Source organism: Rhineura floridana, chromosome 2 (assembly GCF_030035675.1).
Source record: "Rhineura floridana isolate rRhiFlo1 chromosome 2, rRhiFlo1.hap2, whole genome shotgun sequence".
NCBI lineage: Eukaryota > Metazoa > Chordata > Lepidosauria > Squamata > Rhineuridae > Rhineura > Rhineura floridana.
This window is the reverse complement of record NC_084481.1, coordinates 210139348-210283526: the sequence shown is the minus strand read 5'-3', so window position 1 is coordinate 210283526 and position 144179 is coordinate 210139348. Positions and strand designations below refer to the sequence as shown.

General features: G+C 42.9%; 1 protein-coding gene across 7 annotated transcripts; it reads right to left on the bottom strand.

Moving 5' to 3' along the window:
* Positions 1-53836: 53836 nt before the first annotated feature.
* Positions 53837-137094, bottom strand: TUNAR (TCL1 upstream neural differentiation-associated RNA). Of its 7 annotated transcripts, XR_009761012.1 has the most exons (4): positions 136794-137094; positions 119709-120000; positions 56535-56608; positions 54712-54736 (listed from the first exon to the last, which is right to left on the bottom strand). XR_009761012.1 is itself a non-coding variant. In XM_061613266.1 (3 exons), the coding sequence occupies exon 3, from the start codon at positions 54695-54697 to the stop codon at positions 54551-54553; it is 147 nt and encodes a 48-aa protein (XP_061469250.1). In that variant the 5' UTR covers positions 54698-54736; positions 56535-56608; positions 96858-96908; the 3' UTR covers positions 53837-54550. The 7 variants fall into 7 exon arrangements, 5 of the variants coding, with proteins under 5 accessions (XP_061469250.1, XP_061469248.1, XP_061469249.1 ...); XM_061613266.1 differs by lacking the exons at positions 119709-120000; positions 136794-137094 and adding an exon at positions 96858-96908 and having other exon boundaries at positions 53837-54736; XM_061613264.1 differs by lacking the exons at positions 119709-120000; positions 136794-137094 and adding an exon at positions 65242-65556 and having other exon boundaries at positions 53837-54736.
* Between the last annotated feature and the right edge of the window lie 7085 nt (positions 137095-144179).

Below are 144179 nucleotides of genomic sequence, written 5' to 3'. Positions count from 1 at the left end.
AAAACAAAATAAAATAAGTCCTCATGAAAATTCATTAGCATTTTAGTGTGAATTTCTCCCAACATACACATTTTTGTATGCAATTTTGCCTAATGCAATGCATTTTATGTTATTTTCACCAATGAATACATGTTTATATACACTTTGCCCTAGTATATACATTTTTGTACACATTACTTGGCTGAAGAACGTCACTGCAAAAATCTGGAGAAATGTGAATATCGAACTATGGCTGTATTTTGGTTTGCATATTGTTTTGGAAAGTGTGAATTAAGGAGGTTCATTTTTAAATGCAAACTGAATCAGATGTCTTCTCCCTTCCTGCTTGAGACTCATGCTTTTCTTGGGCTTGTAGAAGCTCATCCCTGTAGAGCAGTGGTTCCCAACCTGCGGGCCGTGATCCCCGGGGGGGGCACAAAGTAATCCAGAGGGGGCCACAAACAGTAAAGCAATACTTTTTAAAAAAATTCTTCAGTCCCTGGATGCCATCTGCTTCTCACTGCTGCTGCAGACAACACCGCCCCCTTGCTACAAACGAGAGGGGAAGACATTTGCTGAAGCGCCAGAGGGTCTTTCAGGCATGCTGAGGGCAGGCATCTGCCTATACAACATGTGGCAGACATCAAAGGAGGCTGAGGGTGGAGCTACCAGGAAGAAGAGGGGATTACTATTGCTGACCCACGTCTCCTCACACTTCCACCCCTGATGACGCCCTTGCTCAGAACGAGAGGAGAGGGCTTTTTGTGAAGCAAAAAGAAGCACGGCCACAAGGAAAAGCTGCTTTCCCCCTTCCTTCATGGCAGCTGTACTGCCTGCCTTTCTTGGCTCCTGCTTTGCTGCCACCTCTTTTAAAAATTATTATTTGTGAGGCTGCCCAGATCTCGCCTTCAGCCCGGACGGTACCAAAGACAGGAAGCTCAGGACTTGCTTGCTCCCCATCTCTGAGGCTAAGTGTGTGTGCCAGCATTCCCCTTTTCTTCCACCTACACTCCAGCCCTGCAAACTCACTCTCCAAGATGTTGCGGCAGTTGAGGGCTTTCCCACTCCCACGTGCCCAAAATGCATGCACACCTACAGATACTTGCAGGAGGGGCAGGTGTGTCTGTGTGTGCGTGTGCACTCATCTGTCTTCCGCTGCACTTTCATTCCCCAAGTGCACGCTAACCAAGTCATCAGCTGTGATGATCACCCCAAGGTCTAAAAGCACTAACCCCCTCAATCTATCCACCCTTTTTGACTTGCCCACCACTGCCACATTGCTGCTTCTTACTATGTTTTTTAAATAAAGCTCAGCAGGTTAGCTGAAGCTGGGGTCCACACACTGCAGCTGAAATGTATTTATTTATTTATTTTGTTGCATTTATACGCCACCTTTCCTCCAAGTTCCCCCCCTTCCCATTTTATCCTTACACGAACACTGAGAAAGGTCAGGCTGAGAGACTCTGTTGGGTCCAAGGTCACATAGTGGGCTTCATGGTTAGGTGGGGATTTGAACCTGGATCTTAGTCCAACACTGTCACCCACTGGTGCTGGGAGACAGGACTGTACATCTTCAGACTGTGTGTGTGGAAAATACCAATTTGATTGGACCTTTGCATTAAGAAAAGAAAGCAACACCTCCCTGTCTGCAGTGAGCAGATATTTGGAGATGTGATTTTGTCACGCACCATGTTTTCAATTAACAGAGACTAACTATAGCACAGTGGGGAGGAGGGCCTTGCTGGGAGTCCAGAGTCTGTGAGTTCAAATCCCCGCTCATGTCTCCTGGGTGTCAAGGGCCAGCTAAAGATCACCCCCACAGTGAGTGGCTAAGGGGTTACGTGCCCTGCCACCTGGGCAGTCGTGGCCAAGCTGCATAGTCCCCAGGAGCCCGTTGCCCCCCAGCTGGCAGTTGCGGACAAGGAAGGGGCTGGCTTGTGCAGCTGTGGCAAGCTGAGCAGGCCCTAGCCAGCTGGGGAGGACTAGCCTCAGAGGGAGGCAATGGTAAACCCCCGCTGAATACCGCTTACCATGAAATCCCTATTCATAGGGTAGCCATAAGTCAGGATCGAGTTGAAGGCAGTCCATTTCCATTTTCAAAATTACAATTAGCATGAGGGGGTGTCACAAATTTTTTTGAGCTTGCAAAGTCCCATACTCATGAAGGTTGGGAACCACTGCTGTAGAGCTTACCTCTTTCCTTGCTTTCCGTGATCTCAAATTATCAGATGCCTCAGCAGGTATTTACATTTTTCAAAAATGAGCACCTCAAATGCAAAGTGTCTAGATTCATCCTCACACAGCACAGCTTGTGCTGCTACTTGGCTGATGCCCTTCTGTGATGTGAAAAATGCTAAACTATGGAGCAGTGTATGGTGGGATTCAGAAATGTATTCACACACTTCTCAACTCATTCAGACTCTTTGTGCAGATGTGCCCTGAAACAGCTTCCATCTCCCTTTCAGAATACCCGTAGATGAAAGTTGCTGGCTTTAGGTGATTTGCCTAATTCTGTTTCCCTCAACATTCATGGGGGAAAAAAATGCTTCTAACCCCTATGATCTATCAGAGCAAGATGTGCCAAAGCACAAAAAGCATATGAATGAACAATCATGCCCTGCTGTGTCCAGGGGTGTAGTCATCCAGGGGCTTGGGGGGGGTCGTCGCTTTACTTTTTTAGGAGCAGGGCCCCAGCAGAGTCCCTATATCTCCAGCATGGTATGAGCCAATCAGCATGAAAGGGGAGTGTGTTAGCCACTGAGAAGGGTATTCTAACATGCTTCTTTATGCTTTCCTACTGATTGGAACCAATCAGAGTGAAAGGGGGTGAGTCAGCCACTGAGAAGACTCTTCTTGGTAGCTAACACTCCCCTTTCATGCTTATTGGCTCCTAGGAGTGTCTGTTGTTGTCGGAAAAGGCATTAATAAGGATCTCATTCTCAACTCCACAGCAAAAAAAGAGGGAAGGGGGCATGGATATGACTAACATGAAGGGACCTTGCACTTCTGAATTTGCCACTGAGCTACTGGCTGTGTCTATGCCATGATGCTTGGATATTTGGGTTGGTTGGCAAAGTTTTAGCAGCTGCTGAATATTTGATCTTGCTGTTTGCAGAGGTCTGGTGTTGCAAATTAGCCAGTGACCACTGCCTTCTCCTAGATGTAGCTATTTGCTCTGCAGATCAGAGGAGCAGGCAGATAGCAATATACAAATAACTGAATGCTAGCAGAGTATCTGTCTTTATTCAGGCAGCTGACTGCAAGGAATCTTTGGGCTGGCCAGGAAAATTGAATTAGATTTGAGTACCCCATGCTGAGAGTGAAAAAAGGGGGTGCATCCAGGCCATTACTCACAGATATCAAGCTTTCAAAAAAGGATAAACTGGCAGATCACAACTTCTGCAAAGGAATTCAAAGAACTGTAGGGAGTTCCCATGGCAGATTCTTCTGCTATGTTGGGCTCCTTGAGATGACTTAATTATCGAACATTCATTCTGATTTGCTAGCACAAAGCTTACACAAAGTTTAGATTATATTCAGTCTTTACTGAGCATTGGTTCTGATTGTTAAAGTGCATTAGTTGCACCAGGCTGGCAGAGCACTTTAATCCACTTTAAACTGGGAAATCTAAATTTCCTGGTATGTGCTTGAATCCTTTTCAAAAAATACTGACAGTCTGGAGGTGTCCAAAGTTGCAAGTTGCAACCTGAGAGGCAAAGGAGGAACTACTGTATCAGATAAAGGAGGTAATGTTTGATTACATGGACTTGCAACTTCCATTTCTTGGTGCCTGTGATGGTTCCTGTCCCCTTCCCCATGGGACTAGCATTGATCAGTGCAAGAGTCAGCTTAAATGATATCTAGCTTGTTGGCATCTAGCATGGTAGAATTCTCAGAGTTACCCGGGAAGAGGGATTGATTGTTAAACCACTTTGAGCATTATAGCTCTGTGAGGGGAATAGGAGTATCCTAACAATTCTCAGCACCCTTAACAAACTGCAGTTCCAAGCTATGACTCTTTAAAGTAGTATAATTCTGCATTAAATGTATAGTACAAATGGGGCCGTTGTGTGTGTGTGAAGGTAGGACTGGAATCATCATGCAAACCCAGCAATGCTGGCTCCAAACCCCTGTGATTAAAGCTACCCCTTTTCCCCCAGGTTGCAACTATGTTGCTGGGGAACCATCCATGTGGAAGCTCCCCACGATTCATTTAATTTAATTTAATTTACACAAATTCATGGAGGATAAGGCTATCGATGGCTACTAACACTGATGGACATATTCTACCTTCACTGTCAAAGACAGTATGACTTTGAATACCAATTCACTAATAGGCAAAAAACCCTTGCAGTTTAAGAACATATCTATAGCCAACAGATATTTCTATCAAACTTTAAAAAGCAGGGAAATTGCGCAGTTAGAGTGAATGCACCAGGGGAGCAAGAGACCTGACCTCCTTTCTGAAATATTGCACTGCCCTATCCATTTGTCAAAATGCAAACACAATTTGGGTTGATCTTTCACAGTCCAATTCACTTCCCGTGTAGCTTGGAAGAATTTGGTAACATGTGCCTCTGAGCATATGGTGAGTGGCGGCAACACCTGCAATCAGCCCAAATAACAGAAACAAGACATGTGCAGTCCTGATCATGTTTTAGCAGGGAGGAAGCAACAATATTAAGGCAGTCGATATAGTTCAGATAGTCACTTTAAATATGTTTGATTTACTTTGCAATTTTAGTGAAGTTTCCTATAGGAAATCATTTTCTTTTTTTCTATTTCTGTGAATATGTGAAGTACAGCCACACTAAAAAAATCTCCAAAAACAATTGTGGAATAATGGCACTGACTTTTCTGCAGAATAGTTTCCAGTGGACATGAGGAGTGTCTCAATTTGCACAAGATAAAACAGTGGGAGGTGAAATATATTCTAGCAAATTTCTCGGTGTGCTCTATGTTTTTAGTTGACCATGCCCACCCTGCCTTAAGTGGAGTGGTTTAAGGATAGCAGGCTGAAAACATGCATCTTAGGCAGGCCAAGTTTGTTTTTTTCCAACAGCTAGGTTCATTAAGTAGTAACATATTGTAATCAGTCTAATTTTATATCAAAGTGCAGTTTCAGATTCAACTGTTAATTTACCCAAAATAGAAATAGAATATAACCTCCAGTTTGAAATACAAAACGCTGTCTTCATCATCACATGACAATGACCAATGAAAAGGCTTTGAAATTTAATAAAAACAAATTTGACACAGATTTCTAGGAGGAATAATGAAATAATGAGAGAAATATAATTTTCTAGGTTACATTATCTGTAGAAACAGTAGTAGCACAGGAAAGAAGCATAGTAAGAAGAACACCAACAAACGTACAGAAATGTAATTCTCCATCTTTGGAGATGCAATCCTGATCGCAGGTTTTGAAACAGAAATAGAATATAGCCTCCAGTTTGAAATACTAAAGGCTGTCTCCCCCATCATATGGCATTGGCCATTTAAAAGGCTTTGAAATTTAATAAAAATAAATTTGACACAGATTTCTAGGATGAATAATGAGAGAAATAAAATTTTCTAGGTTAGATTCTCTGTAGAAACAGTAGTAACAGGAAAGAAGCAAAGTAAGAAGAACACCAACAAACATAACAGAAATGTAATTCTCCATCTTTGGTTTATCAGCACTCACCATATGCTCAGAGGCATATGTTACCAAATTCTTTCAAGCTACACAGGAAGTGGATTGGACTGTGAAAGACCAACCAAAATTGTGTTTGCGTTTTGACAAATTTGTAGGGCAGTACAATATCTCAGAGAGGAGGTCAGGTTTCCTGCTCCCCTGGTGCATTCACTGTCGCTGCCCAGTTACCTACTTTTAAAAGTTTGATAGAAATATCTGTTGGCTATAGATACATTCTTAAACCGCAAGGTGTTTTTTTTTTTTTTACCTATTAGTGAATTTCTCTGCTTTTTAATCTGGGAAGTAAGAAATGGGATCCAGTGCAAATTGGCTGAGAATGGATTAATCATTTGCATGCTTATTGATTTCAGTGGTATTTACTGCTGTGCAATCATGCTGAGGATAGGTGAAACTGACCACAGGGGAGGAGGAGAAAGGGGAGGAGGACAGAGGGAGGGCTGGAGTGGGCAGGGGATGAGGAAGAAGAAGGGGAGGAGAGGAAGAAAGGAGGAGGATGGGAGAGGAGAATGTTAGGGGAGGGGAGGGGAGGTGGAGGGGGAAGGCAAGTATGATCATTTGCATGCTTTCTGAGTTCAGTGGGATTTACTGCTGTGCAATCATAGGATAGATGAAACTGAACACAGGGGAGGAGGCGAAGGGAGAGGGAGGGAGGAGGGGAATGGAAGGGCAGGTGGTGAGGGGGCAGGAGGGGGTAAGGAAGGGGGAGTGGAAGGGATAGGAGGGAAGAGGAAGGTAGGATAGGTTTGATCATTTGCATGCTTATTGAGTTCAATGAAATTTACTCCTGTGCAGTCATGCAGGAGATTGGGTGGGTGGGTACTGAGCAGAGGGAAAGCCCCTTTCCTTTCCAAAAGGAAAATATGGTTAACAGTATCATATGGAAAGAGGAATTGTATGAGTGTTGGGTCTCCTCCAACTATATTATTTTATGGGTTGTATTCAATATAGCACTAAAGCGAATGTTCCATCAGTGGAAGGATTTCTCTTTCCACAATGGAATGTTCTCCCCCACTCCCCCCCACGCACCCCCTAAGCCTGTTTTGAGGTTTTCTGCAACCCTCAGGAGCAGATTTGGGAATGGGGCAGGGCATGCATGGGGGAGGAGGGGGGAAGGTCCCCTTGCACAAGCACAAGTCCCTCCATTTGCGCTTTTAGTTGAGCACCTTTTCTTCTCTGAAGCTCACTGAGAATGACTAGGGAACATAACAGGCACCAGCTGCCAAAGAAGCACCACCACTCCTGCTGACAAGGGGATAGCTGTTCCCTCTCCCATGAAGCAGACAGTGGTAGAAAGGGGGGTTAATTGTTCTCCAGTTCAGTACCAGACTGCATAAGGCAGAAAATGCAAAATCGCCACGAAGGCGAACAATCCTTTTGCAGAAACGTTTGAGCAGGAGTGAAACAAGCCTGCGTTATATCACCTTTCGTGTTTGGGATTGTAGATTGGATAATGAGGAAATGCTCCAAAAAGTGAGCATTGAAAGAGCCCAGATAGATGCCAAATGCATAGGAGATGTTTATTTTTGCCAGGCACACTGCACAGCTGAGACAATTAAGCTTGCAGAAATTGCTTGTCCATTACGACTTGAAATCAATAGGAATAAGACTGGCGTGCTTGAGAATACAGGCATCTTATTAGAAAGTGAGAAATTGAAGGAGGAAAACAATTTCACCTACTTGGGAAAGCTCCATGTTAGCTGGTGGAGGTTTAACAAAAGAAGGCGTTATTAGAATGCAAAGGAGGTGGTGCGTGGAATCTGAATCTGAAGCTTTTCACAAGCTGTACAATATGTGGGAATTAAAGCTATTCAGTCTAGATCAAAGCTGAGAATTCTCAACTCTAGTATAACTCCCACTCTTGTAGATGAAAGTAGGAGGCTATCAAAGGAAATAAATGGGAGGTTTGAAAGCAAATTGTATACAAAAATGTTTTTGGTTAGTAAATAGAACGACCTCCAAAAATGTTGGCAATTATTTAAAGCCAAGGCTTTGTCCTTGGGGGAGGGGGAACTCTCTGAGGGAGAAGGCTGGCAGGTAATGGACTCTGTCATTGACTAAAACACAAATGTGGTGTAGTGAACATAAGAACATTAGAAGAGCCTGCTGGATCAGGCCAGTGGCCCATCTAGTCCAGCATCCTGTTCTCACAGTGGCCAACCAGGTGCCTGGGGGAAGCCCGCAAGCAGGCCCCAAGTGCAAGAACACTCTCCCCTCCTGAGGCTTCCGGCAACTGGTTTTCAGAAGCATGCTGCCTCTGACTAGGGTGGCAGAGAACAGCCATCATGGCTAGTAGCCATTGATAGCCCTGTCCTCCATGAATTTGTCTCACCTTCTTTTAAAGCCATCCAAGCTGGTGGCCATTACTGCATCTTGTGGGAGCAAATTCCATAGTTTAACTATGCGCTGAGTAAAGAAGTACTTCCTTCTGTCTATCCTGAATCTTTCAACATTCAGCTTCTTTGAATGTCCACGAGTTCTAGTATTATGAGAGAGGGAGAAAAACTTTTCTCTATCCACTTTCTCAATGCCATGCATAGTTTTATACACTTCTATCATGTCTCCTCTGACCCGCTTTTTCTCTAAACTAAAAAGCCCCAAATGCTGCAACCTTTCCTCGTAAGGGAGTCGCTCCATCCCCTTGATCATTCTGGTTGCCCTCTTCTGAACCTTTTCCAACTCTATAATATCCTTTTTGAGATGAGGCGACCAGAACTGTACACAGTATTCCAAATGCGGCCGCACCATAGATTTATACAACGGCATTATGATATCGGCTGTTTTATTTTCAATACCTTTCCTAATTATCGCTAGCATGGAATTTGCCTTTTTCACAGCTGCCGCACACTGGGTCAACATTTTCATTGTGCTGTCCACTACAACCCCGAGGTCTCTCTCCTGGTCGGTCACCGCCAGTGCAGACCCCATGAGCGTATATGTGAAATTAAGATTTTTTGCTCCAATATGCATAATTTTACACTTGTTTATGTTGAATTGCATTTGCCATTTTTCCGCCCATTCACTCAGTTTGGAGAGGTCTTTTTGGAGATCTTCACACTCCCTTTTTGTTTTAACAACCCTGAACAATTTAGTATCATCAGCAAACTTGGCCACTTCACTACTCACTCCTAAATCTAGGTCGTTAATGAACAAATTGAAAAGTACAGGTCCCAATACCGATTCTTGAGAGACTCCACTTCCTACAGCCCTCCACTGGGAGAACTGTCCATTTATTCCTACTCTCTGCTTTCTGCTTCTTAACCAATTCCTTATCCACAAGAGGACCTCTCCTCTTATTCCATGACTGCTAAGCTTCCTCAGAAGTCTTTGGTGAGGTACCTCGTCAAATGCTTTTTGAAAGTCTAAGTACACTATGTCCACTGGATCACCTCTATCTATATGCCTGTTGACACTCTCAAAGAATTCTAATAGATTCTGCTGGCTCTGCTTCAGCAAGGCTTGTTCTTCTATGTGCTTAATTAATCTAGCTTTAATAATACTTTCTACCAGTTTTCCAGGGACAGAAGTTAAGCTAACTGGCCTGTAATTTCCGGGATCCCCCCGGATCCCTTTTTGAAGATTGGCGTTACATTTGCCACTTTCCAGTCCTCAGGCATGGAGGAGGACCCAAGGGACAAGTTACATATTTTAGTTAGCAGATCAGCAATTTCACATTTGAGTTCTTTGAGAACTCTTGGGTGGATGCCATCCGGGCCTGGTAATTTGTCAGTTTTTATATTGTCCATTAAGCCTAGAACGTCCTCTCTCGTTACCACTATTTGTCCCAGTTCCTCAGAATCCCTTCCTGCAAATGTTAGTTCAGGTTCAGGGATCTGCCCTATATCTTCCACTGTGAAGACAGATGCAAAGAATTCATTTAGCTTCTCTGTAATCTCCTTATCGTTCTTTAGTACACCTTTGACTCCCTTATCATCCAAGGGTCCAATCGCCTCCCTAGATGGTCTCCTGCTTTGAATGTATTTATAGAATTTTTTGTTGTTGGTTTTTATGTTCTTAGCAATGTGCTCCTCAAATTCCTTTTTGCATCCCTTATTGTCTTCTTGCATTTCTTTTGCCAGAGTTTGTGTTCCTTTTTATTTTCTTCATTTGGACAAGACTTCCATTTTCTGAAGGGAAACTTTTTGCCTCTAAGAGCTTCCTTGACTTTGCTCATTAACCATGCTGGCATCTTCTTGGCCCTGGCGGTACCTTTTCTGATCTGCGGTATGCACTCCAGTTGAGCTTCTAATACAGTGTTTTTAAACAACTTCCAAGCATTTTTGAGTGACCCTCTGGACTTTGTTTTTCAGCTTTCCTTTTACCAATCCCCTCATTTTTGTGAAGTTTCCTCTTTTGAAGTCAAACGTGACCGTGTTGGATTTTCTTGGCAATTGGCCATTTACATGTATGTTTAATTTAATAGTACTATGGTCTCTGCTCCCAATCGGTTCAACAACACTTACATCTCGCACCAGGTCCCAGTCCCCACTGAGGATTAAGTTCAGGGTTGCCATTGCTCTGGTTGGTTCCATGACCAACTGGTCTAGGGCATAGTCATTTAGAATATCTAGAAATTTTGCTTCTTTGTCATGACTGGAACACATATGCGGCCAGTCTATGTCCGGGTAGTTGAAGTCACCCATTACTACCACATTTCCTAGTTTGGATTCTTTCTCAATTTCATATCTCATCTCAAGGTCTCCCTGAGCATTTTGATCAGGGGGACGGTAGATCATTCCCAGTATTAAATCCCTCCTGGGGCATGGTATCACCACCCACAACGATTCTGTGGAGGAGTCCGCCTCTTTTGGGGTTTCGAGCTTGCTGGATTCAATGCCTTCTTTCACGTATAGAGCGACTCCACCACCAATACGTCCTTCCCTGTCCTTCCGATATAGTTTATATCCAGGGATAACCGTATCCCACTGGTTTTCTCCATTCCACCAGGTCTCCGTTATGCTCACTATATCAATGCTCTTCTCTAAGACCAAGCACTCCAGTTCTCCCATCTTGGTTCGGAGGCTCCTAGCATTAGCGTACAGGCACTTGTAAGCAGTGTCTTTCTTCAAGTGTCTTTGGCACTTGTGGTTTGGCCTGTGGTAATTTTGCCCTTCTGAATTTATATCCTGTGCCCCTGCTCTCACAATGCCTACTTCTAGGCCTACCCCTTTTAAAATTTCATCATTTCTTTGGTCTTTATCCCAGGCGGGAGGTTTATTCCGAACAGGACCTTCCTCAGCTCCTGTCGGGTTTCCCCCCTCAGTCAGTTTAAAAGCTGCTCTGCCACCTTTTTAATTTTAAGTGCCAGCAGTCTGGTTCCATGCTGGTTCAAGTGGAGCCCCTCCCTTTTGTACAGGCCCGGCTTGTCCCAAAATGTCCCCCCAGTGCCTAACAAATCCAAACACCTCCTGCCGACACCATTGTCTCATTCACGCTTTGAGACTGCAAAGCTGTGCCTGTCCGGCTGGTCCTGCGCGTGGAACTGGTAGCATTTCAGAGAAAGCCACCTTGGAGGTCCTGGCTTTCAGCATCCTACCTAGCAACCTAAATTTTGCTTCCAGGACTTCACGGCTGCATTTACCCATGTCATTGGTGCCAACGTGCACCACGACCACTGACTTCTCCCCAGCACTATCTACCAAACTTTCTAAATGACAGGCGATATCTGCAACCTTCGCACCAGGCAGGCAAATCACCTTGCAGTCTGCACGCCCATCACACACCCCACTGTCTATGTTCCTAATGATCGAATCGCCCACTACAAGGATCCCTCCACCCCCCAGAGATATATCCTCGGCACGAGAGGATAGCTGCTCATCCCCCAAGGAATGGGCCCCTTCTAAGGGATCGTTTCCCTCTTCCTCAGCTGGATGCTCTCCTTCCCCAAGACCATCATTCTCCATGATAGCAGGAGAGCTATCATCCTTGGAGTGGAACACAGCTATAACGTCCCTGAAGGCCTCCTCACACACCTCTCTGCCTCTCTCAGCTTTTCCAGGTCCGCCACCTTGGCCTCAAGGAATTGAAGTCGTTCCCGGAGAGCCAGGAGCTCATTGCACCAAGAGCACACCCACAACTTCTGTCCAACAGGCAGATAGTCGTACATGCTGCAGGCAGTGCAAAACTCTGGAAAGCCCCCACACCCCTGCTGGCTTCTTACCTGCATAGTTTTGTTTAAGGTTTATTACATTAATGGGTTGGGAACTGCGGTTTAGTTGAGGTCAGGGAACAGACAGGTAGAGTGGGGGCCCCTGGCCTCCTCGCCCTGCTGCCGAACTCACTCTGCTGCTTAACTGGCCTTGACGCTTTGTCAGCTGGGGCCTTGACGCTTCGTCAGCTGGGGGCTCCCTCTAGCTCGTGGAGCGGGGGGGCTGTTTAAGGACTTTGACTAGTGGTACTAAGAAAGGTTAACTAGCTTTTACTCTATTTTTATTTTATTTGCTGACAACAACCACTTTTATCAGTGCAAGTTCCCCTGTAGCTTTAAGTGGTGCCTTGCACTCTGGCCTGGACAAACTAGCCTAGCTTTTGGCTGCTTTTAATCTAAGCAAGGGGGTGTGATTTCCGGGTGAGTCTTTTTTTGTTTTCCCACCTAGAACAGCCTGACCTTTCTTTAACCTAGGGAAACAGAGCTTGTGGTTGTGTTTAAGGAAGGCTAAAGCTGCCCTTCAAAGACTGAGCTGACTCTCTCCCTGTATGTATTGGTGGGGTTTCCTTTTTTCCCTTCTCTCCGACTGGAATTTAGCCTTGTTTACAGTGTCCCCTGAAGCTTTCCTGCTAGGGTGGTGTTAAAAACTAGCTTTCTATAGGCTTCCTACCCCTAGGATCTGTCTCTTAAGATATAGGTTCTTTCAGGATTTGGCTCCAAGCTCAGGGTGACCCTAGGCTGCCCTTATTACTTATTACTCTGAGCTGTTTTAATTCAATTAAATAATAAAATAAATGGGTGCTACTTACCCTCTTCTTGCTCTGCTGCTTAGCTCGCCTTGATGCTTTGTCAGCTGCGGCCTTGACGCTTTGTCAGCTGGGGGCTCCCTCTAGCTCGTGGAGCAGTGGTTAGAGTGTTGGACTGTGACCTGGAAGACCAGGGTTCAAATTCCCACTCAGACATGAATTTCACTGGGTGACCTTGAACCAGTCAGTCTCTCAGCCTAACCTACCTCACAGGCTTGTCATGGTGGAGTAACAATGCAACCCCCTCCCCAAGCCATGTACAAGGAAAGGCATCTTGGAGCAAACTAGGCCCCATCTGCACTATACATCAGCCCTGCAGCGGGGGGGGGGGAATGGGTGCACTACACCCCCTAGAGCTGTGCTGTGTCCTCCCCCTACAATTTTTTTGGGGGGGGAATTGTGTCCTGTTAATTTGTGACATGGTAGATAATGACAAGCTCCATTTAAAGAATGACAGTTTGTTTTAAGAGCAGGAGTAATTTAAGAATAGAACCCTCTGGAAAAATCAATGAATAAGGCAGGTTGAGTACACAACAAAAATCTCATCTAGAAGAGCCCCCCAAAGTCTACTCACTGAAGACTTTCCTTGTCTGAGGGTGGATTTTTCATGATCACAACCAACCCTTAATTACTTCAGTGATCCTGGAAAAAACAGCCTGTACAGTAACGTGACCCTTGAAGAGTTAAATATTATGGGCTAGAGTTAGACTGCACCTCTTAGTCTTCCCTTTGCTCTAATTTTCAGTTTCAGTTTCAGTTGTGTCCTGTACCCAAACAGCAATAAAGAAGCATGTTTGTTTGCCTGTAGTAAGAAGTGTTTATTCTGCAATTATTATGAGTAGAGCAGCTCATTGCTAAAGGTGAAATAAATAGATAATTTAAAGTGTCTGAAAAAATGGCTACCTTAGGTTACCCTTTATTGTTTTGAAGCTCTCACTATACTCACAACCATAGTGGTTATTTTTTTCCTTTTTCTTGAATACTTGATCACAAAGGATGAAAACATCCCTAGAGAAATAGAAATATTGCTGTGTACACTAGAGTTAGCTGGCTGGCAACTAATTACTGATTTTCCCAATATGTGCAGCTCAGCATGAGGCCTTTTCAGGGTTGGACAGAAAAACCAACCCAACAATTGCTTCCCACAATCAGTTTCCAATTGCTTAGTTAGTCCTTTGTGTAGCAGCCAGTTAAGAAGGTTTCCTTTGATTGTCCAACAGAAAGGAAAATGTAAAGGTCAGGAACAAGACTAGAAGGAGGGACTCTCAAGGAGAAATTAACAAACAAACCCTAAAGTATTTTCTCTCTGCCCTTCCCTAAACTTGTAGCATGGACAAGTCTGTTTTTCGGGTGGAATCTAAAACTGAGTTGTCTAATGCAGCATCAATGCCAACCTCAGGAGCTCACTATCATTACCAAGTTTGTTCTTTACCAAATACCCCACCTAGAAATGCGGCTGCCCCACCTAATAAGGAAGGTTGGCTACAGGACTGAGTATCATACCACTTTAAACAGTCACTATTTCCCCTCAAAAGATCCTGGGAACTGTAGTTTGCAAGTTGTTAGGAGACCCCTATTCCCCTCACCTACAATTCCCAGAGCTCCCTGGGAAGAGGGACTGATTACTAAACGAATCTCGGAACTGTAGCTCTGTGGAGGTAATAGAAGTTGCCTAACAACTCTCAGTACCCTTAACAGTTCCCAGGACTCTTTGGGGGAAGCCATGACTGTTTAAAGTGGTATGACAGTGCTTTAAATGTATAGTGCAGATGGGGTCTTAGTAACGATGGGCTCCTGAGTATTTGAGTCTGCAAATGAACTAGAGCCAGGACCAGCTGTACCATTAAGCAGAGCAAGCAGCTATCTCAGACAGCAGTTGCTAGTAGTGGATGGAGAGCAGTGGCAAGGTGTTGGATGCTAGGGTTGTGTCTGTCATGTAGCTGACTCTGCATGCCGTAAAGTAGCCTCTCACCCACGAGTGCAGTGGAGGATGCTGTCCCATTGCCAACACTGAAGTCCATTCAGCTTCTGTACACAGAGTAGATGGGGAAGGTGGGAGGGAGCCATCTTGTTCTTTGCCCCAGGAAGCAAAATTTCTTGGGCTGGTCCCATTCTGTGGGAGGGGGAGGGGGAGGGGAGGGGGAGGGAGAGGGGAGGAGCCGCTCAGAGTTGGGTGTAGACAGAGAAGTGGACGCAGTACAAGATGCAATAAGGGTCCCTATATATCAGTCACAAACAGCAATAAGACCCACAAATATGAAAATCCACTTGTACTGTACTCTAACACACATATAAAAAAGGGCAATGAACAGAAATACTATGGAACAACCAGTGATAGATCCATTTTGACCATTAAGTTTTTTTCAAATATCTCCCAATTAGTCCTAAGTTTTTGTGAAAGGTTCACGTTTTTGTGAAAGTTCTCTAAACAATCTTCTTTGGGGAATGTGCCCAGATGATTCATCTCGTGATTCAGTGGCTGATAATAAATCTTTTAGCTGAGCAATTTTCTTTTTGTTGGGAGGCTGTTGTCTACAAACACAATGTAATGTTATACAGCACATATTCTCCAAAATTCACTATTCCCAAGCGTTCCTTTTTGTTTCTACATATCAGGTGTTAGGCTGGACACCATGTGTGGCCATGATTCTAGACCTGAAGTCTACCTAGGCTTGATGTCACTCCATTGAATGCTCTGAGATCAAGAGACCACATAGGGTTCTGAGGACTCCTGGGACCAGAAGCAAGGATAGAACTTACATTTATTTATTTCAAGTATACGAGGTTTCATTAAAAAAAACCCCAATCATAAAGCTGCCCCCTATCAAAGCAGCATAAATCAAATAATACAGAATTTAAAAACAATAAAATAATAGATATATCATCCTGAAACAGCATACAATCCACAAAATTGGGTAGTACCAGAGCATAAAACCATCATTTAAAGAAAAATGATCAGTATAGTACTAGAATGTACAACTATGGCATGATTCTTTTTTTCGGGGAGGATATCGGTTCAGTTCACTTTAAAATGTATATTTGTATAAGCTCAAATTGTCTGACTATTTATAATAAGGAATGGTGAGTAAGAGTTTGAAGTTGATACTGACAGTGAAGAGAACTAATGAGAGGGGATTTGAGCTCCTAGTGACAGGAGATGATGATTTTAGCAGAGGCGTTTTTGGAATTGACAGGAGGGGTGACAGGCCATCAGGGAGTTGCAAGAGAGGGGTAGGCAGAGGGGAGATAATGAGGGCATAGATGAATGTTTGAATGTTTGATGCACGCTTGAAAGCTCAGGTGCTGCAAATGTTGAAGATGAAAGAATGGAAAGACCTGGCTACAGGTAGATATGCGGCGGCTGGAAGAAATGAGACCTTTTGAAGATAGCCCCTGAGGTTGCATATCAGGTGACAATCTGTCCAACAGTGATAGAAAAGTTGGAGACAGGAGAAGTTTGGGGGAAGAAAATGAGCACTTGCCTCTCCCGCCTGTTCCGTCTGAAACTTGTAAACCGCCCAGCGAGCTTCGGATGTGGGGCGGTATACAAATGCAATAAATAAATAAATAAACTGTGCGAGAAGGTTCAAGCAGAAATACCAGTAAAACAATTGCATGTTCCAAAACTATTTTGCAAATACAGGATATGATAGAAGGTCAGGGATTGAAAATAGAATTGCAGTTATTCCAAAGATTGCCTTTTTTTTTTTTTGCTTTGATACCTTTAGGTTTGTCTTTTATTGCCACATACAAAATGAACATAGGAAGACGCCTTATACTGAGTCAGACCCATGGGTCCATCTAGCTCAGTATTATCTACACAGACTGGCAGCTGCTGTCCAGGGTTTCAGACAGGAGACATTCCCAGCCCTTACTGGAGATGCCAGAGATCGAATCTGGGACCTTTCGCATGCAGGGCAGATGCTTCACCAATGAGATAAAGGCCTTCCCCAGGAATGCCACTACAAGCAGGCAAGAAAATTCTACCACCCCCTTGTAAAAGATTGTAACAACAATCTCTTACTTACCACATACTTCCCTTTTTATGATGTTTGATAGAGGTGTGTGATTGATTGATCGATTGATTGATTGAAGAATGAACGAATGAATGAAATCATACTCCTCCTTTCTGTTCCATACTGGGAGCTCCAGCATGGCTAACTACAAAATAACACTCCACCCCATGCATGCACACACATGCGCCCCCCCACACACACAATCAGTGCTATAAATGAGAAGAGAGAAAAAGGAAGTGCAGTGGGGAGTCTTTGGGGGGAGGGAATAAAATGAAGTGTTGTTTCCAATTAGGCTAGACTCAATTACATCCATTGAAGAGAAGTGGGATAGTTTTAGGTCTGTTAGTAAAGAAAACCCCACACCTCATCAAGCGCTGCTTACAATATGACAATGCACAATGAACAATTGAGCCACGGGGGGGGGGGAAGAACACCAAGAGCAGGAATAGCCAACATGGTGCCCTCTAGATGTTGCTGGATTACAGCTCCCATCATCCTTGACCATTCGCCATGCTGGCTGGAGTTGATGGGAGTCAGAGTCCAACAACAGCTGGCTCCCCTTGATGTACAGCCTAAGCCAGAACAATCATTCTAGGCAAATGCTCATTGGAAAATCAGGGTTAGTTCTGCCATCGGCACCTGGCACACTGAAGCATTTGCTGGGGCCTGTGCATCCTGGCAGGGCCCATGAGGATGCTGGTGCCTTGCCTGGATCCTCCAGAACTAGTGGATGAATCTGTCAATGCTGATTTTTCTCCGTTTCTCTTTTTTCCAGGTCAGTTCTCCACATTTCTGTAGCAATTTGTGTGTGTGTATTTTAACAAAAAAAAACTCATGAGGATTTATCAGCATTTTAGTGTGCCTATCTCCTAATAGACATATGCAGTTCTGATGTTTTTGCAAGCAATTTCCCCTAATATAATGTATTTCTGCATGTTATCTTCACTAAGGTTTGCATTTTATACACACATTCCCCTGATCTATGCATTTTTGTACACATTGGTTGAAGACTCATATCACAAAACTTGGAGAATTTTGAAGGATAATTGTGTTTCAGATCACATATTTGTTCCACAAGTGTGAATTAGGTCATTTTCCACAAAACAAAATCAAATGTCTTCCCCTCCCTACCCAACACCCGCCACCACTTGGACCCCCTTAGCAACAGCCACACTGCTACTGTTGCAGCCGTCAGCCTCCCCTTTGTATCTCTGAGCGACCATGAGCCAAGCCTGCAGTGACTTTGTAATGGGGAGGGAAAGCCTGAACTACAGCTCAGTTCTAATTGGCAACTGGCAGCCATCATATTTTATCTCTCACAATGTTGTATTGGAACCTGTGATTTTTAACTTGTTCATAAATCATCTAGAGCGGACGCAGTGAGCAGTGAGGTGGGCAAGTTTGCTGATGAAACTAAATTGTTCAGATTGGCCAGAACAAAAAGCAGTTGCAAAGAGCTCCAAAAAGGACCTCTCCAAACTGAGTGAACGGGTGATAAAATGGCAAATGGTCTACAGTGATACATGTCAGGGAAAAAAATGTTCACTTCTTCACATATACACTCATGGGATCTGAACTGGCAGTGACTAACCAGGAGTGAGATATTGGGGTTGTAATGTAGAGCTCGATGAAGATGTTGACTCAGTGTGCAGGAAGCAAATTCCATGCTAGGGATCATTAGGGAAAAAGCGGACAAGAGAAAAATAAACTCATTTGAAATGTGGTGCAGGAGGAGAGCTTTTCACATACCATGGACTGCGAAAAGGACAAATGATTAGGTGTTAGAACAAATTAAACCAGAACTGTCACTAGAAGCTAAAATGATGAAACTGAGGTTATCATATTGTGGACACATCATGAGAAGACATGATTCATTAGAAAAGACCATAATGCTGGGAAAAACAGAAGGGAGTAGAAAAAGAGGAAGGCCAAACAAGAGATGGATTGATTCCATAAAGGAAGCCACAGTCCTGAACTTACAAGATCTGAACAGGGTGGTTTATAACAGATGCTATTGGAGGTCATTGATTCATAGGGTCACCATAAGTCGCAGTCGACTTGGAGGCACATAACAACAACAACTGAAAATAAAACTGCCGATATCGCAGTGCTATTGTATAGATCTATGGTGCAGCCACATTTGGAGTACTGTGTACAGTTCTGGTTGCTTCACCTCAAAGAGGATATTGTAGAGGTGAAAAAGGTTCAAAAAAGGGCAACCAAGATGATCAAGGGGATGGAGTGACTCCCCTATGAAGAATGGGGACAATAGCTATGCTCTGAGTCCATAGTTGGATGCAGTATGCTGCTGAATACCAGTTCATCCACTGCATACCATGGGCATCTGGTTGGCCACTGTGAGAACAGGATGCTGCACTAGATGGGTCGCTGGCCTGATCCAGCAGGCTTTTCTTAATGTTCTTAAATATGGCAGCCACCAGGGGCCCATCACAGCCAGGCTTCTGGTCTGTTCCTGGCTTGTTTCTTCTGAATGGCACATGGTTTTACTTACACATATAGACAGGTTGAGCATAGGTTAACTCCAGCAGATGCCCTGAATTCCAGTGTTTCCCATCAGATTTTTAGGAAAATGGTTAGCACCATCAGATTTCTTTCAGAGAGCAACTCAGTTCTCTGTCCCTCTCTGTGACTCTTTCCATTTGCCATCAAAACTGCATTCTCAGTTTGTACAGATGCTGCTGGATGGCCTCATCCCCTGCAAAGAGGGGAATGGTAAGGGAAGAAAGACATACCGTCTTCCAAAAGGGATCTCTGGCCACTTACCCAGTTTCTTACTTATGCAAAGGCTAGTCATTCAGGCACGTCCATGCCAATCCTCCAAACAAAACAGAATCTGCCATGAGAAGGGAGAGCAGGAGAGGCCTTGAAGTTGCCCATCAACAGACAGCACTTATGAGAGCAGACTGAACAGGCAGGCACACAGGACACCCAGTCACACTCTTGTCCCCTACTCTGGTGAGATTTATTGTATTTCTGCTTCAATGACAATACTTATTTCCAAATTTGCATCTATACATAGAAATTAGCATTTGTCAATTTTATGCAAATTCACGCTCTCGTCCTCTTTTTGGTGATGTATGCAGCCACAATCTAGACAACATATCCCATCATCATCACCACATGTGCTGTGAGAAAACTAACTTAGAGCGGTACGACAATGGAACCAATTCCCTAGGGAGGTGATGGGCTCTCCAACACTGGAGGCTTTCAAGAGGCAGGTGGACAGCCACCTGTTGGTGTGCTTTAAGTTGGATTCCTGCATTGAGCAGGGGGTTGGACTCAATGGTCTTATAGGCCCCTTCCAACTCTTACGATTCTATGAAATATTGGCTTGTATCCAAAGACGCTTTTGCATGAGCAGGGCAGGGGAATGTTCATTCATGCAAAGCACTCTGCCTGTTTTCTCCAATCATGTCCTTGGAAAACAGAACCCATGGGCAGCCAGGAATACTGTCACTAGAGTGGGGTGCTGGAGAGAACTCGGATTAGTGTGGTGCACAAAATCCTGGAGGGCAAGAGTAGCAGATGGCTTGGGGAGAGGGAAGAGGCAGAGAACAAAGAAATACTGATTGAGGTTCAAGGTCTGGAGAGTAGGGCTGGCCAGACACAAGGCGGGATCACAGACAGACCAGTAAGAGTTATAAAAATCTATGGTGTGGCTGCATTTGGAATCCTGTGTACAATTCTGGTTGCCTCACCTCAAAAAAAATGTTGTAGAGCTGGAAAAGGTTCAGAAAAGGGCAACCAAAATAATCAAGAGGATGGAGCGATTCCCCTATGAGGAAAGGTTGCAACATTTGGGGCTTCTTAGTTTAGAGAAAAGGCGAGTCAGACTTGACATGATAGAAGTGTAAAAAATTATGCATGGCATGGAGAAAGTGGATAGAGAAAAGTTCTTCTCCCTCACAGATAATACTAGAACTCATAGACATTCAATGAAGCTGAATGCTGGATAGATTCAGGACAGACAAAAGAAAGTACTTCTTCATGCAGCACACAGCTAAACCATGGAGTTCACTCCCACAAGAGGCAGTGGTGGCCACCAACTTGGATGGCTTTAAAAGAGTATTAGATAAATTCATGGAGGATAAAACCATCAGTGGCTACTAGCCATGCTGGCCATGCTGTGTCTCCATAGTCAGAGGCAGTATGCTTCTGAATACCAGTTGCTAAAAACTAGAGGAGAGTGCTCATGTGCTCAGGTCCTGCTTACAGGTTCCTACAGGCATCTGGTTGGCCACTGTGAGAATGGGATGCTGGACTAGATGAGCCATTGACCTGATTCAGCAGGCTCTACTTATATTCTTATGAGAACAAACATCTTGTGCCAACAAAGTTCCAGTGCCAACTGTCTACCGCTCCCAGGCACCACCCGTTTGCTGTAGAATGGAGATCCTTCAATGTGCTTTGTTTATGTATTGTCATTTGATTTAGAGTCTTGTATGTCACTTTATGAAAGCAACCTCTTAAATATGAGTTTATGTTGTTTTAAAAGGAAATAAACAAATAAATAAAGGAGCAGCCTCCAGGTTACGTCCCATTTGCACTATACATTTAAAGCAGTATTATACTACTTTAAACAGTGGTGGCTTCTTCTGCAAGGGAAAGTCCTGTCTCAGTAACCTACTAGAATTCTTTGAGAGTGTCAACAAGCACATAGATAGAGGTGATCCAGTGGACATAGTGTACTTAGACTTTCAAAAAGCGTTGACAAGGTACCTCACCAAAGACTTCTGAGGAAGCTTAGCAGTCATGGAATAAGAGAGGTCCTCTTGTGGATAAGGAATTGGTTAAGAAGCAGAAAGCAGAGAGTAGGAATAAACGGACAGTTCTCCCAATGGAGGGCTGTAGAAAGTGGAGTCCCTCAAGGATGGGTATTGGGGCCTGTACTTTTCAACTTGTTCATTAACGACCTAGAATTAGGAGTGAGCAGTGAAGTGGCCAAGTTTGCTGACGACACTAAATTGTTCAGGGTTGTTAAAACAAAAAGGGATTGCGAAGAGCTCCAAAAAGACCTCTCCAAACTGAGTGAATGGGCGGAAAAATGGCAAATGCAATTCAATATAAACAAGTGTAACATTATGCATATTGGAGCCAAAATCTTAATTTCACATATATGCTCATGGGGTCTGAACTGGCGGTGACCGACCAGGAGAGAGACCTCGGGGTTGTAGTGGACAGCACAATGAAAATGTCGACCCAGTGTGCGGCAGCTGTGAAAAAGGCAAATTCCATGCTAGCGATAATTAGGAAAGGTATTGAAAATAAAACAGCTGATATCATAATGCCGTTGTATATATCTATGGTGCGGCTGCATTTGGAATACTGTGTACAGTTCTGATCACCTCATCTCAAAAAGGATATTATAGAGTTGGAAAAGGTTCAGAAGAGGGCAACCAGAATGATCAAGGGGATGGAGCAACTCCCTTACGAGGAAAGGTTGCAGCATTTGGGGCTTTTTAGTTTAGAGAAAAGGCGGGTCAGAGGAGACATGATAGAAGTGTATAAAATGATGCATGGCATTGAGAAAGTGGATAGAGAAAAGTTCTTCTCCCTCTCTCATAATACTAGAACTCATGGACATGCAAAGAAGCTGAATGATGGAAGATTCAGGACAGACAAAAGGAAGTACTTCTTTACTCAACGCATAGTTAAACTATGGAATTTGCTCCCACAAGATGCAGTAATGGCCACCAGCTTGGATGGCTTTAAAAGAAGATTAGACAAATTCATGGAGGACAGGGCTATCAATGGCTACTAGCCATGATGGCTGTGCTCTGCCACCCTAGTCAGAGGCAGCATGCTTCTGAAAACCAGTTGCCGGAAGCCTCAGGAGGGGAGAGTGTTCTTGCACTCGGGTCCTGCTTGCGGGCTTCCCCCAGGCACCTGGTTGGCCACTGTGAGAGCAGGATGCTGGACTAGATGGGCCACTGGCCTGATCCAGCAGGCTCTTCTTATGTCTTATGTGTTATGTCTTAAAAGAATCCTGGGAAGTGTAGTTTGTTAAGGGTGTTGAGAGTTGTTAGGAGACCCCTATTACCCTCACAGAGCTACAATTCTCAGAATGGTTTAACAATCAATCTTTGTTCTCAAGTGGCATGATACTACTTTAAGAATATAGTGCAGATGGCCTATGTATAGTGCAAATGCGAAGTGCTGGAACCAAGAACTCAATTGCCTCTGTTACTTTTCACTCAGTGCGATCTCTGTGCAGGTGGGTAGCCAATAGGGTGTGACACATCCCTGGCATGGGTGAGCTCACCCCTTGGGGAACATCAGACTCAAAGAAACTTTAGTAGGAAGAGTAAATAAGATTTTAATTGATTGCTCACATAATTGATGATTCAGTTATGATATGTATAACAATGTGATTGCCCATCTCTACTTCCATGAAGGACAGTGTCTAGTCCCTGTGCAACAGCTGCTCATTTACTGTACAGTAAACTGATAATATGAAAGGTCTTCTAGAAATTCAGTGCCAAAACATTTGCTCCAAGGCGGCAGAGGACTGAGCACAACCAATGAAGCAGATGGACTGCTAGTGGGCCGGCTGGGTGGCAATGGCACAGAGAAATTGCCAGGGATGGTGAAGATTAATTAACTGTACAACAGGGTGCCAAGTGCATTTGAAGCAAATAGGTCACCCTGTTTTATTCCTGATGTTGTTAACAGGCACAAAAGAACTATACCGCCAGTGAGTCAGTCATATGGTCTCCAGGAGGGAAACACCATTTGTAAAGTGTCATGCCTGAGAATTTTTCCTCTGCTGTTTTGTATTTGTGTATGCTGAAAGACAGTCGGGCAAAATAAAGCTCCAGTTTCTCACAACGCTCACCCAGAACTTTCTCAGCTGTGCCCAGAAGTACTAAGCTGAATGATGCACTTTGCCCATATGCACTTCTGTGGTTGTTCCATGCTCTCTCTCTCTCTCTCTCTCTCTCTCTCTCTCTCTCTCTCTTCAGACCTAGCCTAGATCTCATCTTCTATGTTTTTAGGGACCCATGGAGATGCTGGCACCTGTGTATTCTCTGACAAAGGAGAGCAACCACAGTCACTAGGTGTAACCTTCGGCTAGTCAGAATTGGGACACCCAACTGGGCTGCCCCTTGTGCTAAAGTGCCTTCTGCCTTGACCTAAGGCACAACTCCCACTTGCTTTCTTCTGTGTTTGTTTATTGTTATTTTTTGAGAGAAGAAAAAAGAGACAGAGAAGGGGAAAGATGGACAGACACTATTAAAAGATACAAGTCAATCTCAGATGGCACGTTGGTGAGTGGGTGGCAGCTGGAAGTCGCAGGGGATGGGCTGCAGGCTTCAGGGGTGCCCATAAATTCCCCTTCACTGAAATGTGTTGCTACCGTTTTCATAGTATGCAAAGGGCCACCAAAGAGCGGTGGCCATTTCTGTCTAGCCTAATTGCCTTACATAGGGCACACACACACACACACACATAGGATTAAATAAATTTGTACCCATTAACCTTCAAAATCCAACTCATGAGTGTATAGGTTTGCAGCATTAACCCCATAATTAGCACAAACTAGAAGAGCAGAGGTATGATCAGACTTTATTAATTTTCTGACTGTTTCAATAAAGTGAATTTAGTAGGCTTCAGCAGATTGGGAGAGGAGTATGGAGGTGGAGGGAGGGGACTTACGGACGTGGATATTGGTCTTTGGAACCTGCTGGTGTTAAAGCTCTGCATTCGGAGCTTTCAAACAGCATGAGAACTGAGTGTTCCAGAGCTTGGTAAATATCTCAGAATGGTATTGGCATAGTGGATTGAGTTTCATAATAGCATATAGATTACAGCCTTACTTTCTAGGCCAAGGAGAGATCATTGAGTTTTGCCAGTGATCTCAATGCCTTTCAGTGCTGTTCTGTGTACTCGGATATATATATATATAATATTATATAACACTTTAAATACTAAAGTATTTAGTACGTTATACTAAACACTTCATACATTATATATATATATATATATATATATATATATATATATATATATATATATATTACATAACGCTTACTTTAAATACTCAGTAAAGGATGGAATGCACACAGACTATCTTTCCAACAGTATCTTTAATAACATTGTGTAGCTGGAGAACTCTGAACAAATATTAACATAATCAACCAATGTCAACATGTCTGTCACATAAAAAGCACTGTGTTCATTTTTTAATTATGCAGGTGCTCCTCTTTCTTCAGGACATGGGAGCACAGTGGAATCCTGCTTCTGTAAAGGTTACCCTTTGATTTCGGGAAGATTTGCCCGTAGTGCAGTTCAAACTCATTCTGATGCCTCCGGTAGGAGTTCCTCTCCCCATTTCAGCTACTGTTGTCAGTGAGTAAAATACTGTCTTGCCATCTCTATGGAGCACTATAAAAATAACCTTTGAATAGCCTCCAGTAACTAGATTGTAATGGACTTTTGTGAGAATACTTATATATGCTAGTAGAACCATTTACATTTGATACCTCTGCAAGCCAATATTTTGCATGCATATCCAAGTTCAACAAGTAAGGTGAGAATTGGCCTCAAGAATGTACTAGTCTAGTAGTACAAACTATGTACAGTGGGGAAATTCAGTTCAGGTCTCATCTGAAGCTGAATTGATCAAATCTGCACTTTCCGAAACAATGTGAGAACCGAAGCACTTTCATCCTTTGAAATTTGCACTTATCTGAATTTTGCAACGCAGTTCACCAACCAAACCATGTTTACAAAAATACATATATTAGGGTGATTGTCCTTTTTAAAAACAACAACAGCAACAAAATTGTTGCAGAAATGTGAAGAACTGAATTTAAGACTGGAAAAATGAGAAATGGAGAAAACCGAAACAAACAGATCTTTCCATCCCTGGTGCAAACAAAGCTGTCCCACTAGCCCCTGAAGCTGGGATTTGTCTGATCCATCAGTCCAACAGCACTGTAGGACAACTCAGCACCATGGTCAGGCTTGAGCCATAGCCTGAGCCCAGCAGATCAGGGGTTCTTGGGGCCATGACTCCCCAGCAGGACTTCTGGAATCCAGCCCCATAGAATGCAGCCCCATGTCTAATACTCTTCTAAATCCATCCAAGTTGGTGGCCATCATCATGTCATGAGAGAGTGAATTCCACAGTGTAACTATGCGCTTTGTGGGAAAGTACTTTCTTTTGTCTGACCTGAATCTACCAGCATCCAGCTTCATTGGATGGCCTCAGGTTCTAGTGCTTCTTAATGTAGCCATGACTGCTATAGCCCAAGTGAGAGTTCAGCCTTAACTATCAAGGAGAGAACCTTTCTTTGGACAATGATAAGTAGGTGGATTGTTTTAAGTTGCCTTATGTATATACTTAGGGTTCAGTAGAAGCAAATCAAATGTCACCCAGTGGATTGCAGTCTCTGCCTGACTGGCATGTTGGGCATAGAGTATAATCCCTTAGTTAGATTTCCTCCGTGTGTTCTAATAAAAGTTTTAAATAAAGAGGTTGCCTCCCATTGGTGCTGCTGCTGCTTTGCTTTCTTCTAATGAAATATTTACTGTGCCATAATTGCAGTCCATCCCTCAGGCAGAGGGAAACTAGCAGGCACTCGACAAATATTCTACCATGCCTCAGCAGGGCATTTGGAAGGGGAGAAAAAGAAAATGGTTCTCATAAGATAACAATTGTTTGATAATGGCCTCTTTTGAGATGAGCTCTAGGGCTTTCTTCACTAACTGGATTAATTATCTTTGGAAGAAAGGCCTTAAATTACAGTTCACCACATCATAGCTTGCTAATTGTTTTCATGTTAGGAAGAATCTTCCACCACAAACCCATTGGAGGGCAAGTATTTGAAGGGAGTTACGTGGGTCAAATTGCCAGATTGCTTCCAAATTATGAAGCAGTTGCTAAAATCACTTTCCAAAGAACACTCAGGACACTATTTCTCCAATTGAAAAAAAAAAAAAAGCAAAAACGAACAAATGAATGGATAGGAAAGGCATTTGATATACCCAAATCACAGGTATTATAACTGAGGCTGAGTTTGCCTGATCAGGTTTTACAAAGAAACGCCATCACAAGGTTATGGGACTGTTTATTTATTTATAAGAATATCATCTGCTGATTAAAAATGTCATGGTGGTCTACAGTAAACCATTCAAACATTCTAAAGTTATAAAATAATAAATTACAGAACAAACAACCAATACTGAATCAAATTTCTAAAAAAAAAAAAACACTTGGCAAAACAAAAATATTTTCAGGAGGTGATGAAATATCAGAATTGTGGATGCCTGCTTGATTTCAGTAGGAACTGGTGCCACTATGCTAAAAGCCTTGGTTTGTGTAGAAACTAAACTAACATGTACTGCAATAACTGTGGGAGAGTCAGGAAGGCTTGTCCAGATGATCACAATGACCTGGCTAGTGGATAAGAGTCAAGATGGTGCTTCAGGTAACCTGGTCTGTCATTTAGGGCTTTCTTCACTGACTTGAATACCTTGAACTTAGTTCAGTAATATATTGGTAGCCAGTCCAGGGCTTTCAGCACCAGTGTAATATCTTGATGTGATGTTGATGTGGAGCCGTTTTGCTCTTTTGACTTATTTATATATTAATTTTTTACACTTACACCTCATGTTCCTTCTGAAGAGTTCAAGGCAGATTGCAAATGGTGCATGGAAATATAAAGTATACCCCTGTGCCATGGCGTAGAAGGTGAAAACAGATTACTTAAGCCCTGAGCATGTTGGAGGCAAGCAAGAGGGTGACTGCCCATCTCCAGTTGTGGCCGGAGCTGCTTCTTAGGCAGGGATGAAACAGAGAGGCTACACCTATTGAAATTCCCACTCCTACGCACACTGTTATCAGCCTGGTTGCACTCAAGTTTCTCTGACTGAGTCCTCTAAGGCAGAGGATGGCAATGTGACAACTATGAACTGAAGGGGCACTGATATCGTGGGCTCATCTTGCAGACATGCTTCTGAGGGTGGCTCTGTATGCAATTCACCTTCTGACTCAGAGTCCTCCATTTCATCTCCTACAGAAGAAGGGGAATCTGATCCCAGGGTTATCACACCCAGTTATGATCCAGGAACCTTGTCCTCCCGACCTTTAGACAGTGCCAAAGCCAGAACCCATCCATTCTGCCTGCAGAATAGGCTACATCATGTCCCAATAAGGGACACTTATCATTAGCAGCAACAGACTGTGTGGACATTCCCTGGAAAGGCCAGGCAGTGACCCAATAAGTACTGTACATCTACAGACCAGTTAATGATCAATGGATACAGTCTGAGCAGGCTTAATAACCTCCCAAGCAGGTGCAAGTGGACTAGTTTTGAATCACCTTGAGAACAGTGCAAGTGGCGCCGCACAGCCAGCAAGTGAAAGCACCTCCTTGGAGGGCAACCCTCGACTTGCTCAAGATGACAAGTAGCCTGGGGAAGAGGGGAAGCTATTATTTACCTTACTCTCAGGGGGGGGGAATGGAAGTTTTTCCAACACACTTCCTCTCTGGGGAAATTGGTGCAAAAGGAGATTTATTGGTTATGAAGCATAAGGCACACTGCAGGGCAAAGATAAAAAAGGAGAGGTAGAAATAATACACACAGGAAAGCAAATCTCATTGTCTGCATTTGCAGAGCTGTAATCAGAGCTTGGAAGATTACTTTTAAAAAGTAATAAATTACAGTTACAATTACTTGGCCCAAAAAAGTAGTAATTACCGTTACAATTACAATTGCTCTGAAAGTAACTGATTACTTTACTTTTTCTCAAAAGTAATCACTACAATTACATTTCAGTTACTTTTTTAAAAAAACTCCTACAAGGTGCTGGTCTTGGCTGCTGCACATCTAAGAAGCCTAAAACAATATTAAAAATAAACACACACACACAGGGGGTAGTAGAATAAAAAAAATTATCCATAAGATTAACATAATGGCATAACAGAATCTCACATCCCCCCAAGCAATGAAGATACCCCAACTCTTGAAATCAAATTTTACACTTGAAATGCTTTTATAATATGTTTCTGTTATGTCTCAAAAGAACAAGATGCTCAAAGAGCATGTCAGACAAGGAATGTCTTTTTACAGTCATTACGTTGCCACCAGTACTGAACAGGCGTTCTACTGCGGCGCTTGAAGGCATGCCTGTGTTGTGCTGCAAAAAACACCGCAGCACACGTGGAAAGCCATGGAGTGATGACACTTCCCTGCTGGAAGACCTCAGGTACCTCACCAGTTCCTCCTCAGCAGTGTCCGCTGCTGACTTCTTGCCCTGGGGCAGAAAGTTAAAGAAGTCATCTTCTAAGTCATCTCCTTCCTGGTCTTTATCTGAAGACTGATCACTGTCCTCATTAAGTACACCCATCTTTATTTCAGCTTTCAACAAGGCTTCCATTGTGTATCTAAGAAAGAGAGAGGATATGTTAACACATATATGTTAGGAAACCATCATCTGCTCTTCATTTCCTGATGGTTGTCATGTCCCCTGGTTCAGGGTCCAGCCTGAGCCTGTGGATGATGACATGGAAGGTAGGAAGGTGACCAAGTCACCACACTCATGGGGCAGCACAGCAGACCCTTAAGGATTACCTGCAGCAACCCAAGGTTGTGATGAGGAGCCCCAGGAAGAAAAGGCCCAGCCCCTGCCTACCACCTTAAGCCCTCTGATGCCTCCCTTGAGACAACATTTCCCTTGGAGTAATCCACCCAAAGGGCTTCCCTAATGTTCTTACTTGTTGGTATGGGTGGTGGCCTGACACGATTCCAGCCAATCTAGTTCGAAGCGAGGGTGTAGGCAGGCTGCCAGAAGAAGCCTCTTGTCCTCCCAGATAGCTGCAAACCGCTTTCTTAGGGCTTCGTGCACACCTCTCAGCAGCTGAAAACAGTATGTGTACCTCTCAGGTTTGTTTTCCAGTCCTTCTAACTTGCGGTCCAGATTGCAGAGCGTTGGTAGCAAATACCCCATGAACATGCCGTTCTCCCGTTGCAGGATATCTAGGGACTGGGCTAGTGGCTCCATAATCTCTGTGTATTCCTGTACCACTTCAATCTCAGCAGCTGTGATCCTGGACAAGGAGCAGCGGTCCATTATGGTGTGCATTTTTAGTGGCACAGTTGACAGGAGCTCATGTAGTTGCTTCAACGCATCAAAGGTGGAATTCCACCTGGTCTTATTCGGTACCTTCAGATACACACCACATTGTGCACGGATATACTCAGCAATCTGGGCTGACTGGTTCTGCTTGGACCACAACTTGCTGCACTTTCCCATCAAGGAACGAAACTGTTTCTTGAAAGGACCAAGAAGACTACTTTTGGAGGAGTCAGAAAGCATGGCCTCTATGTCTTGTGTTGCCACAAGGTTGAGGGTGTGGCGGTAAAACAAAATCCTCTCCTGAGTCTGCAGCTTCTTCCTCTGCCTCAGGTCCTGTGTCCAGGATCTCACAGATACGCACAAACTCCACCACAGCCTCCTCCTCCTCCTGGTTATCACCATCATCGTCACTGGTGCCTGCAGCTTCCACTGGTTCTTTGGCCATGAAAACTCTGAACGCTTTCACAAAGTTGGAGCCATTGTCTGTAGTAGTGCACATAACTTTGTTGTGGATCCTGTACTGCACATGTACATCATGCAGTGCTTTTGAAAGGACATTGTATGTATGGCGCCCCTTCAGACGCTTACAAGCCAAGGCCCCGACCTCACGTTTCAGGGTAGTTGGGTTGATCCAGTGGGCTGTTACCCCAAAGTAACTCTTCTTGCCATTGGTCCAACAATCTGCAGTGGTTGCTATATATGCCACAGCACCCATTCGGTTTGCAAGAGTTTCTCTCATGTGGCATGCTCTCTTCTCAATTCTGTCTCTCAGAGTCTTGGCACATATGATGGTGAGATCTTTGGGGAGTCCAATGCGAACCAGATTAATGAATGATGGTTTGTCCACAGTCTGAAGTGGTAATGTCTCCTCTACAATGAAATCAATGATTCTCCTGTCGTGATTGCTCTGGGTGACAGGCTCCCTGCCAGATCCCCACCTCTCAAGGGTTGTCTGCTGCTGCTTCAGCATGTTGGGAGGAGGGGTGTCATGCATTGGTTCAGGAAGGCCACGTCTCCTTGCCTTTATTGCTTCTTCAATTGCTCTCAGCTTCTCAGGGTGTGCCCTCTGAGGAAGAAGAACAAAGCATGAATCCAAGAAAAAATGGAAGAGGAACTTCACAATTTAAACATAAATAGACAATGGACACTCTTTGAGGACCAGCATGACAAAGGCTTACCTCAAAATGTTTCTTCACATTGGATGAGGAGGAAACAGCTGATCTCAGATTTTGGAAGGCAGTAATTGCATCGTACAACAACATTTTTCCCACTCTGGCTCACAAATGTACAAGCTTTCTCAAAGCCAAACCATGGTACTTGCTGTTCTGCAGATGTGGCTGTGGGCAACTGGCACTGCTTCATGCCCTCCTCCTCCTCATGCACAGGGCCTCCTTTCTGAACCTCACTTTCTAGTTTTGCCTCCTCAGGATCAACAAGCTGTGACTCAAGTGGCCGCACTAACTGACTGCTGCTCTCAGCAGCAAAACCTGCAACAGGCGTCTCTGTAATAAACAAGAGATAATGCTCCTATATGGGTGAACTTCAGCTGTGATGTGCCCCCATCTCTTCCCCATGCTGCAAGATGCCCCAGTCAGAGTGGAAGTAAGCAGGTCGATAGCACAATTAAAAGAGATCCTATTTGCATCATTTTTGCTCACTGAATAACCCTGCCTGGGCCAGTCTAACCTACTATCTCGCAGCCTTGTTGTGAGAACAAAATGAGACTAGGGTTCAAATCCCCACATAGCCATGAAGCTCACTGGGTGACCTTGGGCCAGTCACTGCCTCTCAGCCTCATGAAAACCCTATTCATAGGGTCACCATAAGTTGGAATCAACTTGAAGGCGGTACATATATTTTTTATTTTGAATATGATGATTATGATAATAAATATGCAGCATTTCAAATTAATTCTGTATGAGAAGCATTCCATGCCAAGCTTGGAAAACCAAGGATGAGGTATAAAATGGAGACAAAAATACTTTTGACAAAATGCCTTTTATCTTTTATATCTATATCTATAATTAGCAATACAGCTGAATGATGTATGTAAAGTATTTTTTCTTTCCCTTTTCTTTTTTATTAATATTTTAGTACTACTGCTAAAGTTCTGATGAAAGAATAAAGCATTCATTAGCCAAATTCAAATGATTAGAACACATCACATAAATTCCACTGAAGTTGGAGTTTTTGCCATAGAAAATGAAAAAAACATATAACCTATGATAGCCCAATAGACAATCAGAACTAATATAAAACCCTATTGCTTCTCATTTGCAAATCTTGCAAGATCTAAGGTAACTCTAGATCATGTGAGTTCAGGTGATGCATGTTATGTACATTTGTATAGATATTAGCAGAGATTGTCAACAGTCTATCTCTCTCTGGGACTGGGAATCTCTCTCTTTCTCACAGAACATGAGTTTGAGAGCTGGGGGACTGAGAGGAGGAGCTGCAAGGACCCTACTTCTCACCCTATCTCTGCCAAGAACAAAAAAATCAGCCTTAAGCCATTTATTATACGCCTAATGATTTTTTATTTTTATTATTATTATTATTATTACTGAGACAGTTTTTGTCCCACATACAATTCAGTCTTGTGATTAAACAGGACAAAAATACAAATAAAAAGAAAGATGGAGTTCAAATAAATATACAATAAAAAGCTAGCCAGCATTTTAAAAGGCAGGAGTGCTCTGTCTGGATAAATACAGCACACGGGTATACATGGGAACAAGGGGGAGAGTTCAAAAAGGGGGGGAAGGAAGAGAAGTAGGCCAGAGCTTGGAAAAGTTACTTTTTTGAACTACAGCTCCCATCAGCCTAATCCAGTGGCCATGTTGCCTAGGGCTGATGGGAGTTGTAGTTCAAAAAAGTAACTTTTTCAAGCTCTGGCCTACTTCTCTTCCTTCCCCCCCTTTTTGAACTCTCCCCCTTGTTCCCATGCATACCTAGGCAAGGAGAGGCAGTGGGGGGGGCAGAATGGGCCACGGGGGGGCGGGGGGGCAAAATGCCATGGGGGGGCGGAAGGGGCCGCGGGGACACACGCACACACACACACACACACACACAAATCATCGTCACTCACCTCCACAGCTCTTCGCCATTCTGCTGCTGCCTTCTCCTCCGTTGTCCTTGCCCTGGCTTTTTCCTCCGGCGTCCATTTTTTCCTCTCAGACACTAGCAGGCCCTGCCTATTCACCTCTTCCCTTGTGCCTCCTAACACAGATCACGAGGGAAGAGACAGTCTGCGCAGAGGTCCAATCAGTGTGAGGCACATGTCTTGTGTTAACCAATCACAACCAGGAGCTGACTTCCCCTTGTTCCCGCCCCCAAGTAACATCCAACCTAACGTGGAAACATTAAAGTTGCAGCTGAAAAGCAGGGAAATTACTAGTCGTTCCGTTACTTGCCAAATGTAATGGAATTACCCACTCGTTATTTAAAATTGTAACTAATTACAAGTAACTCGTTAAAAATAACGAGTTACTTCCAAGCTCTGGCTGTAATATAGATATTGGAATTAGTGGTGCAGAATTTTATTTATTTTTATTTATTTATTTATTTATTTATTTATTAAATTTATATACCGCCCGACTAGCAATAGCTCTCTGGGCGGTGAACATAAAACAGCATAAAAATACAATAAATAACAAAACAATACTAAAATACAAGCAACAATCCAACACAATAAACATTTTTAAAATTAAATCAGTGTAACTTAAAATGCTTCAGAGAATAGGAAGGTTTTGACCTGGCGCCGGAAGGAGAGCAGAGTCGGCGCCAGGCGTACTTCCTCAGGGAGACTGTTCCATAGTTCGGGGGCCACCACTGAGAAGGCCCTAGATCTTGTCATCACCCTCCGGGCCTCCCTGTGAGTTGGAACCCGGAGGAGGGCCTTCGTAGCAGAACGTAGTGCACGAGCCGGTTCATATCGGAAGAGGCGTTCCGCAAGGTATCGTGGTCCCGCACCGTATAAGGCTTTATAGGTTAATACCAACACTTTGAATCTAGCCCGGAAACATATTGGCAACCAGTGCAAGCTGGCCAGAACAGGTGTTATATGCTCGGACCGCTTGGTCCTTGTCAGCAATCTGGCCGCCGCATTTTGCACTAGTTGTAGCTTCCGAACTGTCTTCAAAGGTAGCCCTACGTAAAGCGCATTACAGTAATCCAAACGTGAGGTTACCAGAGCATGTACCACTGATGTAAGGTCCTCTTTACTCAAATAGGCACGTAGCTGGGCTACCAACCGAAGTTGGTAAAACGCATTCCTAACCACCGAGGCTACTTGAGCCTCAAGTGAGAGGGAAGAGTCTAAAGAGACTCCCAGACTACGAACCCGGTCCTTTAGGGGGAGTGTAACCCCGTCCAGGACAGGGTATATATCCACCATCCGATCAGAGAACCCGTCCACCAACAGCATCTCAGTCTTGTCTGGATTGAGCTTCAGTTTGTTAACTCTCATCCAGTCCATTGTCGAGGCCAGGCAACGGTTCAGCAAATCGACAGCCTCACCTGAAGAAGATGAAAAGGAGAAGTAGAGCTGCGTGTCATCAGCATACTGATGACAACGCACTCCAAAACTCCTGATGACCTCTCCCAATGGCTTCATGTAGATATTAAAAAGCAGGGGGGACAAAACTGACCCCTGCGGGACCCCATATTGGAGAGCCCGCGGTGTCGAGCAATGTTCCCCAAGCACTACCTTCTGGAGACGACCCGCCAAGTAGAAGCGGAACCACTGCCAAGCAGTAGCTCCAACTCCCAACTCCGCGAGCCTCTCCAGAAGGATACCATGGTCGATGGTATCAAAAGCCGCTGAGAGATCAAGGAGAATCAACAGAGTTACACTCCCTCTGTCTTTTTCCCGACATAGGTCATCGTACAGGGTGACCAAGGCTGTCTCAGTGCCAAAACCGGGCCTAAAACCCGATTGAAATGGATCTAGATAATCAGTTTCATCCAATAGCGCCTGGAGCTGGCCAGCAACCACCCGTTCCAAGACCTTGCCCAGGAATGGAACATTCGCCACTGGCCTGTAGCTGTTAAAATTGTCTGGGTCCAAGGAAGGCTTTTTCAGGAGTGGTCTCACCACTGCCTCTTTCAGACAGCCCGGGACCACTCCCTCTCGTAAAGAGGCATTTATCACTTCCTTGGCCCAGCTACCTGTTCCATTCCTACTAGTTCTTATCAGCCAGGAGGGGCAAGGATCCAGTACCGAAGTGGTTGCACGTACCTGTCCAAGCACCTTGTCCACGTCCTCGAGTTGAACCTCGAGTTGGAACCAGCACTCAGGCCAGTTTTCATTTCATTTCAGCTTCCCGCCTCCCCAAGTACAGTAGGGCCCCACTCATACAGCGGGTTATGCTCCAGACCCTCGCCGAAAAGCAAAACCTGCCGAAAAGGGGAACTCCGTCAATAAAATGGTGCCCAACGCCCACAAAATGCCATAAAAGCGAAACGTGCCATATGAGTGGGGCCTCACTCCAATTGAAAACCACCATATTAGCAGAATGCCAAAAAGCGGGGCCCTATTGTACTCCCAGTACTGATCTTCATATGTATTCTGTACATCCATGAAAACGAAAGCCAAGCATGTGCTTAACTTCCTCTTTTCTAGGGATGGGGGAGAACATCATTTAAGAACACCAGAAGACCCTGTTGAATCAGGCCAATGACCCATCTCATCCAGCATCCTGTTCTCACAGTGGCCAACCAGATGCCTATGGAAAGCTCACAAGAAGGATCTCAGCATGAAAGCATTACCCCCTCCTGTGGTTTCCAGCAACTGGCATTCAGAAGCATATTGGCTTTGACTGTGGAGGTCAAAGTATAACAACTGTGGCTAGTAGCATTCAGTTGACCTTTAAATGTGAACTTATCTTTCCAAAACAATACACAAACCAAAACAAAACCATCTTCTCTGAATTTTGCAACGCAGTTCTGCAGCCAGGTAACTTGTACAAAAAAAATCATATACCAGGGTAAAGTGTGCTTATAAATGCAGATATTACAGAAAATAATCTACAAAAACACATTCTGTTGGCAAAATTGCATCCAAAGGTGTATAAAATGTGCTGATGAATTTTCATGAGGATTTCAGTCAATCAATCACAAACTGATGCAGAGAAGTGGACAACTGAACTTAAGACTGGAAAAAAGAAATGAGAAACTGAAATTGGAATATTCAGCCATCACTGGTCTTCACGCATTATAGTTTTTAGATGTCCACTAAAAAATTTTTTTAGTGGACATGTAAAAATGGAAAGTGTGACTGAGATGAAGAAGTGCTTGAAAACATGTATTGTTATGGGATTGAGGTCTGAGACAGATGAGCCCCTTCAAGCCTGTAATTTTGTATCTGAAGTTGGGATATGCAAGCAAGAAATCTACTCTACTGGTCAGGCTAGTCTCCTTTGTTAAACTAGCCTGTCAGTTAATGGATTATTGAATGGTCAGTCTGCCTATCCAAAAGGAGCTACTGGAGTTCCTTCAGTTGTGGGGCCTTCCCCCCCATCTTGGAGCCAAGGAGAGGCTTCTGTTTTTAGTCTAGTCTGGAGAAGCTGGGAACTGGAGATAGAGAGGCTTGCTTGCTCTCTGGACCCCCAAAGCTATGGGCAATGGGGAGCAAGTTCTGATGGACTGTTAATGCCCTCCATCTTAAGCTCAGGTTGGATTGTGTGTAAATAAAAAACATACATCCTATAAGACACTGCAGTCTCTGCTGACCTTCTTTTCAAGGAAACCAAACCCTGGGTAAGCACAGGAACCCTGAGGGTCTCGCACCGCTCAGAGATTGGGATGCTGCACAACAGTATCTATACACAGATTTGCTCCTTGGAGAGCCAAGATTGGCTGTGGTCTCTGCTGAGTATGCACTCAATATCATACCTGCTGTTTGCTATGTAATGTGCAAAGTTGGCCCACTGAGGGTAGGGAGTAACTGGACTGACTTCCCCTAAGTAAAAAAATAAAAGCTGTGCTCTGCACATGCAGCATGCTTCTGAAAACCAGTTGCCGGAAGCCTCAGGAGGGGAGAGTGTTCTTGCACTCGGGTCCTACTTGCGGGCTTCCCCCAGGCACCTGGTTGGCCACTGTGAGAACAGGATGCTGGACTAGATGGGCCACTGGCCTGATCCAGCAGGCTCTTCTTATGTTCTTATGTTCTTATGACTTGCATGTTGAGTGGGGTTACAAAGCACGCCGTGTACCAGACCCAGCCAAGGGCCACTAATCATCATACCAATTTGATCCTGGTTTTCTCCATACTATCCAGTTCACATACTATGGATCCCAGGTCCGAAAGCAGTGCTTGGTTGATATGCTTGCATGGATTCCTGTGGAAATAAAATGTGTACATTTTAGATGCAAAATCTGTCATATGAAAAGTTCAGGGTAGGCAATCTTTTTTTTCTGGGCATGTTCCCTCAGGGGTAATTTGTGTGTGATATTCCAGTGGTGGGTGGGGGCAGAGCCAAAAGGGGGTGAGGCCAACCTACTCTGTCTCTCAGGCCAGAACTAGGATAAATAGCGTCCTGGGCGAGGAGTGCCTTTGGTGCCCCCCAATGGTCAGTTTTCCAGGGCCACCCAGAGGGTTTATGGGGCCTGGTGCAGGTGTGATGTTGGGGCCCTGCTGCTGCCCTCTACAAGGACCTATCCATGTGCATGCAAATCTGGGGACCACACACAAGCATCACTGCATGCACAGAGTATATGTGAGTATTCTCACCTGTAGAGAATTCCTCCTTGCCCTGGGATCAAGCAGAATGATAGATGTGCTTCATTGTTTCTTGCATGGGGATAAGGGAATAGGGATTGGGTTGTGCTTCTCCTGAGGTCCTCCTCCAAATTCCAACCCTCTTCTGGCAGAGCTTCTTTCTGCTTCCTGGGGCTCAATCTCACAGGTCTTCTGGTTCTGGCCTGCTGCTGGCCTTCTCCACTACTCATTCAGGCAGACTTCATCCCTTAAGGCCTGGCCTCACACCACTCCTACACCTTCCCCTGTGGTAACTGCCACAGAAAATGGCACCTTGCCTGGAAATCTTAGGTAGTGTTCACTCACTCACTCACTCACTCCTTGAACCTTTCCCCCAGAGGGCTTGGCGCTCTTTCTGTGACAAGAACAGGCCACCTGCTCTGCCGCAGAATCGCTCCTTCAAGCCTTTCCTGTTCCTTCTCTCCTTACAACACACTGTAGCCCAGGCTACTTGGCCTGGGCCAATCATAAGTCTGACCAATCTCATATCTATTGCCGATATGTGAGAGGCTCTCATCACTTGCTATCCTACCCATCGAGAATGATATTGCTCAAAACCTTGACCTCTCAGCCACCCTGCTACAGCTTGCAGGGTTTCAGACAGGGAAAAGCCACATTCTGAGAAGTGGCAGTGCACTATGCAAATCAGCAGAACAATCACAGGTTTTACTTTTACTATTTTTTTCTTTGTAGCAGTTCCTATCTTTTAGCTAACATGCTTTATTTTAGAATGCCCATTATTTTTATCTTTAAAAATAATAACGAAAATTGTAAATAAAAAAGGTATCCAGCTGACCTCTTAAAGCTACCAGCTTCATTTTATTTTTTTGTTTTTTATTATTTATTTATTTATGAAATCTATATCCTGCCCTTCCTCCCAGTAGGAACCCACTTTTAGTGTATATACCGTAGTATTTAAGCTGCTAAGTGCTTCGTAATGTTGCCTCAAAAGAGAACTGTGCTCCACTGATTTTTACCTAGGGCAAATGACATCAAAGTGAAAATGGAAAAATATACTTTAAAGTTAATTGAAAGATCATTTTTGTACTTACTACCCAAACAGCCTGTAGAACCTTGAAAAAAAAGGTTACAGGCATTTGCTTTTTGCCACCCTAGCTCACTGCAGACAGTACATTATTTATTATTATTATTATTTATTTATTTGTTACATTTACCGTATACCCTGCCTTTCTTTCACCATGGAACCCAAGGTGGCATACATGTGGTTCCCAGGCGGTCTCCCATCCAGGCACTGACCAGACCCAGACCTGCTTAGCTTCAGCAAGGTGGTGGCCTCATGTGCCTTCAGACCATAGCTTGGGACAAATACTCACACACACTGCCAGTGAGCTCAGCTTGGTGTGTCCCCCAGTTTGGCGACCCGGGTGACCAACCAAGTCACCTACCCCTAAGGCTGGTCCTGTTCTCTCTCTCTCCCTTTCCCCTCTCTTTGGGCTGCATTCAACTAAATTGTTGCACTAGCAGAAGCTAGCACAAGGATTCCTGCTAGCACAACAGGACTTTCTCCCCTCTCCTCTCCCTACATGCCACCCTCAAATCTGCTCCAGAGGGTCAGGAGAATCCCCAGAACAGTGCATGGGGGAGGAGGAGGGGGAGAGCATTCCATTGGATAAGTAGAAATGCTTGTGCTGATGCAACAATCTCCTTAGCAGTGCATTGAATACAACCCTCTCTTTGGGCAAGGGGCAGGTCACTTTTGCCAGAGATCTGAACTAAATGCCTGCAGAGGGCTTTTGAAATTAAACCAAGGTCTGCAGGACTTTAGGCTGAGGTCCGCTGGTGACCCTAGGGCCACAGGGAGCCCACTCTGTTCTATCTCATAGAAACATATGGAGCTGCTGAATACTGAGTAAGACCACTGCTCCATCTAGGTCAGTAATGTCTACACTGATTGGAAATGGCACTCCAGGGTTTCAGGCAGGGAACATTCAGCCCGGGGATTAAACCTGGGACCTCCGGTATGCAAATCAGATGCTCTGCAACTGAGCTAGGGTCGGTCCTTCCTTCCTTCCTTCCTTCCTTCCTTCTCATCAGTGTAATGTCTGTAGTTGAAAGGAAAGACCTTTTGACCTGTTTACTCTGTATTTGCATGCCAGGGCTACATTCTGCAAAGCATTAAGAACCTTAGGACCTAAGAAGAGCACTGCAGGATAAGACCAAAAGCCCATCAAGCACAGCACCCTATTTCCTGTAGTGTCCAGACAGATGCTTCCCTGACTTCCACATGCAAGACATAAAGACAACAGTCTTCCCTATGCATGGCCCTTCAGAAAGTGGTGTTCCTTCTGGTGTTTCCTCAACTGGCTGTGGATATCAGCTACTGATAGACTTCCTCTTTCAAAGCCATCTAATCCAGTGGCTATCACCTCATCCTGTGGACACCAAATCTGTTACTTATCTACCATCTGAAGAAGTACTTGTGGTGGTCCATCCTTAATCTACGGCCAATGAATTTGCAGATTTGCGGAAAATGTGCCTATGCCAATTTATATGCATAAATTGCACATTGAGATGCAAATTGAGAGATAATTACTATAATTAAAATAGAAACACATCTCACCATAATGGGGGAAACTGTGACCGGATGTGCCTGCTCAGTCTGCTGTCCAGGTGCTATTGATGGACAACTGCAAGGTCTTTGCTCTCCCTTCCAGAGTTCTTTATCTTTAAACTAGAGTTGGACAGGATACTCTTTCAAGTAAAGGGGAATATACGAACACCCTATCTTGTTCCCTGCTTCCTACACATGCGTATCCAATCATATGGTATTTCAATAGGCAGGGATATAGAAAGCTGCCTTATACTGAGTCAGGCCATGGGTCCATCTACCTCAGTACTGTCTACACTAACTGGCAGCTGCTCTCCAGAGTTTCAGATAGGCTTTTTTCTGAGCCCTCTCTGGAGATGCCAGGGATTGAGACCCTCAGCATGCAAATCAGATGCTCTACGGCTGAGTGACACCTGATCCCCATTTACTGTTCATACTGGGGGTGAAGATCTTAGTTGGGAACATGCAGCAAAATGCATAATTAAAAGAGGAGGGTCCTTTGAAATTGGGGGCAACAGAAGAACCCCTTGGGGGCTCCTGGGCTGTTTGTTGCCTGTCTCTACCTAAGGAGGGGCGGGAGGGGGAAGGTTGTCTAAAGAAGAGTTTTTCTTTTTCGATATTCTGTTGCTCTTGAGGGCAAACAGGAGTAGAATATGCAGGACTGAATTGGTATAAAGCAATGTTGAAGGGGAAAATAACAGCCAACGTCAGGGGCAAGGGTTGGAGGAAGAAGGAAAAGAATTGTACCTCCTGTCCAGGGGAAGAGGGCTATAAATAAATACCCAATCTGAAAAGGAGATTTGAAAAGTGGTGGTTGGTCTCTGTTTCATGATTACTCACATCTCAGTAAATCTCACAGTAAGCCCAGGGCTGAGTGATGGAAGAGCAGCCCACATGTTTATCGATCACTTCTTTATTTAGTTTCCCAGGCAGTGCAATCCCAGCACAAGGGGTTCTCCTCCCCCCTCGTTTCCCAGGGACTTGTAAAACTCTCCGAATGAACAAAAGCATGTGTGAATTTCAGGAAGCAGGGAAGTCGGTGAGTTGGTAGAAGACAGGATGGCAGAAAAGGAGTAGCCAGTGACTGGCCCTGGAGACCTGATCCTATCACACTGTTGAACCTTACTGGGTATACACCTGACCTCTGCCACAGTGAGAGACCACCAGAAACCCCATGCAAGCTGATGTGAGCAATGCTGTGGGTGCATAAAGATGTACTTACCTACCGAAAACAGGTGCATTTTTTTCTGCTCCAGACTGAGTTCCCTTGACTTCCCTATGCAAATGATGCATACAGACCTGGCTCTGCATCCATTGCCATTCCCCTTTCCCCTTTCACTCATTTGTCCCCCTGCCTTCATGCTTCAGGCTTCACAACACATCTCCAGCATGTTAAATGTTCATCTGGGTAAATGTTTATTTGGTGCCTCCCTCTACTGAAGTCAATCTGGCATTTTTCTACTTGAAACACTGTTGTGGGTGGGGAGGGAGGGAGGTATGTGCCTGTCACAAGGTCCAACCAATCAGCCCTCTGCACAGCCAGCTTCTGGTGGAAATGGGAATAAATTGGTTGCACTTGAGCTAAAGTCATATATCTGGCCAACAAGGCGTGAATGCGGTTCCATAGTCTGGTCACTACTCAAGGTATATATTCAGCTGTATGCAGCATAGTTGCACTCACACAAGCCTGGCCTGTCAGTGGATATTAACCCTGATAGATACAAAAGATACACAAAGGCAGATTACCTCTGATTAACAGGTGCTGGTGAGAAATAGGGCATGGCCATCCATCTGATCCTCTCTGTCAGTTTCTTGAGGAGTAACTAACCAGACATTGGTAGAGACAGAATGAGGGATCAGATTAATTTTTGGTCTAATCCAGGAAGGCAATTCTTAAGAATGTTGTCACATGACCACTCACATCAACAGGAAAATCACTTCAAACCACAACCAGTGAACTTGCATGTGAACAGTATGGCTGCTTCCTTTTTATTTTAAACATCTCAGGGTCCTGGGTGGGACAAGAGGCAAGGCCTGGCAGAACCCAGCTAATCAGGGAGCAAAGCATGACTGAATCTGGCAGGCCATGGGTGGAGCCTGGAGGAACCAAATGTGTGAAAGGCAGAGGCAGGGTGGAATCTGGCATCCAAACAAGGTTAATTTCAATGAATGTTGTTCCCCCCAATTTAAAAGTCAGCATGTGCAAGATATGTAGCTCAGCGGCAGTGCCCCATTAAACCTCAGACTGCCCTCAGCCAGCCCCCACCTCCCTGCCTTCACATTTACAATCAGTCCAGGGGGTAACATTGTCAATCAGCTTCCTACTCTTTAGTCTCAGGCCACATCCACACCATCCATTTATTCCACTATTATTCCACTTTAAACAGTCATGGCTTCTCCCAAAGAATCCTGGGCAGTGGAGTTTGTGAAGGGCACTGAGAGTTGCCAGGAGCCGCCCTATTCCCCTCCCAGAGCTACAGTTCTCAGAGTTCTCTGGGAAGAGGGAGGGACTGACCATAGCTCTATGAGGAGAATAAGGGCCTCCTCACAACTCTCAGCACCCTTCACAAACTACACTTCCCAGGATTCTTTGGGGGAAGCCATGACTGTTTAAAGTGGAACAATAGTGGAATAAATGGATGGTGTGAATATGGCCTCTGTCTTGCCCTTATAGAACTCAGCAGAAAGGGGGATAGAATTAGTCGCCCCTGCCTGTCATTGGCTCTGATTCCACCTACTCTTGGTCTCCCTGCCTTCTGCCCTACCAACCCCAATGGGCACCAGGCACCACTGACAGGGCAGTGGTGAGGTCTTGGCCATGCAGATGTATCTATCCTGGCAAGCTGCAGTGAAGCTGGTGTTGAGAGGAGAGCTTCACCCTATCACAGTGGCTGCCGCCGCCGCCTTTCCAATCAGGTTCTGTACATGGAATGATGGGGGCATTATCTTCTCCAGCAAAACGTCTTGGCCTGGCTCTGTTCATATTTACAGTTATATAGAGTTCACACAATTAATCGGAACTCATGTAATCATGTGAAGGGTTTTCCCCCCACTGGGTGATAGCTCTAATTCCTTCTCCAATCCTTACTGGGTATACACCTGACCTCTGCCACAGTGAGAGACCACCAGAAACCCCATGCAAGCTGATGTGAGCAATGCTGTGGGTGCATAAAGATGTACTTACCTACCGAAAACAGGTGCATTTCGGTAGACAGGGTAGACAGAATGACCAGAGGCAGGACAGACAGGAAGAAAAGCTACACAGGCTGATTTGTCATCTGTTCCATTGCTAGTTTTAGCTGCAGAGTGAACTTTGGGCAATTTGCAGCCTAGCAACCCTACCTGATTGGGAGATCTGGGGGTGAATCCATCCTTAACATTGCCATTTCAGGCAACCCTTAGCTGCGTGTCAAGTGAGGGTTGGCTTTTTGTGCTTTGAGAGCAGGGCCAGCCACAGGTTAAAACAAACAAAGTCTCCATTCTTCAGCAGCTGGGGAGAAGGCAGAGAGTATGATTGACTGAAGGGTCTCCCAGGGACCCTCTTTCCACTGAGCCACCACCCAGATTCTCTCAAGAATGTTCCACGTTGATTATAGCTATGGAATGCATTGAACAACTTAAGAACAAAAGAAGCTGCCTTGTACGGAGTGAGAGCATTCATGTATCTAAGAACAGCCTGCTGGATTAGGCCAGTGGCCCATCTAGTCCAATACCCTGTTCTCACAGTGGCCAACCAGTTGCCCATAGGAGGCGTGCAAGCAGGACCTGAGTGCAAGAGCACTCTCCCCTCCTGCAGCTTCTGGCACTGGTTTTCAGAAGCAGACTGCCTCTGACTAAGGTGGCAGAGCACAGCCATCATGGCTAGTAGCCACTGATAGGCTTATCCCCCATGAATTTGTTTAATCCTCTTTTACAGCCATCCAAGTTGATGGCCATCACTGCCTCTTGTGGGAGTGAATTCCATAGTTTAACTTTGTGCTGCATGAGGAAAACTTTCTTTTGTCCGTGTTGAATCTTCCAACATTCAGCTTCATTGGATGTCCATGAGTGTTATGAGAGAGGGAGAGAAACTTTTCTCTATCCACGCTTTTCATACCATGCATAATTTTATACACTTGTATCTTGTAGTCTCTGAGTTGCCTTTTCTTTGAACTAAAAGGCCTCAAATGCTGCAACCTTTCCTCATAGGGGAGTCACTCCCTCTCTTTGATCATCTTGGTTGCCCTTTTTTGAATCTTTTCCACCTCTACAATATCCTTTTGGAGGTGAGGCAACCAGAACTGTACACAATATTCCAAATGTGGCTGCACCATAGATCTATACAATAGCATTGCGATATCTGCAGTTTTATTTTCAATACCTTTCCTAATGATCCCTGGCATGGAATTTGCTTCCTGCACACTGAGTCAACATCTTCATCGAGCTCTGCACTACAACCCCAACATCTCATTCCTGGTCAGTCACTGCCAGTTCAGACTCCATGAGTGTATATGTGAAGTGAAGGTTTTTTGCCCTGACATGTGTCACTTTACACTTGACCATTTGCCATTTTATCACCCGTTCACTCAGTTTGAAGAAGCCCTTTTTGGAGCTCTTTGCAATTGCTTTTTGTTATGGCCGATCTGAACAATTTAATATCATCAGCTAACTTGACCACCTCACTGCTCACCCCTAACTCTAGGTCGTTTATGAACAAGTTAAAAAGCACACGCCCCAGTACTGATCCTTGGGGTACTCCACTTTCTACAGCCCTACACTGACACCACTGTTCATTTATTCCAACTCTCTGCTTCCTGCTATTTAACCAATTCCTGATCCACACGAGGACCTCTCTTATTCCATGACTGCTAAGCTTACTCACAAGTCTTTAGTGAGGTACCTTGTTGAAAGCTTTTTGAAAGTCTAAGTGCACTATATCCACTGGATCATCTCAAGCTATATGCTTGTTGACACTGTCAAAGAACTCTAATAGGATAGTGAGGCAGTGTCCTCTTTTGAAGTCAAATGTGACTGTGTTGGATTTTCTTGGCAATTGGCTATTTACATATTCACTAATAGGCAAAAAACCTTGCGGTTTAAGGACATACCTACAGCCAACAGATATTTCTATCAAACTTTAAAAAGCAGGGAAATTGAGCAGAAGACCTGACCTCCTATCTGAGATATTGTACTGCCCTACAAATTTGTCAAAACGCAAACACAATTTAGGTTGGTTTTGGGTTGGCGGAGGGTGAAGGGGAGGGGAAGGAGGAGGAGGGGGAAGGAGGGGATTGAAAGGGCATGGGGAGGGGAAGTGAGGGGTGAAGGAAGGGGGAGGGAAGGTGCAAGAGGGAGGGGGATAGGAGGGAGGAGGAGGGGATGGCAGGTTTGATCATTTGCATGCTTTTTAAGTTCAGTGAGATTTACTCCTGTACAACAATGCTTGGGATTGGTGAAACTGACCTGGGGGAGGGGCAGGAAAGGGAGGGGTAGGGAGGAAGGGGTAGGGGAGGAGATTGGGTGGGTGGGCACTGGGCAGAGGGGAAGCCCTTTCCTTTCCAAAAGGAAAACATTGTGAACAGTATCATTCTTTTTCAGGGCTTCCCCCTCCTTTATATTCTACAGCAGGCACATGTGGCCTCCCATCCAAATTAAACCAAAGCTGTCTCTGGCCACATCCACACCAGACCTTATTTCCCGTTAGATAGCCATGGCTGTTCCCAAAGAATCCTGGGAAGTGTAGTTAGTGAAGGGTGCTGAGAGTTGCTAGGAGACACCTGTTCCCCTCACAGAGCTTCAATCAGAGTGGCTGACTGTTAAACCACTGTGGCCACTGGAGCTGTGTCAGGGGAATAGGAGTCTGTTGCGTCCCAGGCAAACCAGGAGTTAGCTCAGGGAGAGGGAGAGGAGTCAGATGAGGACGAGGTCCCTGGCAGCGTTGAAGGAAAGGAGAGCACAGTCAGCCCACAGACTCCATCGGCCAGCCCCCCCATTGAGGCAGTTCCTGCTCCGCCTGTGAGCCCCCTGACTGAGCTGTTGGGAAGTGACTCCTCATGGACGCCAACCACACCCACACAGGAATCCCCGCCTGGTACTTCAAAAGCTTCCCAGCCAACCAGCTTCCCACTCCCTGAGGTTGAGCCATCACGTATTGAAGCCCCGCTGTCAGATGGGCCAGCGAAGGCTCGGCCCCCCTCACCCCACATGAGATGGCACAAGAAAAGGGTCCTTGAGAGGGTGGAACTTTGGAGGAGCTGTCAGTTATGGGTGAAGACCTTCCCTACTTAAGCAGGTGCCCGCCCAGGCTCCAGTGCTGATTCAACTCTCCCTACATGCTGCAGAGAGTATCCAGGTAGCTTAGTTAGGGAGGATAGTGAGCTAGAGTAGACAGGTTTGTGAAGCGCACTGCTTTGGATGTAAGCATTACTCTAATAAAAAGATAATTAAATCAAGCCTTGTTTCCATCTCGTGTTTCGGGCTCTGGGCAGGACAGAGTCTCCTCTCAGCACCCTTCACAAACTACACTTCCCAGGATTCTTTGGGGGAAGCCATGACTGTCTCAAGTGAAATAAAGGTCTGGTGTGGGTGTGGCCTGCTGATTAGGTAAGTCCAGCAGCTGTGAGTCTGGGAACACTGACCGTTGGTTCTTACTGAGCATGGGTGACATTATCATTGAGTTCAATTTTAAATTTCTTAAATTAATTAAAAATCAGCCAGGCATTTTTTTAACTTTGAAACTGCAGAAGATGAAGGTCAGAGTATGGGGCAAGGTCAGTAATAGGATTCCAGGTACTCTGTGAACATGGCTGATTTTTAATTAATTTCTACAGATTATGAGAACTCTGACAGAAAAAAGTTCAAAAGGGGTCTGTTTTTTTCCTCTCTTTTTACACTTTGAACTCTCGATTCTCTCTGTTTTGTGTATCGCCATGAAAATTTAGAGGGTTGTTAAGCAAGTGTGTCTGAGTTCAGGACTATATGTTTTGTAAGGTTTTATTTTGAAATGAGCTTATGGGAAGCATCAGAATGGTATGGGGGGTATTTTCAATTTAGCATTGCAGAACGCAAAACATCCATACTGAGTATAGTATACAGCCACTCATGTGGCTGAATAATATTTTTAATTTAATAGCACTATGGTCACTGTTCCCAGTTGGTTTGACAACACTTAACATCTTACACCAGGTCCTGGGTGCCACTTAGGTTTAAGTTCAGGGTTGCTGTTCCTCTGGTTGGTTTCATGACCAGCTATTCTAGAGCACAGTGATTTAGGGTATCTAGAAATTTTGCTTTTTGTCATAACTGGAACACACATATAGCTAGTCTATGTAAGAGTAGTCAAAGTCACCCATTACTACATTTCCTAGTTTGGATGCGTCCTTGATTTCATTTCTCATCTCACGATCTCCCTCAGCATTTTGATCAGGGGGACAATAGAATGTCCCCAATACTAAGTTATTCTTGGGGTATGGTATCACCACCTACAACAATTCTGTGGAGAAGTCTGTCTCTTTTGAGGTTTGTAGCTTGCTGGATTCAATGCCCTCTTTCTTGTATAGAGCAACACCACCTCCAATACATCCTTCCCTAGCTCAGTATTGTCCAAGGGGTGGGGGTGGGGGTCAGTGCCAAAGGCTTAATTAAAAGTTTGGGATTTAAAAGTATTTTGTTTTGCAGGCAGTTGGCTGACAAGCAGCATCCTGCAATGTTGCCTATGTAAAACATCCGTGTTCCATACTGATTTGACAAATGGCCATATAATCAGACTTTCTAATGGCTACATAATAATAATAATAATAATAATAATAATAATAATAATAATAATAATAATAATAATAATAATAATATATTTTTTAAATAGTTATGTCAGAAAAAAAAGAGTCCTATGGCAATTGCGGGTGCAAAATCCCCAAATCAGCAATAAAATGCTAGTGGCCTGAGTATTTAAACATGGATTTTGGAACCTAGCTAAAGGCACCTGTGTCTGGGGGGGGGGAAATCACTGTAGCACAGAGCGTATGGCTAGCTCTCCCACCTGTGCAAGAGTGTTTGTTACCATGCATTTGCAAATGATTTGCCCAACGTTCCGCACTATTTCATGGGAGGTCTTGATTTGATTCCTCATCTACAAGCGTTCATACATTATGTGTGTTTCCAACTCTGCTCCCCCTGACACACACACACACACACACACACACACACACACACACACACACACACACACACAAAGGAACATTTGAGTACACAAGGCACACACATGAAACATGGATGCCTGGTCCTTTATGTAGCACAGGGATGAGGGTTATATCCTGGAAGACAAATTGAGTTTTTAAACGGATCTCTTCAACTTAATACACATGCCCAAATTCAAACAGAGAAGCAAGCTAAAGAAACAAAAAGGACCTGGGATTAGTGTGCTATGTGTGCAGATCTAGAATGATACTCTACTGCCCAGCATATACTCTAGATAGGGGGAAACTATGCATCATATAGTTTCAGCAGTGGTGGCTGAAAGCACCTTGGACAGCTCCTTGAAAGTTTGGACTAAAACCTGGAGCAGATTCCACCACCCCACTGACATTGGAGCCACTAGCCACGATTGATGCAAAGGTGTATAACTGAATTCCAGCGCTGCTTCTTAACATGAAGCACAGTGCTGGGGAGGGGAATCTAGAGTTGAGAAACAGCGAAGCGAAGGGAGTGTTTAATCTTTACTCTGCCCAGCAGGTGCTTCAGATCCCCACCCTCCAGTGGCTTCTTTTCTCCCTCCCTATGTCACAATCCCCCTCCCTCCCCAAAAAACATGGCCAGTATTTTCTGCTCCAAATTGCAGATATGAGACTAAGGCTGAGAGAATATTGGTTTGCTTAAGGCCATGTGTGCAGCACAATCCTATGCTCATTCACTCAACAGGAAGCCCCGCTAAATCCCCTCCAACCATGTCTGTAGCATTACAGAGTTCATGGTCTGAAACATGCCGTTCCATCTCACAGCAGTAACAGGGTAGCCACTTGTGCATTGCCAAAGAGGACACACCTTCAGATAAAATTTGCACTTGCTAATGTTATGAATCGATGCAAATTGAGAGGTAACTGCTATAATTTAAATGCAAAATAAAAGGCAATGCAGTTCATCATAGTGGGGAAGACTGTGGTGAGGTGACTAGCGTGCCTGCTCAGTCTGCTGCCCAGTGATGCTGATGGGCAATTTCAAGGCCCCTTTTCTCCCATGGTGCTTTATCTTTCAACTGGACTTGGACTGGACAGCCTTTCAAATAGAGGACTAGCCATGCTCATTCATAAGCATCAAGCTACATCAGTGCTTGCTGCCTCTTTTCCAGAGGTCTGGAAAAGGAAATCTGCTTGTCCTCAAAAGCATTCTCTTGGAATCTTGTTTATTATGCGCTAGTCATCATGCCTAGCAAATGGAAAGCCACTGGATGGGTAGGGAAGGAGGAAACGTGGCCTGTCAATGCATCAGCTAGGGATCACAGACATTCTTATGCTTTTAGAAAGCCGTTACATGTGTGTAAGAGGTGTGACTAAGACTGAAGTCCTATGAATACTTAGGCCCCATCTGCACTATACATTTAAAGCAGTATTATATCACTTTAAACAGTCATGGCTTCCCCCAAGGAGTCCTTGGAACTGTAGTTTGTGAAGGGTACTGAGAGTTGTTAGGAGACCCCTCTTCACCTGCCAGAGCTACAATTATCAGAGTGGCTTAACAACCAATCCTTATTCCCATGGAACTTTGGGAATTGTAGCTCGGTGAGGAGAAGAGGGGTCTCCTCTCAGCTTTAAATGTCTAGTGCAGATGGGGCCTATGATTCCTTCTCCGGCAGTCTGACATGGTGGTACAGTCCATTCTGTCACTCCTGACCTTTCCCACACCATTCTGCTGCATTTGGAGACCAGGCCTGTCTCATTAGCAAGCAACTGACTTGAGTTGGATTGAAGCCATTGTCTGTAAATTATGGGGATCCACAAGTGCCTGGGCTGGTCCACATGTGCATGTATATAACTTGGCATCTGTATAGTTGTTGACTGGTAGTGGATGTCTTCTTTGCATGCCTACATTGGTACAATCTGATATTGCTTCTGGGGTGTGTGTATGTGTGTGTGAATATTCCAATCATGTTGGCAGGAGGAGCATGGTGGCAAAGTGCTCCCCTGTCTCATTCCCCCCGAGGACATCCAAAAGCTTTGTGCTTGATGTGAAATGAAAATGTTAAGATCTATCTGTAGCATTATATCCAGGGCTTTTTTTGTAACTGGTATGGAGTACTGTCAGCTCTTGGCAACCATTTTATGCTGGCACCCATGGCACTTTCATCAGAGTATGAGTACCAGCATTACATTTTTTAATAAAAAAAGCAGCACTGGTTATATTTGTTACGTCCCCATTGACACATAAAATTCATCAACTGGAGTACTAAATCTGGACAACTAGGATGGCAAGCAGGATGGTGAGGGAGCTGGAAACCAAGCTTACAAGGAGGAATGGCTATGATTAGCCTGGAGAAGACAAGATTAAGGGGAGACAGAATAGCTCTCTTCAAATATCTGAAAGGCTGTCATGTTGAAGATGGAGCAGACTTAATTTCTGTTGCTCTGGAGGGCAGGACTACAGCTCATGGGTGGAAATGACAAGAAAGCAGATCTTAGTGAAATGTCATAATGGTAAGAGTACTCTACTGCCTTGAGGAAATGGTGAGCTCTCTTTTACCAATGTTATTTAAGCAGAAGCTAAACAGGCATCTGCCAAGGATGTTATAGTTGTAAAATGCCTGCACTGGACTAGATGACTTCTAAGATCCCTTTCAGCTCTAACATCCAGGGATTCTATGATTATAACTTAATGTTGTGGTCATCCAGTGATGAATCTGCATAACTAGGCCTTTATGTGAAAAAAGAAAGCAGTAGAAAATGCTGATCCTTTTGTTACCCAATTATGAGCTTGCGAAGAACAGGAATCAGGCCTGGCGACTTGTTCCTCCTCGTTTAGCTTTCTGTTCTGCATCATGGTGTAGGTTGAATTAGCAAAACTTGAAGCAAAGCTACACAGTCATAAGACTTGTGTGCTTTGATAGCTCCCCCATGCTTGGTTTTCAAAGTGCTTTCTCAACATTAAGCCTCTTAGCACCCCACTGAGAAAGATCTTCATTATTATCCAAAGGAAAGAGAGGTTAACTGCCTTTCCCTGGGCACAGTGGAAGCAAGAGGTAAACACAAACCAAATTATAACCCTTTCTCTGGTTTCTCAGTCCTAAACTATAACCAGGAGATTCTACCTGTCATGGGGCTAGGTTCCAAAAGAGCTAATTATCTCCAATTAGAGCTGCATTTTCCAATAAGCTCAGCCTCACATTTGTCCTGTACACAAGACAAGTTCATCTTAACATCCTGCTTTATAGCTAGGAGGTGGAAGAAGTGAACTGGTTCCCTTTTACCCCCACAGGTATTTGCTTGAAAAAAGCAGTATTTTTTAGCTGTGTCAGACTCAGAGATAAATGTTGACTGTGTTGGTTCTGGATGGAAGCTTCTCACGTTTGTTCAAAACTTTAATCCAGGGGATGGGAACCTTTTTTTCTGTCCAGGGCCACATTCCATCAGGGGTAATCTGCTGGGGGCCACGTGCTGGCAGTGGGCAGGTGTGACCAGAGCCAACAGAGGTCTCTCTGTCTCTGTGCCACATTTTTGTCCCCTCTTTCCACCTCTCTCTCTCTCTCTCTCTCTCTGCTACTTGCTTTTCCATCTCTCCTTGGCTAGCAGGCTGCTAGGGAGAGAACAGATAAGCTCTTGCCTGAGATCTGAATGGATGCTTCCAATGAGCTTCTTTTCTCTCTGCCTTCCATTGCGCCATCCATTTTGCCCCCCTCCCTCCAGTTTTCACTTATTTGTTTGCTACACTCTATATAGCTGCCCTATGAGAGGAATTCTCTGTGCCACTTCCAGCATTCCTGTCTCCCTCTGAGCTCACCTCACCCAGTGGAGGCTGCTGGCTCTGATGTCAGTGGGGCATGGACAGCTCCTTGAAAGTTCAGACTAAAACCTGGAGCTAATTCACCGCCCCACCGACATTGGAGCCACCAGTCTCTGCTGCCCTTGCCCTGTATGGTTTAACAGTTAATTTCCTCTTCCCAGAGAACTGTGGGAATTGTAGCTGTGTGAGGGGAATAGGAGTCTCCTAACAACTCTCAGCACTCTTCACAGGATTCATTGGGGGAAGCCATTACTGTTTAAAGTGGAATAGTAATGGAATAAATGGATGGTGTGAATGTGGTCCAAGAAAGAAACAAGGAGTAGCAACAAGTGCTCTGGAACGATCTGGACCCAAATGTTTATGACATTTGATTCCACGTCTCATTCCTTAAATAGGTGGGAAAGCTGAACAAAAGATTGCCCAAATCTGGATTTGAAAAGTTGAATCTTCCAATGCTATGGGCAGGGCCATAGGTCAGTTGTTAGATCACCTGCTTTGCATGCAGAAAGTCCTTGGTTCAATCCCTGGCATCTCCAGGTAGGAGTAGGAAAGATTCTCTGTCTGAAACCCTGGAGGGCCACCGTGCTCCAGTGCAGATAATACTGAGCTAAATGGACAATAATCTGATAAGGCAGTTTCCTATGTTCCTATCTGCTCTTCCTAAAAAACACCACCACCACCACCACCAAATCCACCTGGGAATGTTCTGAAAATAATAGTGAATTAGAGGAATATATCTTCAAAATATGAGTGGAATACTGGCTTGAAAATTTCTCATCTAAATCCATTTCAGATCAATGCAGGGCCAGTCCTGAGGCAAAGTAGCAAACAGTGTGTATTCCACCCCCTCTACCCCTATAGTGAAGGTGGATAGTACCCAAGACCAATCAAGTAATGATGGTACCTGAGGCAAAAGACCCCCATATATGCTTCTCTCCCTCCCTGGCAGTAAAAATACAAGGGTATACAACTAAACAATTTTCTGCCCTTCCGTGACACCTAAAATCAGCTACAGGACGTGGCTGCCTCACTTTGCCTAATGGTAGGGCCAGAGAATGTCATAGCTCGTTCAACAGACGGTTGGATTTTCATTCACAATCTATATCCCATCTTGACATGTAGGGTTCAATGTAGTGTTAAGGAGATCATTTCACCAGCACAAGCATTTCTCCTTGCCCGACAGAACTCTCTCCTTCCCCCATGTGCTGTTCTGGGGGTTCTCCTGATCCTCTGGAGCAGATTTGGGGAGGGTGTGAGGTGTGGGGGGGGGAGAGGGAGGAAAGTCCTCTTGTGCTACTCCAATCCTATAATTTACCTCAAAGGAAGGCCCATTGAACTGAAGGGTATGTCAGAGCAGACATGCATAGGCTTGCAATCCTGGTCAGAAATGGAAACAGGGAATGTTGAAAGAGGAGAGTTCACTTGACTATCTCTGAGAGAAAGTGTGGAGGTGGAGAAACCCTTCTTGCCCCCGTTGCCATGTGTCCACACATACAGCGGTGTCCCTGCAATGAGTCGGCAAAGGTTGCTGTGCAGTGCTGTCGTACCCTCATATGAAAGGCAATTTTTTCAACTGACATTCCAACTTCAAGTCAGGCATGTAAGCATGATGCATGTTTATTCTAGAATGGAGTGCGGCAGTGCTGAAAATAAGGTGCCTATCTAATTTGTGGGTGTCTTTTTTAAAAAAAACCACAACTTGACATATGCTATTTTAGATTGGTGAGTACGGAATACAGGGATATTTCACGGAACAAGTCCAGGCAGAAACAAATCACATCAGTGTCACCCCAAGTTTTGGCTCATGCTAAAAATATAGCACATTTATTAAAAATATATATTTATAAACATCAATGTGAAGAGAGACAGATGCGAAGCAAATAGGTGAGAAAAGAAATGCCATGTAACTTTGCTCAAGGTTTTACCTTTCGGTTGCTCAAACAGCTCAGTGGAATAGTTGTTTCTCCCCCCCCCCACCTTGTGACTGCACCGTATGTTCATTTAAAAATAAAATAATAGCAATGAAAAAAACCCCCAAAAACTTGCTAGCTTCGACGTAAATCAAACCAAAAGGAGAAGAAAGATACAAACTAACGGGCATGAAAGACAGCGACGCAGCTATCTGTGGAACATCTCCTGGCACAGATATGCTATATATTTGTCACTGTTTATAATAGCATCCAGTCTTTGGCTGTATTCAAATGTTTTATCTGTTGTGGGGAGGAGGGGTCCCCTGCACACACACCCCAAGCTGGTACTTACAAATTTACAGTCATTTCTCTAGAACAAATGAAAAGAGGAAGCAGAGAGAGGGGCGAGCTTTGCTTGTAACTGTGTGAAAAAAAGTCTTGTTCAATTAATTGTGCTCCAACCTCCACAACCGGCAGGCAGTGCCTTTTATGATGTCTTAATATACTACAGAGTCAGTTCTCATTAAGCCATGTGTCAGTGGCTGGCAACATTTGTCATCACTTCTTGTCAGCTGTCTTCACCACTTTGTGTTTGCGGCTCACAATGTCGTGTAGATGTATACAAAAATGATTACGACGAGGTTCAAAATAGTCCCAATAATCCCCAGCATTGCCAGGATGGATTCCTCCTTGCTCTCCTTTTCTTGGTTGTTTTTTTCTTCTTCATTTCCACTAGTGATGACCATCTTGGTAGCCAGTTTCTTTATCCCTCTCCTCAGGCTAACCTACAATTTAAAAGGGAGAGAGAGTCAGATGACAATTGCTAGTAGGGATGGAAGGATCTGTCAGTTTTGGTTCTCTCTTTAAATTCTGTCTTTGATGCTTAACGTCTAGGATTTTTTAAATCTATCACTGCAATAGCTTCTCTTCCTTTAATTAGTGTGCAAAACCAAATTGTGTGTGTAGTCCTAATATTTGCATTAAAAATGTTGTGACTAGGGATATCAATTTCAGTTCCCTTATTTTCTCTTTTTTCCAAGCTTAAATTCAGTTATCCAGGTTTCTGCAGCAACTTGCATATTTTTTTTAAAAAAAATTCTCATGAATATTCTTTAGCATTTCAGTGCAAACTTCTCCTAATAAAGAAATTTTTGTATGCAGTTTTGACTAATGTGCACATTGTTGCAAGACGTGTCTCCTAATATAGCACATTTTGTATGTTATTTTTACTAACATATTCATTTTTATACACATTGTCCTCTAATATATGTTTTTTTGTAAACATTGGTTGGTTGGAGAACTGCATTGCAAAATTCGGGTAAGTGTGAACTTTGAAGAATGGCTGTGTTTTGGTTCTCATTGTTTTGGAAAGTGTTAATTTGATAGATTTGGCTTTAAATACAAACTGAATTGCACTTCTTCCTCATCCCTCTGAATTAGGGATGGGCAAATCTGTCTAATTCGGTTTCTCTTGGTTCCTAATTTTTCCACTCTTATGTTCAGTTCTCCAAATTTCTACATTGGTTTGCGATTTTTTTAAAAAGTCCACACGAAAATTCACCAGTATTTTAGTGCAAATTTATCCTAATAGATATTTGTATGATATATCACCTAATATGAGAGCCAGTGTGGTGTAGTGGTTAAGGTGCTGGACTATGGCCTGCGAGACCAGGGTTTGAATCCCCACACAGCCATGAAGCTCACTGGGTGACCTTGGGCCAGTCGCTGCCTCTCAACCTCAGAGGAAGGCAATGGTAAACCACCTCTGAATACTGCTTACCATGAAAACCCCATTCATAGGGTGGCCATAAGTCGGCAGTCCATTTCCATTTTTTTTCATTGCCTAATATAGACATTTTGGCAAAGCAATGTTACCTAACAGAATTCATTTTTGCCTGTTATTTTCACTAATGTATGCATTTCATGCACACTTTAATATATGCATTACTTGGCTGGAGAACTGCATTGCAAATTTCAAATTTCAAAGGATTGCTGTGTTCTGGTTTGTTTGTTTAGGAGAGTGTAAAGAGGTAGGTTAGGTAGGTTCACCTTTAAATGTAAGCAGCATAGAATATCTTCCTGATTCCTATTATGGATCTCACTTGTTAATATTCTACCCAATCATTCTGTCAGGCAGTTCGATGTTTGTTTACTTATGTTGTTTACTTATAAGATTTCTAACCCATTCTTCAGCATAAGTTCCAGGGCAGGTTACAGCAATATAATCATTCAGTTGTAAAAACACGTAAAGCAGTTACAATTACAAAAATAAATAAGACAGTAAAACCTTTCCAACCAAAACAGAACATTATAGAATCAATAAGAGGTGGGTTCTAATAAACAGTAATTGTCAAAACCAGAGTAAAGAGGTGCATCTTCAGCAGATGGAAGAAGCTGTACAATGAAAATGCTCGATGAAGTGGAGGCCTATTGCTCAGCGCAAGTGCAGCAGCCCACGCTAAACTCCCAACTCCACAAAGCTATAATCTAGTCTCTTCACAGTTTCGCACATTTATATTCAATACATTACCTATAGCTCAGTCCCTTTTCTGTACTTTACATTCATATTCATGTTCACATTACCTCATATTTAGAGACATATCTGGACAGCACAGCCAATCACGATCATCCCTATGGTCCCAACTTTGTGTCCAAGGCTAAAAAAAAAGGTTTTAAAATAATAAATTTCAGTAGGAGTGGCTTAGGGAGGACAAGAGAACCCTCTGAATCTCCATTCTGATTTTATTTCCCTTAGAATAAACTTTAGCCAATCAGGAGTCCCTCAGAAATACATTGAACATATCTCAGCATTAGGGCAGGACTCTGAAGAGTCTCCCCAACCAATCAGATGCATGTATTTGCAGGCTGCTTGCTGCTCTTTTCTGATGCTGAGTTACTTTTCCCTCCTTTTGGAAGCATCAGGTTAAAGCAGCAGCAAGCACAATCCTCTTTTCTTTTCTGTCGCCAGCTAGCCTATATCTTTGTGAGTTCACTGTTCTCATTCTGGGTTCATCACACACACACACCCCAATGAGAGGAGCGGTGGCAAACTATCCCCAAAGCATGTTTGGCTGGCATGGGGGGGCAGAATCCATTTTTTTCATGGGCCAGACTGGGCCTTTTCTATTGTTGGGAGGGAAGGAAGGGAAGAGAAGGTGATTCATCGTGGCATAGTGCCCCTCCAATGTTTGGTTGGCAGCAGCAATGCAGCAGTAGGGAGGGCAGGTGAGTGTCGCTACCAAACCATGGAACCGCTGTTGTTGCTTCTATGGATGTAAGGAAGTGAGGCTAAAGGTCAATGAAATGCAAACAGAAAAAGAAAAACAGAAGACAGTGATGATATCTTAAATGCAATACCATACCAACCACAACAAGAGTGAGACCTTGTCCTCACATAATACCTTTGGCTCTGAAATCTGCACTTGTTGCTGATTTGCGACCAGGCCAAGTTCAAGGTGTGCTTCCCATGTTCCAGGTGCCACATACTGCTTGTTCTGCTCTTGCAAAAAATCAGTCCTTTAGTGTGGCAGCACATACATGTTGGAACTCCCTGTCTATTGACATTGGGCAGATGCCTTAACTGAACGCTTTTCAGCACTGCTGAAAACTTGTTTTGTTTAGGCAAGCCTACCCAAGCATGCAGAAGCTATTATGCTTTTTATCTGTTTTTAATTCATTGTTGGTTATATTATTGTGACTGTTTTAAATACCTGTCTAACTGTTTAACTGTTTTTGCTAAAATATTTACTGTTTTAATTCCTTCTGTAAACCACTTTGAGGTTTGTTTGTTTTTACAATAAAGCAGTATATAAATGTTGTAAATAAAATACATAAATAAATTTTGGAGTCACTGTGACCCTTGGGTCTCTTTCTACTTTAAGGAACAATGGAATCTGCCTTATAGCTACTCAGGCCAATTAGTACCTTCTAGCTTAGTACCTTCTAGATGAATTAGTACCTTCTAGATGACATGGACTAGCATTGGCTCTCCAGGATTCCAGGCAACACCAGAGATTGAATTTTGGACCTTGCATGCAAATCATATGCCCTAGCACTGAGCTACAGCCCTTCCTCTGTTTAAAAAAGGATATTTTAAAATTGTTCTTTTCAATTCACTAATGAATACCTAGGACAGATCCTCACCATTCATTTAACGCATATTCAACACACATTGAAGCACATGAATCACACCACAGAATTATGGGGACTGTAGTATGTTGAGGGTGGTGGGAACTATAACTGTGAGGGGGAAACTACGCTTCCCAAGATTCTTTGGGGGAAGTCATGCACTTTAAACGTGAGTTGGATGTGCTTTAAATGTATTGTGTGGATTTACTTTAGAAACTTTGCCAGCATGCAAATCGTTCTAATTATTATGTTTTAAATGGAAATAAGCTATGAGGTTTACTAGGTGACCATGGGCTACTCACCATCTCTCAGCCTAATCTGCTCCTGAGGGAAGGGAATTATGACCATCCCAAGGAAGAACAGCACATTTAAAATGTAGAGGAAAAAATAATGTACAAACATAGTGTGAAATCAGATACTATCGGGACATAGTATGAATAAATATTTATATAAGCATCACTGTCAAAGATGTTTATTATTTACACAACCTGTAAAGATATTTATAGTGCAATCCTATGCATGTTTACTCAGAAGCAAGTCTCAATGTATTCAGTGGGACTTACTCAAACAGGGAGGAGTGCACAGAACTGCAACCTCAAATGATAAGAAACTTCACTCATCCATCCCAAAATTCAGGATTAAAGCTTTATATTGGGGAGGTTTTCAAAACACTTCCCTCTTCAACAGCCCAGGAAAATTTAAACTTGTTTGACTCCTCATAATTAGAAAAGCAGAACACATTGTAATGGCATTTAGATCTCCTGCACACACAGAGAAACTTTTGCTACTGCTGAAAGCTATAAACTTACTCAGTTTATGAGATTTTCAGACAAGCAGCAAAAAGCAACCGTTTTCTAACCTTGCAATGGGTTCTAGCTATTGCCTGGAGGTCAACAAATCCCTTATCTTTCACAACCCTGATTTATTGGCTACAAACCTGAAAGGGAGAGGTTTGAGCTGCCAGCTACAAGCTCATTTAACAAGTTGTGGGTGGGAGCTGGCTGATGTTTTGGTGTATAGCTCTTAAAACAGACCACCTAGAAACTTAATTTTTTTAAAAAATGAAAGCTGAGAGTATGAAGATTGAGGTGACTCACCTAGAGACCTGCAGAGGACCCCAAAAATCTGGAGTTTCTGAGTGAAAACCAGAGAACTGGTAACCCTAATGGCTATGAACAGGAGGTGGGAATATGAAAGGAACTAGAGACTGTGGAGAAATTAGTTCAATTTGCATTTTAGTGCAAGCCTACCTCATTTGGTTTGCCTGAACCAGTACGCAAAAGTCATAGCCCTCCAAATTTTGCAATCTGGCTCTCCAACCCCCCAAAATTGGTTGTCCAGCCACTCCGGGCGACGTACAAAATAAAAACATACAAATACATTAAAACATTAAAAATCTCAACAACAATAATAAAACCTAGCCCACCCCAAAAGCCTGCCTGAAGAGCCAGGTTTTCAAGGCCCAGTGGAAGCTCATCATAGAGGGGGCATGGCAGAGATCATTTGGAAGGGAATTCCACAAAGTGGGGGCCACAATTGAAAAAGCCCTCTCCCTAGTCCTCACCAGTCTAGCTGTTTTAACTGGTGGGATAGAGAGAAGGCCTTTTGAAGCTGATCTTGTTGGGCGGCATCGCTGCTGATGCTGGAGGTGCTCCTTCAGATAGACTGGACCGAAACTGTATAGGGTTTTAAAAGTCAGAACCAACACCTTGAATTGGGCCCAGAAAACAACCAGTAACCAGTGCAACTCCTTTAGCACTGGAGTGATGTGATCTCGCTGGCGGCTGCCTTTGATCAGGCAAGCCGCAGCATTCTGTACCAGTTGCAGCTTCCAGACCGTTTTCAAGGGTAACCCCACGTAGAGCGCATTACAGTAGTCTAGGCAAGAGGAGACCAGGGCATGTACCAACGATGGGAGCAGATGATTGGGAAGGTAGGGGCGCAGCCTCCATATCAGATGGAGTTGATACAGTGCCGCCCGGCTCACAGCTGAGACCTGAGCCTCCATGGAGAGCTGGGAGTCAAGAATGACCCCCAGGCTGCAGACCTGGTCTTTCAGGGGCAATTGTACCCCATTGAGCACCAGGTCAACATCCCCCAACCTTCCCTTGAATGAGAGATAGAGCTGCGTGTCATCGGCATACTGGTGATACTGCAGCCCAAATCCTTTGATGATAGCCCCCAGCGGCTTTACATAGATGTTGAACAGCATCGGGGAGAGGATGGAACCCTGTGGCACCCCACAAGTGAGAGGCCAAGGATCCGAAACCTCATCCCCCAATGCCACTCTCTGGTACCTACCAGAGAGGAAGGAATGGAACCACTGCGATACAGTGCCCCCTATGCCTAACCTCTTCAGGTGGTCCAGAAGGATACCGTGATCAACGGTATCAAAAGTCACTGAGAGATCCAGGAGGACGAGGAAGGTGCCTTCGCTCCTATCCAACGCCCTCCTCATATCATCCACCAAGGCGACCAAGGCCGTTTCAGTCCCATGTCCAGGCCTGAAGCCTGATTGAAATGGATCCAGATAATCCGCTTCCTCCAAATGCACTTGCAACTGCTTCGCCACCACTCACTCAACCGCCTTGCCCAGGAATGGCAGATTTGAGATGGGCAAAAGTTGTTCAGATCTTGGGGATCCAAGGAGGGCTTCTTTAGAATTGGTTTTATTATTGCCTCCTTGAATGCTGATGGCATTACTCCCTCTTCCAGGGACGTATTTACCACCATCTTGATCCCCTTGCCCAGTCTATGCTTGCAGCTCATACTGAGCCACGACAGGCAAGGATCGAGTAAGCAAGTGTTGGCTTTAAGGTTGAAAGCACCTTGTCCACTTCATCAGAAGAAAGAAGCTGGAACCGATCCCACATCACTGGAGCACCACTGGCCGCCTCTGGCTCGCTCACTGTGTCCACAGCGTACGGAATAGCACTCTTAATACGATCAATTTTCTCCGTAAAGTGCTTTGCAAACTCATCACAGGAGGCCTTAGCATGTTCCATCGGTTCCGGGGCAACTGGACCGACCAGGCTCCAGACCACTTAGAACAGCCTCCTGGGACAGCACTCTGCGGATGCAATAAAGGCAGCATAAAAATCCTTTTTTGCTGCCCTTATCGCCACATGGTAGGCTACCGCAGCTGCTCTGACCCATGTCCGATCGGTGTCAGCGCGAGATTTCCGCCACCGGCGTTCTAGCCGTCTCACCTCCTGCCTCAGAGTTCGCAACTGTGGAGTATACCATGGTGCCGTCTGAGCTCTATTCAGGGGGACAGGGTGTTTCAGAGCCATCCGGTCTAGTGCCCTGGTGATTGCAGCATTCTACCCTTCCACCAGGGTCTCAACCAAGTGCCCATGTGCATGCTCCAAAGAATCCCCAAGCGCATTCAGGAATCCATCTGGATCCATCAGACGTCTGGGGCAGACCATCCTAATGGGTCCTCCACTCCCATGGAGTGTTTGTGGCACCAAGAAGTCCACCCTCACCAAGTAGTGATCTGAACATGACAAGGGGATGGTGGATGTACCCCCAATTTTCAGATCACTCCCCTCCTCTCCCAAGACAAACACAAGGTTGAGTGCATGACCAGCTATACGGGTGGGCCCTGTTGGGATAAGGTGCAGCTCCAAGGAAGCCATGGTTTCTATGAAGTCCCAAGGCGTCCCTGTGAGGATGGCCTTCAAGTGTACATTAAAGTCCCCCAGTACCAATAAATTTGGGGACTGTGCACGCACATACGAGACCACCTCCAGTACTTCGGCCAGGGAGTCTGTCATGCAGCAGGGTGGACGGTACAAGAGCAGAATCCCCAGACTGCCCTTTGGGCCCAACCTCCAGTACATGCAGTCAACAACCCTGGTCTCACGGAGAGGAGGCCTGGTGAGTTCCATAGACTTGGGCCCACAACAATAACAAGTCATGCTTCTGGCCCATGGGGGCCAGTAGTAGTGTGCCCCCAGATGATCTCAGTGATCAACCTGGGACATACAAGGTTAAGGTGGTCCTTAAGATATCCTGGGCATAAGTTATTCAGGGCTTTTGTACACTAGTACAAGGAGCTTGAATGGACAATTGAACCCTGCACCACAGTGGCTGGGCCAGCCCTAGCAGAAAGGTTTATATGGGAGCAGACAGTCCCTGAAGTAATTTTGCTATGAGATTCACCATTGCATGACCACCAACTGCTGGGTTGTGCCCGTAGAGCTGTCAAAACCTATTTATTGTTTTTTTTAAAAAAAGCTAAATCATTTTTAGAAACCTTTTTTTAAAAATTTCAGCACGCCTAACCGGACACAATTCATTTATGTATACTTGTTTTTAAATTCTGCTCATTTCTTCCATACATTATTGATAACCAAGCCTCCACCTGCACTATACATTTAAAGCAGTATCATATCACTTTAAACAACAATGGTTCTCCCCAAAGAATCCTGGGAACTGTAGCTTGCAAGTTAGGAGACCTCTCGTCCCTTCACAGAGCCACAATTCCTAGAGCTCCCTGGGAAGAGGGATTTACTGCTAAACTGCTCTGAGAACTGTAGCTCTGTGAGGGGAAGAGGAGTCTCCTAACAACTCTCTGCACCCAAACTACAGCTCCCAGGCCTCTTTGGAGGGAAGCCATGACTGTTTAAATATGATACTGCTATAATGTGTAGTGCAGATGGGGCCTATGTTATTGGTTTATTTACACTGTGTATAGATTATAAAATTTTGATTAAGTGGTCTATAACATTACTTAAATCAAATAAATAAATAACTGCTAGGCTCCCTGTTACGCTTCCCTCCCAGACCATCTGGGCTCCTCACCCCAGAGCCAAAAGGGTACACTTCTTCGCCCTGCTCAGTTATCAGAATTTCTGATTTTGAGATTTTATACTGCAGATGAGGGCATAAGCAGGCTTGGCCAAATCTTATTTCTGTTAATATAATTGGAAACACAATTCCAGGAGGTAAGACGTTTCTTTCTTTCTTTCCCCTACCTAAAAAGGAAACTGCAATGACTTTCTTATAAATAATGCAGAATAAAACCATAGATGGAATCGTTCTTCTCTTTGCTTTTATTTCTTCTCCTTAATGTAAAATGAAATATAGACAGCTGCTGGGGCATGGGGGGGGAGTCCCTCTTTCTGAAGCAGCAAGTTCTTTTGGAGATAGTAAAAACCAGACTTTTGTCAGTTGACTGGTTTTTGGTGTCTGAAAAGCAATCAGATTCTGCCAAGCGACATTCACAACCCACAAGGTTCAATATCCATCATGGCCCTGATTTTGTTGTGGTTTCATCCCTAAGGGCCCATTTCCACCATGCATTTACAGTACTATGATTCCACTAGGGATGGAAGGATCTGTCCATTTGGGGTCTCTCATTTTTTCAGTTTTAAATTCAGAATACAGTCTAATGCAGGGGTAGCCAATGTGGTGTCTTCCAGATATTGTGGACAACTCCCATCATCCAGGCCTGGCTTGGGCTAATGGAAGTTGTAGTCCATAACATTTGGAGAGCCATTGGCTGTAGAAGGCTGTTCTCATGATGCATGATGTATCTGAGTCCACCTCACTGGTTGGATAGGAATGGGAAACCACCTGGAACACTGCCTTGTGCTCCAAGATGCAAATACGATAAACATCACCATTTTTAAAGAGGTTCACACTGGGAAATGGAGCACAATTGGAACTGGTTTTATGTTCTCAGTTTGTGTGTGGTTGAGCAGCTAAGAAATCAATCCTGTTTATACAGGCTTATGCAGAAATAAGATCCACTGAATTCAATTAACCTTACACACAAGTGAGCGTGGCTAGGATAGCTTTGTGTTTCCAAGAAGCCAATAATATGCTCATGCACATCTTGGGACATTTTGATGAAAAGGAACGGGCTGCCCAGAGACTGCCCAGTGCTACAGGTTTAAGCATGCTTGTGGGGACATAAATCAGCAGAAGATGAAAGAGAATAAAATCGAATAGATAAATGCACTCGTAATTAACTAGAATCAAATGGAATGCACAAGAATTTAACATGAGGATCCTGTTGTGAAAGTACTCTGTGCTAGGTGCCAGTGTGGCAACATCAGCTTTATTTATCACAGGCTTGTCACATTCTGTTCTCTTTCACATGCTTCAAAACATCTGACATCCTTTAACACAGGGACATCTAATGAAGCTGAGGTAGTGATGGTCACTCTAAAAAGAGGATTACACAAATTTATGGAAGATAGGCTAGTAATGGCTGCTGGCTACAATGGCTGTGTTCTGCTTCCATTAACAGAAGCACTCTGTCTCTGAATACCAGTTGCTAGGAATCATGAGTGGGAAGAACGCTGTTGCATTCAGGTCCTACTGTTGGGCTTCCCATCGGCATCTGGTTGACCACTGTCAGATGGGTCTTTGGCCTGATTCAGGGCAGCTCTTCTTATGTTCTTATATGCAATGGGTCTTTTTTTTAAAAAAAAAACAACCCTCCTTTTTCAACCTGGCAGGTCAAGAGGAGCATCAGGGCCTGAAGCCCATTTGTTTCGTTTCATCATCAGAGGCAATAACTAGCTTGCCGTTAGGGAAGTTTCACACTGACCAAGTTTGAAAACCTCTTCACTTGAGCTGTATGCTGGCTAGGGATGGAAGGATCTGTCTGTTTCAGTTCTCCCAGTTTCTCCTTTTTTCCAGTCTGAAATTCAGTTCTCTACATTTCTGTAGCAATTTGCAATGAAAAAAAAATCCTCATGAAAATTCGTCAGCATTTTAGTGTGAATTTCTCCTAACACGTGCATGTCTGTATGCAGCTTTGACTAATGTACACATTTTTGCAAGCTATTTCTCCTAATATAGTGCGTTTTCACAACTATTTTTGTTTTTATGCACACCTTCCCCTAATAAATGCATTTTTAAAAAACATGGGTTGGAGACTTGCATTGCAAAATAAGGATAAGTGCAGATTTTGAAGGATGGCTGGTGTTTTAGTTCTCATATTGTTTTGGAAAGTAAGAATTTGATAAATTTAGCTTTAAATGTGAACTGAATCAAATTTCTCCCCATCCTTAATACTGGCTGATCTCAATGGGAAGAGAGCAACAGCATGTTAAAAAAAAAGAAGTTAAATAACAGAGGGATCTTCCATTCTTTTGTCTAATTCATAAGGCTCGTTTACAAATTCCGTAGAATCTTCTCTTACCTACTTGGTAATTTGATCACTCTCTACTTTAACAGACGAGGGAGACGCTCAAGGAACATAGGAACTCAGGCTCTCCTTCGTGTCTTCTTTCCTAGGGTTGCTTCAGCCAATCAAAGCAGGTTTATTTTGTGTGCCTCTCTCATCTGCAGAGGGATGAAACTATCCTCCGAAAATTAATGCTCTCTTATCTGTTAATGTGTCCTCACAAATAATAGCCTAGGGATAGAAAGCACACTTAAATTTCAGAACAATTTGCTTGGGTGCTTGTCTGTGATTGTGAATTAAAGCATACAGAGCTGGTGGCTGATAGTCAAGTTACAGTGAACAGACGCGGGACTGATCCTCATTTTCAGTTCTTCTTTCTGCTCCATTCAGATCAAGAGGAGGCTGCTCTTGATTTACATCACCAGCAGGTGTGGCCTTTATGAACTTGTTACAAAAAGGCTTGACTTGTTTTGCAAATCATCAGATAATGCTTGCCAGCATAACACTGAGCCTGGTCCAACATGGTGTCAAGCAAACTTTGGCGATGCACTAATTAATTACTTTTGGCACTGTCAAAGCTGTGAGAGTTGAGGCCGTTCAGTGCTCTATGGGATAAGCTTTCCTCGTGCCTCTCTCTTGAGCATCTTATTTTTATTCTATTTATTATTTGATTTATATCCCGCCCTTCCTCCCAGCAGGAGCCCAGGGAGGCACACAAAAGCACTAAAAACACATCGAAACACCATAAAAACAAACCTTAAAAGACACTAAAACGAACAACTTTAATCTTAATAAATGATTGCTTGTAATCTCAAATCACATCACTCCCACAACATTTTCAAGTGCAAGCCAAGGTGCCGGCAACATTCTGAGCCCATCTGAAAAAGGTGAAGCATTTCCATCCAGATTTTCTTTGCCTGGATAGGGAAGGGGTGCCCAAAGGTAGTGCAGCATGTGTTGTTGTTGATCCCACTCATGGGCCACAATCAATTTGCATACTTGGCTTGGCAACTAAAATGTTTTTAAGTGATTTATATAGAATGTGGTCTCTAAAAGTACTCTGCTATGTTTAAGACCATGGTGTTGTCTCCACGACATTAATTTGAGTTTGTTTGAATGTTTTTAGCTCCTGAGGAAGGAAAGTATTTCCGAAACGCGTAGAGCACTACAATAAATTTTACTCGGCACCAGAGCTTGCCTCTCCTTTTTGTCAGCAACTTTTAAACCAGCCACTGTAACACTGCCTTTAACTGCCAACAACAACAACACACACACACAAAATAGCTTCACAAACTGATTTCTTCTACGCATTAAACTGAAGTTAAAGCACAAGAAAGTTGTGTTCTATTTCTCTGGCCACTTGGCAGCCCTATTCCTCAGCTTTTGCGATCACAGATTTATCTTGGACCAGTTGATACTTGTTTATAAGTAAGCCAACTTGTGGCAAGACTCCTTTACTTTTATAACAGCTGTGTGACAAACAGAGATTCGACAGGTAAATCTTCTCCTGCCAGGGAGATTAACTGATAGGATGTCACGTCCACTTCTCATACAGCTGTTCAAGGTATAGGAGGGTCCCTACTAGGGTTGGCAAACCTATTGCGTAGTCACGGGTAACACAGGGTGCTTCCAGACAATTGCTAGTTTTCAATAACATGCTGGCAAATTCAGATTGCACAATCACATTTGATTAGGAGGTCTTGCACGACAAACCCACTTCCCCCAAAGATCAGAATTTTTTGCGATAAGATGACAGGAATATGCACTGAAAAGTGTGGGAGGACAGTAGGGATGCTTAAGAAATGTGATTCAGTTCACATTAAAAGATGAATCTACCTAACTTGCACTTTCCAAAACATTATGTGAACCAAAACAGGCCATCCTTTGAAATTCACACTTCTCCACATTTTGCAATGCAGTTCTACAGCCAAGTAATGTGCACAAAAATGTGTAAACTAGGGTAAAATATGTACATACATATAGCAGTAAAAATAAGAAACAAAAATGCCTTATGTTAGGGGAAGTTGCCTTGCAAAAATGTGTGCATTAGGGAAAATTGCATACCAATGAGGAGAAATTCACCCTAAAATGATGATGAAATTTTCATGATGACTTAACTTTTAAGAATGCCTCTGGGTGATGGTAGGCATGTGCATGCCAGCACGCTGACATGGCAACACAAGAGGTAGATGGGGCGGGCAGGCCTGTTTAAGGCCACATCACCTGAACAGGGGTGTTTCCTGGGAGGGTGGAGCTCCCACTCCGTGCTCTGCAGCACCATCGGGTCATTCGGCCCCACAACCCAGTGCTGGCACAGATTGCGAAATGGGAGCTCCACCCTCCCAGCCTAATGCTCCAGGGGCCTTTGGACAGTGCCCGACTTGGCTGCCCACTCGTGCTGGGCCTACTTGGGCTAGAAGAGGTGTGAGGAACCTTTGGCCCTCTAGATGCTGCTGCTGAACTCCAACTTCCATCAGCCCCAGCAAGCATGGCCAATGGCCAGGAATGATGGGAGGAGTTGTAGTTCAGCAACATTTGCAAGGCCAGAGATTCCCCACACCAGGGCTAGAGTATTGTGCAAAGAAGTAGAACAAAGTCCAGTGATCTTCTCTTGGGCAAGGGGCTGCACAAACAGAAACATGAGAACTGAGGGAGAATCTACCTAGTATAGCATTCAGAGAACTCCTCTGCAAGTTTTCCAGAGCAGCACCAGGGGCTGATTTCCTTCCATCCATGGTTCTTTAGATCAATGGTTCTTTCCACCCAGCTCTTAAAAAATGACCTCCCTCTCCCACTCTAGTGATAGTTCAGTAAATAGGAACATGGCAATTGAGACCACCCATCCACATCCTAGTGCTTTCTAGATGTTTTTGACTACAACTCCTATCAGACCTAGCCAGTATGGTCAATGGTCCAGGATGATGGGAGTTGTAGTCAAAAAATCTAGAGGGCACCAGGTTGAGGAAGTGTGGTCTAGAGCCACTTAACAGCATCTAGCACAACCTAAATCACAAAAGAGGGATTTGGGTAGAAGGAAAGGATGTAATTTAAAAAAATGTAGGGTCAATTAAAGTCTGGCTGCAAAAAACCACTTTGGAGAAATTCAAGGGAGTATAATGGGTCAAGAGAGACACAGTCTGTTGCAATGTAAAGGTCACAAAGTCTTTGTCATATCCTTCAGTATGCAGTTGGGTATGAGGGAGGGAATCTCTGTGGTCAGGAAGGCTGATGAGATTAGAGGCTACTAGAGGACATGTAGTAGAGTTTTGCTGCAAATTAAAAAATCTCCCCTGAGTCAGAGAGGTTCTCGGATCTCATAACTGTGAACATCTTTATGCCAAGAAATGAGCCATTTTTTGCCTCCTCAAGTGCAGCAGCACCTCCACCCACATAGGATAAGCGACCCAACCGATGCTATTCCAGCTGCATCTGCTTCCCCTCTCTTCTTCAGCCTTGGCTCCCCAGATGCTGTTGGACTACAACTTCCATTGTCCTTGGCCATTGGCTAAGCTGGCTGGGGTTTATGGGAGTTGTAGTCCAGCAACATCTGGAGACCCAAGGTTGAAGAACAGTGTACTACCCCAGTTCGCTACCAGTTATTTATCTCAATAAATAATCTCCACCACCCATTTGCTAAGGCAGAGATAGGCAAGCATTTTACACTTGAAGGCCACAAGCAGCGATGAAATGACAGTTTTGGGGAAAGGACATCTTTGTGTGTGGCTGGGTCCAGCAGTGGGGCTGGAGCTAGTGGCAGATGGAAACCCAATCTCTCTCCCCCCCATCTCTCTCTCACACACACACACTCACACACACACTCGTATAGGTTTGACAGACTCTGGGTACATACTAGTGACAGGAGAATGATGCACAAGGAGGGTCATCCCTGTATGCCACTCTCCCCATGTAAATTGTGCTCCTCTCCCCCAGCTTTGGTAGGCAGCAAAATATGATGGTGGGGTGATTTGCACATGTGGAGGGCCACACTGAAGTACTCTGAGGGCCACATGTGGCTTGCAGGTTGAGGGTTGCCCACCAGTGTGGTAAGGGATTAAAACAGTCCTGGTTGCGACAGGCAGGCAGGAGAGATGGATGTCCGAGGGAGCTTTTGAAGGAATGGGTTGGAAGGCTTCTTGAGGATGCTGTGTCATGGGCCACAGGATATTGGAACAGATGACTCTCAGTTCCCTTAGAGAAGAGTTACACAACCCTTGAGCCATCAAGCCAAACACAACCCAGCAGCAGGGATGTAGTTGTCCAGGGTCTCAGGGTATGTGTGACTTAGACCCTTTACTTTTTTGAGTGCAGGATCCCTATGTCCCCAGCATCCTGCAAGCCAATCAACAGTTCGGTTTACTGAATATATGTATCACTTCTCACTAAAAAAGTCCTGACATGATTCATAATCAAAAATACAATCATAAAAGCACAGAGACACATTAAAAACAGATTTAACTATACAGTCAAATCATTGGTGCTGCCCAAATGCCCAGGAAAACAAAAACATCTTTGCCTGTTGTCAAAGTAAAGACAAGGTTGGTGCCAGATGGGCCTCCCTGGGGAGAGCATTCCATAATTGGACTACTACAGAGAAGGCAATGCATGCCATAAGCTGTAGTAACCTCCTGTTCATGTAATGCTGGGTGCTTGGGACACAACACCCATCCCCACATTTGTCTCCAGTCTCAAACAGGCAGCGAAATTTAGGAGTTTTATCCTAAGCTATCCTAGTTACCCTAAGGAGTTTTATCCGCATGGCAGTAGGCTGCATTTGCTTGCTGAGACAAAGGCTATGGAGCTTGATCCAGAGCCAGATTTAGAATTTATTTCACTTTATGCAGATATTGGATTTGGATCCCGCCAACATGGCCCAACCCTCATGGCTGCTCACAATAAAATAAAATTTAACATGCAGCAATAAAGCATTCTAAAGAGTGCTGTGTCTGGTAGGAAGACACACAACCACAGATCATCTGAATTGTTATGTTATTCAATGTACATCTCAATACCCCACAACAATATGCAAAACCACACCATTGTGAAAGCTTTATTGTGACCTTGTGATCACAATAAGCATATATGGTACTTCCAGATTTTGGACCAGTCCCTGCAGCAGGACAGGCTGGATTCCCCCCCCCCATTTATTGTAGTATGGTATTCCCGATCTCTATGTATAGATGTGAAAGTTGACAGTGAAAAAGGCAGATAAGAGAAAAATCAACTCATTTGAAATGTGGTGCTGGACGAGAGCTTTGCACATACCATGGACTGCGAAAAAGACAAATAATTGGGTGTTAGAGCAAATTAAACCAGAACTGTAACTAGAAGCTAAAATGATGAAACTGAGGTTATCATACTTTGGACACATCATGAGAAGACATGATTCACTGAAAAGACAATAATGCTGGAAAAACAGCAGGGAGTAGAAAAAGAGGAAGGCCAAACAAGAGATGGATTGATTCCATCAAGGAAGCCACAGACCTGAACTTACAAGATCTGAACAGGGTGGTTCATGACAGATGCTTTTGGAGGTCACTGATTCATAGGGTCGCCATAAGTCGTAATCGACTTGAAGGCACATAACAACAACAGCAACCTATTCATTACATGCAGTTATTTAATCAATATATACCTTGCGTTTTCGAATGAAAATTCTCACAAGGTGGCTTATAGAGCTTTAAAGAAACAATAAAACATATAACATTTAAATGAAGAAAATTTAGAACCAATTAATGAAATGAAAGGTTCTTAATGAAAATTAAGAACCAAACAGTTAAGAACCCTGTGAGTAACTCGGACAACCTAATCGTTGTTTTTCTCCATCTCTGAGAATGCTAGAATATGGGTCATCCAATGAAATTGATTCAGATCAAATAAAGCCCTATTTTGTAAAATGCAGCTGGGGGGACTGTACCTCTGGCCTGTGAGCCTAATTAGGCTCACCAGGCCTTCTCATTTGGCCTGCAAGGCTGTTTCAGATATGCCACACACCCCTGTCCTTAGGGATTTTGGATAATTCCATCAGAAACAGAAACAGGAGCTGAAATTGCTGCAATTCACATATTCATTTAAGGTCAGGAATGGAAATCATTCAAGCGAATACAAGCGGCATTCACTAATTGTTATTGTTTAGTCTGCAAACATTATGTATAGATTTACATTATTTTCTCCATTCCACTGAAACATTATTAATTACACTAGAGTTTCAGCCATAGTGGATACTGAGGTGAACAATGTAGGTTTTAATGGAGGCTGAACTGTAACAGACTGGAAACAGCACTGATGGAAACAGCACTGATTGCAATGAACACAAGATGGGATGGAAATCACTGCCTCCTTAGATTCCTAGCTGCTCCATATTTATTTATTTAAAATACTTCTAACCTGCCCTTCTGCCTTACAATGGGGCACTTAGGGAAGCTCACACTCAGGATGTAGCCTAGGGAAAATTCTGAGGGCTAGATAGGGAGATCTGGAGGACCGCATTTGGCTCCCGGCCTTGAGATTCCCATCTACACACTTCCCCCACCCCAACAAGAGGGTAAACTGTTTTATTGGAACTCCAGGCCACAAAGTAGGCACATGATCACACAGGGGTGGATGAGATTTTATATTTCATTGCAGGCAGTATCAGAGGGTAGAGGGAGGAAACCAATCTATAGTGATGTGCATTGAAATGATGGCCATGAGTGTGTACAAAACAAAAGTACAGGGAAGAAATTGTTCAACAAGAGCTGAAAAGATTACTCACAGAAGGTTGTCGAGGTCTGTGTCAGACTATGTGCAATTCAGTGCCAGCAACACAAGTTAGAAGTGCCCAGAGGCTCTCTGCTCTCAGGCAGAAGGTCACTAAACACTAACAGTTGATCTATGGCTCGTGAGACATGAAGAAAGAGTCATAACCCAAAATATAACAATGCATAGCGGGTTTTTTCTTGGCTTGTTTTCATGATCCATTGAATGTAGGTTTGTGCTGCTGCCTTTCCTTTGAGCACCATGACAGATTGCTCTAGGGCTGGAGGAAGGGAGGAATGTATTGCTGTTTGTCCAAGTGACTTGGAGTGGGTCGGAGGAACCTTTTTCCAGCCTGAAGGCCACATTCCTTCATGGGCAAACTTCCAGGGGCCGCAACCCAGTGGTGGGTGTGGCCAAAGGCAAAAATGAGTGGGGCAGAGGCAAATTTGGGCAGAACAATGGAGAGGATGCTTTTCTATCTACATTCCAGGAAGGCAAAAGCCTGGGGTTTCTAGACACTAGGCATGGAAGGATCTGTCAGTTTTGATTCTCCCAGTTTCCCACTTTTCCAGTTTTAAAGTTCTGCAGCAATTTGCATTTTTAAAAAAATGCTTATGAAAATTCTTCAGCATTTTAGGGCAAGTTTCTCCTAATAAACACATTTTTATGCCATTTTGACTAATCAGCACCTTTTTGCAAGCAATTTCTTCTAATGCATTTTTGTATATTCTTTTCACTAATATGTTCATGCTTACACACACTTTTCCCTAATATTTTTGTAAACATTGGTTTGATAAGTGCAAATTTCAAAGGAAAGGCTGTTTTGGAAAGGACACATTTCATGGCTGTGTCATGTTTTTTCAGGAAGTGCAAATTTGGTAGATTTGGCTTTAAATGTGAACTGAATCGAATTTCTACCCCTTTCTTACCACTACACACACACAGCTCCCCATTATCCAGCCAGGCAAGCAAGAGACATGATCACAGCTCAAGCACATATTCCAGCCAGGCAAAAGCCCTTGAGGAAGGTATAGAGCAGGCTAGGGTTGCCAGGTTCATGGCCTGAGACTGACCCTGTATCTTTAGGAGGAGAGAAAGTCAGCCAAGTGCAGATGTTCTTGCAACCCTGTAATGGGAAAAACCACAAGGTGGAATTCTCCCTTCCCCCTGCAAATCTTTTAAAGATACAGAAGACCCCTTGGTTGCCAGCCTCCAAGAGGTCTTTTGTATCTTTAAAAGTTGTGCAGGGGGAAGGGAGAATTCCACCTTGTGGTTTTTCTCATTACAGTGTTGCAAGAACACCTGCACTTGGCTGGCTTTCTCTTCTCCTAAAGATACAGGATCCATCTCAGGCCATGAACCTGGCAACCCTAGAGCAGGCCCAGTGAGGGATAAGGCCTAAGGTGAGTCCCAAGGGCTGGGCTGAGAGGCCTGCAGGGCTGTGGCCATCCTCCCGGCTCACACATCCCCACCCCTGGTCTGGAGTGACCTCAAACTAGTTATGTACAGCAAAGCTAAGACTCCCAAGTAAGGGTACACAAGATTGCAACCACCCAGGTTGATTCCATCTAGGTTTACTGGGAAGTAAGCCCCACTAAGTTCAACAGAGTTCACTCCCAAGTATGTGTGTGCCTCATAGGAACATAGGAATGAGTCAGACTCATTTAGTCCATCTAGCTCAGTATTTTCAACACTGACTGGCAGCTACTCTCCAAGGTTTCAGGCAGGGGTCTGTCTCTGCCCTACTTAGAGATACCAGGGCTTGAACTTGGGCTCCTCTGCATGCAAGAGAGATCCTCTACCACTGAGCCAGGGCCCTTCTTCTTTTCATTATCAGAAATGTTGTTGTTGTTGTTATGTGCCTTCAAGTCGATTACGACTTATGGCAACCCTATGAATCAGTGACCTCCAGGAGCATCTGTCATCAACCGCCCTGTTCAGATCTTGTAAGTTCAGGTCTGTGGTTTCCTTTGCGGATTCAATCCATCCCTTGTTTGGTCTTCCTCTTTTTCTATTCCAACTACTGACAGAGGAGCTAAGGAGTTAAACCTCTAGGTTTGCAGAGCAGCTATATTAAAAAGACAAAAAAGCAAAGTAAAAAAAATATTCAGTGCTCCTGACTTTGCTTTTTATATCAAAATTAGAGCAAGGGCCAACAAACTCTAATTTAAAATCACAGCAGGACTGCCATTCAGGTTGAAGCAGAGTGTTCTTTTTAAAAAATATGTATTTGTCCATTGAATTTAGCAATAGAAGCTTTCCTTCCATGGGTTCAAAATTTATATTCCTTCTGCTTTGTGAAAGCATCTCTTGGGAAAGATAAACTCGCCCTGTGGCTGTAATTACACCAAGTTCCTTCTTGTGTATTATGTGCATGCAGTCAAATGGAGGAAGACCTGCAAGTGCATTTGAGCAGAGCTGTGAAGTGGCTGGGGTTGTAACTACATGCCATTTCAGCTATCAGGAACGAGCTTGCAATGCCTTTGCTACTTGTTGCATTTCTACAAAAAAAAGTACACAGTACACGCAACCTGTTGTACACAGGCCTAGATTTTTCCCTAAAAAGCATGGACTTGTAAAGTTTCTGAAGCTCATACATTCTGTGAAAGCCTGACATTCAGCGGTGTGTGGAAAACCAAAATAAATGCTTTTACTGACCTCTACAGGCTCCCTGGAGGGAAACTGCTGTTGGTCTGTACTAGGATGGCCATGCATTCTATTGTACAGAGGACAGACCTCTATTGACAGGTAGTCAGAGAACAGTCCCTTATTTGAAGGCATCTTTGTTTGAAGGGTTGGCCAGTCCACATTCAGTGTAATGATAATGGACCACAAGAAGGGAGAGGAGGAGGGGCCTTGAGGTTGCCCATCAATCATTAGCACCTGGACAGCAGACTGAGCAGCTATGCAAGTCACCTGCTCGCAGTCTTCCCCACTATGGTAAGATGTAATGTATTTTTTCCCTTTAAATTATAGCCATTGTTTCTAAATTTGCTTCTGTAATACAAAGTTGCATGCATCCCACTCTCCAAGTGGTGAGAGACGTCAGTGGTTTGGACGTTTGCCCAGGGTTCGGTTTTCTTAGAATGATTACTGGAGACTGTGTTGTCTTTAGGATATATGCTTTTATTTACACATGTATACAACCTGAGCATAAGATGGGAGGACTCACAGCATTAACATTCCAACAGATATTTGTTTCCCCATTAGGCTTCCAGGGAGCCTTCCCAAAAGGCATAGCTTTGGATTCAGCACAGAGAGCAAGTCAAGCCTCTTTATCTTCCCAGGTCCAAATTAAACTAGCAAAGGCTGGCTTTCAGGCGATCGTTCTCCTACCTACTGCTGAGAAAGCATTTGATAATTTGAATTGGAAATTTATGTTTAAGGTTCTAGAGCAAATGGACTTTGGAGATAATTTTATAAAATGGATCAGATCGATTTATACATCACAGAAGGCACAGATAATTGTCAATGGGGATTTAATGGACTCATGTGAAATACAAAAGGGTACAAGACAGGGATGTCCATTGTCCCCCCTTCTATTTATTCTGGTTTTAGAAGTGCTGCTTAGAGACATAAGGCAAGACAAAAGGATTTCGGGAATAAAGATAAAAAAAGAGGAATATAAATTGAGAGCATTTGCTGATGACTTGATAATTGTATTAGAAAATCCCTTGGAAGGAATCAAAGTATTGATCGATAAACTAGAAGAATTTGGACCATTAGCAGGATTTAAGATCAATAATCAAAAAACGAAGATGTTGGTGAAAAATTTATCTTTAAGAGATCAAAACGAGTTAATGGAGAAGATAGATTTTAAAATAGAAGAAAAGGTGAAATATTTAGGTATCATTATGACAAATAAAAATTCAAAGTTGTTTCATAATAATTATGAAAAACTATGGACAGAGATTAAGAAAGATTTGTTAAAATGGGATAAATTACAGTTGTCATTAATGGGTAGAATATCTGTAATAAAAATGAATGTATTGCTGAGAATGATGTTTCTATTTCAAACAATACCTGTCATATCCTCTGATCTACCTTTCAAACAATGGCAAAAAGATATTTCTAAATTTGTTTGGCAGGGGAAAAAACCAAGAGTTAAATTTAAATTATTACAAGACGCCAAAGAAAGAGGAGGGCTGGGATTACCAAATTTGAGACTTTATTTTGCTGCTTGTTGCTTAGTCTGGATAAAGGAATGGATTCTATTGAGGAATAAAAGATTATTGGATTTGGAGGGTCACAACCTGAAGTGGGGATGGCATGGATATCTATGGTATGATAAAGTAAAAGTTAATGTGGATTTTAATAATCATTTTATAAGACGTCCTTTGTTGAATATATGGAATAAATACAAAACAAGGTTTTTTTTCGAAAATACCACTATGTGTTTCAAGTCAAGAAGCATTTTATAGAAGAGAAATGGCTGGAAAAGAGAAATGGTTAACTTACCAAGAACTATTAGAAAATGTGCATGGTGAATATATAATGAAAGAGAGAGAACTAATAAAAGAAGGATATAGTTCACAATGGTTTGCCTATTTACAATTGTTAGAAAGATTTAAAATGGACAAGAAAATGTATGGGTTTGAAATAAATAAATCTAATTTTGAAATAGGTTTGTGTACAAATGATGAATGCATAATTGCAAAAATGTATAAATTTTTATTGAAAATGGACATGGAAGAAGAACAAGTAAAAGAGTGTATGGTTAAGTGGGCAAAATTTTTTGGTTATAATATACAAATGGATCAATGGGAAAATATGTGGAAAAAAGGTTTGAAATTTACATTATGCTATAATCTTAAAGAAAATTTTTATAAAATGATGTATCGTTGGTATATGACTCCAGAAAAGTTGGCAAAAATGTATAGTAATGTTTCTAATGTATGTTGGAAATGTAAACAACAAGAAGGATCTTTTTATCATATGTGGTGGTTATGTAAACAGGCAAAATCATTTTGGGCACAGATAGGTAGGATGATGCAAAAAATCTTAAAGATAAATATTCAGTCAAAACCAGAATTTTTTTTATTGGGTTTTATGGATAAACAAAAGGAAAAGGAATATGGAAGAATAATATTATATATGATCACGGCAGCAAGATTACTATATGCACAAAAGTGGAAAATGGAATCAATACCAACAATGGAAGAATGGCTATTGAAATTAATGGACTTAGTTGAGATGGACAAATTGACATGTCTTATTAGAGAAAAAACGACAGATACATTTCTTAAGGAATGGAAGCCTCTTTTGGACTTTTTGTTGAAAGAAAAAAATGAAATGATGATAATGGGATTTGACGATTAATTAAGATAGACTATGGAAAAAAGTGAATTTCGTATGCTTTAGGGGACAGGTTTGATATATATTATATACTTATAGCTGATCTGTAACAAATCGGAAGTCAAGTTTTTCTTTTTATTTTTTTTCTTTTCTGATGTATTGTTTTTGTTGTATTTGTATTTGTTTTATAAAAATTTGAATAATAATAAAAAATTATTATAAAAACAAGATGATCTCCAGCTGCTTGAAGGGGGGGGGAGGTCTACCCCCTCCTCAAAGAGCACCACCAGCCAGTTCTTCCTATGGCAACATGGCCATTTTTTTAGTCATGCAGATTGGATGCTTAACAGACTTGGCGAGGGCCATTACCTTAAGAAAGGGAACTGACTTGGCCAGTTTAGTGGTTCCTTCTGCTACAAATTCCAGCCTTACACACACAGAATTACAGTCTTGGAGGGGATCCAAAGATATCGTCCAGATCAACCTACCCACTCCTATAACAATAAGTTGGCATAATGCAAATTTTATGCACATCTGCATCCCCTTTTGTCTTCTTGTTTGCCGATGGCATTTCCTCTTGGTTGTAAATGGTTAAGTGGCCACCCTAGACTGAATAGAATGGGGTCACCAACCCAATGCCCATGTGCACCATGGTGTCCTTGGACGTCTCTGTTGGTGCCCTAGACAGCTGACCCAGAATCTGAGCTTTCATTTTTTTAAAAAGTCTCTAGTTCTCCTAGAAAAAAAAGGTTATGCAGCAAAATATGCAGGCACTCTTCTAAGCAGTTTCTGTGAAATGAATGAAGTCAGAGCTGTGATTTGTGAATGGTTTGGAAATCAGGCAACTGGAATCCCTGGGGTCCTAAAGAGCATCTATTTTTCTCTTCCCTTTAGTGCACTTTTTCTGCTTCTGCCTCATTTTCTAGTAGTCCTTGGAATCTCCATAGTTCACCCTTCCTTTTTTTGTAATGTCCAAGTTATTTTCTGCAAATACTATTACACAATAAGTGCAGGTGGATATTAAAGAGTCCCCTCCCCAAATGTCAAATGCAAAATGTGAAAACTTTGCAAAGAGGCTCCTGTACCTCTCCTATGCAGGAGCTGATGACCAGGCAATCATTAAGAATTCACTGGATACTTACAGTACTGTAGTATGCATGTTTACTTCAGAAGTCAGACTTTTTTGTTAGTGGGGCTTACTTCCAGGTAGGTAGGTACAAGCTGGCAGCCTAGGTTTAGTTTAGGATTGGTATTGGGAAAACCAGATTCTTGTTTCTTTAGTAGCTGTACCTCCATAGGACCGCAGGACCAGTAGAACATAGCTAAATGCCCATGGTAAGTATGAGGTGGTGGTGGTTGTGGGGGGCAGGAAAGAAGAAGCAATGAACGTAGCCTCTCTTATTTTGTGTTATGCCATGACCCCATGGCAGCCATTTTGTGACTGGCACGCTCAGCAATCTCTCAAAACTCAAAATGTGTCCCCTGGTCAAAAAAGGTTGGTGACCAGAGGAATAGAGAGTCCTCCGAGGACTTTTGCTTTCCTTCCATTTTGATATTGCTGTAGCCAAAAAGGAACCCTCATTAGCTTGTAGTAGAGAAAGATACTTTGTGCACATCTGCGCCACCACCAAAGAATACAAGGAAGTGTAGTTGATCTGTAGCTTCTTCCCTTCACTGAACAACAATCCCCACAGGTCACAGAGGTTAATGACCAACAGCTAATCTGGACATTGCCTCTTTCATGCCTCAACAGCTTTTTTGTAATGAGCTTCTAGCAGGGATAGGCAAATCTGTCAGTTTTGGTTTATCTTAGTTTCTCATTTTTCCAGTCTTAAGTTCAGTTCTCCACATCAGTTTTGCGATTTTTTTTACTGATCAGAGTTTATCAGCATTCTAGTGTGAACTACTTGTAATGTCCATAAAACAATACATTGCTTTTCACTAATATTATGCATTTTGATGCACACTTTCTTAGTATATGCATTTTTGCACACATTGCTTGGTTAGAGAATTGCACTGCAAAATTCAGAAAAGTGCAAATTTCAAAGGATTGCTGTGCTTGGGTTCCCATATTGTTTTGGAAAGTGTGAATTGTGTAACAGCACTTTTAAATGCTAACTGAATCACATTTCTCCTCCATCTGTAGTTTCTACCTGTCAGGCATAATGAGTAGCATAGACATCACATGGGCTGCTGGTGGGTTTCTCTGTCTTCGCTAGTGCCTGTTTATTTATTTATTATTATTTAATTTATATCCCACCCTACCCCCCAGCAGGAGCCTGTTGCTGATGTGAATTGGCTTGGGGACATCTCACTACATGATGATGGCATATCATATGATATTTGTTTGTCCATGCTATTCCAATAGCAGGGATGTAAAAAACCCATCAGGACAAAAGAGCTGGGGGCTGGAAAAGCTAGACTAACAGGGCAATCCCAACTCCCCACTGCCATGGTTCTGCAGAGAGGCACAGCCATGGCTGTATTTGTGTCTTCACTGGTCATGGTGGAAGAAGGTGGGGTAACAGTCAGATTGGGCCTGATGCCAGCCAGCGCTGGCTGTGAGACTGAAGGTGGTATTCAACGCTAGTCAGACTCAGATAGACTCACTGACATTATTAGACATGATTAAGGTTCATTCATCTCAGTAGGTCTACTCTGAGCAGGAGTTAGGACCCAGCATATTCTCCCTGCCCTCAGAATGCCCTCCTGTTTTAGGGCTTTCCACCAGGCTCCACTTGCAGAGACACTACCAAAGGGCCTCCTACCAATCTGCCTGTTTGGTGGGAGAAGGGGGAGATTTGCAGTAGCTGGCAGGAGGGTGGCTGAGCCAGCAGAAGTGAGCAGAGGATGCCTCCCCACAGCCCAGTGTAAGGGGAGAGTTGGATTGCAGCTTAACTTTGCTAAACTATCACAACACACATGTAATGTAGATATGCCTTTGATATCTTCCCCATGATCAGCAGCTATAGTTGCTCTTTTACATATCTATATCAATGGTAGACCCACCTTTATATGTGAACAGGGAAGACCATGCACAGCTGCACCATCATGTCAGAGATCTGGAGGCAAACCAGTATAGCCATCATCGCTCATCATCTTTTCTACCCTGCTTTAGTTCCCAGACAAACAAACAGAAATTAACATAAGTGCTAGTTCTTATAGGCCAGATGAATGGGTAGCTTATAGAGCTTCCGTGTACTCCGAGGTTTAGATACTAGGGCAGTTAAGGCTCCACCATGGCTAGAGTAGGGAGGGTGCTCCAAAGGTTAAAAAGAGCTCCAGGCTCCTTCATCTTCCAAATGTTTCTGTTTTCCTTTGAAGATGCTCTTCAAAGGGCAAGATTCACTGTTCAGGTTGAGCATAGGCAAGGGCATCCTAGGAGACTAGGCAAAGTGCATTGTCAGGACATTCTTCTCAACTGAAACGAAGAACACCATCTAGTTTGCAATGCATCATTTGTGAATGGTGCCAGTGGGGTAGAGAAAGCAGAAAAGAGAAGAGGACATAGTGGAAAGATCAGTGAAAATGTTGACCCAGGGTGTGGCAGCTGTGAAGCAGGCAGATATCCATGCTACGGATGATGCGGAAAGGGACAGAAAATAAAACTGTCAATATCACAATGCCATTATAACCACACTTGGAATATTGTGTACCGTTCTGGTTGCTGCACTTGAAAGGGGACATTGTAGATAGAGTTGGGGAAAGGTTCAGAAAAGGGCAACCAAAATTATCAAAGGACTGGAGCCACTCCTCTATGAGGAAAGGTTACAATATTTGGGGCTTTTTAAGTTTAGAACAAAAGGTGAGTAAGGAGGGACATGATACAGGGGTATAGGATTATACATAGTACAGAAAAAATGGATAGAGAGACTGCCCCCCACACACGTGTCATCATATTAGAACTCAGGGCTGTTCAATGAAGTTGAATGGTAGAAGATGCAGGACAGATAAAAGAAACTACTTCTTCACACAGTGCATAGTTAAGCTATGGAATTCACTCTGACAAGGTATCACAGTGGACATTGGACATAGGGCTTGCATGGATGCCCCTTTTCCATCTACACATTGAAAATTCATGCATTCAGCCTGAATATGCCTCTAGTGTTTTGTGGCCTTGTGGTTCAACTGGAATTGCAAAGAAGAGGTGGTTACTGAAACTGGCCCAGCGAACACTTTATAGTGTTAGAGAAGAAGGACTTGCTTCCATCCTCTCAACATAGGAACTGGTTTTAGGCAGGAGCAAAAGATACTTATTGTCCCAAATCTAGTTAATGCATTGGACAAAGCATACCCTGGGCTGTATTCAGCATAGTGCCATGCTATATGCACAACATTTTTCCTTGTGCAACAGACCATTCTCCCCCTCTCCTTCCCCCTGCATGCCCCTCATCTGTTCTGGGTTTCCCCCCAATCCTTTGGAACAGATTTGGGGATGGTGCAGGGTGCACACAGGAGGAGGAGAGGAAGAAAATCCCATTGTGCTAGCAATAATCATTGCACTAGTCCAGGTATGTCACTGAGTACTGAATATGTCACTGAATACCCCCTTATCCCATGGCCATTTTATTCTCACAGGGCTTCTTAAGGAGGTGAGAGACTCCCCAGCAAAAACACAAGTGGGAGCAGCAGAAGGGTTTTATTCAGGTCCAAAGTCTACCTCAAAACCAAGGGTGTCAGGCAAAAATCAGGATCAGAGCATTCCAGGGTCATAAGCCAATCAGCCTATAAACAATACAAGCTAGAAGCAGGACAAGAGAAAGGTCCAGGATCCAGAGACACTCTTTAATCAGGTACAGAACTAAAATATAAACACAGTTCTAACAGCCCTTTCAGCCTGGGGTTTTTATGCTGGAGCTGCTGAACTACATCCCAAATCTCAGCTGACTCCATTGATCATCTGCAGCCAGACCTTTACTCACAAGGAGCCATTTACTCCTGAGGAGTCCAGGCCTGTAGTTGGACACTCTAGATGGGCCGGGTCTGCATATGGCTTGGAGGCCAGGCCTCTCCCTTGGGCTCGGAGAATGTTCAGCTTCAATGTCAGAGGCTGAACTTGCCCCAGGTGCAGACAGCCCATCCCAGACCTCATCATAGGACCCTGGCCCCTCACTATCTGATGGAGCCTGGTCTTGGACCATGGCTGGGTCCAAGACCAGAGCCTCTTGATCTTCTTCTGATGAGGACTCCCCTGGCTGGGAACCGACAGGAGCATTGGAGGCTCAGAAAGATAGGGAAGGGAAAAAGCAGGTGATAATGGCATGGGACATTTAGGAGAAGGAGTAGGAAGGACTGTAGGGAGGAAAGGGAGAGGGGTGGTAATGCAAAGGGTAAGGGTCCTCGCCCCTCTCCAAACAACCCCTCACCTCATACAGGAAATTATATAGTAAGATCTTTAAAGGGGGGGCTGCTTAAACCTGGAGCTGTTTATTTTCTGTTTATAGCTTTCTTACAACCTTTTGGCAATCCTTCAAGCTGTGTTGCAGTGGAGAGACCCTCTCACTATCAGTAAGGATTAATCTACCAAATTTTTAAAAAAACTTTAATATTAATAATATCCACTGTGGTAACAATTAGAAATTAATATTATTATTCTGAAAAATAACATTGTGTAACCACACAAGCTGATTGCTTCTTGTTGTTTGTGGTTAGCACCTGGATGATGATGATACTGAATTCAGAAAGGCATGGCTAAATATGCCCACAAGGTTTAATAATAATTCTTAGCAATGTGAAGAGAATAAAATAAAAAGATAAACTTTTTTTTTTAAAGGATAGTACTGGGATTGATTGGGAAAGGATAGAAAACAAACACAAGTTGAACAAATGCCACTCAGCCCCCACCAAACACTTTCTAAGAGACAGAACTCACAAGAGGTTTCTGCATTTTAAGACTTGCCCTGCCCCTGAAGTACTGTGATTGGTGAATGATGGGTGGTGTGATAGCATTCCAGCCTTCCTTCCCTTCTCCCCACCCCAGCATTTTCCTTTTATGGTTTTGTAACTAATAATTGCTACATTTCAGAGACACCCTGTCTGGCTTTATTGGAGACTGTCTTGATCTATAGATCTGTACAAAACTCTTCAAATCAATTCAGGACAAGTTGATCCACTCTGTAGAGATTTGTAGTAGCTTCAACCTGATTCAGACAGGATACAGATCAGTCCAAATCAGCTCGATTCAGTTGGGATTTGGCCATATCCAGTGCACAGCCCTAGAGCATAGTCCTTATTTTGCATCAAAAAGAAGAGTTGCACTAGTGATAGAAGGATATGTCAGTTTTCATTCTCTCAGTTTCTCATTTTTCCAATCTTAAATTCAGTTAAATTCATTTCTGCAGCAATTTGCATTTTTAAAAAAAAATCTTCATGAAAGTCCTCAGCATTTTATTGTGAATTTCTCCTAATGTACATATTTGTATGCAGTTTTGACTAATGTACACCTTTTTGAAAGCAATTTATCCTAATATAACACACTTTTGTACATGTCACAGCTGGAGAGCTGCACTAAAAAATTTGGATAAGTCCGAATTTCGAAGAATGGCTGTGTTTTGGTTCTCATATTGTTTTGGAAAGTGCGAATTTGACAGGTTGAGCTTTAAATGTGAACTGAATTGAATTTTTCTCCATCTGTAGTTGTGACCTATGAGGAACTATTGGGGGGGAAGCGTGGCTGCAATGTGCTTAGTGAATACCATCTACACTCTCAGTGGGGAAAACAGAAAATATTGCATCAACTTTGCTAACAAGCAGACAGCGATAGCTGGTGGCATTGGACCATGAAAATTACGAACAATTTGAATTGAAAACCTTATGGGAGATTATTCAACAGGAGTTCAAATAAAGAGGGATTGGCTGGATTTTTATTACTGCAACTGAAATATAAAACATTGCGTCAAACCAATCTCTTTTATTCATTTCAGCTTTTTGTGTGTGTCCAGGATTTCTTACTTGCAGAGCTGACAATCCTACTTAAAATCACAAGACTTGACAATGCATAAGAACTTATGCATAAGAACGGTATTCCATATTGTTTTATTGTTTGATTACATTATTCTTAAATTGGTTTTAGGTATTTTTAGGTGATGTTTAATTGTTTTAATGCTGTAATGAGTTTAATTCTATTTTAAATGTAGATTTTTATATGTCCAAATTATATGTACCCATTGTTAGTTGTAAGCTGCCCTGAGTTCCAGTTTTGGAAAAAGGGCGGGGTATAAATAATAATAATAATAATAATAATAATAATAATAATAATAATAATAACTTTCCCACTCCTTTAACTGGAGGGTTTGGGCTCCTGCATTCGCTAAGGGTCATGCCTGCCTTTAAAATGAATAAAAGAAGATTGCTAGAGGAGGGAGCTCCACATCTGCAGTACAGCACATGCAAGGCTCTGGATTGGGGACCTGGCTACTGTGCAAAAATATATATATGCTCTAATGGACATATAAAAATGCTGCTCTCTTTTTAATTTGTTTTGTTTTTTACTTTACACCCTTCACACCATGCAACTGGAAGCATAAAATGGAGATCAAACTTTTTGTATGGAACAAGCAAGGAATATATTTATTATCCAACACATATATACATATATGCTTCCACATGCTCCAATCAATCTCTTATAACAGCAGGAATGTTGTTGGACTTCCGGGAAGGGTGACTTAGCCTGTGCCTGCTTTTGAGACGGGCTCCTGCCTCAAAAGAAGCTTATTCAGATATATCAGTCAGATTTTTTTTTTTTTGACTGATTAAACTTCTCCCGGGTAGGGAGAAACGAAGAGATTAACCTCAAAGCCTATTTTTGTTGGGACGACCAGATCTCATTAATTTATGGGACGAGGTCCAGCCGACGAAGGTGGGACGGATTTTCAACAACAAGCTCTATCTGATAAAGCGAACGTTCATCTTATCTTCTAAGAGAGAACGCACTAACAGGCAAGCACCCTTCTTTCTATATTTTTCTTTTACTTGACTTAAATTGTTGCTGTTTAAAAGAGATTTGCCAGATTGATCGGTTTTTGACATCTCACTGGGGAGCCATAACTTCTCTCTGCTACTCACTAATTAATAGCTTATCTCTGTTTTTGTTGCAAAAAGCTGTCCTGGATTTGCATTCTAAAGATATACACAGAAGAGGGATTTCTATTCCAGATTTTTATTTTGAAGAATATTATATTGTCTGAGACTACTCTCTTTTTGGTCTATTTTATTTTGACGAATCTGTTTCCTGACGACCGCCATTAATTGTTTCGATCCTGGGAACTGCATTTTGTTTACTTAAGCATGGAGAGATAAGGCTGTCTGCTCTGTTTATACTGTGATGTCACCAAGTTTGGAGTATTAACCCAATTGTTGCTGAAATAAGAAGTGGTTTTCCTATATTTTTCTTTTAAAATGGCAATTAAGAAAGTGGCTGAGAAGCTGGAAATAACTATGTTTCAGAAAATAATGGATGAGATTGAGATAACGAAACAAAACCTGCGACAGGGTTGTAAGGAGCTGAAAATTGAATTGAGTAAAATGAAGCAGGAGATTAAAGATATAGGGGTCCCTGTGAGAGAGGTGACCCTGGAAGGGGTCCCTGTGAGAGAGGAGACCCCGGAGATTGGAACAAACGTGGAACAGGAAAAAGATTTGGAGTCTATGGACTTTAGAAACAAAATCTATTGTTTGGAGACACAGGAGATTAAAGACATAGGGGTCCTTGTGAGAGAGGAGACCCTGGAGACTGGAACAGGGGTCCCTGTGAGAGAGGAGACCCTGGAGACTGGAACAGGGGTTCCTGTGAGAGAGGAGATCCCGGAGATTGGAACAAACGTGGAACAGGAACAAGATTTGGAGTCTATGGACTTTAGAAATAAAATTTATTGTTTGGAACTCAATGTTATCTCTGAAGAAATTAATGAAGATTCTAGAGATAAAGTTATCAATGGCATGGATAATCTTCTGGACTGGATTGATGTGATGGAGCCCAATATAGAGAAAATCTATGGAATTAACTGCAGCCATGTGACAATGGAAAAACTTTCAAGAGATGACCCAGTGTATTTTGAAAAAAAGAACAGAGATATGATTTTACAGCAGTATTTCAGCAACCTATTCAGAATGGATGGCAAGAAAATATTTGGGATAGAGGTAATTCCCATCAGACTCTTACTATATGACTATGGCTTTGACAGCAAGATTATTATGGAATACTGATAATGGAAGATTGGATACTGAAATTACTGGACTTAACAAGACTACTGAAGATGGAAGATGGAAAATGGAACTAATAGGGATAATAGAACAATGGCTACTGAAATTACTGAACCTAACAGATTCTGATGTGATGGATTAATTGAAATGTTTATTTTGACTATGGTTATGACAATAAGATTATCATAATTAGTAATGAGATGGATTAATCGATATGCTTATCTGGAAAAAAAAATTGATAGATATATTTCTTAAAGAATTGAAACCTCTCTTTGACTTTTTGTGGAAAGAATAAAGTAATGTTTATGAGATTTGATGATTAAGTAAGATAACTACTGGAGGAAAGTGATTTTATAATATGACTTAAGAGACAGGATTGTTATATATTATAGACTTATAACTGATTTGATCTTTGACAAATGGGAAGTCAATATTTTACTCTTTATTTTTTATTTTTGTTTTTTGTTTTTTGTTTTTCTTTTTTTTTTTGTTTAACTATTTTTGATTTTGTTTTTTGTCTTTGAATGTTTTATGATTTCGTCTTGTATGTTTTATGAAAATCTGAATAAAAATTATTGAAAAAAAAAATAACAGCAGGAATGCAAGATGTACAAGATCAATTCTTCAGTAAACAAGCTTCAGGAAACAAGAGACAAATATAAAACTTTTGTAAAAATGCTGTGCAGATATAAAACACCATTAAATCCAGGGAAAGGTAGGAAATGTTTGACCGTCAACACTTGTCCTAAAAAGGCAAACAGAAATGAACCCTGGAACTATGTGCACAAACACACTCAAGGGCATCAGACCCACAAAGGACAGGCAGTACAACCTTTATGGGATAAAAAGGAGTTGTAACACCGGGATAAGTGCCATAAAACATGGAGCTATTTACTTGTGCAATACGCTGTTTTATTAACCAGCCTCTTGCCGAAGCCACCATGTTGGGGTTTAGAAATCGCAGATCAAATGTCGGCTTCTTTTCATTGTAAGAAAACAAAGTATCCAGAGCTTGGAAGTAATTAGTTACAAAAAATAAATAACTTGTAATTTATTACTTTTTTTGAGGAATGAGTGGGTAATTTCATTACATTTTGATTGTAATAGAACAAGGCATGATTTTATTACTTTTGAGGCATAATTGTAATGTTTACAGCATTACTTTTGGGCATTACTGGGGGGGTAGCAGGAGATGTCTTTTGCTCCTCTGATTCATGGATGAAAATCATGTGCCCCAAACTGGGTTCTGTGCAGCGTCACTCTTCCCTCATGCTCTGTGGGTGTTTAGGAGGTGACAAGGGAGGAGGAAGAGAGCGAGATGGGGTAGAGTGGAGAAAACAATAGTTAAAGAATGGACGGCGGTGGAGAATAATGGCGTGGAGGGAGAAAGGTGCTGGAGGGCAAGGACATGGATGAAGGAGGAGAAAGAGGCAGCAGCGGAATGGAGATAAAAAAAACTGTGGAGGTGAGAGACGATGACATGTGTGTGTGTGTTAATACTGTGGTTGCACTTGGTGCGTGAAATGGCCTCTGCTTCCCTCCCTGGCTTTGCAGTGTTTTAACTGTTTTGCACCCCAGGGGAAAATGTTTGCTTGGGTGGGTGTGCCTTAGTTGGTGGCAGGGCAGGGTCCAGGAGGTGGTTGAGTGAGAGAGATGATGCTTACTGGCTGAGTGTGTGTGTGTGTGTGGGTTGCATTTGGCTTGACACACAAAGATCTGACTGGTGGCCTCTGCTTTCCTCCCCTCCTCCCTTACCAGCGAAGAGACCACCACTGCTATCTTATGGATAAAAGCAGTTATTCTACCACCACCACCTCTCTCTGTGTTTATTTTTAATGTTGTTCAAGGCTACTTAGGTGTGCAGCAGCCAAGGCCAACACCTTTTAGGCACTCTAGATTTTTTTTAAGCAACTTAACTGTAATTGTAGTGATTACTTTTCTGTAACAGTAAAATAATGAAATCCTTTCAGAAAATTGTAATTGTTATGGTAATTTATTTCTTTTTGGGGCCATGTAACAGTAATTTTAATTTATTCCTTTTTAAAAGTAATTTTTCAAGCTCTGAAAGTATCTGCCTAATGTTTGATGAAACATGGTACAAACAACACAGCCATTAGGAGCAAACATTGTCACGCTTCACATAGGTGTTGTTTTCAGAAACTGTATCTGGGGGCCAGTTCATATGACGTGGTGACTTGCATGGTGATTGCCAAGCAAATGCTACAACCAGAATTCTGTACCACCTCAAACACAATGCTTTTCAATGGAGTCCATAACAGAGCTGAAACGGACATACCCAAATTGTGTGGGATATTCGTAGTGCTGGACTGGTCTATTTAAGCTGCTGGGGAGATCAAATGTTTGATTATTCCCCCCACATCCTTCCACCTGTAAACTAGCACAACAGGAATAAATCTCTAGGCAAGCCTTTTCCTTCACATGTTAGCATTGTACAATAGTGTTTTTTCAAATCTATGGGAGCGTTCCAGCATTCAGTCTGAACAGATCATACTACATGAAGAGTGCAGCGGGGCAGCGAACTCAAGTCCCACCTTCAATGTCCCTGTTTCTCCATTGAGTGGGAAGTTCTGAAGGGGTGTTGTAAATGCATTTGGCTAATCATGGATAACCATCCTCCCTGCCACCAGGAACTCTGTGGGATCAGGCCCCCAACTGCATGGAGGATTCTGAGCACATTCAGCTGAACAATCTCCCTTCAGATCTTTCCATTCAACACGGGAAGGTTTGAGATGGATTGGGCAGGGCCAGCATATGTGCAGGTGCTGAAGGAGGGGCAGGGGAGCATGCCCCCACATCCCCTACTTGTGACTAGAATTCCCTTTTCAGATGTAATGCCTGAACACAGTCTGCATGACAATGAGATCTTTTGCATTCTATCAGCATGAATATTCAGGGGTGCTCACTCTACCATTTACCTTGCCTTTGACTATTCAATTAGGAATAGTGTGTCTGAACATACACCATTGTAGTTTTTGGAGGCATATTGATTGAGACCAGCTGAGGATGCCTTAGGAGGTACTGATGGGCCCACTGGTCCCCGTGGGAGCCACGTTGGTGACCTCTCTTGTAAGAGGACCTACATATTAGGCAAATGGGAGTTTCCCGATTGGAATTCTTGACTCTCAGTAAACAACTCTGATTGCAAATGTGCTTGCATGAAGGTGGAGAGGAAACACCCCTTGCATGGGAGATGCCACTCACATACCATTTATAAAGGTAGTGCTTCCAGGGTTGGCCCTACCGTTAGGGAGAATGAGCAGTGGTGACTGGTGGCTCCATGTCAGTGGGGCTGTGGAATCTGCTCTGGGTTGTAATCTGAACTTTCAAGGATTGATTTAGTCTGATTTAGTTTCAAACTAAAACCCAGAGCAGATTCCACTGCCCCATTGACACAGAGCCATCAGCCACCACTGGGGTGAGTCAATCACTTCAGGTGGCAGATGCTTGGCAGTGGTAGCCTCCCTGGCTGCTCTTCTTGAGTCCTTTGGTCATTTGCTTCTGTAGGTGTTCAGAGCTATGAATGTTACTGTCATGCTTTCCCAAAGCTGCCCAGCTACTCTCAGTTGTGGTGGTGGATGTTCACCCATTGCCAGGGTTGAAGTGAAATTCACCTGTTGGTCCAGTCAGCTGTGATTCATGGAAGGGAGTGTGGTTGTGTGGAAGGAATTCTGCTTTTGTCCCCTTAAAACCCCATCTTTTAAGGTGTGTTTAATTTGCTGTGGTTAAAATGTATTGTTTGCAGTGTTCATTATAATGGGGAAGCATATTTGTTTGGATGTTCTCCTAACAGTTTGTCAGAAGAGATTGTGGTTTGCGGTTAGCAAGGTTCTGGAGCCACAATCAAGGTAACTCAGTGTTAAAAAGAGGAACTGATGCAAGAATGTTTTCTTAGAAGAATCCACATATGTTGAAAATATATTGTGTGAAGTGTAGAACTGTATTCTTCTTTAGGTGTTTCTGGATGTCTTGTTTTGTATCTTATGAGATGTCAAAATGTGGGTCAGAAGGGCATAAAAGTCCTTCCTCTTTCTTTGAATGGACGAAAACAGTTTGAGATGCAAATGCCAAAAGCCTGCCCTCAGGGGAGGATACTAGGGCAAGGATTGGCACAAAGGGGTCACAGGGTACAATGTATGTATGATGTATCAATCACTATAAAAGCAATGTATTCCTATTGATTGGCAGAGTGTGAGGTTCAAAAGAACTCCCTCTCCCATTATGCATACTGGTATTTTTGTTATTGATCAATAAACCTCTGTCCTTTGGAGCACAATCTTTGGTCTGGAAAGTTTTTCCTTCAACAGTTGCCATATCATCCTTTGCCTCAGGAAGCAAAATGTTTGGGACCACCCCTGAGAGTCTGCAAACAGGACAAAGGGACTTAAGAACATAAGAAGAGCTTGCTGGATCAGGACAGTGGCCCATCTAATCCAGCATCCTATTCTCACAGTGGCCAACCAGATGCCTGTGAGAAACTCACAAGCAGGATCTGAACACAAGAGCACTGTTCCCTCCTGCAGCTTCCAGCAACTTGTACTCAGAAGCATACTGTGGAGGAAGAGCATAGGCATTATGGCTAGTAGCCACTGATGCTCAAATATGGACACTAGTGGGAAGAGCTGAACCAATATAGTTAGTAGCTGCTAGGATTTGGTAGCTAATGCCTGTTGCTTCATATGGACTAAAAGCTTTCACTGATGTTCTAATAGTAGCCATCTTTTGGTGTGTCTAGACCAGCAATTCCTTGCATATTCCTGGGAAAATGTTGCATGCAACCATGTGAAATGTTATGAATATTTAATACCTAAGTTGGCACATCACTTTGACCAATTTTTAAATTTTCAGCTAGACTACAACTCCCATCGCCTTTGACAATTGGGCATGCTGGCTGGGGCTGATGGCAGCCAGCGGTGTGAACCTTCCTAAAAAGTCCAAAGTATCCAACAAAAGGATTATTATACAGCCATGAGAGTGTCTGTATACTATAGCCCGCATGGATTCTTCATATTCTGCAATGTTAAATTGAAAATACCCCCATGCTGTTCTGATGTTTCCCATAAGCTCATTTCAAAACAAAACAGTGAGAAAGAATAGGCAAAAAACCTTGCAGTTTAAGAACGTACCTATAGCCTACAGATATTTCTATCAAACTTTAAAAAGCAGGGAAATTGGGCAGCTAGGCACATTTACCCAATTCTTCCAAGCTACACAGGAAGTGGATTGGACTGTGAAAGACCAACCCAAATTGTGTTTGCATTTTGACCAATTTGTAGGGCAGTCCAATATCTCAGAGGGGAGGTCAGGTCTCCTGCTCCTCTGGTGCATTCACTCTAGCTGCCCAATTTCCCTGCTTTTTAAAGTTTGATAGAAATATCTATAGGCTATAGGTATGTTCTTAAACTGCAAGTTTTTTTGCCTATTAGTGAATAAAAACATATTGTTTTTAAAAATACGAAGCATACAAATGCAATTAAAAACACTAAGGGCACCATCATCAAAAAACGCAAGCAAGCACAGAAATGTAGGCTCCATCCAGCAAATTCCTGCAGCGTAGCAGAATTTATTCCACCACATAGACAGGGAAGTAATTTCTTACTGGCTGCTCTGCTGTCTACCACTGATTCCCTCTACCCCAAAAGAGTCTCAGAATGACACTTAAGTGTAAGGGGTTTTGTATGAACTTCTGCATATGGGGAAATTGTCACTCTAAATTAAAGAAGCAATTACAGGTGTTCTGAACATCTCTGTTTATTACCTTTTCCTTCAAAATTAAGCCATTATCTTGCAATGAGCCCCTCCCCTCTTCCCTCAAGAACCTAATCTTAGGTCACCCAACAAACTGATTAGCAGTAAGTATAGGTAATGAGTAATCGGCCAAACTCCATGAAAATCAGGCAGGCACCATCCCTGCTAGGTTTCAGATGCTAGATTAAAAGTTTTATTTCAGGAGTTGTTTGCACTGAACATTGCTCTAATGTTTCCGTTTTTCTGATGTTTTGATCTATGTTTTAAATTTTGTATATTCTCTGTTTTTCTTCTTTAAGTAGAGACATATAGTGAAAAGTGGGATATAAATTCTCATAACACTGGAACTTGGGGACATCCAATGAAATGAATGTTGGAAGATCCAGGGCAGACAAAAGAAAGTGCTTCTTCACACAGCACACTGTTGAACTATGGAACTCACTCCCTGAGGAGACAGTGACATCCATCAACTTGAATGGCTTTAGAAAAGGATTATATAAATTCATGGAGGATAAGGCAATCAGTGGCTACTAGCAGTTATGGCTATGCTCTGCCACCACTGTTGAAAACAGTATGCTTCTGAATACCAGTTGCTGGAAACTACTGGAAAGGAGAGTGCAATTGCACTCACGTCCTGCTTGTGGACCTCCCATAGGCATCTGGACAGCCACTGTAAGAACAGCATGCTGGACTAGATGGGCCACTGGCCTCATCCAGCAAACTCTTATTATGTGCTTATGTTCTTAAATAAACAAATAAATGTAGATTGAAACAAACCATGCTCTAGAAATTTTTGTAGGCATACCATCTAATTATCATGTCTATGTTCCAATCTGAGCATGATCCATCTGATGCGGACCATTCTAAAGAGAAGAGTGAGACAAAATCCTCCCCATCCCTACCCCAGGTGTCCAGCAAAGCCCACCCTGCCCTGATGTCACAACCACTTTAAAATGTGGGGCAGTGGCAGCTGGTGGTTCCATGTCAGTGGGACAGTGGAATCTGCTCAGGGTTTTAGTTCGAACTTTCAAAGAGCCGTCTAAGGGAACTGCTTGTTGTCACTGCTGTACTTGCATAGGCTCTTTTTGTGATCTGAAACAGTGATCACATAGCAAAAGTGGCTCTTCTGGTGAGGTGGAGTTAGTTGTGACACTTTGGTGCAAATGCTTGCTCTCATTATAGACTGTCTGGATCAGTTTAATATGCAGGTATCTGAAGGCAAAGGAGAAAAGACTGATATCCAGGAAATAAATTCTACTCAATATAACCATCAGGCCAAGGCAGTGGGTAGATGTACCAAAATCAGGACCTTCCAGCTCAGTTCCTCAGGTCAATAGCTTGAGTTGGAAGGTAGAACTTAATATGCAATAAGCAGTTCTACTGACTAGGCAAAAGCTGAAGACCAAGCTCATAGTATTTGCCTAGTCTGGTCAATCCAGGGGCTTCATACTGTCTGCCAATCACAGGGACTGATGTTGCACACCCCTACTCCTTAATACCTTTGATTAGCCTAAAAAGACCCAATCTACAGTGGCTGACTAGGCAAAGTCCCAGGCCCAAAAATTCCTGGTGAGGTGTGTGAGGAATTTGATTTCTCAGAATTCCATTGCAAACTGAGCTGATCTGCACTTCCTGGACCAATGCATAGATTAAAATGGAATTATTCTTCAGATTTCACACTTTTCTGAATTTTGCATTACAGTTCTCAGTTGAAAGAAAGTACCCAAATGCATTTAAAAATGCATATTTGGGAATGAAATATGTTTAGGATGGTACACATTTAATTATGTATTTTGTAATAAAACAGACCTAATTGATACAAGTGAAATTGACGGACCAGAAATAGACTGATCATTATTCATTCTTGGGACAAGATATGGAATCTCTGACATTTTAGCATCATTGGGTGGCTTTCTACAGACTGTTTCAGACATTATGCAGTGGCAAATCTTGCCAGCAAACCCAGTGTTTTTTAAACAGGAATCTTCAGATCAGTCCTGTCTCCTTGATAGGTATACCTATTTCTTAAATGTGTTTGCAATGATAGGCTTGTTGCCTTTCACACAGTTTGCTTTTATGAGTGTTCACCTTAAGTATCTTAGGTGTGCACCTGAAAAATGTTATAAGTGGCATTATTTATTTGTTGTGCCCACATTATCTCCACACACCTTTGCAGATCTTCCAAACTTGCTACTCTATGAAATATTTATTCCACCTTTCCTCCAAGTAGGTCAGCGCAGCACACATGGTCCTCCCCAAGAAATATATCCTGACAAGAAGCCTGTGGGATGGTGTAGGACGAGAGTGGCCCAAGATCACCCAGTGAGTTTCAGGGCTGAGTGGGCACTTGAACACCAGCATTCCCAGTCCTAGTCCAATAAGCTCCAAGATCCTCCGTGGCGCAGAGTGGTAAGCAGCGGTAACGCAGCCAAAGCTCTGCTCACGGCCGGAGTTCGATTCCAACGGAAGGAGGAAGTTGAATCTCCTGTAAAAGGGGTCGAGGTCCACTCAGCCTGCCATCCATCCGTGGTCAGTAAAATGAGTACCCAGCATACGCTGGGGGGTAAAGAAAGGCCGGGGAAGGAACTGGCAAACCCACCTCATATATATGGTCTGCCTTATAAATGTCGCAAGACGTCACCCTAAGAGTCGGAAACGACTCGCACTGTAAGGGCGGGGACACCTTTACCTGTACCCCTTGCTAGCTACATTTTCAATTTTAAAAAGCTTACAGTCTTTCAGAAGTTGCTGCAAAATTCCAGAAATAACCAGTTATGGGTGGGTATGTGGGTGGGGACTTTGTCCTCCAATAATGTGGACCTATCAGATCATTTTTGAAACCAGAACCAAAATGGCTTGCCCAACTTTCCTTTCACCCTTTGTTTTCTTTATGCTATGTAGATAAACAACTCAGTGGACAAATACTATGGGCACAATCCAACTGAAGTTGATTCAGTACCATTGATTTTAGTGGGAGAATTAAACATATTGTAATAGGATTGTGGTACTGTTCTGAATGATCTCTCAAGGATCAGTGACCCAGACTGTAAAAGATCCAAGATTTGCAAAATTATAGAAAATGGTTTGGTCAGATCTTGCCTGGGTATGCCCTTTGTCAGATGTGGGGAACCTTTGGCTTTCCAAATGCTGCTAAACCAAGGTCCCATCACTCCAAGGCACTGGATATGCTTTCTAGGGCTGATGGGAGTTGCCGTTCAGCAACACCTGGAGGGCCAAAGGTTCCCCACACCCATCCTATGTTAACTGATGGTTATCAACCCAGCTGTTAGTGCAGGGCCGAGGAACCTTTGGCCCTTCGGATGCTGCTGGACTACAACTGCTATCACTCTTGACCACTGGCCATACTGGCTGGGGCTGATGAGAGCTGGAGTTCAGCAACATCTGAAGGGCCAAAGGTCTTCACCCTGCAGTGGGAAGATGATTCATCTTTCTGTCTTCTACCTGGCCAAGGAAGGGAATGAGCTAAGCCAGGTGTGGGGAAACGCTGGCCCTCCAAATGTTGATCTACAACTCTCATCATTCCTGGCCATTGGCCATGCTTTTTGGGGCTGACAGGAGTTGTAGTTCAACAACATCTGGAGGGCCAAAGGCTCCCCATACCTGAGCTTAAGCCTTTCGTTTGGGAGGATCAAACTGAGTCAGGCTGAAAGAGAACCAGAAAGGTGATTTGCTCTCTGCAGGAATCCTGTGGCACCGGAGCCTCCTTCCTACAAGCCTATTGGAGGAGGAGGAACAGCTGGGATGTTAATGGACCTCCACCTTATGCTTAACTTGCATATGTGTAAATGAATGCAAATATTACAAAACACCACAAGCCTTTTGTGACCTTCTTCCAAAAGAAACTGAATCCTAGGTGAATGCTGCAATTCTGAAATTCTCATCACTCAGAAATGGGGTGCACCTACATAACAATATACCCCTACTTGTCCCGTTGAAGCTAATTGGATTATTTAAATAGAGTGTTAAACTTTGTCTGGATTGAGCCCTGTATCACTTCTTTGTTGTGTAGAAAGAAGGTATGGGGAAGACATTAGTTTGGTTTGCTACCTAATTTGCACTTCTTGAAGTGATTGAAGTGATTCAAGATGGCGGTGATATGAGAAGCTCCGTTCAACTCTCTATCCTCTGCCTCACATAAAGTTTGTATTAAAGTTCCTTAATTGGAACATTTTATTTACTATCTCCTCTCTGTTGAAGATATCTGGGAAATCCGAGCCCAAAAGCTGTGGGGGTATTTTTCTGCTTAAAAGAAGAGCTCTTTATCAGCGTCAGCTATAATCGGCTGCAGCTCCTCAACCTAAGATAAACGCAGTTAATGCAAAACAAACAAGAACGTAATTGGAACATGATAACACTCCAAATACCAAGACACAGCCTTTAATTATAAAATTCCCTTCAAAAGGAACGTGATTTGTGGCTCATCTGGAAAAAGGAGATAACCTTTTATTGCACTAAATCAGAATGGTAGTGACGAGAAGTCAATGGAAAACATCAGGAACATCCCTTTCCTCCCGGGTTTTGAAACAAAACCATAAACAAAATAAACAAAATACTCAGGAAAAGGGTAAAAGGGCAAAAAAAACCAAACCCTTAGCTTTGACGACCTCCCTTACCTTACCAGATCCTTACTATCTGCAGCAACCTTCAACAAACCTAATGACTCAGCAACACATTACTCAGTATCTAGCTTCCTCAAAATCCGTCTTAAAGAACACTTCTCCTGATCCTTCGCAGAACCATGACTGGTCCATCTCACATTATTCTTCTAAAGATCCGGTTGATTACAATATAACTGCTCCAACGGTTTTAACCCTCGCAGAAGAGATCACCATAGTGGAATCAAAACCCGTCCCAAAGAACACTTCTCCTGATCCTTTGCAGAATCATGATTGGTCCATCTCACATTTTTCCTTTAAAGATCCGGTTGATTACAAAATAGTTGCTCCAACAGCTTTAACCCTCGCAGAAGAGATTGCCATAGTGGAATCAAAATCTGGAAAGAGATCTGATTCATCGGATGAAACCACCCATTCTCGCAAAACACCATTGGATATTAGCATGGATGATCCTGAGCATTTTATACAGAACTCAGCTGAACTTTCACCATGCTTGCATAACGACCAACCCTTAAACACATCATCCCAGCTTCTGCGCAGAACAACGAAGCCATCTTGTCACGAAGGGACGAAGGTGGACTCACCCTCTGAGGAGGCCGAAGTCCCACCGCCTTGTAAGACCTCGGAGGTTCCAGCAGCACTTAAGGAAATTAGTCCTACTCTACTAGGCTGTCTTTTTATGATAGCCCTTGATTTAGACTCTATCAACTCCTTAATACTTGAATCCAACCGCCTGCTAACCTCGTTGGTTAACCTACGTTTCAATCACGAACACGTTCATCCAGACGCTCATCTACCAATCACTCCCTCTGTTTCTCTTCATAGCAAACAAGGGAAATTGGGAAACAATAAGCACAGAGCAAAACCCAGGAAATTAAAACGACGCCACTGTCTACCGCCACTACCTAAGAAAAAGAAATCTGGCAACGTGAAGAACTACAAACATTCACCCGGGAGAAAAATGAACTTTAATAAGTTATTTGCCCTCTTGGAGGGTAGTGCAACCACAAGGTCTATTGGGAAAACAAAGGAGTACCCCCCAAGGAAAAAAAATGCGAAGCCTCCACTCCACCGCATCAATGTGCCATTGAACAATTCTAAGAAAGTGCCTAATGTAGATACCATCTCTTCTGAACAACATAATTGCCCGTTGACTGAACATTTCACCCCAACTCTGGACGCTTTTGATTTATCACTTTCCTTTCAGAAGCAGGCAAACACATTTACTGATTTCCCGCAAAACCCGTGGGCTGAAGCACTCTCAAAGCCCAAAAGGATCCCCATTAATAAGGTTAATCAATGGAACTTAGTTTTGAACCCTTCCCATCTAATATTTGAAAACTACCCGAAACCGCCTGGATTACTTTCTCAATCAGAACGGATTCAACATTTTTGCAATTTATTTAGAGCAAAACTGTCTTTATCTATAACAGATATATTTAATGTTAAATATTTATTCTACAACGGCTATAAGGCACGTGCATTAATTCAATTTTCTTCCTGTAACATACCCCGCAAATTTCTGTCTATCAGACCATTATTAGCTGACCAGGGAATAACCCTCCATAGATATTTTGAAAATAGAATAGCTCCTAAACCTTTAATTAGTATTCTCTCTAATCCCAGATCCCACATTTCCTCACTGCTTAACCCCTCGACTCACGAACCCCTAGTTCCCCTTATTTCTGTTTCCCCCCCAATGGCACAGATCTCTAAAGGTCTTTCGCTATTAAACCTACCTCTTCCCCCGCAGGCCCCTCTGAACTTATTTACTCCAGAAGAGCTACTGCTCATAGAAACCTATAGCTCCCTACCGGTCTCCAACCAGAAAGAGATATTAGACCGCTTAGAACAATTGAAAATCTATCTTATCTCACTCAAGAAAAGTAGTCCACCTCCTTTACCATCACCGAACTTCATCCCCTCCACCATTAAGGAGCCACAAATTAAAACTCTAGATTTTGGACAAGCTCCTAATACCAGCACCCCTGGGGAACCAAAGATTAATTTGGAGACCGCTTTCCTTCCTTTTCAGCCCCCTCATCAACAGATTGAGCAGAGGACTTTGCATGAATTCCCTCCTATCCTACCTTCAGAAGGCCTTACTCCCAAAAATTTCTCCTCCTATGAGCTAGCTAAATGGGCAAAAATTGACTCCCCTGGGTTTTGGACAAAAATGTGATTCCTGGACCCAGAGGAAAGAGGGTCTCCCCCCCTGATCCCCACGATGAACAATCTCGACCCACAAGTACAACCCCCACCAGGACCATCAAGGAAAAATGGCTGTGTTGTACAGCCCATTTTCTTTAATGAAATCATCTCTATATGACCCATAACTATTTTGTCCTGGAACATCAGTGGTTGGGAGAATAAATGCTTCGACATTGATTTTAAAGAATATCTAAATAAATAAATCTGCCTGCAGGAAACCTGGATTACTTCCCCAGACAAAATGATCCTACCAGATTACGTACCCTTTTCAATCTCGGCGACCAAGAATACTAAGCAAGGCCGCCCTAGTGGGGGCCTCACAACTTTTGTCACTAGTTCCTTGGCAGTGACAACTGCTCAGCTTCCACTAATACTTCCAACCTTTATGCTGGCCCTTAGGATAAAGGGCATAAGCGGCGGCCCCGTGATTTGCATTAACATTTATCTACCTCCTCTGCATGACTTTACTGATCTGTGGGTTAGGATGGATGAAGCCCTCTCTCATATAGAGACTCAGTACCCATATGACAGAATCATTTTATGTGGGGACTTCAACGCCAGAATAGGCAACTCCTGGCAGCTTAATATCAACTCCTCTAATCAAGCCCCCCTCATTCAAAACCTGCCCTCCCATAATTCAATACAAGACCTAAAGTCAAACAAGCAAGGCTCCTTACTAATTGAACTCGTATCAGCACACCTTCTGGAAATACTAAATGGCTCTATATATGACCAATCCTCGGGCTCCTTCACCTATTGGACACCACGTGGCTCTAGTGTGATTGACTATATACTGGTCTCTCAGCTGATGCTAAAAGATATTATAGACTTTAAAGTCAACATAAGGACTGAGAGCGACCACTTCCCGCTCTCACTCAGACTTAAGGCTCCTAAGAGTAGCCCGATATACCCTCTATCTATAAAGCCAGCTGCCCCTGAAAAAAGAGTCTTTTGGTCAGACAGGAGGTGCAAATCAGTCGCTCATCTACTGGAGAATGACACATTTCAATTAATACGGTATGAGGTTTTGAACGAAATTCAAGACCCTTTATTGGCATTTCAATCCGTTCTATCTTTACTCAGGCCTTATATGATCAATAAAAATAACACTCCTTCCAGTAAATTCCAACCGAGCCAATGGTTCGATCAAGACTGTAGAGAGGCCAAAAAAATTCTAAAAAAATCTCTCCAGTGGTCAATCAAGTTCCCGTCCCCCCAATCTCTTATGGCCTTCAAATTAAAGAAGGCCTCTTACAGAGCCTTTTTGAAGGGAAAAAAACTAGACTTTGCTGAATCTCGTTGGAATCTTTTAATAAAGTCGATAAATGAGAACCAAGAACGCCAGTTCTGGACTTTAGTAAAGTCGGGACAAGGGCTGAGCAATATTCTTAAGCCCGACATAATTTCGATTTCAACTTGGCAAGCTCACTTTCAAAACCTCTATTCCTCAATCTCGTCTCCACACAATATTCTCCCAATGTCAGAAATCAAGAATTTGCCGCCATGGCCCCCAGTTTCAATCCAAGAAATAAAATCACTGATCGACTCATTAAAAAATGGAAAAGCCCCGGGTGAAGATTTTCTCTTACCAGAGGTCATTAAACAATTCTCCGACTGGTGGGCCCCATTTTTGGCCCGCTTATTTACTAAAATAAATGACACTGGTGCAATCCCCGAGGGCTGGAGATGTAACATCATCATCCCTATTTATAAAAAGGGTGATCCCTCTAACCCTGCCAACTTCCGGCCAATCAGCCTGCTGAACGTAGTTTCTAAACTCTACGCCAAATTTCTTTTAATTAAATTAGAAGACTGGGCTCTGACACAACAGATCATTCACCCAGAGCAGGTAGGCTTCTGTAAAGGCTCCTCCCCGATCGATCACTGCCTAACTCTCCATTTTTTGGCAAAACAGTCCATCGCCGGTCCCACCCGACATTTATACGCAGCATTTGTTGACCTGGCCGCAGCGTTCGATTCGATTGACAGGAACGCTCTGTGGCACAAGCTGTACAAACTGAACATTGACCCCCGCCTTCTATATTTAATTCGTATTCTATATGTCAATATAGAATACTGGCACTGGTAAGAATTCCCTTTTCTGGAGCCCTCACCAACCCGATCGAGGTAGAGAGAGGTGTTAAGCAAGGTTGCTTGTTAGCCCCCCTGCTTTTTAACCTGTTTTTAAATGATATTATCCCTTTCTTATCAGGACCTCAATTTTTTTCCCCCTCTATTGGCCAAAGGAAAGTCTCAACACTTCTTTACGCCGATGACATGGTCCTCCTTTCCTTAGTCCCTATCAGACTTAGAAAGTTATTGAGATCTCTACAGACCTATTGTTCAAAGGAAAACTTGAACATAAACTACGCTAAAACCAAAGTTTTAGTATTTGGGAAGAAATTCCAAGGCCATCGTTGGCATATAGCTGAACATCAGCTAGAGCAACCTCGTGAATTCAAATATCTAGGAATTTACTTTTCGGACACCCTCTCTTGGCAATACCATCGACAATATATTAAACTGCTCGCGTCTAAGACAGCAGGGTCAATACTAAAAATTTTTCGCACTATGGGTGGCAATCAGATCCACCCAGCATTAAAAATTTATAACGCCAAGGTGATCCCACAGATCTTATATGGAGCCTCAGTATGGGGTTGGGATAACCACATTGTTAAAGCCCTAGAAACTATACAAAACAGTTTTCTCAGGCACTTACTATCTCTCCCGATGGGTACCTCAGCAGCAATGATACGAGCTGAGACTGGCTCCCCTCCCCTTATAGCACATATACATTTCACTCTTTTGAAGTTTCTAAGATCTACTAAAGAGCCTCAGTCTAGGGCATTACTTCAGTTGTGCCTTAAACACTCTTTTGCTTTTGCCCTATGGGGCTCTAAGCTAAATAACTTGTTATCTACATACGATCTCTCAGCATTGGAGTTTAACTCAGACCTAAACAACAAATCTTTACGTGAACGTATATTTCTTTACTCCCTGAAATTAGATATGCTAACTCTTACCAACTCAAAGGTTTCTCCTTGGTTCTGGCGTTTTAAATTCGTCCCTCAATGTGCTACGTACCTCACACAACCTATACCCTCTGCTCTTAGACAGGCTTTTACAGCCTTACGCTTTTTTTCCCTACCAAATGCTGATAGGGAAGGTCGATTAGCTGGTGTCCCTAAGGATCAAAGGATTTGCTTCTGTGGTTCTCCAACACTGGAGGACCTCCCTCATGTATTGCTCTATTGCCCAATATATATCCAACCAAGATCTAGATTCCTTAAGAAATGGCTAGACATTCCCTGGCTTATCTCACCTGATGAAAAAATTGTTTTCTTAATGGCTGACCATATCCGAGAAGTAACCCATAATGTATCCCTTTTTATAATAGCAGCCAGAAAACTTCGGGCAAATCACATCGCCTCAACAAATATCATCTAGGCACGTTTTTAATTCCCCTTGTTTGATTATAAATTATTGTATTTATATCATGTTTGTATTGTATTTTTACTGTATTACTTGCGTTGGCCTCCGGCCCTGCAATTCAACTTAATAAACTTAAACTTAAACTTCTTGAAGTGATACCTGAACTGAAACATAGCTATTCTTTGAATTCACACTTCTCTGAATGTTACAATTCAGTTCTCCAACCACAAAAATATGCAAAAAAGCATGTATTGAGGGAACGTGCACACATAAATTCTGATACTAGTGAAATCAATGTACAAAAAGTGCATTATATTAGAAGAAATTGCTTGAAAAAGTGCATATATTAGGCAAAATGTGCACACAACATTCATATAAAGTGAGATGCACACAAATCTGCATACAAATTTTCATAAGGACTTTTTTAAAAAATTGCAAATTGATGTGGAAACGGGGATAACTGAATTTAAGACTGGGAGAAAAATCAGAAACCGAGAGAAACCAAATACACAGATCTGTCTATCTAATAGAACACCAAGCATTCTTGTGAACATTTTCATCATAAAAAGGGGGCATTGGGCCCCATGTTCCCCAAATAATGACTCTCCCAAGGATGCCTTTTTGTTCCTGCTTGTTGCCCCTCCAGGCACCCCGTTGGCACCTTTTTTGTTTTCCACTTAGGTGTCTTCCTCCTCGCAATGTGATCCCAGCCAATTGAGGATCATGTTGTGAACATGATTACATGTAATGCCAAGTAGCCAATCAGATTTGGTATCATGACATCACCGCTAAGGGGAATGTACAGCTAATTAAGAGGGAGGGTAGTGCTTGCTGTATCACATGCTGTCATGCTGGATAGGTATGTGGGTCGGTGGGAAAGGAATTATGTTAGGCAGGGAAACAAGAGCAGTGGGACTGCTACAGTGGTCACTGCTATCTCCTCCTAAGTAAGAAGGATGAAACTTCATCATCTGGTTTATAGAACCCTCAAAATCACCAAAAGTGGGGGTCCTTTACAGTTCTTGCAAACAGGCTTGTGAAGTCTGAAAGTCTGTTTCAGCCCTACTCTGTACACACCTCATTCTCTCTCTCTCTCACACACACACACAAACTGTGCATTGCTGGCATTTGCAGTCTAGTCAGCCCTGCAACTTCTTGAATTCCAGAAGGCTGGGACCAGAAAGTCCTTAAACATCAAGCAAAACCTGAAAGGCTGAAATCAGATGGAATGAAATCATGTCCCTATTAAAGTCACTGGCAAGGTTGCCTTGGATTTAAATGGGGTCCAAACCTAAACTGCACAGCCTGCCACAATACTGGGTTTTTTTAAGAAGTACATTCCACTGAGCTCAAAATAGGATGGCAGCCTTAAAGTGACTGATAAATGCAGCAGAAAATTATTTAATTGAGGAACCATTAATTGAGAAACCGTTCTGTAGATTTGAAAACGTAATCGAAGCTGTGTAACTTGAACATCCCCTTCATTTTCTCTGTATGTCTCATATATGTCAACATATATCTCAATGCCTGCTTGCTTATTTATACACACACACATAAAGTAACACCTTTTCCTCTCCCTTTCTAAATGGTTCATTAAATGAATGAATTCAATGTCTTCCAAGCCAGGATGGGGGAAAAAAGGGATGGTATCTTTTTCCCTCCATGTTGAGTGCCACGTCTTCTCAGGAGTGCTCTGTAGGGGCCTGTATGCTAGCAGTGGGTGGAGTCAGAGCTTAAAGTGGGTGGAGCCACCTCCTTTTCTCTTTCTCCCACTCCCTTCTTTCTCTCTTTATCCCTTCCTCTCCACCCAGTGAGTTTCTGTGAGAGCAACAGACAGTTCTTGCCAAAGGTCTGAGCTGATTGCTCTGCAGAGTAAGTAGCAGACAGCACATGTGGAGTCACAGAACTACCCTTCCAACACTGGAATTGCTGTTGCTTACGTGGATGGGATTGGGGTGGGGCTGACTAGAGATGGGGGAGAAATTCAATTCAGTCTGCATTTAAAGCCAAATCTATCACATTTTCACTTTCTGAAACAATATGCCAACTGAAGCACAGCTATCCCTTGAAATTTGCACGTATCTGAATTTGGTGATGCAATTCACTAACCAAACCATGTTTATAAGAATGCATATATTATGAATGTGCAGACCTTCTGCCTGCAGGAAGAGGAACATTACGCTGCCAGGGAGGGAGAGCCCCTTGTCATCTGCTGCTGCTGTGCTGCTTCCCCTGGCGGTCACCACCACCACCCTTCCTGCTGGACTGCTGCTATTAACAGCTGCCATGCCCTGCAGGACCAGGTCCCAGGTACTCAGCCAGCTGTGGCTAACCTTTTCCACCTGTCCCTCCTTGAAGGGATATATAGGCTGGCTGGCTGAGAGGCCTGGGAGACCTTCTGCCTGCAGGAAGAGGAACATTGCGCTGCCAGGGAGGGAGAGCCCTTGTCATCTGCTGCTGCTGTGCTGCTTCCCCTGGCGGTCACCACCACCACCCTTCCTGCTGGACTGCTGCTATTGTATTCTATTGTATTTTAATGCTATTTAATTACTTGTTCTGTTGAGTTTGCTATTTATTTCTATGTTTTTGTATTTTATGCTGTTTTACTCTTATGTACACTGCCCAGAGAGCCTTTTGGCTTTGGGCGGTATAGAAATTAAATTAAATATATATATATATATATATATATATTAGTGAAAATAACATAAAATGCATTATGTTAGGAGAAACTGCTTGCAAAAAATGTGTACATCAGTCAAAACTGCATACAAAATGTGTTTATTAAGAGAAATCACTAAAATGCTGAAGAATTTTCATGAGGATTTTAAAAAAAACACTTCACAAATTGCTGCAAAATGTGGAGAACTGAATTTAAGATTTGGAAAGTGATAACCTGAGAGAACCAAAATGGACATATCTTTCGATCCCTAGGCTGGGCCAATTCAGTGGCCTCATGTGCGCAACTGCACAACCCTGACATCATCACAGTCCCCTTCAGGTAATGAGCAGCAACATCAGTGCTGGAAGAGAGGCTCCAGGGTATCTCAAATGTGCCACTACTGATCTCCCCCCCATTCCATTTCTTTTTCAGCTTTCCCCCCCTTTTATCCTCCCATTCTTCTGTTGTCCAGGATCCCTTAACTTGCATTAGATTTAGTCAAGGGCCACAAGTTTCTCATCCTTTTTTGTAGAGTAATTGGGTTTCAAATGGTGGGTAGGGGTAGTTATCAACTGATTTAAATACCTTTTTGTTGCATAGGCTGCAATCCTGTTCTCACTTACGTGGCAGTAATGCCCAAATAACTTAGTGGAACGTACTTCTGGTTAGACATGTCTAGGGTTACACTGTTGCTCACCTGACTTTTAACTGATTAATTGATTGATTACATTTAAGTAATTTTCCTCTACTTAGATCACTTTTGTGAGATAGCAAAGGAACTTTGAAACTGCTTATTAATTTAATCAACAGAAGCTGCTATTTATTGTTTGGATGAAAGATTATCTTTAGTATTTTTGTCTTGAGCTATGACAGTGAACACACCAGAATCAAAACAGCTTCATGAACAAATTGCTGTGCTCTTAATTCTGTTTCACCAATAACGGTTTCCCCTTACACTGACCCCCACTAATTAAGGCTGCAACCCAATCACCAAGCAGTTAAGGGTGAACCCCTCTGTACACTTATCAGAGTTAGCCCCACTGAATTTAATGAGACTTAATTCTAAGTAAATATGCATAGAATGGGGTTGGACAACTGCAATCTTAAGCATACTTACTGAGTAAATCCCATTGAACTCAGTGGGTCTTTGTGAGTAAATATGCTTACTGTTCTGCACTCCTTCAGATGATTAATTGACCCACTAAAATGATTAAAGGTATGTGTGTACAAACAACACACAGCTTCCTTCTTAAGCGCTCTATTTGCACTTTGAATTTCACCAGACCTTGCATTGGCAAAGTTTTCTCTGGACTTTGTTCGTAATTATGTAATGAGGGATGACTGCGTTTTTTTTAAACAAGTACTTATCTTGTTTCCCTTTCTCAAAGAATGCATGCTCTATAGATTTTTCTCTATCTGCGCCTGAAACAAAGATCAATGCAAAGAAATAATTTAAATACACAAACAACTTTGTGCTGTAGCAAAATTATATAAGACTTGTAATTGACCAGTTGACTTTTTATGAATTGGTGAGTAGAAATTGTTCTGCACTGACAGACCAGTAGCAAGTTAAAACTGAAGATGGACTAGGAAGGGACAACCCCACTATGGGATGGGCCTAAGTCTGTTTCATCCTGTTTCTGTGTAGATTTTGAAGTGAAAAGCCTTACACATATCTTAAGGTGGTCTGAGGGCTTCAGCATGGCCTCTGTTCCTTGAAAAGACATTTCTTTTTTAAACTTTTAAAAGCAGGTAAGCCAGTTGCCCATAGTCTGGAGTGGCTAATGCAAAGGCCTCCTTGTCCCCATGAGCTCTGAATGCAATGCAGCAAGTCCCCCTGGGATCTATGGGACTTGATGATGTTCTGTTGCTCTCAGATGGCATCATATGGGGGAAAAGCATGACAGCCCCCAGTGTTTACATGTGGGCAGTTTACACTGGGGCAAACCTGTCTTTTTCCCCCAGCACAATTCTCCCTGAGAGTGAAGAAATGTCATCAAGACCCATTCCTCTTTGGGGGACTTGCTGTATTGCATTCAAGGTGCATGGTGGCAAGTAGCCCTGCATACTAGCCACTACAGGCTGAGTGCGCCTGGATGGCCTGTTTTTAAAAGTTGAAAAGGAAGAAAGAACTTTTAAAGGAATAGAGGCAGCACTGCAGTCCTCAGACCACTACGTAAAGGGACTTGTAGGACTCCATATTCTGAAGTGGACCCATGATCTGATCTGGATCGTGTTCCATCTGGTTCAAATGCTTTGGATACTAAGTTTGGAGGATTCCCCCCCTCCAGTCCCTAAGATAGGCAGGGATGTACGCAGCCAAAGAGCTACTGTGCTGTGATTCTGGTACAGCTGTGCTTTCTCTCTCAAACGTAGTTGAACTACAGAATTGGCTCCCGCAATGGGCAGTAATGGCTACCAACTTGGATGGCTTTAAAAGAGGATTACGCATATTCATTGAGGATAAGGCTATGAATAGCTGCTAGCCATGATGGCGATGCTCTGCCTTCATAGTCAGAGGCAGGATGCTTCTGAATATCAGTTGCTAGAAACCGCAGGAGGGGAGAATGCTCTTTACATTCAGGTCCTGCTTGTGGGCTTCCCATGGGCATCTGGATGACCAATGTGAGAACAGGTTAATGGGCTAGATGGGCCACTGGCCTAATACAGCAGCTCTTCTTATATGCTTAAATTCTTATGTTAATCTGTGGTGAGATGCACACACATAAAGAATTACTGAATATTGCTTGTTACAGACCTCTCTGTGGCTTTCCCACCAAGTAGGCGCTCTCCAGATGTTGTTGAACCAAAACTCCCATCATCTCTGGTCATTGCTTGCTGGGGCTGATGGGAGATGTATTTCAGCAACATCTGGAGGGTCAAAGGTTCCCCACACCTGTTATAAGTCAATCATCTGCCCACAATAAACTACACAAATGACACATGAAGGAGCTTGTGCCTTATTCCTCATAAGGCTCAGCAGAAATCCCACTCCAATTTCCCCAAAATATTATCTGACTGTGAAAATGGTGATGGGCCATTTTTCTGTTCCTTTCTTTGGAGCAGTGAGAGGAGATTTCTCAAAACATTTGGTACCATGCTGGGTCCCACCAGGAAGTATGTGTGGTGGACAGCTGTGGAAAGAACCTTGTGCTGCTTCCCACTGGCCACACTCCCCAGAATGCCTTGGGACAACTTGATGGGACATATGATGTTGCTCCTAAGGCATTCCAGGAAATGCAGCTGGTGAGAAGCTGCCGAAAGAGCCTTGAGCCGCTGTGAGTGATGTGAGGCTTTAAAAAAAAAAGTTTAAAAGGACTTTTGTCAATTGCCAAGTGGCAAACTGCTCCCAAAAATTTCAGAGAAATTTCTCTTCTCCTCTCATGTGATCTTATTGGAGCAGTGTAGAATTGGCAGCACCAGTGTCAGTGGGGCAGGGAATCCACTCTGGGTTTTGGGTTCAAAATCTGCTCAGAACTTTCAAGGAGCTGTCCAAGGTACTGAACCTATTTTGGGTACAGGTCTCAGCGCCTTGAACAGGTCCTTGAAAGTTCAGGCTCAAACCCGGAGCAGATTCAATGCCCTGCTGACATTGGAGCCATGAGGCTCCACAGGATTGGAGGGTTTCATTTCACCCCTACCTATCCAACAAATGTTTGAAAAGGAAATGTCAGCATTCCTCGAGTCGGAGGAACAAAGAGAACAAACATGTTTTTCGTACATAAAGTGCAACCCTATACATGTCTGCTCAGAAGAAAGTGTGTATAGGATTGCAAACCAGCAAGATCAGGCCAGGGCTGGTGCAAAAGCAGTTAAATGTATGTTTGAACTCTTACATATCCAGCTTATATTTTCATGTGTTGTATCTGGCAAGAACAATGTATTCAATTAAACCGTCTTCTAACAATTTCATATCTAGTTAAACCAGCTGAAAAACAATGCTCTCCATCATTTAAATTGTCTGCTGCTGTTTTACATTGAGTAGGATTTGCCAGTCACACAGGTAGAGACTTCAAAGCACAATTTATCTTCATGGGCATATTTCTATAGAATTATATCTCCCCCTAAAGGTTGGTATCTTAATGAAAGCTGTCCCTTTGGTGGATAAAATGTTTTATTGATAGTATAAGAATGATCCACTGAACTTCCTTCATTTTCTGATTTATTTTGGGGAACTTTTCCCACCTACCTTCCCTAACATTTTTTCCTTCTTTATATAAATTTGAGGGATTACTTCCAATAGAAGAGTTACAATGTCCTTATTTAAAGGCATCAATTACCTGCCCATGTCATATCTTCCCAGTTTGTGCACAAATAACACTATTAATATTCTGCATCAATTTCACATAATAAATAGCTTTTCTTTGATATTTCTCGGCAGGATAGTTTTCCATTACCACACTGGATTTATTTATGGATATTCTCAAATATCTGCATAAACACACAATGAATACCCAACTACATAAGTTATAAACACACACACACACACACACACACACACACACACACACACACATGCTGATCTAGATTTGTCTCTTGGGATTTTCAAAATCTAACATAAACCCTAAAGCTGCAATCCTAACACCAGTTACCCGCGAGTAAGCCTCATTAAATGCAATGGAATTTCCTTCTGAGCAGACATAGTTAGGATTGCATAAGCCATTTACACTTAGTCCCTAAGCCATTTATACAATCACCGCAAAAAGTAAATAAATAGTTTTTAGAGAATAAGACTGTGCTTTTTCAATTTTGTATTTTAATAGAATTTTCATGTTCTTTTTCTGTTCTTTTTTAACAACTACAAGAAAATCTCCAAATGTTACTCCTGGTTGTTCTCCTCCCCTTCTTCTTTGCTTCCACCAGCATTTATTTCTTTGTCTTTATTGGGGTTAGGGTAACTTGTCACCTTTAGAAATGTAAAAGTGTGATCAAAACACTTTACAAATGTCAATAAAAAGATAAAATCAATGTTAAAGAATATCAGTAAGCATGCCTGTAAAATCTTAGGTGCTTGCCTAAATATGTATAGTTTTAAAAGGTCACAATTCATCAGTAAATGATGACAATCATATTGGCAGATTGATGGCATCAAACCCTTTATTTCTACAGCAGAAAGAACTGCAGCACCTCCCCATGTATTTCTTCTACACCAGGAGTGGCTCACTTTTAGCCCTCCAGATGTTGCTGGACTACAGCTCCCATCACCCTTGTCTTTGGCCATACTAGCTGGGACTGAACAGAACTGAAGTCCAACAAGATCTTGAGGACCACAGCTAAACCAACCCTGCTGTACACATATCGTTAGACGGGTTCTGCATTAAGGAGACCGAGGTTGTCACAGGTATCATGAGACACAACACTCCCACCACACCTTTTGAAAATGCTATCTTTTGGGCGAATTTAACTGAATCTTCCAGAAACTGCTGACTAATTAGGGTGCAACAATGTACCACAAAAGAATGCACCCCAATAATTCCCTTTCTCTTTCTTCTCTTCCCCCAAAAGTAACAATTAAATTGACATTTGACAATTCAAATTCTTCAGAGCCATTTCTAAACTTTTGGTTTTAAGCTCTCTACAAGTCACTACTGATCTGCAAAACTCTGTACTGGTAAGTTTAGAATGCATAACTAATCCAGAATCAGGGTGAAATACAGACCTGCTTCTGGAACCTAGTAGCAAAACTCAGACCTTAATATATGGACAGTGCATGGAAAGCCTGAGTGATTTCAAGATTCCTGTTCCTCACATTTCCCTATAATACTAGAAGTGGAATTTGCACGTCTGCCATTGTGATGAGTTTCATAAGCTGCCCCCCGTTCAAGATGGGGTGGCCACTTACCCATCACCAAAAAGGATGCATCACCCAAAAAGAGTTCAAAAGAGGGCACAGATTTGCATATTATTTGCATGTGCTTTATTACATATATATAGATGCAAATTTAAAGATAATTACTAAAAATAATTCCCCTTGGGGGGGGAACCATAACTCACTGGTAGTGCATTCAGAAGGAGCCAGGTTCAATCTTTGGCATCTTGAGATAGGGCTGGGAAGGTTCCTTGTCTGAAACCCTAGACAGCTGCTGTTAGTCAGTGCAGACTGTACTGAGCTAGATAGGTCTGACTACCTAGGTTCCTACTATAGTGTATACAGAAATACAAAACATCTCACCATAGTAGGGATGACCAGGTGACCTGTGTGCCTGCTCAAGTTTTCTGTCTTGGGTATTACCCTGGCTGGGATAGGGAAGGTTGACTCTCAGACATGAAATATTAAGACAGAAGCCATGGATGGCAGGCATGTTCTAAATTCCTAAATGACTTAGGCCCCAAATATGTGAAAGACGACCTACATCCCTACAGACCCTCTTGGGTGCTGAGATTGGCAAAGGGGCCTCTTGGTAGTTCCACCACCCTCAAATGCTTGGGGTGGTGGTGGCCTGAGATAGGGGGTTATCTGTGGCAGCCACTAAGTGGAATTCCTTCCCCACAGAGATACTTCTTGCAGTGTCACTGGGCAGCTTTCATCATATGCTGAAGATATACTACTTCATCCTGGGTTGTAATATATATAACCCTCGCTAGTTGTAGAATGTAATTTGTTTTAAACTGTTTGCAATAATGTGTTTTATATTATTGTGACCTGCCCTGGGATCTCCAGGTGAAAGGTTTGTTGTTGTTGTTATGTGCCTCCAAGTCGACCAAACTCAGAGGAAGGCAATGGTAAACCACCTCTGAATATCTCTTACCACGAAAACCCTATGAACAGGTGAAAGGTAGGCAACAACAACAACAACAACAACAACATCTCCTAGTTTGTCTCAAGATTTTAATTTAATTTCTCTCCCACCTTTTCAAGGCTGGTGTGCAAGGAGAGAGAAACTCCATCCAGCCCCTCCACTCTTACTTATCAGCAGGGCGCTTTTTTTTTATGACTCTACTCACCAGTATGGAGTACCAGCACCTCTTTTTTGGCTGCCCATGGCAACCATTTTGTGATTGCACCCACAGCACTTTTATCAAGGCATGAGAACCAGCACCTCATTTTTTTTAAAACTACTTATCAGCACTGCTTATATGCTGACCCCTCATACTGATTCAGGACTTTGGAGAATGTCTCTTCTAACTTACATATTTCTTCTCAGTCTTACTCTATGAAAAAATATGAATTATTAAAATATGAGCTTCTATTGAACTATATTTATTGATGTCTCTGGACGGGCAATTAATGGTAAACTTTGCCATTTGAAAAGAAGTTCCTTGCTAAATAATGCATTTATAGAGCTTAAAATACTTAGATATCCATTATTGACCTAGTTGCTTGCTGTAATTACCCAGTAAAGGATGATTACATGAGCAAAATAATGTTTTTAGAGTGCCTTTGTTTAGAAGAGAGAAGCAGGAATTATGCCCCAAGCTTAAGGACTCCGCTGCCATGACAATGAAAGAATCCAACTTGATAAAACCTTTACTCACATGAGTTGTTTTTATTCACATTAGCCTCCCCTGGAATGGGTGACGTAAGTCAAACGTTAACAATAGGAAATGCTAAAACCATCCTATCAGAAGGTTCATTCTATACCATGTTGGAATCAGCCCTTTTGTGTGGGAGCACCTACCCTTTGGAACTCTCTTCTGTTGCCCTTCCAGCCCCTCATGAGGACATTCCTCTCTCAATAACCCTTCTAAGTTGGAGTTTTTATCCCAACTGGTATCTGTATTGGATTTGAACTGATTTTATACATGTGGTGGTGTTGTTGTTTTAAATTGTGTGTGTATATTAATATTTTATATATGCAAATATTTTAATTGTTTTATATATGCAATTGTTCAATAGGCTGAGGCTGATCGGGCACATGTAAAACATCATAACCATGCCTACTGTGCGGTGGTGAGGGTGGTAAAGAAGGCCCACTTCTCTGACACCATCACATCTTCAAGTAGCTGTCCAGTGGAGCTTTTCCATATTATCAGGGGTCTGTCGACATCAACCCGAGGAAATGGCATTTTAGACCCTTTGGAGTCCTGCTGTGAATTGTTTGCAAGACAAGGGAGGGTAAAGTTGCTCACCTCTGTAGCAATCTTGATGCCTCATCCACGTCTACTCTAGTCCCCCATGAGGTGTTCAGTGCAATATCTGCTGCAACTTCTTGGGAATGTTTTCAGTAGATGCAGCCTGATTACCTGGACAAGGTGCTTACGACGATGCGGCCAGCAATGTGTCATCTCGCCGCTTGCCCTTCTTGGCTTATTAAAGCTTGCCAAGGGGGGTTGACCAAGTGGATCCAGGGTGTGGTCAATGCATCATTATGGGAGGGAGTGGTTCCAGCCACCCTGAAAGAGGTGGTGATCCGACTGCTCCTGAAGAAGCCCACCCTGGTTTGTGACAACTACCGCCCTTATGGAAGGTGATTGAGAGGGTTGTGGAGCAGCAACTGCAGTACTCTTGCATGAAACAGATTATCTTGATCCATTCCAGTCTGGGTTCAGGCCTGGTTATGGAACTGGCCTTGGTCACCCTGATGGATGACCTTTTTTGAGAGAAGGACAGGGGGAGTGTGACTCTTTTATTCTTACCTGATCTCTCAGCAGCTTTTGATACCATTGACCATGGCCTTCTGGGCCAACTTGATGAGATGGGTATTGGAGGCACTGTTTTACAGTGGTTCTGATCCTATCTCCAGGGTCATTTTCAGAGAATAGCATTGGGCAATTGTGTTTCAGCCCCCTGGCTCGCGCCACCTGTGGGAACTGGCTAGAGTTCAGACTCACTGCCCTCCCCAAGGTCCCGAGCAGACTCAACAACTCCTGGGCCTTCTGCACCTTCTGGCAGCTGAGGCGCCTGAAACTCATGCTTCTCCCCTCCCTGCTCCTTCAGGGAGAGCCAAGGCTCAACAGGCACTGTGGTGGGCTGGTTGAGGGCCAATAAACTGACTCTCAGTCCTAGCAAGACGGAGACGCTGTGGGTTGGTGGTTCCTGAGTTTGGATAATTGGTCAGTTGCCTGCTTTGGATGGGGTCCTACTCCCTCTGAAAGAGCAGGTCTGTAGTCTGGGGGTGCTCCTGGATCCATCTTTGTCACTAGAGGTCCAGGTGAACTCCATGGCTAGGAGTGCCTTTCATCAGCTTCTGATGGTAAGACAGCTGTGGCTGTTTCTGGACTGGAGAGGTTGACCACTGTTGTCCATGCACTGGTAACCTCCAGATTGGATGTATTCTATGCGAGGCTACCGTTGAGGTTGGTCTGGAAGCTGCAGCTGTTGCGAAATGTGGCAGCAAGACTGCTCATTAGAGCAGGTTATCACCAATATATCACTCCGCTACTGAAATAATTGCACTGGCTACCAGAGCTTGGAAAAGTTACTTTTTAAAACTACAACTCCCATCAGCCCCAGCCAGCATGGCCACTGGATTGGGCTGATGGGAGTTGTAGTTCAAAAAAGTAACTTTTCCAAGCTCTGCTGGCTACCTATTAGCTACCAGGCAAAGTTCAAGGTTCTAGTTTTGGTGTATAAAGCCCTATATAGCATGGGACCAGGATACCTGAAAGACCGTCTTATCCCTTATATACCCAGTCAATCACTGTGCTCTGCAGGTGAGGAGGTCAGTTCAGCACAACATAGGAAAAGGACCTTTTGTGTGGCAGCACCTACCCTGTGGAACTCCCTACCCTTAAATATTAGACAGGCGCCATCTCTGTTATCTTTTTTGTGCCTACTGAAGACCTTCCTCTTTCAACAAGCCTTTTAAATAGAGACCTTATGCCAGTCTATATCTCTGTTGGAACTGCTTTTTAATATATTTTTAAACCTTCTGTTTTAAAAATGCTTTTAAAGCTATTTAAAAATGTTTTTAAAGATGTTTTGTTTTAATATGTTTTTAATGACTGTTGTTGTGTTTTAATATATTTTGAAATCTGTTTTTATGATCCTGGTCAACAGACTAGAGCAGCCTTTCCCAACCCAGTGCTCTTCAGATGTTTTGGAATATAGCTGCCATCAGCCTCAACCAGCATAGCCAATGGTCAGGAATGATGGGAGTTGTAGTCCAACTAATCTAGGGCAGTGGTTTTCAAAGTTCTTTTCTCCACAGACCACTTGAAAATTGCTAAGGGTCTTGGAGGACCACTTAATGGTTTTTCTGTCTGTTGTAGCAATTGTAATTCCATAGAAATCAAATTGTAACATAATAAAATACAATAAAAAAACAAAAGAAGCAATAAAAATATTCAATGTGATGGCTATGCCATCTCTCATCTTCAACCGCAAATACACAGCCATGCTGCAGAGCACTTGAATGAAGCTCATGGACCACTAGTTGTCCATGGACCATAGTTTGGGAACTCCTGAATTAGAGAGCACCAGATTGAGGAAGGCTAGACTAGAGCCTCCGTTGCATTACTGTAAGGATGCCAGGTTCCCCAACATGTGCTTTAGATTGTCTTCTAGTTCCAGCTGCTCACAACCTTAGTCTGGCTCTGATGATTTTAAGCTGTGTTGATTTTGACCTAAGAGGTTTAATAAAGTTAATGGATTCTAAGCTGTACTGATCAGTCTTAATAGTAGTAGTCCTCCAGATCATGTGTCATGGTCCAAATCATATATTTTAAAACATATATGTGATATGGGTACATGTCACCATAAACTTCTGATTGGCAATGTTCTCTTATGTATCTTATATAGGAATATAGGAATTTCCCCTATGTAATAGCAATTTTCAGACATTCAGATTGTGTTTGCTGAATGCACACAGAGTTTATGTGCATACCCAAGCAGAGATCCAAGTCTTACACGCATACAGTTGTGTATAACATGTTTTAAGCAGACCTTCAAATGACCATGTATGGTCCCAGGAGCAGGGGCAGCATGGATGATCATGCTCCCCCTTTCACATGTTCACTGAACATCTGAAAGAAGCTGCTATATGAGGCAGCCCAGACTGTTACAACACAGCCCTATCTAACTGCCCACCTACATAATGTTATGCAGATTGATCTGATTACTGATTGGTCAGCCTACATCAGCAGTTGAGAACCTCTAGCCCACAGGCGTAATGAGGCTTGGCACAGGTCCCAGTTTGGCCTATAAGGTCATTCCCCGCAAACTATGCCCACCTGCCCTACAGCAGATGATGATGTCATGTGTGGACCAGGTATAGCTCTGGCTACAAAGGAACAATCAGGAGCTTAATGTGAGCTCTTGATAGTTCCTTGGCAAGTGGGGCTTCCTGCCTGTGTACATAACTTGTTTACACTGAACTGCATTTATCATTTTACCTCCCATTCATTCAGTTTAGAGATATCCTTTTTAGAGCTTTTCACAATTCCTTTTTGTTTTAACCACCCTGAAAATTCAGTATTATCTGCAAACTTGGTTGCCTTTCTGCTCACCCCTAACTCTAGATCCTTTATGAGCATGTTAAAAAGCACAGGTCACTTGGGGAACTCCACTTTCTACCATCCCTCCATTGAGAGAACTGTCCATTGATTCCTACTTCCTGCTTCCTGCTACTTAACCAGTTCCTGATCCACAAGAGGACCTGTTCTCTTATTCCCTGACTGCTATGCTTATTCATGTGTCTTTGGGAGGTACTTTGTTGAAAGCTTTTTGAAAGTCCAAGTACACTATGTCACATGGATCACCTCTATATATATGCTTGTTGACACTCTCAAAGAACTCTAATAGCTTAGTGAAACAGGACTTGCCCTTGCAGAAGCCATGTTGTGTGTGTTTTAGCAAGACTTGTTCTTCTATATGCTTGGTTATTTTATGTTTAACAATGCTTTCCACAAGTTCTCCCAGAATGGATACAAAGCTAACCAGCCTCTTCTTCACACAGCAAATGTCTACTAGGGATGCTGTAGAATATTCACAAAATTGGATTTGGTATTGAATTCTGGGATAATCTGCAAGTTCATCTCATCATCAAACAGGCTCCCATTCTTTGCGTGCATTTGCAGTTGTTAGTGACACTGTATATTGTTTTTTTAAAAAAATCTGCGGCGAGATTACATAATTATTTTTGTAATCTGCTTCTGCTGTATGCATTATATAAATATTCAGCAGCTTCAGGAATAACAGAGAAAATTACTTACTTTTTTGGAAAATATATATAAAAAGGGAGAACCGGGAATCACGATAACTAGTTGAATACAATTTATAGCAAATAGGAACTGGCAGCCCATTTGACAAATTGAAAAATGGAACGGAATCATATAGAGAACCCCACCCTAATGTCTACCAGCTTAGATGGTTTTGAAAGAGGATTAGACAAATTCACAGAGCAAGGCCTACTGGCTGTGATGGTTGTGTTCTACCTCTACTGTCAGAGACAGTATGCTTCTCTACACTGGTTGCTGGGAATCACAAATGGGAAGAGTGCAAAATTGCACTCATGTTCTGCTTGTGGGCTTCCCTAGGCATCTGGTTGGCCACTGTGAGAACAGGCTGCTGAACTAGATGAGCCTGTGGCCTGATGCAGCAGGGTTCTTCTTATGTCCTCATGTACTGCTTCCCTGCTCTTTCACTCTACTGACCCTCTGTGCTTAATCCGAGTCATTTCAGCTTTTGCCTATGTTCCTAACAAGTCACATTACTTGTCCATCTATTGTTAGACTTCTGTCAGTGACTCTTCAGGGGTTTCTGACAGAGGTCTTTCCCATCATCTACTACCTAGTCCTTTAAACTGGAAGATGCCGGGGATTGAACCTGGGGGACCTTCATCATCCACAACATGTAGGTGCCTCCTCCAGCTCTAGTTGCTCTACTTGCCCTTATAACCTACTTTTAACCCTGTGCTCTGGACTCAATTTGCCCTTCTCTTTATACCATTCTGCTTTGTCCTTTCTTTCACCTGCTCTAAGAACTTCAGACACTCTGTCCCAGTCCGTGACTGCACCATGTCATCTGGGTCACCGTATGACTTGTTCCTTTGAACACTTCAAGATTTTGCAAGGAACATTTACTCACCAATCTCCTACAAAACATCTCTATCCTGGCCTTATTACTCATGCCCAAACAAAGGAGCTTAGCTTCTCATTTTTCTCCCTAATGCTTACCCTGTGATTCCTCATTAATGTTAACATAACTATAATGCTGAAATACAACAGCTGGCCACTTTGCATTCTTTGAATCACTGTCAGTATGGAATGTTACAGTCCTTCAAAAACTGTTAGCAAAGAAATGCTTCCCAACATGTGCCTGTTGGAGCAGACAAGGAAAGAATATACAATCAGACTTCGCATATGCATTAAGAGAGATGATAATTCAGCACAGGACAATGCGTATGCCATGTCTTATCAGTACTGTAGCTATTCCAACTTTTGTCTAACTAGCCCAGCCAATCAAAAATATCTTGATGTCCAAAAATTTTAAGTACACAATGCTATTACAGAAGACACCCACTATTATGAATGATACAATTATTTACCCCAGGGGAGCCTTAAGCTCGATCCAAAAGGAATCTACTTGATTTCAATGAGACTGACTTTGTGGTAAATTTACTTAGGATTCCAGCCCTAAGGAAGGAAACTCCCACTGTGTCTACAATCTTGTACTCCCGCCCCCCCAAACCATAACAATCCTAAGAGCTGTCATTTGGAAGGATTGCTATAAATAGTAGCTAATGTTAGAATGCTTTGTCTTATGGATGTTTCAAAGTTTTATGTTGTTAATAGTCTCTCCACATGTACCATTTCCAAACAAATAATCATGCAGGGGAAAGGCTGCATTTCCTAAAAGTTCACAGGTGCCCTTTGCAATGATTTCCCACCACAGGAGTGACACTACAAAGGACTGCTGCAGTTGTGGAAATTGCTGCAACAGGGAATCAGTGTGCCAATGGCTCACAAAATACTTTCTCCATGCAATGACAAGTGCACACGTACCCGGCAATATCTGTGCAGAGAACATGACTGTGGAAATGGGCCCATTGTGTTATAAAGTTGAATGTTCATCATCACCCTGAACTTTCTTTACCTAGTCCAGCCTTTCCCAACTAATGGGCCACCAGATGTTGTTGGACCACAATTCCCATCTTTCCTGACGATTGGCAATGCTGGCTGAGGCTGATGGGAGTTGTGGTCCAACAACATCTGGTGGCCCACTAGTTGGGAAAGGCTGACCTAGTCAGTATCTCTAGTTTGACATAGCAGAAAAGTCAGAGTAGTACAGTATCTATTGTTTGCCTGTGCAGGGATATGAGATTGCAGAAGGACACTTTTAAACAGCCACATTACCCAGACTGTGCATTGTAACAAGGCAATTAAAGACTACAATCCCATGCATAGAAATCCCATTGAAATTAATGGGACTTAGCTACACACAAGTGACAACAGGATTGCATTCAAAATATTAGGTCTCTTCTCAAAATACAATACAATGCACAACCTCGCCATTTTTTTTTAAACCAAAACAAATTACAAAAACATAATGGAACCAGTGGTGAGGACCTAGATACCTGAATAAAAGAATAAGTGAGTGACAAGCTTTGTTTTACATGCTTTTAATTTGAAAACAGCATTTGCTGTGAGAAGAGAAATGGCCTTACCATGGAATGCATCAGGAGGAGAAAATCACTGAGCATGCTGCAGAGATTAAGCTCAGCATGGCATTCAGATTCCCTTTGGAATGCATGAAGATTGTCCAACCCATACTTCCCAGCCAAGCAGACAAGTTTTCACTAGGCTTTAATTTTTCACCATAAGCCAGAGCCTTGAAGTGCATTGTACTTTCCTCATGGAGAGGTATGTTTCCTCCAGTTAAATTTCAGCTCCGCACTGCCATTTCCAATCAGCTTGGAGAGGTTCTTCATTCTGAAATCTGTGCTGTCATCAGAGAGGCTCCAACGGAAAGGAGAGAGAGAGAGAGAGAGAGAGAGAAGTATCTTAGTGAATCTCTGAAGTGACTAAACAAAAGGGAGAGGGTACATTTTCCCTTACTCCTTTGCAATCAAATTTTACCCATTTTCCCCCTGCAGAGAGGCAATTATTTTGTAACTAACAACCTTTTGCAATTCCCACTTAGTGCATATTTTATCATTACAGCTCGGTTTTGCACTGCCAACAAATGACTCCCTCGACTTTAAGAGAAGATTAAAACACGAAACAAGAAACTCTCCCTCTTTCTCCTTTTCTAATCTGTGTTAGGTCAGGAGCAAGACATTCTGCTTTAGCTTTGAGATGAGAGAGGCAACAAATTCAACAGAATGGGGGACTCCTCCAGTAGAGAGAGAAAAGGCCATGGGCTATTTGTCTGAGTCTGGGGCTTCTTGCTCTGAATTCCAAAGAGAAAGGATCCAAAGAACCGTAGTCTGGAAAGGCTGAGAGATGGGGATGCGGGAGGGAAATTATTGAGGTGAGTGGGAGCCTTGAGTTGCCCTCCCTTCCCACTGGCAGCATCTGGGGCCTTCCCTGCTCTTTCTGCAGAGCATATTAATTGATTCCGGTTGCTGAGCAACTAACTCTGGGGAGCCACATGGATGCTTTCTCTGCCACAGCCGGAACAACACGAACAAGTGGAAGATGCAGAGAGAAGGAGAGCTGTTTTCTTTCTCCACTCCACTGTCTTAGGAACGGAAAAGCGTATTCATTCAGAAGATGGAGCATGGAAGTGGTGATACTTCTCCCCATCAGTTCCTCTTTCGTGTTCCCACAGCAGTACTCTGCGATGAAGCCTTCATGATCGGACTGACAGCGAGGCTGCCACCGATTCTAGCAGGATTTCCCTCACCACCACCCAACTCTGTACCCATCCGTTTTTGTGTGACTGATTCTAGCAGGAGAGCTAGAGGCCTGGGATTAGGATGGGCATGTGGGGAGGCATGGTTCATATAGTACAAGGGACTCCTGGGAGTTCACAGTGCACTTCTGTGCATTTTAAAAGCAGAGACACACAGTCTCTCTTCACCTTTGCCCCTCTCCACTCACTACAGTGCTTGTGAAGGGCAGCTGTTCACTTCCATGGGAGAGAGTTAACGAAGTGCATTCAGGGTCAGCACCATTGTCCCCAGCTATTGCAAAAAGGAGTGTGCTCCTCTCTGCACAGCTCCATATCCAGATGCTGAGAAGTGGCTTTTACAGAGAGTTATACAAAGAGTGATTAGATTGGTCCTAATAGTTCGTACCAGCCTGTACGTATCTTACAGTGAACTCCTAAGCATTTTTTAGCTCAGAAGTAAGTCCTGATGAGCTCAATGGAGCATACTCCATAGTAAGTGGAATGCAAGAAACTGCCTTATACCATCAGCCTATACTATTGCCTACTGGCAGTGGCTCAGTGGCATAGGTCTCTTTACCATTACCTGCCCCTTTCACTAAAAATGCCAGGAATTTAGCATGTGCCTTCTGCAAAAAAACATGTGTTCTGCTATTGAGCTAAGGCCCCTCTCTCAGTGAGCTGAGCTAGGGGGAGGGATGTTAGCTCAACCATTGAGTACATGCTTCTGATGGCTCAAGGGCCACATTCATCATTGGCCAACCCTCCAAGAGCTGTACACAAGCTGTGGGAGTGGCTAAAGCGCGTATGGCCACACCACCCCCTCGTGTGCATGCTCTTGCATGCACATGTGCGCACGCACACACACAAGCAAGCATACAGCTCCCTTTCTCCTCAGCTGATCCATGCAGATCAGCCAAAGGGAGATATTGACCCTCCTCTCCATTCATCAAATGATCAGTCTGATAGCTGGAGTGGGGGCAAGTTGCATCCCCATCGGGGTGCTGGTCTCTGCCCATCCAAAGACTGTGTTGACTTTATTTTTGTTTTTCCTTTTTGCCACTACTGCCAAAATCAGTAGCATCTTGTCAAAGTTAGAAAAAATTGTTGGGGGGGGACTAGATCAAGCTCCTGAACTTGGAGGCTTAGCCACATCTTCATTAAGCATGGCAATGTTAGCATCCTACTGTAATTAACACTCTACATCTGGGTAGGGTGGACCGTGTGACCTACGTTACAGAGGACAGTACTCTAAGTTGACGGGCTGTCAAAGGACAGTCCTTTATTTGAGGGTGTCCTTTGTTTGAAAGGCCATTTTGAAAGGCCAGTCCAAGTCCATTTTAAAGATGAAGTACCATAAGAAGGAAGGGCAGGAAGAAAGGAAAGCAGTTTTGTCCATCAACAGCATGGATTGTATTTTTCCAACTTAAATTCAATTCTCCACCATTCCATATCAGTTTGCGATGTTTTAAAAAAGTCCTCATGAAAATTCATCAGCAACTGAGTGCAAATTTAGTCTAATCCCCACAGTTTTGTATGCAATTTTGCCCAATATACACATTTTTGAATCACAATTTCCCTTAATATAATGCATTTTGATTGTTAGTCTCACTAGCAAAAGCATTTATATGAACACTTTGCCCAAGTATATGCATTTTTGTATACATTACTTTGCTGGAGAACTTCATTGCAAAATTTGTATAAATTTCAAAGGACGGCTGTGTTTCAGTTTGTGCATTGTTTTGAAATGTGCAAATGAGGTAAATTCACCTTTAAATGCAAATTCTCCCTCATTCCTACAGAGGCCATATGGTGGCAACATCTACAAATCTTTCAGTTCTTAGATTCCATGAGAAAGGCAGGCATTTCATTCAGGCATTCTCCCCCTTTCTCCCCCTCATGATACATTTATATCCTATAATTAAAAGATTACCTCTGCCTGCAGTCAGCTACCACTTAAAGTTCCCTTCTGTTCCTTTAGCAATTGTAGGAAGACACCTGACAGCCACTGCTTCTCCTAGCACAGTGATCCAAAGATGAGAAAAGCACCAAATATTGAATTTCTCTTTGGCTCACAGAGCTATTAAAAGATGCATATAAAAGATCTAGAGGTAGGCAACCATATCCCCTTGGGCAGCTTAAGATGCATGAGGTTCATGCTAAAGGTTGAACAGATCAGTTAAAGTCCATACAATTTAAGTTTCACTGACACTCAGTCATCAGTCTGTTCTGTCTTGTTTTGTGCAGATATTTTGAAAGAATGCATGAAAATATGCACTTAAATTGTATGCATTATTTTATGCATTATTATATGAATTTACCTACACATCCCCACAAATATGTATTTTAATGCATTTTTCTGTATTGTAAAATTCTGCACATTTTATATGCATTTTAACTATGAAGTACATATTGTTGTGTGCGCTTCTTGCGCACTGATAGTACCCTGCAAAATCTGATCATGAGTTGCATTCCTATCCACAAGTAAGCTTAAACCACAAAATTGTTTAAACCACTGAACTGTGAAAAGTGGATTGGGCAAATCCCTCCTTCATCCCTAGCCCTGGGTCCTGAAACTGCAAAAACCTCCCCTCTAAAACATCTTGTCAAACCAAGTTTTCAAAAGCCTCTTTGATACCACTTGCAGACCCTCCTCAACTATGCTTGGTGTGAACAAAATGGATAGAGAGATGTCCTCCCTCTCTCTTAATACTACAGCCTGAGAGCCATGTAAAGTAGCAGAATGGACAGAGATTCAGGATACACAAAGGAAAGTGCATAATTAAACTATGGAACTCACTGTCAACAGATGTGGTGATGGCCCCCAACTTAGAAAGCTTTTAAAAGGCAGTTAGTCTAATTAATGGAGAAATAGGCTATCAATGGCTGCTTTGCCTCTAAACACCAGTTGCTGGCAATCACAAGTGGGGAGAGCTCAGTTGCACTCAGGTCCTGCTTCCGATCTTCTTAGAGGCATCCAGTTGGCCACTGTGAGAACAGGATGGTAGATTAGATGGGTCTTTGGCTTGATTCAACAGGCCTCATCTAATTTCTGTGTATATGTTTTTATATTCAGTGTATTATATATTTTTACTGTACGTTGCCCAGAGCGGCGGGACAACCTGCCAGATGGGCGTCTAATAAATCCAATAAATAAATAAATAAATAAATGTTCATGCATCTAAAATTATGCATTCATGAAGTTGTCACTGAAGCAGATGACAAACTTGTTCAGGCAAAACGTTTGAAGAATTTGGAAGAAAGTAGAAATAATTCTAGCTTAAACAAATAGCCAGATTTCTCAGTTGGGCACATATGCCACCACTGTGTTGCATGCAACAACATTTTGCTTGCCATAATTGGAAAGCCACTCTCAAAGCCCAACAGCTGTAAATGTTTCAAGAGGGGTTTACAGAATTTATCTTTGAGATTAACAGAGTTGCATGAAGCTGCCTTAGTTGTCAGTTCATTAGGTTAGTACTGTTAACTCTGATTGACAGTGGCTCTCTGAGTCTCAGGCAGATGCTCTTCCCTGCCCTGCTACTAGTGATGGGCAGATCAGTCTGTTTCTGGTCCATATATGCTCATTCATCAATTGGTTCTGCCCTGTTTTCACATTAATCTGCAAATTCTCTATGTGAAAATTCACACACACACACTTAAAATATTTATATCCCGCCTTTCTACCCTATAATAGGGCACTCAGGGCAGCTTACAAAAATAAAATCACACATGTACATAATAAAATTGTAAGCAGTAAAATCACAAAAACATTAAAATAAATTAAAATACATAAAATACAATTAAAATACATAACATACTACACACACACACACACACACACACACACACATACATATATATAAAGGGACTGGTACTAAAGGGACTACCAAGGTAAATTTTAATGTAGAAGACATAAAATCAGTGTCAGGCTCTACCTTCAGCATGTATATATATATGTATGTATGTATGTATTTTAAAATGTATTTTCTCACAAAATAACCACCTCTAAACATATTTTATCTCAAAAGACCTTTCTAAATGTGCATGATGTAGGGCAGTGGAAATGGCTGGTGATTTTATTTACTTATTTATTAAACTTCTATCGTGCTCTTCTTCCCAGAAAGAGCCCAGGGCAGTAAACAAAGGACAAAACAATAGAAACATCTTAAAACATCTCAAAAATAAAATATCTTAAAAACATTTTAAATATAAAACATATTTTAAAAAATCTTTAAAAACATTTTAAAAAGCAATTCCAAAATAGATGCAAACTGGGATAAAGTCTCTACTTTGGTTGTTGAAAGAGAAAGGTCTTTACTATGCACCAAAAAGATAACAGAGATGGCACCTGTCTAATATTTAAGAGAAAGGAATTCCAAAGGGTAGGTGATTCTTATCTCCATACCTCCTCTCCCCAGCCAAGGTGGACAGCTGGGCGGGGCTTCCCATCTACCAATCACCTGATATCACAATGATGGGGGGTGACCTGTTTTTGCCTATGCAAGCAAAAAAGTGTGCACAGCACCTCCCAAGCCCCAATAATCAGCTGAGTATCAGCACCAGGAAGCCATGTGCACACATTTCCCAAGCACTAACAATCTGCTGATTATGAGTGCTTCAGGAGCAAGGGGCTTTGTAGGCACTGCCTGTCATCTGATGGGCAGTGCCTGCAAAGCGCCTCTTATTATTTATTTATTTATTTAATTAATTTCATTTATAAACCGCCCATAGCGAGTAGCTCTCTGGGCGGTGAACAAAACAAGATTAAAATACAGTATTACAATAAAATCAATAACAAACAGCAGCAAATTAAGCGAAAAACATGAAATATAAAACATTGAACATTAAAATGCCTGGGAGTATAGCCAGGTCCCAACCTGGCGCCTAAAAGAAAGTACCGTAGGCGCCAGGCGTATCTCCTCAGGTAGGCTGTTCCACAGTTCGGGGGCCACCACAGAAAAGGCCCTAGATCTAATAACAATCCTCCGGGCATCCTGGTGAGTTGGTACCCGGAGGAGGGCCTTGGATACTGAATGAAGTGAACGGGTAGGTTCATAGTGGGAGAGGCGTTCCACAAGGTATTGCGGTCCCACACCGTGTAAGGCTTTATAGGTCAAAGCCAGCACCTTGAATCTGGCTCGGAAACAGATAGGCAGCCAGTGCAAACGGGCCAGGACAGGTGTTATATGCGCGGACCAACGGGTCCTCATCAACAACCTGGCTGCCGCGTTTTGCACTAGCTGAAGTTTCCGAACGGTCTTCAAGGGCAGCCCTACGTAGAGCGCATTACAGTAGTCCAATCTAGAAGTTACTAGAGCGTGAACAACTGAGGCGAGATCGTCACTGTCCAGATAGGGGCGTAGTTGGGCTACTAAGCGAAGATGGTAAAACACATTCCGTGCCACCGAGGCCACTTGAGCCTCAAGCGTCCAACACCTGATGTCATATTTAAATTTGTCAATTTTGATGTCTCTCAGGTTTTCACTTTTCTGAAACTCGGTTCTCTACATTTCCACAGACATTTGCAGTTAAAACAAAAATCCTCATGAGAATTGGCCAGCATTTTAGTGGAAGTATCTCCTAATAAACACATTTTTGTATGTAGTTTTGACTAACATACACATTTTTTGTACTTAACTTCACCTAATATAATGCACTGTTGTATGCTATTTTCATGAATATATGCATTTTTAGCACATTTCCCCTTCATATATGATGTTTGCACATGTTGTTTGGGTGGAAAATTGAATCACAAAATTCAGAGAAGTTTGGATTTTGAGGGCTAGCTGTGTTTCAGTACATGTAGTAGTCTGAAGTGTGAATTACACAGTTTCTCATTTAAATGCAAACAAAATCTAATTTCTCCTCCATCCCTACTCACCCATGGCCACCTCAAAGTAAGGTTCAGTGCAACAAAAAGGCTATATCCCACCCATGAGAATGTCATCAATTTTCCCACACACAGACTTGATGATTTTCAAATGCAGTTTCTTTTCTCATTAAGAATGATCAGGAAAGAGTGGGGGAAATTTTCAGCACAGAACAAATTGTTTGGACCTGAGGCAACTGACCTTGTGGCCTGGTTCTGCCACCATTTCTGATGCATCACTTTAGAAATCACTCCTGTATAAGCACTTCTAAAAAATGGGGATTTGAGTAAGTTCTTATGATTGTTTCCCCTCCACAAACTGGCATTTTACAAGCATCTTCTGGGTTGTATCTGTGCAATGTGGAACTTATCAGCAAATAAGAACTTCAGAAGGGCCTGGCTGCCAAATCAAGCCAAAAGCCTATCTAGCCCAGCATCCAATTCTCACAGTGGTCGACCAGATGCCTATGGGAAGCCTACAAGCAGGATCTGAGTGCACTCTTCCCTCTTGTGATTCCCAGCAACTGGCGTACCAAGTAATAACTGCCTCTGACAGTGGTGGCAGAACATAGTCATCCTGAACATGGAACAACTGAGGCAGTCTTTAATAATCAAGACATCTGAACATGGGTTGGGTGGTGAGCCAGCCGAACCTATCTTGAACTATTTAGAAGATGGGGGTTACATATGGATATCTTTCAGACAACTGAAAAATAAAAGTAACACATCAGGTGAGACAATGATTGTGGGAACATACCTTTCTTGGGTAACTGAACACTGAGACTGATTTGACTATTATTATTATTACTAATACTATTAGTACTATTAATAATAATAAAACTACTATATTGCTTACCCACTTTCACCCATAAGGTCACAGGACAGGTTATAACAGTACAATTATATTAAAAGCAAAAGAGATGTTCCTAAAAGCTGTAGGTACCATAGCTCAGGGATAAAGTGTGTGCTTTACATGCAGAAGGTCCTAGGTTCAGTCCTGAATCACTAGCAGGTGATGAGAAAAACCTCTGCCTATGACCCTGGTGAGCTGCTGGTGGTTGGAATAGATCAGGGAAGCAGAACCTATGGCCTCCCAGTTGTTGCTGAACTATAACTCCCATCATTCTTGACCACTGGCCATGCTGGCTGGGGCTGATAGGACTTTGAGTCCAGCATCATCTGGAGGGCAACAGGTGCCACATGCTGGGAGTAGATAATACTAGACTAGATGGTTAAATAGTCTGACCTGGTATAAAGGATCTTCATTTGTTCCTGTGAATACTCTCCCCAGGCATGGATATTTTCTCCACCCACTGTTTTATGATTGACAACAGCAACAATCAATCAATAATAAATCTATGCTAGCTATAGCAACAATAGATGGATCGATCAAGGAAGGGAAACACAAGGAAGACAGAAATTAAAGGAGCAAATACAAATGAGTACACTTATATTTGAAATATGAAGGGTATAAAAAAGTAAAGCAAATCGTTGTTGGAAAGACATGGTTCCAGAAAGCTATTTTACATATTGCACAGTAACAAAGCCAGGTTTGCCACCAAGTGGACATTTAACTGGGGGCTCATCTACACTATGGTTTACTGTGTCTTGGGTGCTACTCACCTCTCCTTTAAATTTGCATGGTTCACATGACATTACCGGCAATCAGAAGCTATCATGCAGTTTTTCCCCTGTAAGTCTGTACTAACCCAATCCGCTGATAATACAAAAAGTGGAGGGAAAAAGTCTCTACTCTGTTTCTCTAGTGATTGCAGATGCTCTACTCTGATGCTTTTAGGTGGGTGTGTCAGTCATTCCCCTCTCCACACCCACTATCTCCTCGTCCCTTCTTTCATTTTCTTTCCTGTGGTCTGACAAGCAACTTCTGGCTGCTCTCCTCCATTCTGCTGGCCATTTTTATGTTGCTGCAAATTGTGCCTTTATTTTCTTTTGCCCCTAACTTGTGTGCAAAAGCATAACACTGCTCAAACTAAGGTTTGTATTTCATCTGTATCCTATCAACTACAGGCAGGAATAACAGATATTCTCACTTCTGGGTTTTTTTTAAAGGAACCTACTGTAACTGGTAGAACAGACTGAGCATGCTCAGTCATCTAGCAACCAGAGGGAGTGGAAATGTATAATTAGAGGGTGGGGCCTCAAGGAAAGAGCAAGACTAATCCTTCCCAAAGGAATGCCTACTTGTGAGAATGGGAAAAAAGATTGGCAGCTACCATTGAGCAGGAATGGTGGATGGTACAAATCAATAGTGAAGATAAAATCAGTGTTATTTGCTATGAAGAAATCCTCCCATGTAGATGAGCCCAGAGTGTGGCATTCTGTCCCAGATCTCTGATTAGCACACTTGTATGATGCATATGTTTCTAAATATGAGGATTGCAATTATGTGCTTTATTCTGAAGATTAAAGGATCTGTGTGTGCGTCCATTGAAGTCTAGCATCAATCCTTTCTCTCTAATGGATTGGCTTGCATATTGTCTACAGGGACTTGTCTGCCAAGCAAATCCTGTACACAAAATACATTGCAGAGGGTTCTGCAACATGTTATTGGATGCACACTCAGTTCATCTGGGCACTTATCAGGCCTTTGGGGCTTCATTGTAGCCCCACTTCACAGGTGGGGAGAGTGCTCTTATGCTCTGGTCCTGTTTGTGGGCTTCCTATGAGCATCTTGTTGGCCATTGTAAGAACAGGATGCAGGACTAGATGGGCCTTTGACCTGATCCAGCAGCCTGTTCTTCTGTACTTGAATGATGAGTGTGACCTAGAAGACCGCTCTTAACTCGATGGATCCAGTGACAACTGGGTCAGAGACTGCAGTAGCAGCTAGTGGCTCCATGTCAGTGGGGCCATGGAATCTGCTCTGGGTTTTAGTCCAAACTTTCAAGGAGCTTCAGCACCTTGAACAGTTCCATGAATGTTTAGACTGAAACTTGGAATGGATTCCACTGCCCCACTGACATGGAGCCACTACCCGCCACTGACAGACTGACTCAAGGTGAGTTGTACCAGCAGCACAGCCACAATACACAGTAATAATAATTATGATGAAGAAGTAGAATTACTGGGGATGGGGTGTAAGATGTTGGAAAGCCCTCAGAACCCCAGCACTCCCTCTTTCCCCCAGAGCAGGTATGAAGGGTCTGTACCTCCTGGCACCAATTACACAAAAGAAACCCAAATCCAAATAAGATTAATTTCCCTGCAATTCAGCTGTAAGCTCTGCTCATGGCCAGAGTTCGATTCCAACGGAAGGAGGAAGTCGAATCTCTGGTAAAAGGGGTCAAGGTCCACTCAGCCTTCCATCCATCCGTGGTCGGTAAAATGAGTACCCGGCATATGCTGGGGGGTAAAGAAAGGCCGGGGAAGGAACTGGCAATCCCACCCCATATATACGGTCTGCCTAGTAAATGTCGCAAGATGTCACCCTAAGGGTCGGAAACAACTCGCACTACAAGTGCAGGGATACCTTTACCTTTTACTTGGCTGTGCTCACCACTCACCTCCCTGGTTGCTGCTCTCTCCAATACACTCCCAGCTTCTCTCTCTGCCTCCCTTGGGCAACCTCACCTCCTTAGGCAACCCTGGGGAAGTCAAAAGAGCATTGGATGGCCAGCAACTACACTGCACCACTTCTGGGCCGTGCATGCTCATTTCTGATTGTGGAGGCTGAGCCTAGTCCAGCTCAGCATATCACAGTGGGGTATCACAATGTGTGTTTTAGCTAATGGTGGGCCCTGCAAGGCCCAGCCAAAAGTCCCATTTTTCCAACTTTCAGCTAGAATAGGTGTGGGATTCAGGGATGAAAGGGGGTGACATCACTTACCCCCTGTTGCTGCTGCCACTTGTGTTTGATGGTAATCACAGCAACAGTTGTGATCCTTTCAGTGGACATCAGCTGGTGCCTGCCATCCACCCCCTCCCTGAATGCACCTCAAAATCACGCTGCATGAGAGGTGGGGAATTCAATCTGGCTGCTGGGCTAGATCCTTATCTTCCCCAAGGTCCCTGTCAACTCCCTGGTGTCACAGTGATGTCAGGTGGCAATGACCCAAACTATGTGAGCAAAGGTACAGCCTGCAAAGTGCCGGCAATCAGCTGATTGTTGGGTCTTGCCAAGCCTCAAGCATGGGGCTTTGCAAGTGCCAATGACTGGATTATTACATGATGAGTACATAGTGTCTGCATGATGACATAGCTTTGCTTGGAGAACCATTCTCAGGGGGAATGTTAGCCACAAGTCCCATAAAATTCTCTCCCTCTTTGAAAACCACCAAAATGCCCTCCTCTAGCTCAGTGCTAGTCCTGGGTCTGAAAAGGTTAAAGAGATCACACATTACCCTCTTTTGCAGATGTACATTGCATAGGAAGACTGGAAGCAGTGGACAAGCCAACTTTCACAAAAGCTGACTTCCCGTTCAGAATACCCTCTGTTAACTGTCCCAGCAGCCAGAGGGTTACATAGTACACAGTTTAGAAGCGACTGCCCTAAAGAATTGTACGTCAGTGTTTTCAGCAAGTTAAACGACTTTTTTGGAATGCTGTAATATGTCTGAGTCTTAGCTTAAAAGAAAAATAGATTCAGGACATTTGGCTCAGCCTGCCCAAAAAGTGACAGAAAAAAGAATGCACCTCCAACATTTAGAGGTAATAGCTGCAACTTTCACACAGTATTTGAAACTCCAGTCCCTATATCTGGTATAACACTGGACCCATTTTACTGTAACTGAACAGGCTTGGAAAAATGAAAAGTCCAAAATTTGCAGAACACTCCAGACTTATGATCTGAGTTAAGCATCCATCTGTGTTTTAAATGGCACTTGCTGTCTAATGCCTAATTATTTCATGATGCTGCAGATCAAGCCTTGCAAAAGTATCACAAGGTACTTGGAGCGTTTTCTAGGCACATACAGATTCATCCAACTATTCCCAGGTTTTGCTGACTTAATTTACACTCTTTATATTTGATTTCTGCAGTGTTTCAGTACACTATTCATACTGCTTTTTTAGCAGAACCTGCTCCTGATCTAGCAGTGCTCGCTCAGGGATTATTCTGGGAGGAAGGGCAGGATATAAATTTAATAAATAAATAAATAATCTGGAAGGGTGAACTGCCGTTAAAGACTGCACGTGGATGCCAGTGCTATATGCAGTTGGAGAAATTCTCCACCCTATTTGTGAGCAGAGAAATTGTGCTTTGGAAGAGGCTTTTCACCAAATATTCTCCAGGGAGAAGATAAATTCCCCAATGGTTTCTCAGGGGTGGGGTTCATGATTAAAAGTAGCACAGCTTCTTCCCCCCCCCTAAAATTAGTGGGTTTCCTTAGGTTGGTGCAGCTGCAGCAAGTGGCAGCAGCAGGCAGTGTGCTGGCTGCCTGGCCATCCTTTTACATCCTCCACAAGGCCCTGGACCTCTCGCTTTTCCAGGGCAACTGCCACAAAAATAAAAGTGGTGGAGAATTTTACAAGAAAATTCTGCAAAGTGGCCTCCTTTTTCTTGGTGATGGTGGTGGTTGGGTGAGAAAAAGAAGACTTCAGAAATTTTCTCAGTAAAGCACCTTCTGAGAAATTTCAGCTCAGCTGTAGTGGGTACGGTGCCAGAACTGGATGTGAACGACTTCCCAGAGTTGTATAAACTGATGAGGGTGAAACTAGATAGGGTGCAAGAGAAACCTCATCAGAATCACCTTTTTTTAAAAAAAACGAGTTCAAAGCAGACGCAGGGAGCCTAAATACGATCAGTGCCACGGTGCTAAGAGAAGGACAACTAACACCTCCCTGTGCTGTTTTCCTGATCTAAACCACGTCCTTCCAAGAGTTGCTATGGGCCTTCAAGGGCAGGAATAGAAGTACTAGTATGGTAACTCTCTGTTTTCCCTTCTGGGGGAAATGACAACTTTTAGTGGAGTTATAAAAATTGGGGAAAAGATGCAAAAGAAGAGATTAATATCTCTCTCCTCTCCACATTTCTCTAGCACCATGCCCCAATTAAGCTGTTCTGTTGCTCATCCAGCTGGTTTTAAACATTTTTTTTTAAGTGTGGGAGATCTTGATAATAAATGTCTAATTTCATCGTGTAGTACCCACAGGACTTTTCTTTGTGGGATCAGATGTGTATAGTTGGGTCCCTCACTTGCCTGCACAGGTAATAAGGATAAAAGCAGGGCCTTGCCACAGATCCCATCAAAAGAATGAAGGGTGGGAGGTCCCCCCGCTCTTTGATTGCACAGCTATCTTGGCAGAGAATAAAGTTAGACCTCCCTTTTCACAAGCATTCCAAGTGGTTCCTTAGTGGGAGCCTATCTTTTGGTTGTAGCATCCTCTGAGGGTGGCTCTCTTCTCCATCATGTGTCTACTACAAGATGCCAAGGGAAGCAGGCACCGTCAGCAACGTGGACCTCCATCAGCAGTGTGGACCTTATGCAACCCATCATGAACCATCTGCAACGTGAACTCCTATCAGCAATGTGAACTTCATACAACCCAATGTGAACCATCAGCAATGTGAACATTACAGAGGATGCTGGGACACACCCCTCAGATCATGTGCCAGAATATATGGCTTTTGAGCCAAGAGGTGTGCCCCAGCATTCCCTGCTATGTTTCAAGAGTTCCCAGGGTGCATATTCCAGCTGACATATAGCAGGCATGTGCACACCCACACCCAAAGTGATGTAGAAACCAAGAGGGTGCCCTAAGACCCTTTGCGACATTGCTGAAGTTACCTATGGGATTTTATACAGCAGCCTCTCGCAGACAACCCAATGTTTCACCATGAGTCAATTTTGAAAACCTAAAATGTGTTCTGGTCCTCTGCCACTTCCTCTCTTTTCTCCCTGATGCACCCTGCTTTCAGCACAGGCCTCCCCTATTGCCTCCGCTGCTAAAGGCCACATATGGAGAGTTGTATTCAAAGGAGGACTATGTGTAGGAAAGGAGCTGAATTAGGCCCATAGCATTAGACCAAATGTTGTTATTATCATTCCTATTGTTTATTTCCTAAGTAGCTTTTGTTTTTAATCTTACAAAGGAGACGTGTCTGTCTGCAGAAATAATAGGGATGGATCTATACACATTTTATTCCAAAGCATGAAAGAAGAATCAGATTATCTCCAAATATGATGTAGTGATGTATTTGCACATTCTCTGTTGTTGAAGCTCACTGGGGAAATGATCATCTTCCTGTACAACCATGTAATAAGACAGGACATGCAATGTGTGACTTCACTGAATCTCAAGAGTTATCATCTGCCTTAACCTTAAGCAGATTTACACTTCAACAAAAGAAAATCCCCAGCAAGCTACAGAAAATTAATAGTTATAGCTGCTGCATAAATATACACATATTGTTTTTTGAACTTGCTATGTATGCCCAAAAGGCAAAGCAAAAAAAAAAATTACATAGTTTACTGGAGAATAAAACAGCCATCCTCTCAATTAGCCTCATTAAAGTTTAGTTAAGCTCCCTGGTTTGTATTAATAAACATTATTGGCTTAAAACCATGAACAGGAAAATAACCATTGTTCTATTTGTATGCATTGCAAATTGTACAAAACTGAGGATATTTTCTTTCATGGGGTTAGCCTCCAGGAAAACAAAGGGAAATTGTACATTTCAAATAATGCAACCAAAATATCAAAGCATGTTGCAAAGGTTGAGACTTTGCTATTAATACTTAGGATGTCAGTTTTGTGCTTCCTTCTGTTTCAATGTGCTGAATAGTCTTCTTCAAGCTTACAAAGTTTATTGAAATGATGTGGTTGAATATTAAAAGGAAAAGGATGGTCAATTGAATTTAGGAAGCTGTTTTTGAAAGATGCTGTTAAGGAATCTATTCTCATGAACACAACATTAAAGGACTTAAACTTTCCACAGCACTGTTCTGTGCAACTATTTTTGTCTTCAACTAACTCTTTTGCTTGATTTTTTAAAGACACATATTGATTCATTAGAATATATTTATAAAGTAATAGCATAGTAATCCAAAGCACACACACTATGATGTTGAAGACAATGGGATTTACATCTGAATAAGCATGCTTAGGATTCAAACACACACTTTTGAAAATAAACTTCAGCAATGCTGCTAGGATGTTCTTCTAGGTAAAAGTGGTTAAAATCAAACTTATGAGATCACAGTCAGGAAACTTCAATGAGACTAAATAAGGTCCACAAACTGATTTGTGGAATTGTTTGCTCAAAATAAGAACACAAAAACATAAGAAGAGCCTGCTGGATCAGGCCAATGACCCATCTAGTCCAGCATCCTCTTCTCACAGTAGCCAACCAGATGCCCGTGGGAAGTCCACAAGCAGAACTGTAGCATAACAACACTCTCCCCTCCTGCAGTTTTCAGTAACTGGTATTCAGAAGCATACTGTCTCTGACAGTGGAGGTAGAACATAGGCATCAGAGTTAGTAGTCATTGATAGCCTTATCCTCCATGAATTTGTCTAAACCTCTTTTAAAGGCTTCCAGGTTGGTGGCCATCACTGCCTCTTGTGGGAACAAATTCCATATTTTAAATATGTGCTTTGTGAAGTACTTTATTTTGTCTGTCCCGAATCTTCCAATATTCAGCTTCATTGAATGGCTGTAGTGTTTATGAGAGAGGAAGAAAAACCAAGCTGAGGTCTATAAGCAAATAAGAGTCCAAACAAACCCATTCCTGTGGTACATCCAGATTTTTACTTTCTTAATTGAGAAATATAAGTGAATGTTTCTGGTCTCTGGTTCCACACACAAATACACAATTTTGCTTTTGGAATCTTGTTCCCTTTCTTTCTCTATGTTTCACAGTTAATTAGTTACTAGCTACATTATTCCTGTTTTAAAATCTCACCTTTCCTCTGTTGATCATGAGTTGGCTTTTTAATGTGAGCATTCCATGAGATGCGGTGCTAAATGGTTATGCAGTGGAGAAACAATAATAGCTCTCTCTGCCGTTAATTAAGCGCACAGCTATTCATACATTTTACTTGTATTTTTTCTCTGTCAGCATGTTTGTGTGCGGATTGCATAACTGTAAGCCACCAGTCAAATTAATTACTTTCCATAAACAAGTATACTTTCTCCCCTGTTGTAGCCATATAAAATTAATGCTTTTGCTCAACACTGACTCTGGTTTAGTTAAAGACAACCCTAAAAATCCATCTTAAGCTGTTAAGATTCTTTCAGTTTAATTCTTTAATTTAATTCCCGTGATAGAAAACTATTTACATGAAAATGTAACTAAAACTACTGCAGTGATGTCTTTTTTAAAATCAAATTTACCTTGAATGGCATTGATCCATATAGATGTGTACCTGTGTGTACACACACACACACACACACACACACACAAGTAATTTCTCATTAAAAAAAGAACTAATGATCACTTTGAATTGCCCATTGCATTCTGTATTAAAGTATTTGCACAACCCTCACTCATGCAATAGTGCTGCAACTGACCCAAGATGAGTAGCCCAAATTAAGTATAAAACCTATTAAGAAACTTCATCATGATCCAGAGACTCCATTCAGCTTAGCATTCAAAATACCAGCTCATAGAATTCTAGCTAGCATAAAAACCTGGTGAAGCAAGAGCTTTATGGTTGTGCATAAGAGAAAGGAACTGAAAGGACGCATTTGAAGAATCACACAACCTGTTCCCAAGCATGTTTACTTGGAAGTAAGTCTCACTGAGTTCACTGGAGCTTACTCTCAAATCACTGTGCAATAAGGTTTCAGCCATCATTTGCTGGGATACTTGAAGTACAAGATCTTCTATTACGATAAGGTCCAAATTCATCCAGCTTTGTAACATCTTTGCTGTGTAGCTGTCTCCAGGTTCTCAAAATGGGAAAAGCTAAGATGCATTAATGAAAAATGTACAACTCTGGCACCAATGATATATCTAGAAAGTATTACCAAGGCTTTCCAATAGTACTGTACACTTAAAAACTAGCATCATACAATTTATTCCCCACAAACCCCACCACCACCAAATCCTCATTCTGTTTTTTTTTTTAAGTCTTAAGACTCACCCATTCCACTTAGAGAGAAGATTTTAAAAGTTTAAGCCGTTAGCTTTTTTGGAGTTTCTCATCCTTTGCAGAAAATCAGCCCTTCAAATTTATCTTATGTGGAAATAATGACATTCTCTCTCCAGCTCTTATCCTTCTGGGTAAGTGACAGCTCTTTACGGATGTCGGAAGCCTTGCTGAAGTATTATTGTAATCCATCCAAGCTTCCCAAGATTGCTCAGGAGATTGAGTCTGAAATATATATCATCTTTACTTTCACAAGCTGCTCAAGGCTTTCCCCGCCGTGTGCCTTCCCCTCCTGGATGCTTGGCTATCTCAAACTGGATGTAGCACAGGCTTGGCTATTTATACAGCCCTCTGCACTGCCTGCTTGGAACACGGAAGGAAGAGAGCAAATGAAATTGAACTCTCCAGAGATGAAAAATGCTCTCACATGCCTGGGCATTTCCCATATCAAATGGCATTCATTTTTTGAAGTGGAAGGCAGCCCGTGGGTTCAAATGAACCCAAGCAAACAAACAAACAAAATACAAATGGTTTGGTTGGTTGGAGAAGCAATGTGGAATGATACGAAGAAACAAGTAGCAGCTTAGTGAGCACCAGGATAGGAAGGGCATCTTGTGATTGCTTTGAATTTAATGCTCCTCATGGGGAGATTTTTTTTTTTAAACCCTCTACAAATGCAGCAAAACCTGTCTCACGGCATGAAAATCTGTTGGATCAGCTAAGCTCTTCAGGCAAAGTTATACGGTGTGTGTATATTTATTTTGCTGTTTTTTTTAGCACTAGGGTCATGGTTCAATGATGGCGAGATTAACTTGCCAGATGCATATTTTCTCCTTCCTCAAAAAAGAGGAAGAGGACCACAGTCTGGAAAATATTGTCCTGGTCCTGATTTGCTGAAGTTGTAAGGCCAGTGACTAGGGATGGGGGTAAAATTCAATTCAATTTGCATTTAATGACAAATGATCAAATCCACACTTTCTGAAAACATATGAGAACCAAAACTCAGCCATCCTTCAAAATTTGCACTTATCGAAATTTTGCAGTGCAGTTCTCCAAAGCAAAAATGTTTACAATAGTGCATATCATAGGGGAAAGTGTACATAAAAATGAAGGTATTAGTGAAAATGACATACAAAAATGCATTATTTTAAGAGGAATTGGTTGCAAAAATGTGTACATCAGTCAAAATGTATACAAAAATTGCATTTCAATGCGTTAGAATTTTCATGAGGAATTATTTTTAAAAAATGCAAAAAGCTGCAGAAATGTGGAGAACTGCTTTTCAGATAGGAAAAAATGAGAAACTGAAAGAACTGAAACTGACAGAACCTTCCATCCCTGCCAGTGACCAAAGGCATTAGCACCTTCCCTTTATGGTAACAACATTTTGAAAGGTCAGTATACCCTTACATGGTTCCTGGCAAAATAGTGATGGTCAGAACTTACTGGCTGTTCTGTTGCATATGGCTGTTGCCAGATTATGTACACCGCCCAGAGAGCCCTTGGGCTTAGGGCGGTATATAAATTAAATTAAATAAATAAATAAATAAAAATGTTGCATCTTCCTTCAACATTAGAAAGAGATTGCATCTTCCACTCTACCCATGGACTGCAGGCTAGTTTAAGGGATACAGGGCAGGCAGACACAGCTCTGCCCTCAAACAGGAAATAGCTGGGGGGCTCAGGAAGTGCAACTGAGGAGCTCTCACTGCTGCCTTCCCACTTCCTCCAACATCTGCCACCTCAGGCAGCCGCCTCACTCTGCCTAATGGTAGGACTGGCTTCTGATCTCCTGTTTCTGCTGCTTTATCACATCAAGAAATAGAAGACAACAGAACTCTACAAGGGAAACCAAAATAGGAGCAACGTAGCAGTGGGGAATCCCATACCAACATTATTAATTTACCACTGGAGAATCCCATATCAGTGTGACTCATTTAATCACACTAAAAAAGACAAATAATTGGGTGTTAGAACAAATTAAACCAGAACTATTACTAGAAGCTAAAATGATGAAATGATCATACTTTGGACACATAATGAGAAGACAGGATTCACTAGAAAAGACAATAATGCTGGGAAAAACAGAAGCGAGTAGAAAAAGAGGAAGGCCAAACAAGAGATGGATTGATTCCATCAAGGAAGCCACAGACCTGAACTTACAAGATCTGAACACGGTGGTTCATGACAGATGCTCTTGGAGGTCGCTGATTCATAGGGTCGCCATAAGTCGTAATCGACTTGAAAGCACACAACAACAACAACAACAGAGATCCCTACCCTCTTTTCAGAACTACAGTTCCCAAGATCTTTTACCCAGATGCTATGACAAATGAAATGGCACCAATTTTATAGTGTAGACATACATCAAAATATGAAACAATAGCAGTACAAATAGTTGAAGAGGCCCTTCCTTAGAGTACATTCACATGGTAATTTCCTGTATTGTTCAGAGCTGTAATAACTGACACGGGCTGCAAGAAATGACCCAGGATGATGGATATTTTTTCTCTAAGGACAACTCCATAGTGTACATGAGATAAAAGTCATGTGATTTTACAGTCTCAACTGGTTTGGACCAATAGACTGGAGGAGACCAGAAGAGGCTAAGGACTTCCATATATGTGGACTATGAAGACTAGGAACACTGAATCACCTCTCTGCTGCTTGAAATGTGAGCCCTGATACAGCCATAATATCAAACCAGTTCAGTATCCTTTTGTTAACTTGAACCTGAGCCCCAGTAATGTTCTTGCCTTCTGAAGCAGTTTCTGAGCTGAATCTCAGGTGACATAAAAACTTGGTTGCCTTCCTGTTTTAAAAAGAAAAGCCACTGATTCTGTGCACAATAAACATCTGATTGCAACTGCTAGTAATTACACTTTAGAACATTGGATACCTAGGAATATGTATAGGTGAGATATGTATGATGTACCTGTAGTGCTTGTGGGAGAGAGAGTGGATGTGTGTGTGTGTGTGTGAGTGAGTGAGTGGGTGAGAGAGAGAGAGAGAGAGATCATCTACTTTGCACAGAAAAGGGCACAGGTTCAGTCTCCTACATCTCCAGATAGGGCTGAAAATGCCCCCTGCCTGAAACCCTGGAGAGTTGCTGCCAGTCAGAATAGGCAATACTGATCTAGATGGACAATATTCTGACTCAGTATAAGGCAGCTTCCTGTGATCTTGTGACCACAGCTCAATGGCAGAGCATCTGCTTTGCATGCAGAAGTTCCAAGGTTCAATCCCTGGTATCTCCTGGTAGGGCTGGGAGAGATTCCTGCCTGGAACCTGGAAAATGTTAAAGGGTATGCAAGATGTTTTTAATATTTTATCACTTATTTACTCCTTCTGATAGGCAGGGATATGAATTAATTAAATAAATAACAACCCTATTTGGGTGTTTGTTTCTAGTGTGTGATTTTCAGAGGTATATTGTCTCTGAATATGGAGAATCCATGTACCTATCATCTTCTGCAAATGCCAATATGGTTGAGATATAATTTTTAATTAATAAATTAAAACATAAAAAGTATAGAGGAAAAATAGCATTCTACAAACAATACATGCAGTGAAGTCCGATATGTGCCCACTCATGCAAGCCCAAGTAAGCATGTGTAGGATTGCAAGCTAAATCTGTAGAGGACTACAGGGAATGGTATCAGGGGATGTTACAGGCATTATCCAATATGATCCTGTGACAGTCACGCATCCACTTTCCAGACAAGATTTCAGAAGCAATAGCTGTGCCACTGAAGGGATGGATGGGTTTGCATTTGATTGTTTAAAATATTTCTGGAGGTGCACATTCATTTTGTAAAATGAATGGAAAACAAAGCAAATTAGCTCCATTTGTTTCATTCGTCTTAGTTATGAAAACAGATGGGAAACCAAATGAATGAATGAAAATGCATTTTTCATTCATTTTATATCTCTCTTTCCCCCCCTTTCATATCCATTAGGATGAAAACAGGCTGGAACAGCCTGTACAAGTCATAAAGAGGGTCTGGGGCTGGGGAACACAGAGAGCAGTGAAACTGACAGATTGATTTAAGACATGTATGCTCCACTTTTCAAGAAAACTTCTCCACTAAGCAGCTTGCAACTGTATGTTAAAATAACAATATTACAGTATAAATAAAATATTCATTCCACGGCTAATCTAAAAATAAAACCAACTATAAAACAGCACAAATCTGAAGACCCAATCTAAGGGCTCATCCAGACGACTGTAAAATGTGTGACATGATCGCTTTGTGTTTTCATTATTTTTCAGTCGTCCATATGACGCCGCACGCTTTTGCGCATTTTCGCACGGTTAAATCCGCTCCTGCAATACCGCAAATCATGCAATTTGCTTTTTTAAACTGGGAATCATCCGCTGTACCTTCAGGCGCTCGGATGCATTACCACGAACTTTACAGCTGTGGGCATTTGATGGACGGTTCTTGGGCGGTTCCGCATATCCCTTCCCTCATTCTCAGCCAATCATGTATTTCCACTGTTGTGCATGTGCGCGAATGTCCGGGGAAAGCCCAGGAAAAAGGAACCTATCAGAGCAATGATGTGGTGTTGGGGGGACCCCCTGCAACTTCTACTGCGCAGATGCAAAAAAGCGCATTTGCGCAGAAGCAGCAACAGCGGTTAATTTTTAGCCAGCCTGCAAACTGGGCAGCTGCTCAGGGTGAGATATGCAATTGTGGTTGTTTGTAAACTTTTTCAAGGGAGAAAATATTTATCTTTGCCTAACTCCCACCTCCCACCCCTTACCCCCGCATCAAATGCCCTTCTTGAACGTATTGGTCTTTGCTTCCAGGCATCCAGAGTCGAGGGGGGGGAAGAGAAGAGAAATAGAGGCTTTCCTCTTGGATTACAGACACTCACGCACCCTTAGTCAATTTCGCTTTCCTTCCTGCAAGGCTACTCTCTTTGAGTCTTATCAATTTCAACCACAGTCTGCAGGTTCTCCATAGCCCAGCTGAGCTGAAAAGCATACAGTCGCTTTTGCGAAATATCGCAAATACAAGCAAAAAACCCACAGGAATTATTGGCATATAAGTGGTTTGCTAGAGCGTCTCAGCCAACCGCAACCATAGAGACTGGTGGTCTACCTTCCTAGACATGACACATCCTTACTTGCTGTTCTGGAGAAATAAGTGGAATTGCAATCATGTGTATCTCCAGAAACGTTAATATGCGTAAAGGTAGAAAAGCATACAGTTGCAAATACAAACAAACAAAAATACAGGAATTATAGGCATATAAGTGGTTTGCATATTTCTTTTCTCAGAGGGAACACCACAAAGCCTGTGCTGGTCACTTCAGTGCAGATTGACACAGCAGCACGAGGGGCTGTTTGCCCGCATTCCCTGCCCGAGCCAAGAGCTGCCACCCGTGGGAGGGGCTGTTTGCTTCCCTGAGGGGCAGCATTCCTGCCGCTGAGCCACATAAAGGTCCGGGGCTGAACCCTGCAGTGAATGAGCCCAAGGGTTACGGGGGGATTTGCCCGGTGATTACAAGTGCTGATCCCTTGCACTGCCCACAATCCCCCTGGATGGTCAGGGGCACCTGGAGACACCCCCCTGGCTGGCGCTGCTCCAGAGTGGTGAGCAACAAGGAACTCCATTACAGCCACTACTACCAAACCATCAGGAAATTCAAACTTTCGCGCTCGTATTTTCAAGCGCATGCGCCTTGTTGTGCTTTGTTGCAAAGGGGGAGAGGAGCATACATCATATTTTTGCAGAGCAATTGGCTGATAGGGGAGAGTGTTATGGGCGGAGCTGGGAAAAAGTGAGAAGAAGTACGGGTCCTCTCACTGCATGTGTAGGCGCAAAAAAGCGGGTTTTTTTAATTGGGAAAGAGCGAACAAACAGGCAAAGTAAGGACTGTCAGATGATGAACCGGATATGGAAAACGTGGCTTATCCCACTCCGTTTGGATGAGCCCTAAAACTTCAATATACATTAACCATCAAAGGTGCTTGAGATCCAATAGGTCTTGTTAACCATTGACAGGGATAAGGCCTGCCAAATCTGGGTTCTATAACTGTGGGGTCACTGATGAGGAGGCTCAGTTGCAAATGTCCAAGAACTTTGTTGTCTTTACCAGTAGGCATTTAAGCAAGTCCTCTCAATGTCTGAGTGAATAGGACAGTTTGAATGGGTATACATGGTCCATCAAGTAACCTTGGAAATTATTATGAGGTTTGTTGCCACACAGGCAAGTAACATATTGTATTATTATTATTTCATTTCATTTATGAATTGCTTCCTATGATGCATCTCAGAGTCACAATATATTAAAACCATATACAAAACAACGGCGTATATAAAAGCAGTTAAAACAATTATAGCTATATATAAACAACTGCATATATAAAATAATTTCAAATCAGTCCAGCTGGAATAAAAATCTCCACCTAAGCAGCTTGTCGAAAATGTAAAGTCTTCAACAGATGATGAACAGACAATAGAGATGGTGCCAGTCTGATATGTAACGAGAGGGAGTTTCAACGGGTCGGTGCCACCACACTAAAGGCCCAATTCCAGCATTGTGTGGAATGGACCTCCTGATAAGGTGGTATCTGCAGGTTGCCCCCTCCTGCAGAATGCAGTGACTAGTTGGGTGCATAAGAGGTGAGATCTTTGGTGTATGTTCATATGAATAATTTATGACTGCTCAAAGCACTGATTCAGAGAGAGCAACACCTTAAGATGTTTTTCAGCTACTACTTACAGAAAAGTTAATAAGAAACAAATGTAGCCACAATCTTCCAGTCATGAACTCCAAGCCAACATAAGACTTTTGGGTTTTGTACCTGACCAGCATGGCGGAGTGGTTTGAGTGTTGGACTACAACCCGGGAGACCAGGGTTCGAATCCCCACACAGTCATGAAGCTCACTGGGTGACCTTGGGCCAGTCACTGCCTCTCAGCCTCAGAGGAAGGCAATGGTGAAACCACCTCTGAATACCGCTTACCATGAAAACCCTATTCATAGGGTTGCCATAAGACGGAATCAACTTGAAGACAGTCCATTTCATTTTTTTCACCTGGTTACTCATACTCAGGTACAAAATAGACACTTGCCCATCAAGTACAATGGGGTGTACTCATGTAGAAGTGGGCACATGTTGCATCAAAAGCTCAGATAGTCAACGAAGGGATCAGCTCCTGCATCCAAGTTTTTTGACACCCTCACACTTGCCAGGGTACACTGGGCTTCCTGTATGTGGATGTCTGCAATTGCCTCCCATGTGGATCCTATCCAGACACCACTTCTACAACCTGCCCCATCTGCCTGCCATTGTTTTGAGTGATGAGGGAAATAAAACACCCACAGCAGTGGCCACTTTAAGGATCTATGCATTCCTTAAGAGCC

Coding starts and splice junctions, on each gene's coding strand:
- TUNAR (XM_061613263.1), bottom strand. CDS start 74,742: ATGCCTTCAAATAAGGGACTGTTCTCTGACTACCTGTCAATAGAGGTC. Junction 54,737..74,619: donor CCTCCAGGGAGCCTGTAGAG/GTCAGTAAAAGC, acceptor TTTAAATTGTAG/GTTAGCCTGAGGAGAGGGAT.